At 36.7% G+C, this 144,179-nt stretch overlaps 1 protein-coding gene across 1 annotated transcript; it reads left to right on the forward strand.

The window, feature by feature from the left end:
- The first annotated feature begins 10,971 nt into the window (after positions 1-10,971).
- On the forward strand, positions 10,972-76,104 carry ZPLD1 (zona pellucida like domain containing 1). Its single transcript, XM_043998869.1, has 10 exons — positions 10,972-11,077; positions 48,206-48,426; positions 51,060-51,241; positions 53,114-53,186; positions 56,416-56,513; positions 60,141-60,221; positions 63,035-63,206; positions 66,634-66,742; positions 75,437-75,466; positions 75,929-76,104. Exons 1-10 carry the CDS (start codon positions 10,972-10,974, stop codon positions 76,102-76,104), a joined length of 1,248 nt encoding a protein of 415 aa, XP_043854804.1.
- Positions 76,105-144,179: the final 68,075 nt, after the last annotated feature.

A 144,179-nucleotide genomic window follows, 5' to 3' on the forward strand; every position in this document is an offset into this window, starting at 1 on the left:
CTTGTCTACTTCTGGAGTGGTTTTGAAGATGTCAGTGTACCTATAGAAGATGAGCTTATATCCCAACATTTTTATTCAATTACAAAAAAATCAGGTTTTGCTTATCTGTGCAACATTCTGCAGACCATTAAATATAAAAGACTAATAGTATATAATGGCAGGTTCTAGGACTGTTTCTAGCTGATCATTGAAAAAAGATAAGAACAATATTATAATGAGGATAGTGATGGGGTTTATAGCTAATATTTCTATAAGTCAGTTAATCAATAAATATTTATTAAGTACCTACTATGTGACAGCTACTGTGCTAAGCATTTGAGATAGAAAGAGAGGTAGTCCTTGTCCTAGAGGATCTCTCAATCTAAATTAGCCTATTTCTAAATTAATTTCTATAGCATTTTAAAACTTTCAAAATGCTTTACATGCATTAGGTCATTTGAATGCTGCCTCATAATGAAATGCTATGGGAAAATGATATTAGAATATTAGAAGTAATATATAACAATAAATTCCAAATAGTTGAACGAAATAAAAATGATCACATCATTAAAAAGTTAGAGGAGAATGGAAATAGCTCCCTTTTACAATTATGCTTAAGAGGACAATTTTTTTTCAGTGAGGCAATTAGGGTTAAGTGACATGCCCAGGGTCCCATAGCTAGTAAGTGTCGTGTCTGAGGTCGGATTTGAACTCAGGTCCTCCTGAATCCAGGGTCAGTGCTTTATCCATTGTTCCACCTAACTGCCCCAAGAGGAGAATTCTTAACCCAACAAAGGATAGAGGAAATAACAAAAGAAAAATTAGACAATTTTGATCACATAAAATTAAAACATCTTTGCATGGAGAAAATCAATGCTGCAAGAACAAGAAAGGAGAAAAAATCATTTCATTAGATATCTTTCACTAAAATCTTATAGCCAACTCATATAGAAAACTGATCATTATATCTAAGACTACATGATTCCGTCCTCAAATGGTCCAAGAATAGAGACAAACAGTTCTGAAGTGAAGAATTATAAACCATGAATAACCATATGAACAAAGGTTTCAAATCACCGATTATAACACATATTACATACATATTAAAATAACCTTGGGGCTTCATCTCACAACCATCAAAATGATAAAGATGACAGAAAATGGAAACAATCAATATTGAAGGGCCTGTGGGAACAGAGTCATACTAATTCATTATCAGAAGAGCTGTGAATTTGATCCAACTTTTCTCTAAAATAATTGGAATTACTTTAGAAATTCATAAAGTTTTTCATATTTTTTAGCTCAACAACCCTTGTTATTCAGTTGTTTCAGTCATGTCTGACTCTTAGTGACCCCATTTGGGGTTTACTTGGCAAAGATACTGGAGTGCTTTGCCATTTTCTTCTCCAGCTCATTTTTCAGTTGAGGAACTGAGGCAAACAAAAGTGACTTGCTCAGGGTCACATGTCTAGTGAGTGTCTGAGACCACATTTGGCTTTTTTTTGTTTGTTTTGTTTTGGCAGGGCAATGAGGGCTAAGTGACTTGCCCAGGGTTACACAGCTAGTAAGTGTCAAGTATCTGAGACTGGATTTAAACTCAGGTCCTCCTGAATCCAGGGTGAGTGCTTTACTCACTGTGCCACCTAGCTGCCCCCTGAGACCACATTTGAACACAGGAAGATGAGTCTTTCTGACTCCGGGCTCAGCACTCTATACACTGTGCCACCTCGCTTGCCCTATTACTGTCACAGATAGGTTATTCAAAGGTAGAAAGAAAGGCTCCCTACATATCAGACTATTCATAACATTATTTTTTTATGGAATTAAGGAATTGGAAATGTAATAGGTCCCTGTCAAGATAGAACTGGCAGAACAAACTGGTATATGAATGCAATGGAATGCATTCCATGTAATGGAAGTAATAAAAGATAGGTATGACGAATTCAGAAAAACATGGGACAATTTGTTTGAACTAATATATTCTGCCAGCTAAAGAAAACTAAGAATAAATTAATGATTACAATGATATGAAATCATCATACTAAGAGGAAACTGAATGCTGAATAATTGTAATGACCCATCTTGGACCAGAGGAGAAATAATGAAACAAAAGGCAGTGTGGACAGTAGAAAGAATAGTGGACATGAAATAAGATAAAGTTACAACTCTTTGGGCCTCAATTCCTCATCTCTACAAAGGTGGCATTGAATTGAATGGTCCATTTTAGCTCTAATTCTATGTTTCCATGATCCTCTTGGAAGAGACATGAGCATCTGTGGGTTTGGATTTAGCAAATGTGGTCACACATAGTCATTGTATTAGTTTTGCTCAATTGTTTTTCTTTGATACAAGGAAGGGTTTAATATCCAGAAATCACTCTGATGTAAGAACAAAAGATCTTTTTATTCTTAAATGAATCTTGGACAAGAGGTAGTCAAAATACAATTTAATTTAATTCAACAAACATGTATTAAATGCCTACTATGTGCAAGCTACTATTCTAGATGCTGAAGATGTCAAGGTAAATTGACAGTTACTGTCTTTGATTTTACAATCCAATGGGAATTAAGGCATATACAGAAACACCAGTGATAAAAGGCAGACTGTAATAAGTGCAAAGATACAAGGTTCAATGAAATAAACATAGTTTATTTCATTTTTTAAAGGTCTGGATCTATGTGAATTTGTTGGTGTACATCCTTAGTAAGAAACTCTTTCTACCAATGCAGAATAACACTTTCTCTGCAATTTTCAATCTTAGAGAGATTCCTTGGCCACCAAGAGATTAAGTGACCTTCCCATGGGCACATAGTGTATGGCAGAGGCTGGACAGGTTGGCTCTCTTTCCACTATATTTCACTCCCTCTCAATTTCATTTATTTCTAACAACATATTTTACATAAGGTACAAAGAAACTCTTTTCCCACCTACATTACAACTTGAAACCATTTGGTTCTTAGATTGGTAAAATGTTAGGGATGAGTCTTTAAATTGATTTTGGTACAAACTGTCAGATTTCTGCAAAACTCTGTACTAGAGGAGATGCTCTAAACTCAACATTGTAAATCATTGAAACATTGAAGATTACGAGGGAAAATCCTCCATAGAAAGACAAATGAGAGGGGAGGGCAAAGGAAAACAAATGAGCACTCACTTTCTGTCAGTGGAAATTGCAGCAGGTTTTTCTCTTAGGAATAGCCTTTAGCATTTATATTTCCTTATGGTATACGTCAGCATCTTTAGAGTCATAAAACTTAGTAGGCTGTCATCTTGACGCCTGAATATATTTCCTTCTCTGTCTGAGAAATGATTCTGAAAGTTCTTTGTGTTTTATTCTTTGTTGCAGGATACAAGGACACTTGCTATATTAAAGAATGTCTCTCTCTATAATAACAGGTGTTTTTCATGAAGTGTCTAGATTTTTCTCTCCCCCCTCCCATATGGTATGTATATTGTAGCTAATGTCCAAATGAGACACATAAATAACAAAATCAGAGATTCCGTCTAGACATCCCATCAGAAACCATAGTGCTTCATCAAATAGTAATCATCTTTAGCTTTTTAAAAACCGATGGCATTAGTGAGCTAGTTGATTTTTCCTACTCTCTGAAGGCAAGCCAAGGTTGTACACCATACGTTTTCCAGAAGACTCTAAGCACCAGGCTCTGGAGCTGTTTTGTTGTTGTTCAGTCGTGTCAGACTCTTTGGGAACCCATTTGGGGTTTTCTTGGCAAAGGGACTGCAATAATTTGACATTTCCATCCCCAGCTCATTTTACAGGTGAAGAAACTGAAGCAAACTGTTAAGTGATTGCCCTGGGTCACACAGTTAATGAGTCTCTGAGATTTGAACTCAGGAAGAGGAGTCTTCCTGATTCCAGGCCCAACATTCTAACTACTGTGCCACCTTGCTGCCTGTCTGGGGCTGCTTATTGACTTAATTTCCAAGGGACTCTGAGTCTCTTCTGCCTGTTACTATTTGAGATTCCACAGCTGGAACTTCACTGCTGAGTTTGAGAGAATTTAATACAATCAGGGTGTTCCAAAATTATTAGTGCAGTTTTAAGCTGTAATGACATTGTCTCTATATAAATCGAGGTGTAAAAGTGAGATAATTATCTAAACATTTCAAGCCATTTAAAAAATCTCAGTTAACTGAATTATTCTGGCAAAAATATTTTGGAACCTAAACTATTTTCATAGTTGCTTCAATTAATTTCATGTGTGCAGATGTTAATTTGATTATACTCCAGATGATTCTTCTATTAAAAATTAGAGGGCAGTGTTTGTGGAAGAAACCTGACAGAATTTTATTTTCAACATGAGGTCAAAAGAAAGAACATTCTTCTTAGAAGCAAAATGAAAGTATTATATCATAATTCACATTCTGTTTTGTGCAAAGGAACTAAAAGATTGGCATTTAAAAGAGAATAAATATTCTAAAACTTTTATCCCTTCTTTTTTGTTTTTATACAGTCATTTTACATGTCTTCCTATCAAGTGAATGCTTCATTTTATGGTTTAGCAAAAATCAACCAACACAGTGACCACATCTGACAGTGTATGCCACATTCTACATCATCTACTGAGAGCAAGAAAGCATACTTCATCATCTGTTTACCAGACCAAGACGGGTCATTCCAATTAATCAGAGTTTGAGTTTCAGTATTGTTTTGATGTATGATGTTATAGTCATTATATATAGGTTCTTCTGGTTCTGCTTACTTCACTTTTCATGAGTTCATATAAGTCTTCTCATATTTCTCTGAATTATTCATATTTATAATTTCTTAAAGCACAATAGTATTCCATTATGTTAGTATATCACAGTTTTTATGGGTAATCCCTCATCAATAGGCACCTATTGATTTCCAAGTTGTTGATGTTGTTTTTGCTACCCTAAAAAAAATTCTACTATGAATTTTATATATATATATGTGACCTTTCTTATTTACATTGATTTCCTTGGACTCCCATTTTTTGGACTCAGTAGATCAGAAGTTATGAACAGTTTAGGGGGCAGCTAGGTGGCACAGTGGATAAAGCACTGACCCTGGATTCAAGAGGACCTGAGTTCAAATCTGGCCTCAGACACTTGACACTTACTAGCTGTGTGACCTTGGGCAGGTCACTTAACCCCCATTGCCCTGCAAAAAAAAGTTATGAACAGTTTAGCAATGTTTTTTAGATAGTTCTAAATGGTTTTCCAGAATTATTGATCCATTTTGTAGTTATATGAACATTGCATTTGTATGCCTGTATTTCTTTCCTGCATTTAATATTTTTGCTTTTATCAACTTTGACACAAATTTTTATTTTAAAATTTGTTGATATTTTTTGGTGCTTTATTTCTGCCAATATCCACTACACTGTCCCTTCCTCCCAACCTACCTAGTGTACTATCCTTTGTCCAGGTGCATATTGAAGCCAGTTAGAATGGACTCAAGAGCCAATTGTTAACTTTTCAGTGTGAGCATTATTCATCAGAAATTGGCAAATACTACAAATGAGGGATTGATTTATTGTTTTCTTGATTTTACAGACTTAAAACAGGAATGGATAAAAGGTTAATACTTTAAATTAAACTTAAATGTCACATATACGATTTTTTTTGAATAGCTGGTTGTTAAACAGCTACCAGCACACCCTTGTAACCGAAAATGAAGAAAATAGGGAGGGAAAGAAAAAAAAAACCAATTCAGCAGAACAAATGCACCAATTGAGGGTGAAAGCACACACGATATTCCACAGTCTTCCATTTCTTCAGTGATCATGGGGTGGGGTAACATATGCATTTTCTCATCTCCTCTTGAGGGACAAGCTTGATCATTATGATTACCTAGCACTCAATTTGGGGGGAGGTGTTGCTCTTTCTATTTGCATTCATGCAGTTAGTCATTGTGATTATTATTTTTCTTGCTTGGCTTAGCTCATTCTGTATTAGTTCATTATATCTTCCCAAGCTTCTCTGAACTCTTCATAAGTATCATTTTAAATGATGCGGTAATATCCTATTACATTCATATACCTACTTTTTTTTTCTAGGTCTTTGCTACAATAAAAAATAATGCTATACATAATTAAGTGTATATGATAATGTTCTGTTTTTGAATTGCTTAAGATATGTTCCTAGCAGAGAGATTTGTGGGTGAAAGCATATGTATATTTGGGCTATTTTCTTAGCATAACTCTAAATTGCTTTCCAGAAATATTAGAGTAAGTCACAGCTCTACTGTCAGTGTCTTAAACTGATTGTTTTTCAACAGCCCCTCCAACATTGACTATTCCCATCTTTGGCCAATTTGCTGGGTGGGATATCAGTTTTCAGACTTATTTTAACTTGGATTTCTCTTGCTGTTAGTGAATGGACCAAACTTTCATATAGTTTTTGAGAGTATGCAATTCTTCTTTTGGGAAGTCTTGTTTCATATTCATTGATCACTTATCCATTAGGTAATACCCCTTGGCTTTATATATTTGCATTAATCCCCTATATGTCCTGAATGTCAAAACTTTATTAGAGATACTTGATGTGAGAAAAACCAAAACAAAACAATTGACAGCTTCTCATGCTACCCAAGTTGCACTGATATTTTTCATGTAGAAACTTTTCATTTTCATTTAAGAGAAATGATGTTTTATTTTTTGTGATCACCTTTATCTTTCATTTGGTTAAGAACCTCCCCCGACTTATAACTGTGAAAGCTATCTGACCTGGTTCTCTTCTCATTACTTAACATCATGTGACTTTTATTATTCAGGATATGAATCAATTTGGGACTTGTAAATAATTATTTTTAAAAGAGCATTCCCAGGACTAAAGGTGGCATATTTGACAGGCAACTTAGGGAATTTCTTTCCTTATACCCATAAGTACCAACTATGAAAATAGCCAGGACCACTTGGGTTACATGTATATTTTTTTTAAGAAATTCCTTACTTTGTCCCATTTCCACACTGGACACAGTATAGTAGCATCATGATTATCATCAGAAAAATTAATGCATTTAATTGTCCACAGCACAGAGTATGCATGAGCCACATGCTCATAGCTGCATATTTTCAATATCAGTGTACTATAATGGAAAAAGTTCTGGACCAGGGTTCAAATACTGATTTGGACACTTACTGACTTTTTTTTTTATCATTTAACTGTGACTCTGTGAAGTGACTCAAATTCAGATTTTTCATTTGTGACACAGAGATAATCATATATGTATTCCTTTTAACCAGACTCTCCTGGAATTATAAGGTAGGTATGCTTTCTTAGAAGCTTTCACCTGAACCACAAAACTTTGATATTTATCTTCCAATATACCCCTCAAGAGTAATTGGTTCCTGAGTAGGGTTTCAATACTATGTAGTTGGAGTTGTATGCCCTACCACTTCATGCCATTTACTAGTCACTTCCTTTCAGGCAAAGGATAATTCTTTGATGAGATCCTGTGTTTATGTAATGAGCTATAAAACAATCCTCTCCCTTCCCTAATCCCAAAACATTTGTGATATAATCAGAAGCAATGAAGACATTCAATCTAGTGCATGGCTTCCTAGAATTAAATGTAAACTCTGTTGGGAGGGTGCAGAGGACAAGGTCATGATTTGTGTTAGTCCCCAGAGCCAAGCTATCTTTCCAGGGGTCCTCCAACTTTCTTGGAACAGTGCTTGTATTAAAGGTTCTCCAGAGGCCATAGTGGATTAGAGAGAGTGCTCTCGGATTTTTATGGTCCTATTTAATACCCACTAAGGTAGTTAAATGACCCTAAGACCTGTCTGTGATTTGGGGTATTGACCAGGAGATCTCCATGAATGATGTCTAATGTGGTGGGCATTTTGGCCTTAATGGAACACAGATAAATTGATATATAACTATTGACCCAAATATTACTGGAGGGAGTATTATAGAAGCTTTGGAAGGAACCAGTGGTTGAATTAATATTGTTTTTCATCTATTTCTGAAAGTAAACTCATACTCTCTTTTCCCACATCCTCTCCAAAGTGACTTTCCCCTTCATAAACTCTGTATTCTGTTATGTTGATTCAAATGCAATTTTTATTTCCTTCCTAATGCTAAATACTTGATTGGTCAACTAAAGATTGAAGTATTTTCCAGGATGACTATAATGCCCACATTTTTAGTAATAATTCAAACAATACAAAATAAAACACTTTGAAGTCCAGATTATCTGATATAGCTGTTTACAATTTCTACTTTACTTGTTTGCTGTGTAGGCATAGGCATAATAGACTTAATTTTAATTTAATTCAACAAATGATTTAGTGCCAACTATAGACAAGGCCTTAGGAATGCAAAGACAAAAATGAAATAGTCTAGCTCTCCAGAAGTTTACATTCTACTGTGAGAATATAATGTATAAACAGGTAAGTAAAAGCTTATGTATATAAAGTAGTATAAAGAGAACTTCAATGCAGTCCAGTGCATAGAGTGCTGGACTGAAGTTATAAAGACCTGAGTTCCAGCCCTGGATTCAGGAGTACCTGAGTTCAAATCTGGCCTCAGACACTTGACACTTACTAACTCTGTGACTCTGGGCAAGTCACTTAACCCCCATTGCATTGCCTAAAAAAAAAAAAAAAAAAAAAAAAAAAAAAAAGACCTGAGTTCAAGTTCAAATCCAGCCTCAGACACTTCTAAGCTCTGTGACCCTGGGCAAATCATTTAACCTCTGTTTGCCTCAGTTTCCTCATCTGTAAAATGGGGGTAATAATAGCACCTACCTTCCAAGATTGTGAGAATCAAATGAAACAAAAACCGTTAAGTGCTTAGTATAGTGCCTATCACATAGAAAGTGCTACATGGTAGTGATTAATAATAATAATAATAATAATTGTTATTATTATTATTGATTTCAAGATGAAGAATGAACTAACAAGGGAATCACTTGTGAAGGTGGTGGCATCAGAGCTATGTTTTTAAGGTACCTAGAGATCCTGTCTAAAGAAGTGAAGTTTGGTGAGGAAATGCAAGCCAAATATTTCTGTACTGATGATTCGTAAGTCTACCTCTCCTGCTCCAGCTTCTTTGCAGAGCTACAGTCTTGAATCTCTAACTGTCTAGTGGACATTTTGAACTGGATGACCCATAGACATTTTAAATAAAACATGTCCAAAACCAAACTAATTTTCATCCTTGCTCTCTCTCACCTTCCATATTCAAATCTGCTGATTTTGCCTTTGTAACATCTTTGACATATACACCCTTCTCTATCCTGGTAGAGGTGCTTATGACTTTATGCCTGAGCTATTGCAAGAGCTGGCTGGTGGGTCTACCTGCCACAAGTATCTCCTCACTCCAGTCTATCCTCCACCCAGTTGCCAAAAGTGATTTTCTTTAAGCTCAGTTTTGACAATATCATTTCCCTTCCCCATGCAATAAATTCCAGTAGCTCCCTATCATACTAGGATCAAATATAAAATCTTTTGTTTGACTTTTATTACGCTTCATAACTTGCCTCCCTCTTTTTCAGTCTTCTAACCCCTTGTGCCCCTCCATGTACTCTTCCATCTAGTGACATGGACCTCCTGGATGTTTCTGACACAAGACACCCAGTCTCCTGATTCCCACCATTTTCACTGGCTCTCCCCAATGCCTGTAACTCTCCACCCTCCTGGCTCCTGGGGCTCCTGGCTCCAGGCTCCAGGCTTCAAGTTCCAGCTAAAATTCTACCTTCAATGGAAAACTTTTCCTGATCCCTTTTAATTCTAGTGCGTCCTCTCTGTTGGTTATATCCACTTTATTTTGTAGATAATGTGTTTGTACATAGTTGTTTACATGTTGTCTTCCTCCATCAGATTGTGAGCTCCTCCAGAGCAGGGACTGTCTTTTACCATTCTTTCTATCCCTGATGTCTAGCATAGTCCCTTATATGCTTAATAAATGTTTATTTCTCAACTCACCTGAGGGACCACCTGTGCAAAGGCAGCATATGGCATTTCATTTGGAATAGAAAGTGTTTAGAGGTAAGTATTATCAACTATCACTTTCTTAGTACACAAGCTATTCTCTAAAAGTAAGAGGAAATTTCAAAAACTGCATTAAAAGGGTTTACATTAATACTCAGAAATAATAGTATATTAAATAGTATTCAAAAATGTTACCAATAGCTACTGTTATTAGGTGCTAAAACATTAAGCTGTTTCTGTAATTATTTTATTTGTTCAATCTACAGCACTGATATGTTTTAGTTTTGTTTTAGATTCAAATTACTTTCCTTTCAGCCTTCATTGTTCTTAAAAATGCATTAGTTCTTCATTCACCAAGGAACAGATGATAGAGAAGGAATGTTTTTCCACACAGTATTTTCTGGCTTTTATCCTATTCTCAACCATCTTCTCCTTCTCCTCACCTTCCCCCACCCCCAACATGGTTTATTGAAAAAGAATAATAAAACAATAGACTTTGATATGGGACCAACTAGAAATATTAATTATCTAAGAAACCTCTGTTAAGGAAAATTCCCATTTCCATGATCTGTATGGCAATAACAGAGCTAAAGCCTCTCCAGAATTAAAATAATGAAGTGTGTTTAAGTCTCCCTGTAATTTGATTCATATAGGTAAATCTGAGGTAAAGATTTACACAATTAATTAGGTACTCTGGTAATCTTTGTTGCCCTAAGCTGCTAGCTAATTACATTTCTTGCCATTGTATCAATAGCAAAAATGGTATATCTTCCTCTCACTGTTAAGTTCACCTGTGATCCCTTCTTTGGATCTTTACTACATAATGCATAGCTAGGGCATCCTGGAAAAGTGAAACTAAAGATTAAGGTCATTATCTGAGTAATTCAGACCAAATCCTTATCTTTTCTTGAATTATCCTGATAATAATTTAGCCTTCTACTTCACTTTGATGATAGAAATGCGGCTTTTGGGACCAGGACCGATGTTTGGAACTCAGTGGTTTGGATGTCAGCTAGGTGAATTATGGTAGGCATGTGCTAACAAGATGATTCTTTTCCTAGGTTTTGCAATGGAACGAGCATGGTTACTATTCTTGCTGACAATTAAGGTGCTTCCTGTGACTGCACAGTTCAATAGCTACAACTGTGATGCTAACCTCCACAGCAGATTTCCTGGTAAGTCTGAACCCTTTCCCCCACACCTTTAAAAAAAGCAAACAAACAATAATTTTATTTGAAAATCATGCCTGGGTTTGCACAGTAAAACACTCAAATATATACGACATGATATGGAGAGGATAGGCCTTATGCATTAAGTAGATATTAACAAATGGTAAGTGACAAAAGAAATGTCTTCTCCATTATAATTTGCATCCACATTAACATACAAAGTGTTCATCACAGTTAAGATTATCATAATAACTGCTCTAAGATTTAAAAAAATATTAGTCACTGGGTGGCAAAATTGGAAGATGTTAATTTCATTCAAACATTTGCTTAATTAATGCTTTTTATTCTAACGGGTTAATTTTGATTTTCCCTGGTGCTGTTTCATATTAATAAATATGTTTAAGAATCATGCTGGGAAGACAGTGGCAATTTATTGTCCAGTATGGAAGAAATGAAACTTGAATATATTGGTAAGTGTTAGATTATATTTGTCCAGCTACAGAAAGAATTTCAAAGAAGTTAGTTGCTTATTAGAATATTTGCAGGGATATGATTTTCATAATCCTTCAGTCTTCAAAGGCCTTGTGATCTCATCCAGGATCTTCACCATCTTCCCTAATTTTATGTAGATGTTGCCTTACCCCACTTCCTCTCCATTCCCAATTTAAGGACTCAGTAAAGAGGGACACAATAAGGCAGTGTGGCATAATAGAAAGTCCATTAAGGTTGGAATAAGAACTATGTTGGAAATGTAGTTCTGTTTACTTACTGGTTGTATGAGCTCAGGCAAATTATGTCAATGACTCAGGGTGAAAGATAATGGGTTCTGTCAGAGTTTAGAAGAGGGAGAAATCATGTCAAGCCTGGGGGGGTGGGGGGGTGTGTCATTAGGTACCTCTAGGGAGGAGGTGGTTTGTTTTGGGGTGAGCCTTCTTGAATGAATAATTCTTCCATTTTCTTATAATTAAAAAATGTAGACTCTAATATTATTAGTTATCCCCAAGTGGAGAGGGCACTGGGCCAGGAGTCTGGAGACCTGTATCTAGCCCAGGTTTTGCCACTAAGTGTCTGGACAAGTTCTTTGACTTAAGCTAGCTCATCTGTGAAATGAAGGGTTGGGATGAGATAACAGCTTCTCAATCAAAATGTTGCTGCCTACTGGTAAAATACTAAATTCACAATTGTCAACCTCTCTTATCTGCTGAGCTTTTAAGGGCTCAAGAAACATTATGTTGCAAGTCTGATCTTAGATATCACTGGAGTACATGACCTTTGACCTCTAATATCCCTTCCAGGTCTAAAATTCTGTGATGCTACTATTCTATAATTTTTTTAAAAATTAGTTTTAAAACCTATGTCACACAGAAGACAAAAACAAACAAACAAAACACCTCACAGGTTTGGATCACAGTATCATGGTTTTAGAACTGGATGCTAAACCCACCTATTTTGCAGATAAGGAAACTGAGGCATGGGGAAGTTAAATGAGTTACCCAAGGTTGCATAGTTACAAAGTATCTGAGGTGAGATTTGAACTTACATTATCCTAATGCCTAGTCAATTGTTCCTTAAACAATATCATGATTTTTGTGAGAAAAGGAGAATGTAAACATTAAAGGATTATATAAAGGTAAGCTCATTATTATTCTATTGGTTTGCTACGGTCTCTATAGCTTGCAGTCATTATTATTGCCAGCCTTCAGAAGACTGACCCATTCATTTCAGAGTAATGGTGCTTCTGACACAAGCAAGCAAGCACCAAGTATAGAATTTATGTTGGATTGATAACTTACCCCAAGAGCGACTCTGGTTGGGGAGTAAAGGGCACAGGGAGTCAGGATGCTGCGGTCTCTTGTAGATTCATGAATTACATGATAGGACAACAGATTTAGAGCTGAAGAAGACCTAAGAGATTATTTAGTTTAATATTATAATTTTAGAGATGAGTAAACAGAGGCCTAGATAGGGGAAGTCCTTTTTCTAGGCTCATGCAGGTAGCAAGTGGGTGAGCTGAGATTCTAATCGAGGTCCTAGGACCAAGATCCAAGGCTCTACTCCATATTGTTTTTCTTGTGTAGCCTATGCTGATCTTCCCTCACTTCACCCTTGCTTTTGAAGGAATCATAGAGGAAAAGTGTCCATGATACACCTTCCTTAAAAGGAAGTGACTCCAGGGGCAGCTAGGTGGCGCAGTGGATAGAGCACCAGCCCTGGAGTCAGGAGGACCTGAATTCAAATCCAGCCTCAGACACTTTACACTTACTAGCTGTGTGACCCTGGGCAAGTCACTTAACCCCAATTGCCTCACCAAAAAAAGAAAAAAAAGGAAGTGACTCCAATGACAGGACAGAATGTTAGCCATTAAATACTTATTAAGTACCTACTCTGTGCCAGATCCTGTGTAGGATACAAAAAGAGGCAAAAGACAGTCTTTACTCTTTAGGAGCTCACAATCTAATGGGGGTGACATCATGTAACTATATGCAAGCAATTTGTATCCAAGATAAATAGGAAATAATTAAAAGAGAGAAGCCATTAGAATTAAGAGGTATTGGTAAAGGCTTCTTGTTAATGATGGGATTTTAGTAGGGAATTAAAGAAATCCAGGGAAGACAGTTGGCAAAAATGAGGAGGGAGAGTATTTCAGACATGGGGGACAACTGGAGAAAATGAAGAGCTGAGAGATGGAGTCCAGTGTCCAGTGTCACTGAACTGGAATCTCAGAAAGAAGGTGTCATGGGGGAAAAGGTGTAGGAGTCCTTAGGTATTCCTCTGTAAAGAATTACTCTCACACATAGTCCAGTTAGGATTAAAATGGTCCTTTATTGGGTGCTAGAGAAAGTGACAAAGAGGGAAGTTGAAGACTTAGCCTCAAGGAGAGGAGATGGCTTAGAAACATCTTCCTTGCAGAAAAGAAGGAAGGCAAACACTTTTATACAGGGGTGACCACCTGAATATGGAAAGTTCCTTTTGGGGGTGAGGAAAGATTCCTGAGAATCAGGGGGATTTTTTTTTTGAATGATAGTCCTGACCTCTGGACTTATCTGTCCCCTAGCTCAGGTAGTAGCCATACTTAATTGACTTTCCTGCTATAGAATTTTATCTCCCCTTACTTCTTAGGTGTGTCTGTTTGGATATTTAGTTGGCCAAGCTAAACTTTAATAGTCCTTTAATTCCTTAATATGTCTGTCCTGTTATCTGGTCACCTTTGGTTTTGCTTCTCAAAGGAGAAACTTCTAATTTATCCCAATGTCCTAATTTATTCTAATATCCCAATTTATCCCCATGTCATTCCCCACTTCTTTAAGGGAAAAGAGGGCAAAGATTCTTCTGCTATAATTGCTTCAAGGTGAATGGGGTTGATTGTAGCTATTAACCTTGTAGGATTGGAAGGGTTAATTTACAGATTAAGAGAGCCTTCATCAACACTAATTACTTTTAAAAAATAGCTTCTACAAAATTCATCCAAAGCTATGAATGCTCAGCACAGAATTTACATTCCAGTACCAGATTCAAATTCTAAGTAATTCACAATGTTAAGACATCCTACAGAGTCTGATCAACTACAAGCAACAACTTTCTGTCCAGACACACAAGTCTGGTGCATAATAGACACATAAATGCACATAAGACAAGCAAACAACTATGAAATATCTATAGGTTATTTCTTCCTGTCTATGCAGTGAACTAAGATGCCTCACATTGGGCACCTTTATTGGGTGCTAGAGAAAGTGACCAAGAGGGAAGCTGAAGACTCAGACTCAAGAAGAGGTTTAGGGATGGCTTAGAAACATCTTCCTCCCAGAATAGAAGAAAGAAAAAAGCTTTTATACAGGATAGATGGGGTGACCACCTGAACATGGAAAGTTCCTTTTGGGGGTGGAAAAAGATTCCTGAGAGCCAGGTTTTGTTTGTTTGTTTGTTTGTTTGTTTTTGGAATGATAGTCCTGACCTCTGGAGTTATCTCTGTCTCCTAGCTCAGTTAGTAGCCATGTCTAATTGACTTTCCTCCTATAGAATTTTATCCCCCCTTCTTAGATGTATCTGTCCTGATATTTAGTTGGCCAAGCTAAACTTTAATAATCCCTTAATTCCTCAATATATCTGTCCTGTTATCTGATCACTTTTGGTTTTGTTTCTCAAAAGAGAAACTTCTGAGTTATCCCAATGTCATAATTTATCCTAATATTCTAATTTAGCCCCATGTCAAAGGAACTAGAATTAAGAGGGGATCAGGAAAGACCTCTTGCGGAAGGTCAGTCCATCAACTAGCATTTATTAAATGCCTGTGGCTGGGCCATTTCCAGTTGTCTTGATTTTTGTCTTGCAACTGGACTCTGATGACTCTAGAGCAAAACTTCTTAAACTGTTGGTTATGATCCCATCAAGGGTTGTGTAACTGAAGGTGGGGGTGGAGAAAAATTTAGCAGTTACTCACAGGCCAGGCAGGCTGAGATGAAGCCCAATCACCCCCAGGACCAAGCTGTATCTTAGAACAGTGTGCCCTGGAAACAATGCTACACTTTAAGAAGGAGTTAAAAGCCAAGAAATAGGGGATCAAGATGAGTAAGCAAAGAAAACAGCAAACCATCGAAAGCTTCTTTGGGGGCAAGGTAGACTAGAATATACCCTCAGAACAAGATAATAAGATAATAACAAAGCTAAAGCTCCTGCATCCAAAGCTTCAAAAAAAAAAAATGAATTGGTCTCAGGCCATGGAAGCTCTCAAAATGGACTTTGAAGAGAAAGTAGGAGAGATAGAAGGAAGATTTAGAGAGCTAGAGGAAAGAATGGAAAGGGAAATGAGAGTGATGCAGGAGAGTCATGAGAACAAAGTCAGAAGCTTGAAAAGCCAAATGGAAAAGGAGATACTAAAGCTCTCTGAAGAAAATAATTGCCTGAGCAAAATTTGGCGAGAGTAGAAGGTTATGTATACCTCTATTTTATATACCTATATACCCAGGTATTATGGGGGAAATAGGTGGGGATTTGTGATAGGGGTTTGGGATAGGGGTCAGGGTCCTTAGGAATTCCTCTTTAAAGAATTACACCCTCTTGCACACAAATCCTATTAGAATGAAATAATAGTTTATTTAGGGTGCTAGGGAAAGGAGACTGAGAGAGATCCTTGGACATCTTCTCATGGGGAGAAGTCATAGCACAGAGCATGGCTCTGAGATACATATCTCCTGGAGCAGGAGACAGGCAAATACTTTTATAAAGAACTAGTGGGGGTGATCATCTGACTGTGGAAAGTTCCCTTATTGGGAAGGACCATCCCCCACTGGTGGTGGCTGGGGGAGTTGGGTGAGGGGTGGCTGTGGATCTCTCAAGCCATCTCTCTCCTCCTCCCAGCACAAAGGCAGCAGTCACACCTAATCTTATCTCCTCAGGGTTAGGGGAGACTGGAATGAAAGGTGGTGGTCCTGGAGCTAGCTCAGTCACTTATCTCTTTAGGTGTATCTGTCCTTTGGTTTAGTTTCTTAAGGAGAAGGTTCTTTGATGTACCCCAGAGAATTTCTGGGGTATGCTAGGCCTATAACACAGGGTCACATAAAACTTTCTTGGGAGAAAAGGGGTAGAGAGTAGAAAAAGTTTAAGAAGCCCTGCTCTAGAGAAGAGAGTGAGGCTCACCTCCTTCCTTCCTGCTAAACTCTGCCTCACAAATCCAATTCACATATAAGTCACTTCATCATCACCTTCATGATATCATTGACCCTCTTTGAGAACATAGGATAAACTATAATATGTGAGTAGCATCTGCCCTGTGGGGATTCAAACTGTCAGTCTCTGTTGGGGAATGTTATTCTCTCTCTCTCTCTCTCTCTCCTCCTCCTCCTTCCTTCCTTCCTTCTTCTCCTCCTCTTCCTTCTTCCCTCTATCTATTCAGAACATCATACCCTTACATGAGGGTGCTCTGTCCAAAAGAATATACTTTTTGGTCACTTATATTTTATAAACTATCTTGAGGTTTGGGGGCTAGATCTTTAAAATTTTTCATTTATTTATTTGTTTTTTCTTCAAAAAGCTAAACAATTTGCTCTTTGTCCTGTGCATTTTTTTTTTTTAATTTGTGATTTCTTGAAATATAGCTCTGAAGAAAAAGGCTTAAACAACCCCATTGTGATTCAAATGGAGCTACTTACTAAGTTTTTAGACTCAAATTACTCTGGCTTTTACAGCCAATAATAAGGCCCCAGTCCAAGCCTCTGTTCTTCATTGTTTGGGTTTTTATAGTTTAGAGTGTGTGTGAATAGCAACTGTTTTCTGTTCTGGCCAGAAACTCTGAGGGTCTTCAGCTCCCAGATCTATTCTTTTGTGATGGCAAACTAAGCCATCTTTTGTCTCATTTCTTAACTAGCCCTTAATCACTGAATGGGCGGTTCCTCAGACAAACTGAGACCCAGGAAAGACCTTAGTTTAAAAAGGCCAAGGTAACTCACTGCATCCTGGACCATCTCCAGTCATTTTGACTCTTGTCTTGCCATTGGATGATTCTTTAGGAGAGAGTGAGGTTGATGACTTTGCACAACTCTGCCTCATTTAAATCCAATTCACACTCAAGTCAAGACATCATCTTTGTGATGTCATTGGTCATCTTCCAGAAGGAAGCAAATGCTAATTAGTGGAGATAAAAAGAAATGCCTGTTCTCAATGAGCTCATAGCCTAATGGGCGAAATAACAATGGAAACGATTCTGAAGTGAGAGTTTACTGAATCATATTAATACAAGTGTTTTGATCTTTAACTCTCTACCTACATTTTAATTTGTCCATTCCTATAGACTATGCTGTTATGTCTATGTTTGCATTATACTGTTATGGGCCTAGGCTACCCCAGAGGTTCTCTGGGGTACATCAAAGAACCTTCTCCTTGAGAAGCTAAACAAAAGGACAGACACACCTAAAGAGAGATAAGTGGAAGATAAGGACTGAGCTAGCTCCAGGACCACCACCCTTCATCCTTCATTCCAGTTTCCCTCACCCCTGGGGAGATAAGATTGGGTGTGGTTGCTGCCTTTGTGGTGGGAGGAGGAGAAAGATGGCTTGAGAGATCCACAGCCACCCCTCACCCAACTTCCCCAGCCACCACCAGTGGGGGATGGTCCCTCTCACTAAGGGAACTTTCCACAGTCAGATGATCACCCCTATCAGTCCTCTATAAAAGGCAGATAGCCTTTCTCTTGCTTGAGGAGATTGGTATCTCAGAGCCATGCTCTGTGCCATGCCTAAGTATGCTAGGAAAAGGGCTAAAGAGATCCATAAACAATGGCATGGAATAAGAATGAATTTTTCAGAGGAAAGGGACTATCTAAATGCAAAGTAATATTAATAATGATGATAGTAATAATGTTGCCCTCTCGGTGACCTGTTCTGTTATATGACATTAGAACTATTTTCTTTAATTTCCATGGCATTTTTCCTTGGACCAAGTGAACCATCTAGGTCTAATTCATTTTCAAATCAAATAGATTCCATTTTGTTCACCTGCACTTAATAAGAGAGTTAACTCTTGAGTATACATGCTAATGGATGGAAATAGTGACATGGGATATCTTCCCAAATGGATACCCAAAGTTAGATTTCCTTTGGGAATTCATTAGACTCTTCTATTGCCCTTTCTCTTCTTCCCCCTTTATACTTGCTAAGTTTTGCCTTCCTAATTATATATATTTTTAAGATTAGAATTGTCATTTACATTATTTGATGCTCAGTGATATAAATAAGCACTCCTAGAATTTTAAAAACACTTGTGATTATAGGAGACAGAAAAAAATATATGGTGTAGTGGATAGAAGACTGGCCTTAGAGTTAGGAATACTTGGGTTCATCTCCTGCCTCTGACATGTACTAGCTGTGTGACCATGGTCAAATCAATAAACCTCTCATACAGAGTACAAGGCAACTTTCTTAGCATAGAGATTTAATTTTTTTTCAGTTCCAAATTCTCTCTTACTCTTTCTCCCCTCAGCCAATGAGAAGGCAAGAAAAACAAAATCTATTATTAATATGTATTGTCACGCAAAACAAATTTGTCTTAGCCATGTTGTGTTTTTTTTTTTATAAAAAAGCAAGGAAAAGCAGAAAACATATGCTTCAATCTGTACTCTGAGTTCATCAGTTCTTTTTAAAAATTAATTAATTAATTAATTAATTAAGAATTTTCCCCACCTTACATGTAAAAACAAATTGTACCATCAATTTTTACAACTTTGTGTTCCAAAATCTCTTCCTTCCTCCCTACCCCCCTTAAGAACTCAAACAATAAGCTATACATGTGCAGTTGGGTAAAACATATTAGACAAAGAAAAAAACTTTAGAAATAGGAACTAACAACAACAACAAAATATACTTCCATCTATATTCAGATACCATCAATTCTTTCTCTGTAGATGAATTGCATTTTTTTTTCATAAGACCTTCAGAGATGTCTTGGATCATGGCCCTGTTGAGAATAACTAAGTAATTTGCATCATCCTATAATATTGCTGTTATTTTCTATATAGTACATTTCACTTTGCTCCAGTTCATGTAAGTCTTTCCAGGTTTTTTCTGTTAGCATCCTGCTCATCTTATTTTTTTAATAGTAGACTACATTTATATAGTACTTTTAAAAATGTAAAACATTTAATTTAAAAATGTTCACACTGAAATATATAAAATAGCTATTATAAATGCACATAGTGTATTCCATAGCTGCCAGCTTTATGTTTTTCTTTTCTTTTCTTTTCTTTTTTAGGAAACTGTAAGTTACACTGTGGTTAAGACTTGAATATTATAACTCTTTGAAAAGCCTACATTCTATCACAGTGATGTATGGTCAGGCTTAACAGTCCCAATTGTTAAACACTTGGGTCAAGTCATAACCAGTTTTATTGCAAAAGGATCCCATACACTTTTATATAAATTCTAGTACCTTCTTTTTGATCTTATACTCTTCTCTTATCTATACATTTGACAGGTTACATCTTTCCTATTCTACTAATTTTCTTATGATACTACCCTTTATTTCTAAATAATATACCCATTGATCAACTTCCAAATTTCTTACCCAGTATCAAATTGTTTTGGATGATTATAGATTTGTAGTATAGTCTGAGATGTATTATTTCTAAGTCCTCTTCCTTTCCATATTTTCCCTTGATTTCCTTAATATTCTTGACCTTTTTTCCCCCAGATGAATTTTGTTATCATTTTTCTAGCTTTTAAAAATAATTCTTTGGTAATTGGATTGATACAGCACTGAATAAGTAAATTAATTTAGGTAGTATTGTCATTTTTATTATTTTGGCCCAGTCTACCTATGAGCAATTAATATTTCTTCAATTATTATCTGTATATTTATTTTTATGAAGAATGTTTTGTAATTGTGTTCATATGGTTCTTATGTGTGTCTTGGCAAGTAGATTTCCAAATACTTTATGCTGTTTATAGCTATTTTAAATGGAATTTTTCTTTTATCTTTTTTTGTTGGACTTTGTTGGTAATATATAGAAATGCTGATTATTTGCATGGATTTCTTTTATATTTTATAAGTTTGTTGAAGTTGCTAATTGTTTTTATTAGTTTTTCATTTGACTCTTGGATTATCTAGATAACCATCATATCACCTGGAAAAAGTGATAGTTTTGGTTTTTTCCTTGCTTTTCTTATTCCTTCAATTTCTTTTTTTTTGTCTTATTGCTATAGCTAGCATTTCTAGTACAATTTTGAATAATAATGGTGCTAAGAGACATTCTTGCTTCATCCCTGATCTTATTAGTAAGGTTTTTAGTTTGACCCCATTACAGATAATGCTTTCTCTTAATTTTAGATAGATACTACTTATCATTTTAAGAAAAAATTCCATTTATTCCTATGTTCTCTAGTGTTTTTATATAGGAATGGATATTTTATATAGGAATGGATATTTTTATATAGGAATGGATATTTTATTTTGTCAAAAGCTTTTTCTGCCTCTATTGGGATAATCCTGCTTTATTCACTGTGTCCCTCCTTTCTTTTTAAAAATGAAATTAGCCAATGGTTTACTTATTTTACTGTCTTTTGAAAAAAGCTCCTATTTTTACTTATTAATTCAATGATTTAAAAAATACTTTTAATCGTGTTAACTCTCTCCTTTGATTTTCAGGATTTCTATTTGGTTTTTAATTTAAAACAACAAAAGTATTTTCTTCAGAACTCTGAGAGATCAAGGCAGTACATATGTCATTATCCACAGTTTTTGATGGGGAAACTGAAGCTTAGAGAAATGAAATAACTTGTCTATGGTCACACAAGTAATAAATGTCAAAGCTAGGACTTGAACCCAGATCTCCTTCTCAATAGACCCTAGTTCACCTTATTTACTTTTGAAGGTTATAGTGACTTTATAAAAATATTTTCCTGGAGAGACTTCTTTTTTCTTCCTCTTTCCTAACATGATTCATGTTTTACAGTATTACTTTTCCATTTTCTTCCCTACTCATTTCAAGAATTCAATGCCAAATAACCTCACTTTCTCAACCACCCTCCCAGGGTCCAATTTCTTGCCAAGTTTTGTTGATGTTACCTGCAATGTGCCCCCTTATCTCCTCTGACTTTGTTACCACCCTGGTTCAGGGCCTTAGCACTTCATGCCTCTGCTATTGTAATAGCCTGCTGGTTGACCCAAGTCTCTACCCCATTCCAGACCATCTTCTGTTCAGCTGTTAATTTTCATAAATTATAGAACTGACCAAATTTCTCTCCTCCCTCCTACCAATTCAATAAAGTCCATTGGCTCAATATTACAGCTAGGATAGAATATAAAATCCTCTGTTTGAAGCCCTTCCTACTTGGCCCCGTCCTATGTTGGCAGTCTTCTCATTCTTTACTTCCTTCTCTCTTCTTCCCTAGCACTCTGCCATCCATTGATATGGCCTCCTTTCTGTTCCTCTAACAAGATACTCCACGAACCAACATTGGGCATTTTTACTGGCTGTTTCCAATGCTTGGAATATTCTCCATCTTCATTTTCATCCTAGATTTCTTCAGGTTCCAGCTTAAACTCAGTATTCCATAAGGAACCTCTATTGATTCTTCTCATTGTTAGTGCCTTCCTTCTATTGATAATCTCCAATTTATTTTATGTATATCATGTATTATGTACTATATGTTATATGTGTTTATATAGACATAATTTGAACCTAGTTTGCATGTTGTCTTCTCCATTAGATTGTGAGCTTATTGAGATCAGGGACTGTCTTTTGTCTTTCCCTGTTATTCCCTTTCTTACTGGGTCTATGGAAATTTGTGATTGACATTGATTTTCATAAATGAACTTGTCTAAAATTTTCATGTTTTTCACATATATCTGTTTCTCTGTTGCCTTGTACAAACATTGAGCTTCCTCAGAACAGGAGTTTTCTATGAGTATAGCTTCCCATGCCTTCTAATACAGGGCATAGCATACAGTGGAGACTTTAGAGATATCTTTTCCTGACAACCAAATACTAATTATCAGTTGCTATGGCAGTAAAGAATGTCATTAAAAATAATGCTAAAATGCAGTGATAGATATTGATCTGTTGATTCAGCAAGAATTTAAGTATCTATTATGTGAAAGCATTGTACTGCTGCTGCATATCCAAAGACAATTTTGAAATGTCTCCACCCTCAAGGAGCTTTTGTTTTGTTGAGGGAGGAGGAAGGATTGGAGCTGGGGATGGGCATGCAACAAAAGAAGAGAATTTGAGGGAGAGAAAACACTGACAACCAGGTCAGTCAGGAAAGGCTTCCCACATGTGGCACATGTCATGTCATGTGGACAAAAAAATCTTTTGTTTAGCCAAAGATGGCAGTGGGTTCTCCTTCACTAGAAGCCCCTTGAATGGATGCTGGATGAGCATTCACTGGGGAATCTTGTTGAGAAGATCCTTTTTCAGATGAACTAAATGACTTCTCAGGTTCTTTCCAAATTGGATATTTTCTTTCTGTTTTAAAAATTCAATTTTCTTTTCTTTTCAGGTCCATAATCTCTCTTCACCTCTTGTTCCCTTCCTTCCTTTTCTCTCATTGCCCCTACTCCTATTGAAAAAGCAAGAAAGCAAAAGCTGTTACAAGCCCGTACAAACAAAAGAAATTTCTGAATTTCTGGCATCCAACATACATGCATGCATATACACACTGATGTATGTTGTGTGTTGTATGTATGTATATGTCTCATTCTACACCTCTTTATATCAGTCAATAAATATTTATTAAGCACCTACTATGTGTCAGGCACTTAAAGGCAGTCCCTTTTTCTCAATTCTCTCAATTCGTTTACAATGTAATGGAGAAGATGACACACAAAAGACTAAAATAAGTTAAAGGGCAAAGTGCTTTCTCAGGGCCAGAATAGAAAAGTCAGAGAAATCCCAAAACAGTGCATTCAGATGGGAAATGAGGAGATGTGTGTCCTAGGTCCCCTCCCCAAATGGAGATTTTGGACTTCATGGCTCCACCCTTCCTTCAGAGAGGCACAGGGTAGTCATGAGGTATGAGTGCCAACATTAATCCAATGTTACAGGATGATAAGATTTCTTAATGATAATCAACACTGTAAAATATTCTGACTTTCTTCTATATGCTTGGCAGTGGATTGCAATACCTCCTATCTACAGGTAGGTAGCAAACTTTGTTCCATGAGCCACCTTGACAATAAAGCAGAGACTATTCACATAAACCAAAAAGATTTTCCTTGCTAAAAAGGGGAGGTGAGTCAGATTGCTATAAGCACTATTCCAATTGTGCAAGGTAGACACACTTCTTTTAAATAGACTTTTGAGTGAGCCTTAACCCATCAATAGGAAAATATCTATGATGACTAGAATATTTTGTAGATTATTAGTCTTAGGGGAGAGATAGCTTCCAGAGCTTTTTACCTTATAAGCAACTTCTTCAGCTGATGTTGCTAATATGGTTGCTTTGCTACTGCAACTTAACATGATGTCATTCCTGTTCTTTCTCATCCCTTTATTTATGTGGCAACTCACATGGGTTGATGACACCCATTTGACCACTGAGTTGGTTATTTTGCACCTCATAACTAAAGAATGCCAATCAGATCTGAAGAAAATGCAAATAGGAAGGAGGGCAATGCTTGGTCTCTACAGCCTGAAGGGAGCCTGGCACCACTCCATGTTCTGTCCATCATAATCACACCATCACATAAACTATTTGACCTCAGACATTTGCATATGCTGAGAAGATTTATTATGATATGTGAATTATTGTCCCAATGTTTTTTCTTGTTCAAGGACTATATTGGCTTGTATCTATGAAGCAATTGAATTATTGCCCTATGAATTGATTATACCATATTTATCAGATCAATCAATCAATAACATTCATTATGCACTATGTTGTACCCCCATAGCAAACATTTGCTTGGGGAAAATGACATATAACAAATGAGCTAAGTCCTATGGATTTAAAATAACTTGGCTTTAAAGTCAGTGTGCTCACACTATATTGAGAGACCCAATTGTTGAATTTTCAGTCTGGGTATTTATACCTCAGAACAGCAGATGATATAAATTAAGGTTTGATTTATTCTTTTGTCAATGGTCTAAACTTAAGAGAATGATAGAGAAAATGTTAAAAATTCAGATTAAATTTAACAGCACGTCATATACGTTTTTTTTTTTGGGGGGGGGAAGGTAGGAGAGCCGGTTGTTAAACATTTACTAGCATGCTACTGCTTTAAGATCACATAGTAAGTTAGAGGGAGAGTAGAACTAGAACTCAGACCATCACTCTTCCAATGCCAGACTATCTCCTTACTGGGCAAAGATCCCACTTTCTTCTCAGCTTTTTTTTTCCGTGTGTGTGTGTGTGTGTGTGTGTGTGTGTGTGTGTGTGTGAGACCTACCATTTTGAGCATGATGATGGCCAACATTCTACTTTGTATTTGTAAATACAAACAGTGGATTAGATTATTCTGCTGAACTGAAACAAGTAACAGCTGGCAATCCTATTATGATGGGTATACAAGGGTAAAAGTGAAGAGGAGAGAGGTGAGCAATTAGCCAGGGAGTTCTGCAACTACATACAGCATCATCCCTTTGAATAATTCAAGGCCCAAATTCTCTTTTATCTTAACAGTGGGGGGTTTCTATCCTGAATCTCTCAGCTTTCACTCTCCACTTGCCTGTGTAAGTCTGACCATTCAGCCCTTTTGTGACTCATGATGCTGATCAAAGCTTGCTTCTGTTGGCTTCAATAAATGCTCATGCGAGGGGTTGTCTCTGTGGAAAGCAGTGGGCTTGCTCTGTTTTCATCAACCTTCATATGCATTGGAAACAACAGCTTGCAGTTGCTAACAAGACCCAGCTGTTCTGATGAAAAACTGTACTGGCAAGAACCCTGTGCTTTGTAAAGTGGGAACTTGAATCTCTAATCCAGGCTAAAGCCTTCCTCAGCTGTTGATATTTTATGCAGTTGAGATACCAGTACCCTTTAGGATTTCTTTCATTTTAGCACAAACATCTCATTATTATAGTATATGAGAGATTATTAAAGGGAATTGTAAATGATTTCCACCATATTACAATGAAACAATCTAATAATCCTTGTCCCCTGAAAATCTCAGGCAATTTGTAAACCTTGGGTCCCAGCAAATGTTGTGACCCTCATTTAGCTGACGTAGAAGTGGAATTATTTCTTAAGTGACTTGCTTTTAGTCAATCATTGATGCTAGATTTCTGCTCAACATTGATTGGGAAGTAACACCTTCCAGTTGGAATTGCTGAGGGTCTTAAAGGTAATGGATTCTCAGGACAGAAAGAAAGAAAGAAAGAAAGAAAGAAAGAAAGAAAGAAAGAAAGAAAGAAAGAAAGAAAGAAAGAAAGAAAGAAAGAAAGAAAGAAAGAAAGAAAGAAAGAAAGAAAGAAAGAAAGAAAGAAAGAAAGAAAGGAAGGGAAAGGAAGGAAGAAAGAAAGAAAGAAAGAGAAAGAGAAAGAAAGAAAAAGACAGAAAGAAAAAGACAGCGAAAGAGAGAGAGAGAAAGAGAGAAAGAAGAAAAGAAAGATTTCTCTCATTATACCAAATGGTTTTTGCTTCTATTAATTTTATACTAATACTTAAGTGAACATGGAATAAATGTTTTGGCAAAATGACTTTTTATTTGACAGGCTGTGGCTAGTTAGCTCAGAGCACAGTACTAATGAAGCTGGAGATGTCTGTTCAGTTGCCATGTGGACCAATTAACATTTCACAGTTACATGGCTCCAGCATCTTGCAAATGCATGCTTTTGATAATAATAATAGCTGACATTTATATAGCACTTTAAGGTTTTCAAAGCACTGCTTGTACATTCTCTCATTTGGGCCTCACAAGAGCTGGAAGACGTAGGTTATTTTACATGCACTGGACCTTTTCCCCAAGCCCATTTTATAGGAAACTGAAGTGTGGAACAACAGCAACTATAATAACAACAGGAGGCCCAGTGGATAAAGTACTGGACCTGAAGTCAGGAAGACTTATCTTCCTGAGTTCAAATCTGGCTTCAGACACTTACTATCTATGTGACCCTGAGCAAGTCACTTAATCATATTTGCCTCAGTTTTCTCATCTCTAAAATGAAGTGGAGAAGTAAATAGTAAACCATTCCAGTATCTTTGTTAAGAAAACCCCAAATGGGGTCACAAAGAGCTGGACACAACTGAAAAATGACTGAATAATAAAGTGTAGAAAAGTAACCTAACTTCCCCATAGTCTTACAGCTAGTAAATGTCAAAGGTAGTATTTGAACCTAGGTTTCACTGGTCTCTAATCCTAATAATTTTTTCATATGCAGTACCAAATTGCCTCTCAAATGACAATGGGTTCCAGACAAGATCCTTACTAATTTACCACTAGTAGAAAACAAACAAACAAATAAAACCCAAAATAACTTAGAATTGAAGCTCTACTGATAGTAGATTCTTGGTAATATATCTAATAAAGCATGTTTTATCTGATAATTTTTTTTTTTAGTATGTTATTGTGTTCACATCAGTAGGGATACTTTCTCATGTTTTGGGAGTAACTATGGCCAAAACATATTCATCATATTGTCAAATTATAATGTTGATCCTCTTTGAACTTACCAGGGTGGGTGCTAGGATGAATATCCATCACTGGGCTTCTACTCGAAATCAAGGAAGGGACTAAAAGAACTAGATTTTCACTGGTCTAGCCATTGAGAATCCAGAATCATCTCCTACCACAAAAAGGACTTTAGGGGAGGATTTGGTAAAATAGGGCATCAGGACCTGACCTGTGTTTTCTTTGGTTTAGGGAACGCCTTAATAAGACCTTCCTCTACCAATATCAAGTTACTACCTTCTCTGCAGTGCCCAGGGTCAGATAACCAGTGTTTGTTAGAGGTAGGATTTGAACCCAGTTCTTCTGGAATTCTTACTTCCTCATCTTTGTCTCTTGGCTTCCTTTAAGTTTCATTTAAAATCCCACTTTCCAGAAGAATTCTTTCCAGTTCCCTTCTAATACAAGCACCTTCCATTTGTTGATTATCTCCAATTTAGCCGTATACATTTTTTTATAGTTATTTGCATATTGTCTCCTCCATTAAACTGTGATCTCTTTAAGATCAGGGACTATATTTTGCCTAAAACGTCATTATTAATGAGTCAATGACAAATTAAGGGGAAGTTCTCTAGAAGTGTGCCCAAGAAATCTATGCGTATCCCTCTGTTGTTCAACATTTTTATTATTGATTTAAATGAGAACATAGTTATCAAATTTTCATATAAACAAATCTTGGAATATTATACAAAAGAAAATGGATTCAAACAGATATTAAACATTAGAAAGATAAGATGAATAAAATGTAATTAAATAGGGTTATAAATGTGAAGTTTTATATATTTGTTAAAATAAATTCACAAACTGTACATAGGGGAAGCATGGGTAGACAATACTCCCGGTGAAGAAGATCTGGGTGGGGAGGGGTAGTGAAATACAAGTTTAGTATGAGTCAATTCTGCAATCAGTCAAAGAGGCTAATGTTATATTAGATTACATCAAAAAAGCATAATGTTCCATTTAGGGAAATAAATTCTTTTATACTCTGGCCTGGTCAAGCCACGTTTGAAAAATTATGTTCACTGTTAGTCACATAATTTTACAAAAGACATAAATGAACTATGGAGTATAAAGAGAGCAGCCAGAATGGTGAGATGACTAAAGAAGGTAACATTAGAATTAGTTGAAGGAATTAGGGGTGTTTCGAATGGAGATGTGAAGACTTCGGAGAATATGATAGCTGTATTCAATTACATGAAGAGATATAATGTGGAAGGTCAACCAGGTGGCACAATGGGTAGAGCATTGGCCCTGGAGTCAGGAGGACCTGAGTTCAAATTTGATCTCAGAATCTTACTAGCTATGTGACCCTGGAGAAGTCACTTAACTCTGATTGCCTCAAAGATCTGGGGCCAGCTCCATTCATTCTGATGTGTATCTTGCCACTGAACCCAGATGGCTCTGGAAGAGAACCCTCCCTCACTTAAATCCAATTCACTGAAAGTCATGACATCACCTCCTGATGTCATGGTCCTCTTCGAGAATGAAGGACAAACAACAGCAACAGTAATGTGGAACTGGTATGAGACTAGTTTTGCTTGCCCTGAGAAAGGAGAATGAGGGTCAAGGTGTGAAACTTACAAAGAAATAGATTGAGGTTGACCATAAGATAAAAACAAACAAACAAATAGTCTCTATTAGAGCAACCCAATGTGGAATGTACTGTTTTTAGACATTGTGAGTTCCACCTCATTAAAAATAGCTAAGCAACGGGACAGCTGGGTGGCACAGTGGATAGAGCATCGGCCCTGGAGTCAGGAGTACCTCAGTTCAAATACGGCCTCAGATACTTAACACTTACTAGCTGTGTGACTCTGGGGAAGTCACTTAACCCCGATTGCCTCACTAGAAAAAAAAAATTGTTAAATTTTAAAAATAGCTAAGCAAGATATTGTGGACAACTATTTCTTGGGAATGTTGTAGAAGGGATTTTTGGTTAGCTATATATTGGACTAGAGAGCCTCTGGGGTCTCTTCTAGCTTATTATTCTGTGAGTCTGTGATCACCTGTTAGGGTAACAACATAGCTTAAAGTTTTCTAGCACCTGAAATAATATACACTTTGACAAATATTGACCTCTGATTTTTTTTTTTTACCATGAAAGGCAGTATAATTTCTACTAAAGTCAACAAGCATTTATTGAATGCATACTCTGTAGGCATGGTAATATACACTATGGATGCAAAAAAAGAAAAAAAAAAAGAAAAATATAGTCCCTGATATCAAGGAGATCAATTCTTTGGGGTAGAAGGGATGATGATAACAAAAGAAGATGCTAAGGCTGAATTAATCAATTCTCAGTAATTTTTCTATTCTCTTCCAAAAGAATGACCTTTAGAGTGAAAAGGATAGAATAAAAAAAATGATTAACAGAGAATAGTTAACATAGAGGAGGTCAGGCAGCATCTAATCACTGTCAGTGAAGTCACCAGGTTGAGTTAAATTACATAACTGCCAAATAGAACTATTGAGCCATTGTCAATAATCTTCAAAAGAACTTGGAAGATGGTATTGGTGCTGAAGGTTTGGAGGGGGTCAATGTCACAATATTTTTTTAAAAAAGAGAGAGAAGTCTAAAGTTTACAAACTATAGACCAATAAGCTTGACTTGTATTTATGGCAAAATTCTAGAACAAGCTATTAAATGTATGAACATTTAAATTATGAGTATGCAAAGCATTATGAACATTTAAAGAAGTAACAATCATTAAAAACAAGCATGGCTTCATGAAAAACAAGTTATGTTGGACAGTCTCATTTCCTTTTTGATTTTTGCAAGATTACAAGACTGATAGCAGGGAAATTTAGACATGGTACCCTTAGATTCCAGCAAGCATTTGACATGGTATGCTTTTCCTATGGATAAAAGAGAAAGGTGAGTTAGAAGATAATATATTTAGATGGATCTGGAACTTAGAATTGATTAGTTCATCTTTAGCAGTTTCTTCTGTTATCATCATCCCTTTTACCCCAAAGAGTTAACTCTTTAAAAAAAATCTTTCAGCTACTTTAAACAGTTTTCTAAAAATTACTGTTAGTTTCATCACCATCCTCACCTCATTCTCAGCTTTATCACCTTCTGATATTTTTTTCTTTCTGATAATCTTGCAAAAATATACTACTCTTGTATACTCTCAGTTATTTGTTTTTGCTTATATTCTTTCTATCTTTACAATCCCATTTTGTTCATGAGTTCCCTAAATATCTATTACATTTTCTTTAAGTAATTTCCCCTTTACTATGCATCACAATAATGTCTGTTTTTATTTTTATTTATTTAAAACATCTTCTTTTTCTTTTTCCTTTTTGCGGGGAAACGAGTGTTAAGTGACTTGTCCAGAGTCACACAGCTAGTAAGTGTCAAGTGTCTGAGGCCAGATTTGAACTCAGGTACTCCCGAATCCAGGGTGGTGCTTTATCCACTGTGCCACCTACCTGCCCCTGTTTTTATTATAGTTTCATCCTTATAAGCTTCCCATGTTTCTGGGTTTAACCTTTCCTTCAAAATATTAGGCCATGCAATCCAACCTGCGTTTTCCATGAATCCTTTGAAATCTTTCTCCCTGCTAAAATTCTGGGTATATACCAAAATATGGGTTTTCTTCTTTGTTTTTAAGTTTTAATAATTTTTTACTTGTCTTAATCAGAAAAGATCTATATTCTCACTCTTCCACATCAATCCTCTCTTTCCCCACATTGAGAACACAAGAAATACAAAACTCATTATAAACATTTATAGTTAACAAAAATACATGTCCAAACTGGCCATTGTCCAATGGAATATTTGTCTTATTCTGCATTTTGTGGACTTCACTTCCTATCAGGAGATACAAAGAATATTTCATCATTAGTTCTCTGGAATCCTGGTTGATCATTGCACTGATAAGAGCTCAGTGGGATAGAGCTAGTTGGTACAATGGATAGAATACCAGCTCTGGAGTCAGGAGGACCTGAGTTCAAATCTGGCCTCAGATACTTACTAGCTGTGTGACTCTGGACAAGTGACTTAATTTCCTTAAGGGGGAAAAAGAATTCAGCAAAATAGTATTCAATCACATTCATATACCAAAAGTTGTTCATATATTCCCCAATTTATGGGCCCCCTCACATTCCCATTCTTTGCTATATCAAATAAATGTTTTCTACATACTTAGAGTTTATTTTGCTCAGCACTAATCCACCCAATCTGTACTCCCTCTAATTCTGTCTTGCCCCCTTTATTTTTCCACTCTATTTTCCTCTTGAGTAAAATGCATTAAAAAACCAAATTTTATTACATATTTTTGTTGTTGTTGTTGTTGTTGTTTTGTTTGCGGGGCAATGGGGGTTAAGTGACTTGCCCACGGTCACACAGCTAGTAAGTGTCAAGTGTCTGAGGCCGGATTTGAACTCAGGTACTCCTGAATCCAGGGCCAGCGCTTTAACCACTGTGCCATCTAGCTGCCCCTACATATTTATTTTTAAACTTAAAAAAATCGAGTTCCAAATTATCTTCCTCCTACCCCTTCTCCACCAACTAAGAAGGCAAGCACTATGATATCAAGCATACATGGCAAATCGTGCAAAACATATTTCTATATTAGCCATATTTTTAAAAAAGCAAGAAAAATTAAGTGAAAATATACTTCAATTTGCAGTTAGAGTTCATCAGTTCTCTCTTTAAAGGTGTATAACATTTTTTTTTTCATCATGAAGCTTTTGGACAGTGGGTCATTATTATAACGTTGTTACTATATACAATGACTTCCTGTTTCTTTTAACTTTATTTTCCCCTTTTTACATTTATTTAGAATTTTATTTTTTTCTCAAATTATATGTAAAAACAATTTTTAACATCAATTTAAAAAACTTTGTGTTCCAAATTCTCTTCTTCCCTCCCCATCCTCCCTTATGAACACAAGCAATTCAATATAAGTTATACATGTGTAGTCATGCAAAACCTTTCCACATTAGTCAGGTTGTGAAAGAAAACAAAAAAAAATAAGAAAAAGGAACTAAAAATAATTATGCTTCAATCTGTGTTCAGATACCATCAGTTCTTTCTCTGGAGATGAATTGCATTTTTTATAAGTCCTTCAGAGTTGTCTTGGATCATCATATAGCTGAAAATAGCTAAGTCATTCACAATTGATCATCTTACACTATTGCTATTACTTTGTATACAGTACATTTCACTTTGCCTCAGCTCATGGAAGTCTTTACAGGTTTAGCATCCTGCTTATCATTTCTTATAGAACAATAGTGTTCCATCATAATCTCACCCCACAAATTTTTCAGCCATTATCCAACTGATGGGCACCTCCTTAATTTTGAATTCAATTTTTTGTTTTTTATCTCTTTTTGGATACCAACCTAGTAGTGGTATTACTAGGTCAAAGTTTTTTTGTTTTTTTTTTTTGTTGTTGTTGTTTGTTTTTTTGTGGGGCAATGGGGGTTAAGTGGCTTGCCCAGGGTCACACAGCTAGTAAATGTTAAGTGTCTGAGGCTTGATTTGAACTCAGGTACTCCTGAATCCAGGGCCAGCGCTTTAACCACTGTGCCATCTAGCTGCCCCCTATGCATGGTTTTATAGTCCTTTGGCCATAGTTACAAATTGCTCTACAGAATGTTTGAATCAGCTTATAACTTCATCAAGAGTGCATTAATGTCTAATTTCCACCATATCCCCTATAACATTTGTTATTTTCCTCTGCTGTCCTATTATCCAATCCAATAGGTATGAGGTAGCACCCCAGAATTGTTTTGACCTGCATTTCTCCAATTAATAGTGAGTTAGAACATTTTTTTTTTAATATGGCTATAGGTAGCTTTGATTATTTCATCTGAAAACTTCATGTCTTTTGATCATCTATCAATTGGGGAATGGCTCTTATTTTAATAAATTTGACTCAGTTCTCTGTGTTTGAGAAATGAGGCCTATCAAACAAACTTGCTTAAAATTTTTTCATAATTAATATTGCTAACTGTATTTCCTTCCATCTTATTCCCTCCCCATGACATTTACTTTATTTTCTTCTTTCATCCTGTCCCTCCTCAAAAGTGTTTTACTTCTGATTGACCCCTCCTCCAATATGCCCTCCCTTCTATCATTACCCCCACCCCCTTATCTCCTTCCCATCCTACTTTCCTGCAGGATAAGATAGATTACTATACCCAATTGAATGTGTATGTTATTCCCTTTATGAGCCAATTCTGATGAGAGTAAGGTTAACTCACTCCCCAGCACGTCCTCCATGTTTCCCTCCCCTGGATAAGCTTTTTCTTGTTTCTTTTATGAGATACTTTACCCAATTCCACCTCTCCCTTTTGTTTCCCCCCAATGCATTCCTTTCACCCCTTTGATTTTATTTTTTAAAATATATCATCCCTTCATATTCAACTCACACCTGTGCCCTCTGTTTAAATATACTTCACCCAGCTGCTCTAAAGTTCTTATGAGTTACAAGTATCATCTTCCCATGTAGGAATGTAAACAGTTTAACCTTTTCACATCCCTTATGATTTCTTTTTCTTGTTTACCTTTTTATGTTTCTCTAGGGTCTTGTATTTGAAAGTCAAATTTTCTATTCAGCTCAGGTCTTTTAATCAAGAATGCCTGAAAGTACTCTATTTCATTGAATTTCCATTTCCCCCCCGAAGGATTATACTCAGTTTTGCTGGGTAGGTGATTCTTGTTGGTAATCCCAGTTCCTTTGCTCTCCTGAATATCATATTCCAAGCCCTCCAATCCTTTAATGTAGAAGCTGGTCAATCTTGTTTTATCGTGACTGTGGCTCCACAGTATTTGAATTATTTTTTCTGGCTGCTTGCAATATTTTCTCCTTGACCTGAGAGCTCTGGAATTTGGGTATGATACTTCTGGAAGTTTTCATTTGGGGATCTCTTTCAGGAGGTGATTGATGAATTCTTTCAATTTCTATTTTACCTTCTGGTTCTAGAATATCAGGACAATTTTCCTTGATAATTTCTTGGAAGATGATTCTAGGCTCTGTTTTTGATCATGATTTTCAGGTAGTCCGATAATTTTCAAATTAACTCTCCTGGATCTATTTTCCAAGTCAGTGATTTTTCCAATGAGATATTTCACATTGCCTTCCTTTGTTTTTCATTATTTTGGTTTTGCTTTATTTTCTTGATTTCTTCCATTTGCTCAGTCCTAATTTTTAAGGAATTATTTTCTTCAGAGAGTTTTTGTATCCCCCTTTCCATTTGCCAATTCAGCTTTTCAAGACACTTTTTGCCTCATTGGCTTTTTGTACCTATTTTACCATTTGGCTCAGTCTGTTTTTTAAGGTGTTATTTTCTTCAGTATTTCTTTGTGTCTCCTTTACCAAGTTGTTGACTTTTTCCCCATGATTTTCTTGCACCACTCTCATTTCTATTTCCCCCTTTTTTTTCTGCTACCTCTCAAAGTCCTTTTTGAGCCTTTCTGTGGCCTGAGACCAATTCAGATTTTTCTTGGAAGTTTTGGATATAGGAGCTTTGACTTTGTTATCTTCTTCTGAGGGTGTATTTTGATCTTCCTTGTCACCATAGAAACTTTCTAGGGTCAGCATTTTTTTTCTGTTTGCTCATTTCCCCAGCCAATTTCTTGACTTTTAACTCTTTGTTAAAGTGGGGCACTGCTTCCAGTGTGTGGGCGTAAAGCTTCCAGGAGTTTGAGCAGCTGTTCTCCAAACTAATTCTAGGAATATGTAAGTCCTTAGTTCTTCCAAGGTGTTTTGATTTAAGTGAGGTATGTTTACTACTCTTTTGGCCTGTGCTCTGGTCTGCAAGCAACCACAGGCCTGCTTTTCTAACTTGGAACTATGAACAGAATCCTACTGCACTGTGACTGCAAGCTCTTATGTGCTTGTGCTCCTCCCCAGCTTGGGACCACCACCTAAGACTATGACCTGGATTTGAGTGGGCAAAACTATTGAATCCTGCCTCAGTGCTAGCAAAGAGACCCCTATAATCTCCTTCTGGCCAATTGTTCAACCCCCTTACCATGTGTGGGCTCAGTTCTGCTGCTGATTCAGAGTCTCCTGAGGTCTGTTCCTGGTTCACTGGGGCTGGGTCTATGCTGAGGTTGGATCTGTACTGGTGCAGCCTGCACAGACAGAGCTTTAGTCCCCTCTCACCCCAGTACAATAGACCTTTCCTACTGACCTTCTAAGTTGTTTTTGGCCAGAAAATGATTTTATCCTGTCCTTTTGTGAGTTCTTTTGCTCCAGGAATTGGCTTGTGGCATTATTTAAAGGTATTTGGAGGGATCTTGGGGAGACCTCGGTCAAGTTATTGCCTTTCCTCTGCCTTCTTTTCATTTTACTTTGCATCAGTTCAATGGGTCTTGCCATGTTTTTCTGAAACCACCCCCTTTTCATTTTCCTTAGCATAGTAGTACTCCTTCCCAATCATATGCTGCTCTTTGTTCAGCCATTCCCCAATTGATGAGCATACCCTCAATTTCCAGTTCTTTGCCACCACAAAAATGAGCTACCATAAATATTTTTGTATGCATAGAACCTTTTTTTCTTTCTTTGGTCTCTTTCGGATACAGACCTAATAGTGGCATTTCTGGGTCAAAAGAGATGCACAGTTTTATAGCCCTTTGGTCATAGTTCCAAATTGTTCTTCAGAATATTTGGACCAGTTCACTACTCCACCAAAAGTTCATTAGCTTATATACTTTTCCCTCAATCACTCTAGCATTATCATTTCTGATAAGTGAAAGGTAGTATCTGTGTTGTTTTAATTTGCCTTTCTCTAATCAATAGTGATTTAGAGTATTTTTCATATTTTTGTAGATAACTTTGTTTTCTTCTCCTGAAAACTGCCTTTTCATATTCCTTGACAATTTATCAGTTGAATAATGACTCTTATTTTTATAAATTTGACTCAGTTCTTATATATTTGAGAAATGAGGCCTTTATCAGAGAAACACGCCATAACATTTTTTGATATTACTTCATTGTCTATGATTATTGTTGTTGTTGAATGCCATTTGGGGTCCATTTGGGGTTTCCTTGGCAAAGATCCTGGAATGGTTTGCCATTTCCTTCTCCAGCTCATTTTACATATGAGGAAACTGAAGCAAACAGAGTTAAGTGACTTACTCAGGGTAACACCACTAGGGACTGTCTAATTCCAGATTTGAACCCAGGAAAATGACTCTTCCTGAGTTCAGGCCAGGTACTCTATCCACTTTATCAAAATGTAGTTTCCCTGACTATCGCCTTTAATGTATTTGTTGTTGTTGTTGTTATTTTGCAGGGCAATGAGGGTTAAGTGACTTGCCCAGGGTCACACAGCTAGTAAGTGTCAAGTATCTGAGGCCAGATTTGAACTCAGGTCTTCCTGAATCCAAGGCTGGTGCTTTAACCACTGTGCCACCTAGCTGCCCCTGATTATCACTTTTAATTAGGTCTACTTTTGCTTTGTCTGAGATGATGATTGCTAACCCTCCCCTTTTATTGTTACTTCAGCTGAAGCATATTATATTCTGCTCCAGCCCTTTATATTAACTCTATATCTTTCTGTTTCAAGTGTGTCCCTTGTAAACAACATATTGTTGCATTCTGGTTTCTATTTTGTAGTTCACCTCATCTCATTCACATTCACAGTTATGATTTCTAACTGTATATTTCCCTTCATCCCATTTTCTTTAGTTTCTTTTCTCTCTTTTATCCTGTCTCTCCTCAAAAGTCTGCATTCCTTAATCTTTTGACCATCCACTCCACCTTTCTTATTCCCTTCCCCTCCTATTTTATTATTGGATAAGTTACCTTTTGAATGCACAACTGAGGGTTTATCTATATTCCAATTCCAATGAGATTAAAGTTCAAACATTGCCTGTCACACCCCCTATTCTCCCTTCCACTGTAAAAGCTTTTCCTTGAGTGCCTCTGTTATGTGTGAAAATTTTCTCTATTCTCTCTCTTCATTCCCTCTTCTAATGCCTTCTCATCTTTCTTATTCCTTCATTTTTTGGATAAATCATTCCAACATAATTGACTCACATCTGTGCCCTCCACCAATCTAATTTCCTTTTAACTGTCCTAATATTGATAAAATTCTTAGGATTTACATGTATCATCTTCCCACTTTAACTTTACTGAGACTCTTTATGATTATTCTTTCATGTTTACCTTGTTATGCTTTTCTTGAGTTTTGTGTTTGAATGTCATTTTTTTATTCAGTTCTGATCAGGAATGCTTGAAAGTCCTCTATTTTATTAAATAATCACTCCCCTGAAACCCTTGAAGGATTATAGTCAGTTTTTCTGGGTAGGTTTTTCTTGGTTGTAATTCTAGCTCCTTTGCCTTCCAGAATATTAAATTCCAGGTCCTCTGTTCCTGTAATATGGAAGCTGCTAAATATTGCGTGATCCTGACTGTGGCTCCACAATATTTGAATTGTTTCTTTCTGGTTGTATTTTTTCTTGAAGTATTTTATTAAGTAATAATTATTATATTAAGTATTTTACTTCTGTTGAAGTATTTTCTTCTTGACCTGGGAGCTCTAGAATTTAGCTATAAGATACCTGGAAGTTTTCATTTTGGGATCTCTTTCAGGTGGTTATTGGTAAATTCCTTCAATTTCTATTTTACACTCTGGATATATCAGGGCAGTTTTTCTTGATGATTTCTCTTTCTTTGATCATGGCTTTTAGTTAGTCCAATAATTCTTAAATTATCTCCCGTTGATCACTTTTTCAGGTCAATTGTTTTCCTGATGAGATATTTGACATTTTATTCTGCTTTTAAAATTCTTTTGACTCTATTTTATTGTTTCTTGATGTCTCATGAAGTCATTAGCTTCCACTTAACCAATTCTAATTTTAAAAGAATTATTTTCTTCAGCGAGATTTTGTATCACTTTTCCCACTTGGCCATTCTGTTTTTATTTAAGTTCTTTTCTTCAGTGAAATGAAATGCATTTCTGTACTTAACTGTCTGTGTATGTATTTTTACTTCTTTTGACCAGTTCAGATTAGAGTAGGTTCAAGTGTTAGCTGCTTCCCCTATTCTCTACTCTTGTTTATATAGATGTTTACTTGTGTACCCTGAATATATAATTTTCTATGTCATTTCTTTCCCTTTTCCTCCAATGCATTCTTTTTCCTTTTATCCTCTCTTTCCATCCTTTTCTTAAGATCATCAAGATATAAGAAAACAACTTCTAGGCCTTGTCTAGTTACATTTCCTCTATACTGATCATCACACCTCCCCCATTTGAAAGTAAGCTGTTTATCCTTGTTTGGTCCTTTTATCATTTTTCATTTATGTTTATCTTTTAATGTTTTTCTTTATTCTTGCATTTGAACTCAGTTTCTCTCTGGTCTTTTCATCAGAAATGCTTGGAAGTACTCTATTTCATTAAAAAATCAATTTGCCCCCTGTAGCATTATATTGTTCTTTTGGGTAAGATATTCTTGATTGTAAGCCCATATCCTTTGCCTTCTGGAATATCATATTCCAAATTCTCTGCTCCTTTAGAGTGGTGACTGCTAAATCAGATGATCCTGAGTATAGTATCATGACAAGGCTTTTTTCTTTCTGGCTGTTTGCTTCTTTTACCTGGAAACTCTGGATTTTGGTCATGATAATCCTGGGAATTTTCATCTTGGAGCTTCTTTTAGGAGATGACCAGTGAATTCTTTCTATTTCCACTTTACTACTGATTCTAAAGGATTGGAGCAGGTTTCTTTTTTTTTTTAGGATTTCTTCATTTAGGACAACATCTGATATCCCTCCTCATCCCCCCCACCCCAGCTCTGAAAGTTCTTGACTCAGGCTTGCTGTGCAACTGCTGTTGACTCTGTACCTATCAGTTAACTGGAAAGTTCTGTTCGTTCATAATGACAGAAGTAAAGGCTTTCATTGGGTCTGGGATACCTGATCTTGTTATTTCTATGCAGGCTGAGACCCTGCTATGAACTTGGAGTCTGGGCCACAGTGCTGCTGCTTTTACTGGTGTCTGAACTTCTTACTTTTTCTATATACTACCTAGCACCTCCCTACTATGAATGCCACTATCCTCCCAGGTCTCTTTCTCAGTTACCAAGAATCCATGACCAGAAACTGGGTATTTAATAGAGCTAGCAGTTCACACCTGTCACCATCACAGTGCCTTGGTATGGATCTAGGAAGGACCCAATTTAAAAATGTTTGGGACTTTCTCTCGCCCTGGTGCATGGCCTCTCCCTCCCCATGCTCGTAGCCTGATCTGTCTGCAGAACTCCTTGGCTCCATAAGCTGAAGTGGGCTGGACAAATGACTCATTGTGACTTTTTTTCTGGATTTTCTCATCAGGATTTGGTTTTGTGCATTTTCTAGATTGGTTTGGAGGAGTTTGTGGGGAGGAGCTCACTACATAACTTCCTACCACTCTACCATCTTGTCTCCCTTTCTTCTCTGTTACAAAGTCTATAATGGAATGGTCCCTTGAAGGCAAGGGACCTGTCATTTCTACTTCAGCACCCAACTCCTTCTTGTTGATCAGATGATCCAGAATAGAAGTCTTCTGTTCTATTCTCTCTGTCTGTCTGTCTGTCTCTGTCTCTGGCAATTGAAGTTAAATGACTTGCCCAGATTCACACAGATTGTAAGTGTCTAATGCTGGATTTGAACTCGTCTTCCTGACCCCAAGGCTAGTGCTCTATCTACTCTACCTAGCTGCCCTACTTTTTTTTAAATAAACATTTTTATTTAAAGTTCTGAGTTCCAAATTCTATCCCTTCTTCCTTCCCTCCCTTCCCCCCCCTCCCCAAGGAAGTAAGCAATTATATATAAGTTATACATGTATAATTATGTAAAATATTGTCATATTAGTAATTTTGAATAAGAAAACTTGAACAAAAGAAAAAATGAAAGAACGTGAAAAATAGCATGTTTCCATCTGTATTCAATCACTATCAGTTCTTTCTTTGGAGGTGGGTAATATGCTTCATCATTAGTCCTTTGGGATTATCTTGGTTCATTGTATTGCTGAGAATCATTAAGTCATTCACACTTCTTCATCAAACAATATTGCTGTCTCTGTGCACAAAGTTCTCCTGGTTCTGCTCACTTCACTATACATCAGTTAATGTAAGTCTTTTTAGATCTTTCTGAAATCATCCTGTTTGTCATTTCTTATAGCACAATAATATTCCATCATAATCATAAACAATAGCTTGTTTACCCATTACCCAATGAATGGGCATTCCTTTGATTTCCAATGCTTAGTCATCACAAAAAGAGCTGCTATAAATATTTTTGTACAAATAAGTGTTTTTCTCTTTTGGGGGATGTCTTTGGGATATAAACCTAGCAGTGGTATTGATGAATCAAATGGCATATGCAGTTTTAAAGCCTTTGGTGCTTAGTTCCAAATTGCTCTCCAGAATAGTTGGATCTTTTCAAAATTCCACCAACATTGGATTAGCATCCCAGTTTTTCCACATCCCTTTCAACATCCAATATTTTCCTTTTTTGTTATCTTTGCCACTCTGATAGGTGTGAGGTGGTACTTCAGAGTTATTTTAATTTGCATTTCTCTGATCAAGCCTTCTTTATCTTTTGAATGCTAAAATTATCAAGCAGAGAAGTCACAAATTTGTCAACTGTTCTGCTTTTGAAGGAGAGGGAAAGGAAGATACAGAGAGACACACAGAGACAAAATACATAAAGAAATAAAGCACTAGTAGATGTAGGGAGAATTAATGTTCTTTATGAGTATAATGTAATGTTTCTGTGACATTTGTGATATTTATCAGATTCCTCTTCATCTAATTCCCTTTTCTATCCAAGTCAATAGTTTATCCTCACAACAGTACCACTCCCTTCACCCCCGCCTCCAATGATCACCACCTCAATTATTTACAGTATATTTCTCCCCTCAGTTTCCTGAACTTTCTCTCACAAATATATTTTTTCCTAATATGCAATGCCTTCCAGTGCAAAATTCTTGTTATATGTCCCATCCTAGCAAATCTCAGTAATTAATCCATGAGATCTCCCTTCTTTTAGGGATTTCTATTTCACCCTGTTAATTACCCATGCATTTTATATAGACACCTAAAGCCATGAATTTAAAAATTTTCTCTTCTTGGATATTTTCTCCCTAGTCTTTTTTTCTGCTATTCTTCTTCCTATCCTGTACCTACTACTTTCTTTTATAGCAGACTTGTCATCTATATAGGCAGTTTTCTCTCTTCCCTTCCTTTTCACTTCAAAATCCTTTGGATTAGATTTTCTAGTAAAAGCATTTTTCTTTTTACCATTTCTTATAAGTACAATACTTCCTTTTGCCATGAGCCCATCATGCCTACATTTTAAATCACATTTAATTAATACAAATCCTGTTTGTAGCTATCATCTTCTCAGGCCCTTCTTCATTTTAATATCTGACTTTATCTTCTACCTTCAATTGCCAATAGTATTAAATATGTGAATCAATGCCTCCTGTCACCAGAGGCACACTGATATTTCTCACCTATGCTGCCTATATGGGGCAGATCCTTTCTTTTCTTTTGTTCAGCTGAGATGAGTCTGGAACTTTTTCAAATAGCTAGCTAGTCACATATTTCTTGACTGGTCTTAAGCAATCAATAATGTATTTATTAGGCAGCTTGGTGGAATAGTGAAAAAAAATGCCTACCTTGGAATCAGGAAGACTGGAATTCAAATCATGACTCAAACACTTGCTAGCTATATGTAATATTACATGTTTTTGTATGACTCTGGGAAAGTCACTTAATCTCCATTTCAATTAGTCAATAAACATTTATCAAAGTGCCTACTATGTGCCAGGCAGTGTGCTATGTGCTAGTACTGGGGATACACAAAGAGGCAAAAAATAAGACCTTGCTCTCAAGGAACTCACAATCTGATGGATGAAACAACTATACAAATATGTACAAATGAGCTAAATACAAGATAAATAGGACATAATTAAAAGAAGGAAAACACTAGAATTAAGGGGTGTTAAGAATGTCTTCATGTAAAAGATGGGATTTTAGTTGGGTGTTTAAGGGAGACTGAAAAGTCAGCAGGCAGAGCTGAGGAGGGAGATTCCAGGCATGGGGGACAGTCAGAGAAAATGCCTACAGCTGAAAAATGTAGTATCTTGATTATGAAACAGCCAGAGGGCAGTGTCAGAGGATCAAAGAGTATGTGTTAGGGAGTAAGATGTAAGAAGACAGGAGAGGTAGTAAGAAGTTCTGTTATAAAGGGCTTTGAATGCCAAACAGGAATTTTGTATTTGATCCTGGAGGTGATATAGAGTCACTGGAGGTGTGTGTGTGTGTGTGTGTGTGTGTGTGTGACATGACCAGATCAGCATTTTAGGAAAATCACTTTTGTGGTTATATGGAGGATGGACATGGAATAGGGAGAGACTTGAGGCAGGCAGACCCACCAGCAGGCTCTAGATGTAATCCAAATACATGGTGATGAGGTCCTACACAGGTGTAGTGTCAGTGTCAGAGGAAAGGGGGGGATATTCAAGAGATGTTGCAAAGGTAAAATCATCAGGGCTTGGTGACAATTTGGATAGAGGGGATAGTGTGGAGTCAAGAATGACACTTAGGCTGTGAGTCTGAGGTTCTGGGAAAATGATATTGCCCTCGACACTTATTAGGGAAGTTACAAGGGGGGTAAGAGTTTAAGTGTAAAAATAATGAGTTCAGTTTTGGACATATTGAATTTAAGATGTCTATTGGACATAGGAGATGTGAAATTGAAAGGCAACATGGAGATTGGGGAAGGGAAGGTAAATTGAGAATCAGCAGCATAAAGATGGGAATAAATTCCATGGCAGTTGATGAGATCATCAAATGAAATAGCATAGAGAGAAAAGATGACCCAAGACAGAACCCTATATCTCAGTTTCCTCATCTATAAGATGGACATAATAATACCACCCCACCTCACAGGGCTGGTGTGAAGCTCAAATAAGGTAACATATGTAAAATCCTTTGCAAACCTTAAAATGTTATACATATGCTAGCTTTTATGATCACAGAGGTCCTACTATGTGCAAAGTGCTATAGTAGACATTTGGGGCAGGACATAGGCATAAGATATGATTTCTGCCTTCAAGGAGCATTCAATACCTTTCTGTTATTTTTTTTTAAACTAATTTATATACATAGGTATTCTCTGGATATTTTCTTCCTTCTCTTTCTCTGGATGAGCATCATTCTGGGTTCTCTATCTCTCTCTGTCTTTGTCTCCCTTTAAATAGTATTTTATTTTTCAATTACATGTAAAGATAATTTTTAACATTCATTTTTTATAAGATTTAATTCTGAAGTTTTCTCCCTCCTACCCTCCTCTCCCTCTTCCCTAAAATGGTAAGCAATTTGATATAAGTTATATATGTATTCATGTAAAACATTTCCATCTTAGTCATGTTGTGAAAGAAGAAACAGAACAAAATAAAAAATGAAAAAAAATAAAGTGAAGATAGTATGCTTTGATCTGCATTCAGACTCCATCAGTTCTTTCTCTGGATGTGAATTGAATTTTCCATCATGAGTCCTTTAGAATTATCTTGGATCATTGTATTGCTGAGAAGAGCCAAGTCATTCATAGCTGATCATTGAAATACTGTATACAGTATTCTCCTGGTTCTGCTCACTTCATTTTGCATCAGTTTGTGTAAGTCTTTCCAGGTTTTTTCTGAAATCTGCCTGCTTGTCATTTCTTATGACAAAAGAGTATTCTATTCCATTCATACACCACCACTTGTTCAGTCATTCCCCAATTGAGGGGCATCCCTTAATTTCTAATTCTTTGTCACCACAGGTGCAAATAAGTCCTTTTCCCTTTTTTACAATTTCTTTGGGATACAGACCTAGTAGTTGTATTTGTGGATCAAAGGGTATGCAGAGTTTGATTGTTCTTTGGGCATAGTTCCAAATTGTTCTTCAGAATGTTTGGATCAGTTCACAACTCCACCAACAATGCATTAGTGTCCCAGTTTTCCTACATCACCTCCAACATCCATCATTTTCCTTTTCTGTCATATTAGCCAATCAGACAGGTGTGATATGGTACCTCAGAGTTGTTTTAATTTGCATTTCTCTAATCAATTGTGATTTGGAGCATTTTTTCATATGACTGTAGATATTGCGGGGCTTTCTTGGACTCACTGAGTTCAATTTTCCCTTTGAGGCTTGGGAAAGATCAATGAAAAGGTTAAGGAAAGCTCCTTCTTTTCCCCTTTCCCCATTACTTCTTCCAGAGTCTAGTTTATGCTGGCATTATTGGAGTAGCAACAATAAGAGCAAGCCTATATGGCCTTTTGTGACTGCTGGCCCCTTCTCTGAGTGCCTCTGAGAAACAAAGAAGTAGTATGGGTTTGTCCTAGGAATATATTTAGGACATATATTTAGAGCCTCACAGAGATGTGTTTTTTACCTGGGACTTGGACAGAGTTATTTTGTTACTCTTACAACCTGGAAGCAGAATGACATAATAGACCATTTTGTCTCCCTGTGTAAGAAATTTCCCTGTCTCTCATCCATTGAAAGATGCAGATTACACCTGCTAATCTGGGTCAAGCACATGTTGGGTATTCAGTGTTTTCTGAATGAATGACCTGAATACAGGTAAGAGAATGTTGTATGAAAACGTCCCACCAAAACCACAAAAACGAAACATTTTTGTTTCTAGTTACACTAAAGTAAAGCTTATGTTTTGTTTTGTTCGTTTTCTATTTAAAAGTTAAAATTGGGCAAATTATCTGTAGGGAAAAATACATATATTGCTATTTTGGCTGTTTGTCTATTACCCCTGCTTATGCTTTTCTTCTACTTAAAAGATATTCAACAATTTCAAAAACAGAGCACTTAAAAGAAAGAAACATTGAACTACTAAATTTTTTGATGTTTCCATCCCTTTGCCCTCATTACACAGTTTAATATTTTAGTATTACTCAAAGGAATATCACAATTCAGGCCAGGCCTCAGAAATAAACATGCTCATATAATTTAATTGCTGAGAGCCCCTGTGATTCAGTAACTCTAAAGCTAACTTCTTTGCCTCTGGCAAAAGAACAAAATCTTGCCCTTTTGCAGCTCATTCTTCTTAAGAGCACCGTGAGGGGTAAAACTGTGCTTGGATGACTATCCCTTGCATCCACCACCAGAAAAATGTTTGACTGTGTAGGGGCTAGAAAAGGCTTTAGAAATTTGAATGAACCTGGATGTGAACAGTTTTCTGTTTCTTACTTTGTTGAAAAGCTGTCATTTGATCTTACCTTCTAATGGGATCAACTCCTGGTGCATTCAATTTCTTTCCAGAGATGACAGTTCTTCAATGACACAGCAGAAAATGGCAGATGATTCAGAGTACAGACTGGTTACCATTAGTTAAGGAATCCTGGATATCAATTTAGCTTCCATGGCCTGAGACCAATTCATATTTTTCTTGGACTGGATATCAATTTTGACTAATTATCTCCTTCCCCCTCATTCTGGAGAAGAAGAGGCTGAAATGAGACTGCCCCACCCTGCTCCTTCATCATCCCTTACCTGTACCATTGCAATGGCCTGCTCATTGGTCTTTCTCTCTTAAGCTTAGCCCTCTACAGTTCATCCTCCTTTAAGCTGCCTCTTCCCAAAGTACAAACCATGTCACCCATCATGCTCTGCCCCTTCTCCCCTGTCTCCAAATAAAGAAATAACCTCCTGAATAAAATTTAAACTCCTCTGTTTGACTTTTAACGCCAGCTAGGTGGTGGTACAGTGGATAGATCAATGGGTCTGGATTGTTGGCTCTGAGTTCAAATTTAGTCTAAAACATTTACTAGCTGTGTGATCTTTGGGCAAGTCGCTTAGTCTCTGTTGGCCTTAGTTCCCTCATTTGTAAGATGAGAATAATAATAGTTTCTACCTCCTTGGGTTGTTGTGAGAATCAAATGACATAATATTTGTAAAGCACTTTGTAAACCTTGAAGCACTATATGAATGCTGGTTATTGTTGTATTTATTATTATTTAATTCTGGATAAATTACCATATTAATGAAAAGCTTCTTGGGGATAAAAAGGAGTGGACTTTTCAGATTATTTATATTGCCTGATAATTTCTGTCTTGAATTTCCGTATTTATTCATAACTGACTTCCATTTCAAAGACATAAGGGAAAATGAAGTACAAAGTTGAACCCTTATCAGAAGTCAAGCCAACAAAAATAAATAGAAACCTTCTGTTAATGAAGAAAAAAGGCCTCTCGGAGAAAAATGGAAAAAGACAATTGTTTCCCATTGACCTTCTTCAATTATCTGATAAAGGAGGAAAGCAAATGAGAAATACCATAAGGAATCTGGTTTGATCTGTCTTATTTCAGTGACCACCGTGGGCTTCAAAAACATGGATATCCATGACACCCATGTGTGACCGAGAAGAATGTACTTTACAGACTTATGCCATCTCACTTGTGTGTGTGTCTGAATGGTCCTATTTATCACTGATATTTATGTGATTGTAGGTTTGCAAAAATATTCTATATACATTATTTAATTTGGGTCTTAAAACTATCCTGTGAGGTTGGTGCTGTAGGGATCCAAATCCTCAATTTACAGATGAGGACACTGAGACTCAAAGAGGTCACACCACTACAGTCATACCCCTAACCATTGTTGGAGGTAGGATTTGAACTCATATCTTCCTGACTACAAGCTATTTCCATTTTTGTATATTTTTGTCTTGTGTTACATTGAGATACCTGGGTAGCACAGTGGACAGAGTGTTAAGGCTTAGGGTCAGGAAGATGTGATTTCAAATCTGGCCTCAGACACTTACTTAGCTATGTAACCCTGGGTATGATAATTAAGATCTCTGTGCCTGTTTCCTTATTTGTAAAATGAGGATAATGAAAGCACATATCTTATAGAGTTGTGAAGATAAAAAAAATTAACATGAGCAAAACACTTTGCAAATCTAAAACTAGTACTTAAAAATGCTAGCTATTGTGATTGTGGTGTTTGACATACTCTTTCTTTAATGTGTATCACCACGGGCAAAGTGAAATAAAGATTTGAGAAATTATGTAGTGAGTTTCATCAGTATAAATAGACAAATGATAATAGGTAATTCGAGTCTCCTAGGTCAATTACTTTTAAAGAACTTCAATTGCCCTCTCAATTTTGCATCTCTGTATTTTTGCAGGCATAATGAGAAATTCCATTTCAAAATTTGGTAGCTAGTTTTTCAACTTTCCTTTATATGTCAATCTGACCAATTGAATATTTTGGAAGTAAGCATGATATTATCAGGGAAGGTAATCTTTCTCTGATGTACATTGTAGCTTCTCTATCTTTTCCTTCTGTGAGATTCATGCTATGTTTTCTCCATAAATTCTCCATAGAAAAGTCCTTCCTCTTGTTTTTTTTAACTTGGGAATATCAATGCAGTATTCAAGTTTTTATCTCTTGTTCTTATGTACTAGTCAACCTTTCACTCTAGCTCAATCTCTTTTATCTCTGTTTCTTTATCTCTATTTCTAGATAACATAGCTGAATATGTCTCTATGAATATATATCTATGTCTATGTATTGTTTTCAGAATTTACACAGAGACAGATAAATGAATAGAGGGACAGACTCTGAGGGCTGCTTTAGCTGTATTTCACACAATGTAATGTAATAACTATTCGTCCACTTTATTTTTCTGGTTTGGTTGGTTAGAGCATTCTCTTTTAATTGATCTGGAATTCATTGAGGCTTTATAGCATCATGGGACTTGTTACAATTCACACATTGTCATCAGTGATCAAATGAGATAATACTTAGAAAGAGCTGAGCACAGTGCCTGACACATAGTAAGCAGTATATAAATATTAGCTATTATTATTTTAATTATTATTATTATTATCTACAAGTAGGAGCATTTGGAAAAGTCAATAGCAATAGGGAATCCTTTGATTTGTACTTTGTACAGGAGACTTTCTAGTATGAGGGGTTAGACAAATTACATGAAAATTAATTGAATATGTCTAAAAGTTGATTATATATATATAACATTTTCAAATATGCATGGTTTTATATTTCCTTTTCATATACTTTCATTTCAGCTGAAAGAGACATCAGTGTCTACTGTGGAGTACAGGCCATTACAATGAAGATTAATTTTTGCACAGTCCTTTTTTCGGGTTACTCTGAGACAGATTTGGCATTGAATGGAAAGCACGGGGATTCCCACTGCAGAGGGTTTGTCAATAACAATACCTTTCCAGCAGTGGTCATTTTCATCATCAACCTCAGCACCTTGGAGGGCTGTGGAAACAACCTAGTGGTAAGATTTGTCTAAAATTATGTCATGTCCAGGGCAATAGCATTAAAACCCCCTCTATTTTTGTTTAAAATGAATAAGAAGCCCCATCTGTTTTTACAGAAAAAGTTCCCATAAAATTAAACAAATCATTTCCCTTTGCCCATTTCAGGCCTCCTTCCCAAACACATAATCTCTGGTTGCACTAGCTAATAAACTGTGACACATGCAATTTGGCACAAACAGATTTGGTTGTATTACCTGAGGCCATGTTTATTTGCGTGGTGTATGACAGAACCACACCATCTTTCTTGTTAATGTGCATCTCTTTATTGTCTAGCAGTAGCCATTCTTAACCTGTTAATCTGGAAGTCAGTCACACAGATAAGATTTATGACAACATTGATAATATTGTGGTGGCTAACGTAGGGTTTCTGAGAATCCTTACTCAGAAAAGCAAATTAGAGGAAATATGTGAAACTTTCATGACATTGAATTTGAAAAACCAAGACTTGCCCCTTTAGTGGACATCTCCTTCACATGAAATATAGTTGAATATTGAAATGGAATTACCTCTTGATAATTTAGAACAATTTGAGTAATTTTGTAGTTATTTCAGTTATTCAGGTATTCAAATGTGTAGATTTAATCACAAAGTAAAGAAAGGGAAAAAAACAGGGAACTATAAAGTCAATGTATACACAGGCAAAATCAATAATCAAATATCAATTATAAATATAGATGGGGAATCTGGCTTATTTAGGAAGGAAAGAAAGCCTATTTTATACTTTGATATTTTTTTACATAGTTTCAAGCTTTTTTCTGAATTGTGTAGCTATAGTTTTTACTTTTGGATGAACTTACTATTATAAAATGTGTGTGTGTGTGTGTGTGTGACAAGAAAACAATGACAAAGTTGATTGTCCCTTATGTACAGGAGATGGGGAGGGAAAGGTCATATGTGAACCCTCCAGATAAGAAATTAATCCAGATAGGAAAGTAGGTTTCTTTGGACTTCCTTCTTTATTCTTTTCCAGTGCCCTGCTAGAGCTCTGTCCCCAAATCTATAACTCAGGTGACTGCCAACTCTCATATTTTTATACATGACAATATCAATCAACAAATATTTATTAAGTATCTACTATATACTAGGCACTATGTTAGGCATTAAGAATATAAAGACAGGGGCAGATAGGTGGTACAGTGGATAAAGCACTGGCCCTGGATTCAGGAGGACCTGAATTCAAATTCAGCCTCAGACACTTGACACTTACTAGCTGTGTGACCCTGGGCAAGTCACTTAACCCTCATTGCCTCCCCCCAAAGTTAGAAGAATATAAAAACAAAAGTTAAATAATCTCCTCAAGGAGCTTACATTCTATTGGGGTCTCCTGTATATACCCCCCCATATATGTGTATATAGCTATATATACATATATATGTGTATATATATATATATACACATATAAATGTATATATAAATACAAATATATGTTTATACAAATACATATACATATACACATATGTATACATATACATATATATAATTCATAAAAACAAAATAATCTTAAGAGAGAGGCCCTAGTAACTAGGTGTACCAAGAAAGAATTGATATATAGCAAGTTCTATAGGAACTTTATTTTGAAGGAAACAAGGGATTCCAGGAGAAGGAGGTTTGTTTGTTGTTATTTTTCAGTCATGACTCTTTGTGATCCCATTTGGAGTTTTCTTGGCAAAGATACTGGAATGGTGTGCCATTTCCTTTTCTGGTTCATTTTACAGATGAAGAACTGAGGCAAATGAGGTTGTGATTTTCCCAGAGTTACCTAACTAATAAGTATCTGAGGCTAGATTTGAACTCAGGGAGATGAATCTTCCTGACTCCAGGCCTGATACTCTAACCATGGTGCCACCTATCCACCCTGCAGGAAGAGATTAGGAAGTAGTATATTTCATACAATGGGAAGAATTTGTATAAAAGCTTAGAACTTGGATATGGAACATCATAGATGAGGAATGATGAGAAGGTCAGTCTGGCTGGATCTCAGAGTTTAGGAAAAAGAGTAATAAAGAACAAGTTTGAAGAAGTAGGTTGAAACTAGGTTGTGCTCCAAAAGCCAAAGAGAGGTGTTTATTTTTCTTTCTAACGGCAAGGGGGGGTTAATTAATTAAGGAAATAATGTGCAGAGGTGCAGATTATAAAAATCACTTTAATAGCTGTATGGAAGATGGATTGAAATTGAAGGTTACACCAAAGTTGCAAATCTATATTACCCTAAGGGGGCAGCTAAATGGCTCAGTGAATAGAATGCTGGGCCTAGAGTCAGGAAGACTCATATTCCTGAGTTCACGATGGTGGTAGGTACTGTTATTGACAATTTACAGATACAGAGCATTTTAGCTTAACCCAAGGAGGGAACTTGGATGCCTGGGAAGATAGGTTTAGAAAAAACCTTTGAGCTTAAGTTCTTTTCAACTAGTTATTATGGTTTCTTTTGATATAACCTCTGTTACCATTTCCTCTTTTGTGGATCCTGTTTCATATAAAGTTTTATGAAAATAACATAAGTACATTATTATCAGTGAAAAGAATAATGGAAATCTAACTACCGGGTTACAACCTTTTAGTCATTAAAATACATTTATTATTCTAATAGGTATCCTCAGTTCCAGGAGTCAGTGCTTATGGAAATGTAACAACAGTGCAAATAGGAAACATTTCAGGATATATTGATACCCCAGATCCTCCAACAATAATCAGCTATTTGCCTGGGCTTTTGTACAAATTTAGTTGCAGCTATCCTTTGGAATATTTGGTCAATAATACTCAACTTGCGTCGTAAGTATTCTCATTCCTATATCTATTTATTCCACAAATATTTATTGAGTGTCTGCTGTAGGCAAGGGACTAGGCAAAGTTATGTATTTTAGGTTTGTTTTATCCCAACATCATTAAGTTACAGTCATTGCATAAGCTGCTTACATAAGCTACCAGTCTTCTAAACACATGAGAACATTTATGAAAAATACATCTGCATAAAGATGCAGGAGCTGTAGTGGAAAGGGCACCCACCAGTTTTAAAAGTCACAGGGCAGGGGGCAGCTAGGTCACGTAGTGGATAAAACACCATCCCTGGATTCAGGAGGGCCTGAGTTCAAATCCAGCCTCAGACACTTAACACTTACTAGCTGTGTGACTCTGGGCAAGTCATTTAACCCTCATTGCCCAGCCCCCCCCCCCAAAAAAAAAAGGTCAGAGAGCTTAGGTTTGAAATCCAACTCTTCTGCTCACCACCTGTGTGACTTTAGCCAAGTGACTGGTTTAATTGGTTGTTTAGTGTATTTCCTTTGGCCTGTTACACAGGTTGGTTTTTTTTTTTTAAAATCCCACCTAGGAAAAGAGTGGGAAGGAGAAGTGGGCTAATAATAGGGATTGCTCCTCATCCCCCCCCCAAAAAAAAAAGGAAAAGAGAAAGAAAATAGGGTCTTTGAAGCATTTTTAGAAATGTAAAGAAGAGAAGAGAATGAAACCAAAAGAAAACACAGACAAGTAAGACAGCTTTGAAAGTTACATGCTGGGGGCAGCTAGATGGCACAGTGGATAGATCACTGGCCCTGGAGTCAGAGAAACCTGAGTTCAAGTCCAGCCTTGGACTTTTGCTTGCCACAAAAGGAAGAGCAAACTGTAATGATATAGATTCACTATTCAATGAATATTCAATATATTGAATTTTCAGTATTCAATTCAATATAGTTTTATGTCAAATCTTTTTTTTCTACTTTATACATAGTAATGCTCATTTTATTTCATGTTAAGCTCATAATTAAAAATACTAACAAAAATAATAACAAAATAAGGTAGTTGTTCTATGATCTCTAGGGTCTCCTTTAACTGTAAACCTTCTGAATTATTGAATCTTTTACTTTTCTGAAGGAATTTATGAAATTATATATACCTAGTTATTGTATAATCATGGGTTACTAGGAAAATGACCTATTACCATGAATTTTGCCTTGATTTACAAATACAAATAATTGCTACCACTGGGATAATACATACCTACTTGAAAGCAAAACTGGGTGGTAAAAAGTGAAAAGGCAAGGGATTGGACAAGGAACCGAATAATGAAGACAACCAGAGGAAAGGAAAACACTGATCAACCAATTGATAAACAATCAATAAACATTTATTAAGCACCTGCTACTACCACACACTTTGCTAAGTGGTGGGAATATAAAAATAGTTAAAAGACAGTCCTTGCTCTCAAGGAACTTGTAATCTAATGAAAAAATTAGGAAAAGAAACTAGAAAAAAAAACATTCCACAATTACAAAACCACTGTAGTGTTAAGTAATTTAAGGTAAAATTATTTTTCCTATAATGCTTCTTGAAGAATATAATAGCAGCTGCAGTTAGCAGGTTTAAATTCTTGTGAAATATTATCTGTATACATGGGGAGACTCAGATGTGAAGTGCAATTGGGAACATTTTCTAGGAATTAACAAATCATAAAAATCAAATTTCTTGTTATACCTCTGCTTCCTTTCTAATTATTTACCTTTGCAGTGATTTAAACAGTATACCCCACTCTCCTGCCAATCTGTTAGGTTTCCTCAGAGTTTTATTGCCTTAAATGTAAAATTCATGTCTAGCCCAAAGTTGAAATATAAAAACCTTCTCAATCCTTCACTTTTTCCAAATTCATTCTAGGTCCTCAGCTGCTATATCTGTACGGGAGAACAATGGTACTTTTGTCAGCACATTAAACTTGCTCCTGTATAACGTAAGTGTGATGGTTAAGACACTGTCCTTCCTAACTCCCTTAGATCCTTTTAGGGATAAGCCATCTACAAAGAGGTCAAATTTTGCTCCTGACCTATACTAGCCTTGAGATTATGAGGAGGTCATGATTTTTCAGTATTTCAGGCAATTCTCCAAGACTTTGTTAGACTAGTTGCTTCTCTCTCTCTCTCTCTCTCTGTCTCTCTCTGTCTCTCTCCATATATATTTATATATATGAGTGAGTATGTATGTATGTATATGAATATGTATATGTATATATAGATAGAGTTTCTAGTGTTTATTCCCCACACCAAAGAAATCATAGCTCTGCCTCCCCACTCCCCAGATTAAAAAAAATGCATATAGTTATATATGGAAGGAACTGTAGTTTATGTCAAATTATTCTAGCCATATAACAATGTATGTGTATACATTTACATATGTAATTGGGGAGACAAAATTACATAAATGTTAGTATATTTAAGAAGAAAATTATAAGAAAGCATATAAATCATTTCTCTGGCAAATATGCTTGGGTTGAATGTGTTAATATTTTCAATATGGGTCTTTGGCTGTGTACAGTTCTTTCATATCTGAAATGAATTGGATCGAAAACAGAGCATTGTCTAAACTTTTGTCATGTAAATATGGACAGTGGCAGCAAAATGTGAAAAATACATGGATTTCTATTTATAACAGCAGCATTAATCCTCAAAATGATATTTTCATGTTGATTAAAATTTTTTATTCATACATTTTAAATGCCTGATTTAAATATCAATTTTTCAATCTATCAAGCAACATTTTTGTAAATTATGAATCTGATTTTTACATTATTATTCATGTCATCATGGCACTAAGTTATAATTCATGCAACTGATTTAAAAGTCAGTGCTTTATACTTTGAATATAATGAGCTATAAATATTGTAGTAGGACATTTTCCAAAGGCATTTAAAAAAAATCATGTTTATAAGTTTGTAGTCAGACACCACAGAGTTCTAAAAAACAAATTAAAATGTGTTGGAATGAAGATTGCATTTCCGTCATTTTAAAAACTTTCTTCTGAGAGGAGATGCTGCCAAGTTACTTACTACTACAATAACTGAATACTCAGCAAATGTACTGTAGCACCAGTCACTGAATAAAACCAGAAATTGAACATTGTTTTAAGGACTAAATCAATAACTCTATAGCTCTCAACTGGAAAGGTTCTACCATTTGATTTATATTTGCGTGCTGTTTGGGGTAGAATTTCAGGTGGCTTAAGTATCTTTGATTAAATAATGTTGGGTATTGTGGATTTCAACAAAAGGGAGATTTTGGAAAAGCACAAAGTAACCTCTGTGTGGCATTTAATAACACTATTATGTCCAGCCTCCTAAATTTTTCTTCCAGTAAAAGAGGAGAAAATCAGATTGAAGAAGCATGGTTATGATGACGGTTTTTGTTGTTACCATTTTATGTAATTGTTAGTATTGTTCCTCAAATAAAATGATAGATTGAATAGTTCCTGAGATCTCAAGTAAGATAAAATAAACCCCCACATTTTAGTCTGAATTTCAATGCTCTATACAAAACTTAAAATCAAAGGCTATCTACAGTGGGATGGAAAATAGTAAATAAAGCAAGGCTTACCAAAATAAAACATAAACCAGTTTGAAAAATATTATGAGTTATATTAAGTATTTTAATGAATTTGATTAGGCATTAAACAATTTTTCAAACTGAAGTTTCATTTTGGCTTTGGCCCCTTTTATATGTCATCACCAAATTTGCAATTTATTTCATTTGGAAAAAATAGCTAACTAAATTTATCATACTAGAATAATGTTACAGAATCTAACTTTTACTAATTGTATTTGAGGCATTAATTAGTTGTAGGGGCACCTAGGTGGCCCAGTGGATAGAGTACTGGCCCTGGATTCAGGAGTACCTGAGTTCAAATCTGACCTCAGACACTTGACACTTAACTAGCAGTGTGACCCTGGGCAAGTCACTTAACCCCAATTGCCTCACCAAAAAAAAAAAATTAGTTGTAATAATTTTAATTGTGCAAACAGACAACAAGGAATTCTTTGATAGCTAAGTCCTAGGGAGTTGCAAAAGACACAAAGTTAAATGACTTCAAAATGGTTGCATGGCTAGTAAGGGCTAGAGTCAGGATTTGAATCTAGGTCTTCCTGACTTTAAGTCTAACATGCTATTCATGATGCCACCTTGTTCTCTATTTCAATAATGTATTGGTAAACTAAATATTAGAGAGAAATTGCAGGAGGGAGAGAGAGAGAGAGAGAGACAGAGACAGAGACAGAAACAGACAGACAACTTCGAAATCAGGAAGACCTGGATTCATCCTATTTATACTGACTATAGGATCTGTGCAAAGACACTTAAATTCAGGTAACACTCTGATTTACAGATGAGTTGCTAACCCATATCACTGGAGGGGTTGTTTACAAGGAAAAAGTCAGAGATCTAGTTTTTTTAAAAATGTGTTTCCTTTTTGTATTTTTTTTTTTAAAGCATTTGGGGCTATATCATCCTCTTTATGTATAGTCATGACAAAAGGGGCATGTTTGGTTTGCCTAGGGACCATCTTCCTTCATTTCTAGGTAGAAAGACTGGGAGATTTGGCTGAAAATTATAGTTGCATCAGATAATACTTTTGTGTCTGTGTATTTTTTCTGTCTGTGAAGTTCTTATGGGATGGATAAAGTTTTTATGTCCATGCAGTTAGCAATTCTGTTTTCCCTGTGAAAGGGCAAGTGAGAATGCCTTTAGGTATCTTTAAGACAGTCTAGGCCCACCATTTCCCCTCCTCACTATATGCATATGTTTGTGAAGTAGAGAATGAAGCTCAGGGTCAGGCATTGGCTCAGGCTCACTTTATCTATTAGTCTGATGATTATCTTGAATATTCCCAACAAATTGAATATTCTCTGAAAGTGATAACAACTTTCAAGAAGCTACAAGGGCATCTTGGTACGCAGAAAAACAATATAGCATACCAGAAAATTTAAATGTCATAGTCAAGCTTTTTGGATTTGGTACCATCATCATCCCTGGAATCCAGAAGAATGGCCAATTTAGAAGAGCTCTCTGTGTTTTTTTATTGCAATTATGAGTTCTTATTCACTTATGTCTCTTACAAATAAGTTAGCTTAGCACTACTATTCTATATTGTTTCACTTGAGTTGACTATAATATTATTATTTTTTTAACCAACAGGATTCAACCTACAGCCAACAACTGATTGTCCCTAGTGCAGGACTACCTTTGAAAACCAAAATATTTGCAGCAGTACGAGCTACCAATCTGGATGGCCGGTATTGTTACACTCTCCCTTTTGATTTGTTAAAAAAAAAAAAAGTAATTTAGTTACTCAGAATCCTCATGAATTATGAAGTTAGTTCATTCATTTTTTATTTCAATTTATAAAATACTCTTGGTGCTCTATCCCTCTGGCTGTATAAACAAATAGAAACACTAAGTTGTGCCTGAATGGGTTGCAGTGGGGGGGTGGGGGTGGAGAGAGGTCAGCCTCTGTATGCCATCTGGTGCCGCTGTTTAACAAACAAGATTTCTCCTAGGGAATTCTTGGATCAACATGATAAGACACAAGTCCAAAAAGTTCTCAGAGCAATCAAACTAAAAATTAGACCTCGTTTAAGAGCTAGAAACTGACAGGCTTAATTAAAACAGCAAGGGAAGGAACAGAACTGGCATTTATTAAGCACCTTTTATGTGCCAGGCACTATGATAAGTGCTTAACAAAGAGTATTTCATTTAATCTTCACAACAACTCTGGGAGATAGGTGCTATATTATTTCCATTTTACAGATGAAGAAACTGAGGTGAATAGAGGTCAAGGAACTTGCTCAGGGTCACACCTTTGTTAAGTGAGGCTGAATTTGATCTACTCAGATCTTCCCAGGACTTTATCCACTGTACCACATATATGCCAAAGGAAAAACAGATGATGAAGCTCTTTTCTCAGAAATGTGCTTTGATAAACAAATCCCTCAAAAAAATCCAGTGGTTAGAGTGCAAAGTTACTGTAGACTTGGAAATATCGTTGAATTACTATTAAAAGAGGTAAGATCAAGGGGTTCCAGAGGTGGTGCAGATGTGAACTCCCTTCCTTCTCCTTTTCCTCTCTCCCAGCATTTTACTTTCTAAATGAAAATGTTTACTTAGTTTAGTACTTTAGGGATTTGTGGCTTCACCTCTATAGATATTTCCTTCATTGATACACACTCTAACCTTGATATTCCATAGTGCGAATGGGCTTCATGTGTTCTTCCACTTTCCCTCCAACCTCTGTCCCAAACAAAGCAAAACAAAACTATATCCCTTCTGGACATGAACCTCTTCAAACTTAGCTAAGTTAATCCTGGAATCAATCAATCAATCAATCAATCAATCTCTCTCTCAACATGTCTGTTGATAGCTGGGTCTGTGTTCAGTTGTTTCAGTTGTGTGCAGCTCTTTGGGATTTTCTTGGCAAAGATACTGGAATTTTTGCTATTTTCTTCTCCAGTTCATTTTATAGATGAGGAAACTGAGGCAAACAGAGTTAAGTGACTTGCCCAGAGTCACACAACTAGTAAGAGTCTGAGGCTAGATTTGAACTCGGGAAGAGAGGTCTGACTTCAGTCCTGGCACTCCATGCACTGCGTCACCTAGCTGTGCCTGTACCTGAAGTCTTTCCAGCTTGGTTCAGACTTTCCATCATCAGGGCTCCACTGACATAGGCTTCAAGATTCTATGGAGGGGGGCAGCTAGATGGCGCAGTGGTTAAAGCACTGGCCCTGGATTCAGGAGTACCTGAGTTCAAATTCGGCCTCAGACACTTGACACTTACTAGCTGTGTGACCGTGGGCAAGTCATTTAACCCCCATTGCCTAAAAAAAAAAAAAAAGATTCTATGGAAACCCTACACCAAGAGGAGGGATGAAAGCAGGACTTTATTGGAGTCTAAAAATATTCTTCTTTAAAATATCATCACAGTGTTGGGGATTATAACAACAGGACCTAGCATTCTAGAGCAGCAAAGGGTTTCATAAATAGTCTAGTACAATTCTCTCTTGTAACAGGTGAGGAAATGAAGGCACCAAGGAGTGAATTGATGAGTCCAAGGTCACCCAGGGAGAAAGTGGCAGGGGAAGAGTTTGAACCCAGATCAAGCCAGGGATTCTACATCTCTGCCACACTGCTTCCAAGTGTATTATATGCAGGTGTACCTCAGAGATATTGTGGGTTCTGTTCCAGACTACCACGATAAAGCTAATGTCATAATACAGCTAGTCACATGAATTTTTTGATTTCATAGTATATATACAAGTTTTGTTCACATTATATTATACTCTATTAAGTGTGCAATAGTATTATATCTAAAAATATTCATACCTCAATTAAAAATACTTTATTGCTAAAAATGCTATTATCTGAACCTTCAATTAGTCATAATTTTTTTTGTGGGTGGGGGTCTTGCCTGGATGTTAATGGGTGCTGACTGATCAGGGTGATGGTTGCTGAAGGTTGGGGTTGTTGTGGCAATTTCTTTTCTTTTCTTTTTTTTTTTTTAGTGAGGCAATTGAGGTTAAGTGACTTGCCCAGGGTCACACAGCTAGTAAGTGTTAAGTTTCTGAGGCTGGATTTGAACTCAGGTACTGCTGACTCCAAGGCCGGTGCTCTATCCACTGTGCCACCTAGCTGCCCTATGGCAATTTCTTAAAAGAAGACAACAAAGAAATTTGCCTCATTGATTGACTTTCACTTGAATACTTAGAAGCCAATGTAGAGTTATCAATTGGCCTAATTTCAATATTGTTGTGGCTCAGGAATATGGAGGCCGGAGGAGAGGAAGAGCTGTTTAATGGAGCAGTCAAAACATTTATCAATTAACTTTGCCATCTTATATGGGTGTAGTTCCTGGCATCACAAAATAATTACAATAGTAATACCAAACATCACTGATCACAGATCACAATAACAGATACAATAATAATGAAAAAATTGAGATATTGCAAGAATTACAAGAATGAGATGCAGGGACATGATGCGAGCACATGCTATTAGAAAAATGGCACCAATAGACTTGTTTGATTTAGGGTTGCCTCGAATCTTCCATTTATAAAAAACACAATATCTGCAAATTGTGAGAAAATGAGATGTGTCTGTATAGATAACATCCAGGCCTAGACCTAAACATGACTTAAATGGGAACTCTGTGAAGAATATAAGTATGCCCCCCAAAGCAGTCAAGTAGGAGAGTACCCTTCTTTCTTTGCCCATCTGAGTTCCTTCCTTTCTCTCTCTGATGCCTGTTAACCACCACTAACTTGTGGCTTATTTGACAATACTGATGTGTTGATGCTGATATAATGGGTCAAGGTAAACAGTGGCCCATGGGCTCCTATTGATTTTACTTATGGAAGCCATCTTCTCTCTTCACCTAATCTGTCATCTCATGCACCCATGGCATTTGTCACAATGGTAGCAAATCAGAAAGAAGTATGAATATGAATGCTTTGCTACAAGGGCTTTGTGAGCTATGTGTTCAGGAAATTTTTAAGGCCTCTGGAAAGACATATTTGGAGCCATAAAACCTGAGTTTAAATTCTGACTCTATTAGAGTTATGTGACTTTGAGCAATTCAGTGAATCAGTCTCAGCCTTGGTTTCTTTATTTGTAAAGCAGAGAATAATAATAATACATATACTGCTGCCTAATTCAGAGTTGTTATGAGAGAAGTATGTTGTAAACCTTAAAATAGTATAGAAATATGAGTTGCTATTATTATCTTCATATAATAGTAAATACATGCCCTATATTAAAAATGACCCAAAAGCTTTGGACGGTTGTTATCAGTCTTTTCTTTACTTTAGAGTCTTAGCCATCTCCCAAAACAGGTGGCTCTGACTTGACCTCATCCTTGCTTTCTTCTATAGGTGGAATGTTTTGATGGACTATTGCTACACTACCCCGTCTGGGAACCCAAATGATGATATACGATATGACCTATTCTTCAGGTAGGTGTTTCCTAAGGCTTCCATCTGTATTTAAACTCTACCTGTGTTTGACTGAAGTAGCAAGTTTAGGCCAGACAGCCTTATTGCCATTTTAAAAACAGGGTTTCAAATTTGGGGTTATACTGGCCATGTGAAGTTACTATCAACACGAATGACAAAGACAAACGAGAGTTAAGAATGTGTTTGGCCCACCAAAAGTGCTGGCTCATAATTAAGAGAAGAAGGGAAAATGTTTCTATGTTAGAGAATAATGAAGAAGTAATTATCTTGCAGAGAAGAGAAGATTTCCAGCTATTTGTTTTGTTAGGCTATGTCATTATTGGTAAAGAAGGCAGCTAGGTGGCATAGTGGATAGAGCACTGGTCCTAGAGTCATGGTAAACCTGAGTTCAGATCCAGCCTTACTAGCTGTGTGACCTTGGTCAAGTCACTTAACCACTGTCTTTCATTGTATTCCCAACTATAAAATGGGATTTATAATAGCACCTACATCTCAGGTGAGAATAAAATTAGATAATATCTGTAGAGTGCTTTGCAGAACATAAAATGCCAGATAAATATTAACTATTATTTTTAAAGAAAGGAGAAAAATTAAATCAATTATTCAGATAATTTAGGGCAAAAACACCAGTCTCATTTATCAAGGCATTTTCCCATTTGGCCTATTGCCTTACTTTTCTAGGCCAATAACTTCAGTATTAGTCTCCAACAAATGGTGATGGATTCTACAATAGTCTCCATTTTTGTTTTTTTTTGGTGCATCATAGCCATATAAATTCTCAATCTTCCCATCTAATGTTCAGTGTTTGGGATCAGATAACATAGCATGACTCAATAGCATAAACAAGGATTCTGAGTGTCAATGATAATTGACCCAAACTTGGAACATGATATGTAGTTGGCTTGATGTACTACAGCTTTTGGTTAGGGAGAAGCAGCATGATGGGAAGCACAAAGCATCTGTTTCATTACTTCTAATCTGTTAGGATGGTCCCTAGCAACCAGGTCAATGAAATTTAATGAACCTGCATCTGTTCCCTTTGGACAAGAATTTCACAGGTTTGTTGTGAGTCTAGCAACAGAACCATTGTTGGGCCCAAAGGAATAGGACACCATGCCTCTCCATTTGATCTATGGGATCTCTCTGTTCTAAACCCATGTTCAGTCCTGGGGTTGTGGTGGTTGGGAAATCTAGCCTTTATTGTAAGAGGTGACACTCCTTTTCTCAAGCTATTTGGCTCATTATATTCTCCCACTCTTATACCTTATGGAGAAATTACATAAGGTTTTTAGATTTGGGCTCATGCCTAGCATCTCCCCAGGAGTATGAGAGAAAAGGCACTTAATATATAATATGAATCAGGTAATAGACAGGTTTTTATTTCAGACACAAACTCTCACTTGTATACACTGATAGAAAGGCAAAGCAGTTATTGAGTACCAACTGATGTTATGTTATTTTAAGTAGTTGAAACTTAAAACACTTTAGAACATAAAGTGGTTTGTGAGTTTGCTGAATAGACATGGTTTCGTTTTACTTTGGTTCTTTTCTATCTCCACAAAGTCTGTGTCTTTTGGCCAACCAAGTGAGGGATTAGTATCCTCCTTTTGTCAGTGGTCACCTCCTCTGATGTAGAAACTCCCCCTGTCTTAAGTCAGCTCTGACCAGGGGATTAAAGATCCTCTGGACGTCTTGACTTTACAAGGTTACTTCTAAGCATGGACACCTCCATCTCAAGGTTGATGTTTAGTTACTTATACTCAGGAAAAATAAAATATAAAATAGAAGAGGCAACTAGGACTTTTTAGCTACCATGTACTCACTGCCACATGGCAAGCAGGGTAGAGAAAATAATATACTTTTTTTTTTTCAGGGCAATGAGGGTTAAGTGATTTGCCCATGTCACACAGCTAGTAAGTGTCAAGTGTCTGAGGCTGGATTTGAACTCAGGTCCTCCTGAATCCAGGGTCTGTGCTCTATCTACTGTGCTACCTAGCTGCCCCCAAGCAATATATCTCCTGAAAATGCTTCTTGGAAATCCCAGAGTTATATTTGGAGGGTCGAAGGAAGAGAAACAGGGACAATCACTTTTTTTTTAAGGTCCACTGAGTCACTGGTTCTTCTTCCTTGATGGCCATTGTGGAGCTGACTTTGTCATTGGCAAAGCATCTGAGCCCCGGGTGACACATGGCCAGTTGGAAGGGTCCAGGGCATTTTTCATTACCACAGCACCCAAGCACTTCACTAGTACACATGTTTGACAGGATGTAGGCAGGGCAGCCCTTTAAGTGCTTTGTTCAACCTCAAGTCACACGAGGGAAGAAACAACCGTAATAAAGTCCTATGAAAATATGAGTTATGTATGATTATTGCTGTGTTGCCAAGCCTCTAGCCTAATGTCTTGTTTTATGTCTTGTTAAATATTCCTGAAATGGAAAAAAAGGTTTAGTCAGCCCTCAAAAACTGGGTCCTTTTTGCTGTGGAAATTGATCTAAAAAGTAAAGCAATTTTGTATTTCATATAAAAGGAAGTATGGTACAGTTGATATAACACTAGGCTTAGAATCAGGAGAGCTAGGTTTACATCCTCTTTCTAACAATTTACTAGCTGTGTGACCCTGGGCAAGACATTTTACTTCTATGACTGTTTCTGAATCTTTTAAAAGATAAAGAGAGAGACAATAATACTTGTACTCCCTGATTCATAGCGTGGTTGTGATGAAAACACATGACAAACACAAAAGTGTACTGAAAATGTGAGGCATTGTTATGCTCCACAGTAATGCCCCAGTTTTTGTGTCTCTTGAAATACAGCTGTGACAAAGATCCACAGACAACTGTCATTGAAAATGGCAAGAGCCAGCAAGGCCGGTTTTCCTTCGAGGTATTCCGTTTTGTGAAGCACAAAAATCAGAAGATGTCCACTGTCTTCCTTCACTGTGTGACCAAACTGTGCAGAGCAGAGGATTGCCCTTTACTCACTCCTGTAAGTTTTTGCAGTTTTCTAGCACCCAAACTACCAATTTGCAGCTGGAAGAGGAGTTCATTTCATGGACTAATTGGCCACCAAAAAATAAAATGTGTCATGCCTTAGTGTGCAAAGATCTAAAGCAGTAGCCCCTGTCTTCAGACTATAGCCTCATGCATTAGAGGTAGAAGAGGCTATTTCGGGAGATTACATGAACGGTTATTTATCCTTGAAATACAGACTCATTTCCCAGCTGTGTTGAGGACAGTGTGACTGTAGCATACAGATGTGTCAGGAAAACAGCAATGTTAATCTTCTGTTTCCACTAAGTTGCAGGTGGGGAGGTAGGCCCCAGGACAGTAGAGTTATGGTGGAAACCTTGGGGCGGGGCACTCTTCCACCCCAAATGTACACATACATTTGGTCCTTGGGTAGCTGAGGGCTTTTGGAGGGATGAAGCACATTCCCCTTCACTCCCTAAGGAGAGGGAAAAGCACATTTACTACAAGCTGGTGATGGTTCTGTCTGTGATCTTTAGCTGTTTTGCTTTCATACACCAATTGTTTCTATTTGGATTGGAAAACTGTGATGCAATGAAAAAAACAAACTCTGAATTTGCACAGGTACAGAAGAAAATGAACCCACCTAGATTTGAATCCCAACTCTATCCCCTACAAAACCTTAGGCAAAGCACTTTAATTTTCTGGTCCTCAAGTGAAGGTGGGAGATGACCTTTAAGATCCCTTCTAGCTTTTTCTAGGATCACATATCTAAATCTGGGAGGTACTGCCAAGGCAGTGCAGTGTAAGCCCTTCACTTTATAGATAAGGACACTGAAGCTCATGGAGATGTACTTACTTGTCTAAGGACAAACAGAACATACTTAGCTGTCATTCAACAAGCATTTTATAATCACTTACCATGTGCCAAGCACTATTCTAAGCACTGGGGAAATAAAGAAAAAAACAACAACCACCACAAAAAACATAAACAAAAAAAGAAATATTCCAGGCATTTTCACTGGCTGTCCCCCGTGCCTGGAATTTTCTCCCTCCTCGTCTCCATCTCCTGAATTCCATGACTTCCTTGAAGTCCCAGCTAAAATCTTATCTTCTGCAAAGATACAAAGAAAGGCAAAAAGCAGTCTCCATTCTCAGAGACCTTACAATTTAATGTGTGGGCACAACATGCAAACAGCTACGTACGAACAAAATATATATAAGATAGACTGGAGATAATCAACAGAGGGAAGGCTCTAGCATTGAGGGAGATGAGGAAAACCTTGCAGAAGAACATAGTAGACACTTTAACAAATGATCATTGGCTGAATTCCTTCAAGGATTTTACATTCTAATGAGGAACACAACATGCAAACAACAGGGAGTGCATGGAAGACAGTCTCAGAAGGAGGGGACTAGAAGGACTAAGAAGTAGGGAGAAGTCTCCTGGAAGAGGTGAGATTTGGGCTGAGTCTTGAAGAAAGCTAGTGTACTGGGGAGGCAAAGCAAGGCAGAAATACATCGCCTGCCTTTAAGAAGCTCATACTCTAGTCAGGGAGATAATATGCACAGAACTCGGTACATACAAGACATATTCGGTTTAAATGGAAAAATCATTTGTGAGGGGAGGTGCCGGGAAGTGAGGCGTGGTCATGAGGGCTACCAGTGAAAGCAGGAGAGGGGGATGAGGAAGGAGAGAATTCCTGGCATGAGGGACAACCAGTGAGAAGGCAAGGAGTTGTGAGATGTTGAAGAGGCAGCAAGAAGGCCTTCGTAGCTGGAGAGCAGAGTACATGGAGGGGAGTTAAGTGTGAAAAAGAGTAGAAAGGCCAAAAGGGCCAGGTTGTGAAGGGCTTTAAAAGTCAAACAATATTTTATATATCTGATTCTGGAAGCAATGGGGAGCCACAGGAAGTGATTGATCAGAAAAAGTCATGTGGTCAGATGTGCATTTTAGGAAAATTGCTTTGTTACCCTAGTTGAGAATGGATTGGAGTGAAGAGAGATTTAAGGCAGGGAGACCAACCAGCAGGTTATTTGTATAGTCTCGGTGTCACGTCATGTGGTCCTATACCAAGATAGCATGTCTGTTAGTGGAAAGAAGGGGATAAATGCAAGAGATGTCACGAGGGTAAAAATGACAAGACAGCAACAGATTGGGTTATATCGATTGAGTGTGATTGAGGAGCCTGGGTGCCACAAAGTTTGGGAGTTGGAGTGACTAAGAGGATGGTGATGGTCAGAGGGAAGTTCAGAAGAATGTTGAGTTTGAAGAGGAAAACAATGAGTTCTGATTTGGATACTTTGAGTTTGAGATGTCTACAGGACTTTTAATTTGAGATATCTAAGAGGCAGTTAGTTGGTGAAGTGAAACTGGAGATTAGGAAAGCTATATGTATGTATGTATATATAAATACATATAAACATATATGCACATGAATATATCCACACATACATATATTAATACATACATTCACACATACACACTTGAGATTCATCTTTATCATTGAATCCTTTGATACTGATACTGATGAGATTATCTAGTGAGATATTATAGAGAAGAGAAAAGGTCCCAGGAAAGAGCCTTGATGGACATCCATAGTTAGTTGGAGTGAGATCTGAATGAAGCAGAAGAGACTGAGAAAGAATGGCTAGACAGGTAGGAGGAGGAAAAGCAGGAGGAGAAGATGTTTGACAGTGTTAAAGATGTCAGAAAGGTAAAAAGAATGAAAATTGAGAAAAGGTCATTAAATTTGGCAATTAAAAGATTCCTTTGGTACCTTTGGAGAGAGCAGTTTCAGTTGAGTGACAAGATCAGAGGTTGTATTGTTGAGAATTTAGATGAAGGTGAGAGGAGATGAAGTAAAATGACCTATTGTAGATGACTTTCTCAGTAACTAGTGAGAAAATTCAAATCACTTGAAGGTTCTTCTGTTTTTGTGCTAAGGATAGGGGACACAGGGATGTGTTTGTGAGGGTCAAAGGCAGGATTTGAGACCAAGTACCAGGGCTCCAGAGCCAGTGATCTTTCTTCCGTAGATCAATGATCCTATGTTCTCAGTTATGTTAGAATGGATGAACTGGAACATCCACATAACCTTGCCTTGGTACTTAGTAAGATTTTAGTGGATGGATTTATTCAAGGATTGAATAAAATAATTGTAGAAAAGTTTAATAAATAGAACTTTCACTCAGGAGAGCTAGTGAGCTATGTAAATTAATGAGGCAAAGCACAATTGGAATGGTGGGAAATGAGAAATGTGACCCAAGTCAGAGGAAGAAATACTGTAGCAGGGACATGCCAAGTAATTAAATGCACACACAAATGAACAGGAATACAATCAAATGTGGGGCCGCTGGTCCAGAGGAACCTCCTTTCCAAAATGGCCATAAAGAAACAGGCTTGCTTCAGTGTGGAATTTAATTTGTTTTCATTCCCACCTCAGATTTGCAGTCACAGAGAAAGAAGAGACGTGGGGAGGAGGACAACATGGAGCCCCCAGAGCACCTCGGGAAATGCTGTCGTTTCTGCTGGCCCTATCATTACCCGGAGTGGTAGGACAGCTCCTACTTTTTTCTTGTACTCACAGGAAAATGGAAACTCTTTTTTTCTTCTTAGAAGAGCTCAGAGTAATTTCTAAAAAGAACTAATTAACTGAAAGATAAGATAAACCTCCAGGCTTCTCTAACCTTCTAATTGCACAGCGGTGCTCTGTTTGCTCGACTTTCATATAAAGGGTAATAGTCTTACCACTGGGAGAGGGAGAAGGAGGCATAGGAAGGCAGGCATCCTCTATCTATCTCCCTTTCTTCTATCCCACATGCTTATGAAGAGGAATGATCCTCTAAGTCACTGGGATAGGGTGCAGAGAGGAACTCACAGTTTTTGTGTATTAGATAAAAGTATAGGCCATGTTTTGTTGTTGTTCAGTCATGTATGACTCTTCATGACCCTATTTTGGGGCTTTCTTGAAAAAGATATTGGAGTGGTTTGCCATTTCCTTCTCCAGTTCATTTTACAGATAAGAAAACTGAGGCAAACAGGGTTAAGTGACTTTCTCTGGGTCACACAGGACAGAATTGAAATTATAATGATGAATCTTCCTGATTCCAAGCCCATCCCTCTCTCCACTGAGACTAGAGGCCTTGTGGAATAGTATAAAAATTGTGGAACTGAGAGTCAGGAGGCCTGGCTGTATGACCTTGGATGAATTATTTAAATTCTTGGTTTGCAGCTTTCTCGTGCATAAAACAAGGGTCTAGGACTAGATCATAGAATTTGGAGCAAGGAGAGAGTGAGCCTGATGACTTTGCACAGCCTTGCCTCACTTAAATCCAATTCACTTGCGAGTCAAGACAGCACCCTACTAATATCATTCGTCCTCTTTAAGAACAAAGGACAGGGGGGCAGCTAGGTGGCCCAGTGGATAAAGCACTGGTCCTGGATTCAAGAGTACCTGAGTTCAAATCTGGCCTCAGACAGAGTGGTAGTAGTTGCCCCTCTGGGAATCCAATTGGCCAGTATTACTTGAGTAATGCTATTTCCTTTCTCATCTTCCTCCTCTTCTCCCTCTGTCCATGTGGGGAGCCATACTCTTACATGTGGGTGCTCTTTCCAAAGGAATATAAATTTCAATTACTTATACTTCCCAAGATATCTTGGGCTTTGGGGGCTAGATTTTTTTCTTACTTATTTATTTATTCTTTCATTGTTTTTGTTTTGTTTTGTTTTTTTAAAACAAGGACAATTCACTCTTTTGTCTCATGGAATTTTCATTTATGATTTCTTGAAATATAGCTCTGGTAAACCGGCTTTGATAAAGTCCATTGGAATTCAAATATAGCTACTTGACTATGCCTTTAAACCCAAATCACTCTGGCTCTCACTGATTGGCTGATAATAGGTCCCAGCCCAAGCCTTACTTGCTCATTGTTTGAGTTTTGATGGCCCAGAGTAAGTTTAAATAGCAATTGTTTCTTTTTTTTTCTTTTTTCTTTTTTTTTTTAGTGAGGCAATTGGGGTTAAGTGACTTGCCCAAGGTCACACAGCTAGTTAAGTGTTAAGTGTCTGAGGCCGGATTTGAACTCAGGTACTCCTGATTCCAGGGCCGGTGCTCTATCCACTGTGCCATCTAGCTGCCCCAAATAGCAATTGTTTCTGTTCTGGCCAGAAACTCTGAGAGTCTTCCCTTTTCCCCCAGAAGTGAAGTCAGACTAGGCCATCTTTTGCCTCAATTCTTACCAAGTCTTTAATTACCAAATGGGTATTGCCTCATACATACTGATACCTGGGAAAGATCTTAGCTTAAAAAGGCCAAAGTCTCCCACTCATTGGGGCTACCTTCAGTTGTCCTGACTTATGTCTTGCTACTGGACTCAGATGACTCTGGAGAAGAGAGTGAGGCTGATGACTTTGCACATCCCTATCTCAATTAAATCCAATTCACTTGCAAGTCAAGACATCATCCTTCTGCTGTCATTGGTCTTCTCTGAGAATGAAGGACAAACAACAAGAAGAAAGATTTGGAGCAAGAAGAGACTTTGGGTATCACCAAATTCAACCCCCTAATTTCACAGATAAAGAAAATAAGGCCTAGAGAGGTCAATTGACTTGCCTAATCTTATATGATAAGTGACTTTACCCTGTCATGTGGGTAGTGAGTAGCAGAGTTAGGCATCAACTTCAGGTTTTCTTACTTGAGTCAGTAATGTAGCTCACTGACTTTCAAAGATGATTTCAAATGTCCCTCAGTGATTTGAATCTGGCTCAGGAAGTATAACTAAATTATTATATTAGTTTTTTATTCCTTATAATTTTTTTTCTATAGTCATATTAGCCTCAAGATAGGTAAACTAACATAATGCTTTAGTTGTGTCCTTATTCATGAAGAAAGCCAAATTTCCCAGAAATATCTTGCTAAGACAAAAAAAAAAAAAAAAGAAATTCTTTTGGGCTAAGTTATCCAAATAATTGCCTTAGTTCCTCATCTCACTTTTGGGCATTGGCACAGCTTTAAAATGTTGGTCATTCTCTCTTATCATGCTCTTATTTCAGTTTCTCATGACAGCTGCTTTTCAGCTGAAAATTTCCTTCAGCAGGAAGGTGGAATGTTTCATTTGTAAAGTTGGAAGGAACAAAGAAATCCTTTTAGTCGTCTATAATTTATGACGACGAGGGGAAAATGTGCTATTGTATATAGTAAAGGGCTGCTAGGTTCTTTCTCCAATAATGCAGCAATGTATTAACTATGAAATTTCAGACTTGGTGCAGACTCCCTGAGGATCTGGTGCATGCTTTTGAGTGGTTTGAAAAATACTGGCTTGTAATTTGTGAAAGGCCCAATTCTTGTTTCTGTGCCTCTTTGCAGAATTGGTGCATAGAATTACACAGGATGAAAAGTCAGCTTGCATTGACAATATTTGGAATTGCTTTTGAGTGGGAACAATAGAAAATGTTTTTAATTTCTAGGAAGCACAGTCAGGATCAGCTTGGGGGTATTGAAAGGGGAAATATATAGATGGAATTGTGTAATGTATAGATGGAACCGGTCCTTTATATGTATGTGGAAATCATCCCTCCTCCCTCCCACCCTTCTGAAATGAAATGTCTCCTTTTTGCAGGGGTCACACCAAGCTTAGGTCTAACTATATAGATCAGAGTTCTTTATTTTTTATGTCATGGAACACCTTTGCCTGTCTGGTGAAGCCTAGGGATTCTGTCTTAGAATAATATTTTTAAATGCATGAAATAAAATGCAAAGTATTGCAATTACAGTGTAATACAGTTATTAAAATATGTTTAAGAATCACAACAAATAAAAAAAAATCACAAAAAGTTCAGAGACCCAAGGTTAAGAACTCCCACTTCAGATCATTATGAATATAACCCTTCAACAGCAAGCTCCCTCCCTATATTAACTAATGGTCACTTCTGCTACCATCATTTAAGAGTTAAAAGAGAATTTACTTTTTTAGATAATTACTCAGGGATCATATATATCTCTACCTTTTGCTCATGGTCAGTGAGTCTTTTATATAATGAGATATCGAAATGAATGCAAACTCAACTCCCTAGTCAATGAAGAACCATTGCATTACTTCATTGTGAACCCTTTCACAATACAGGAAAATTACAGATACACAACACAGTTGAGGAGCCCAGATTTGCTCAGGTTGCATTAGCCTTCTTTTGGAGCCCTCTCTTGCTCTATCCCAGATTCGATTTTTCAGTTCCCAGCCTCCAGGTCCTTTATGAATAATTTCCTGCAGGCAAGGATTGGGTTCAGGCATAAGGTGCTGTTCTTAAAGTTCAATATTGTCTTATTATGTTGGCTTCATCCTTCCTGAATCCCATAGCCAGGATCTCTTGACTAAGTTTCTTTTTCTTAGGCATGTTATCTAGAGCAAGTTCTCTAAGCTGTTTTATTTTTCTTGCTCTCGAGTAGCTCATGGGTAATATTTAGAACTTGAATGGATCTCAGAGTCCACCCAGTATAATCTAATTCTGCAGATGAGAAAACCAAGGCATGAACAGAGAGAATTGAATTACCTAGGATTACATAAGTATTAAGCAGCAGACATGGGGTTCAGACTCAGGTTTCCAATTCTAAATCTAATGTTCTTTTCCACTATACTAGGGTGTCCTGTTTTGTCTGTTTCTTCTTTCCCACCTCTCTTCTGTCTTTTTTTTACAAGGCAATTGGGATTAAGTGACTTGCCAAGGGTCACACAGCTAGTAAGTGTTAAGTGTCTGAGGCCGGATTTGAACTCAGGTTTTCCTGAATCCAAGGCCAATGCTCTATCCACTGTGCCACCTAGCTGCCCCTCTTCTGTCTTTTTAAAGTCCGTTTTTTGTTCTATTAAAAGTGTTAAAAGTCTTGAAATACTTGAATCACACATATAAGGTTTTTCTTATCTGTTTTCTTTTTTTTTAAAAGACCAATAGTGCATCTTGAAATACATGTATTTGAGAAGAGGTGCTATTCATCATGATGTGTAACAATGGCAAGGAGACAAGCTCTAATCTTTCATGCACTCCTCAGAATACCTAAAATAAACTCATCTGTATATGTATACAGGGCATCTTAAGAGTCTAAGTGCTGCTTTAAGCATTAATAAAACTGAACTAAGACTTTTGAGACATACCGTCTATATCTATATTTATAATCTATATATCATCTATAACTATCTGTATCTCCTCTATATCTGCATTTATTTCTGTCTCTACATCTACACTTCTCTGTATATGTCTGTCTCTATGTCTATTATATATATATATGTCTATGTACATCTGTCTCTCTATCTTTCTATCTCTATTGCTGTCTCTATCTACACTTATCTCTCTATTCACATGTGTGTCACATATATTATATATATATATATATATATATGTTTCAGCCACATTGGATATAGCTTATATTCCAATGGGAGATAAAAATATAATAAATAAATAAGTGCCAAGTATTTTGAGTAGGGAGAAAGCACTAAAAATATGGAAATCAGGAAAGACCCTCCTTTTCTGGAGCAGCTGGATTTAACCCTGAAAGAAGCCAAGAATTCTAAGAGGTATAGGTAAGGAAAGAGTGCTTACCAGGAATGGGAAACAGCTTATGCAGACATGTGGAATGCTAAACTCAGAAAAGAGCAAATATATACCATGGACTCAAATGGTCATAGCTTTACAGCTGGAATGGGATAGGATATTGGATATGGAGTCAGCACAGCTTTGGTCAAAATCTGACTCAAATACTTGCTACCTATGTGACTCAAAAAATCATTCAACCTATCTTGGCCTTAGTTTTCTCATCTGTAAAATGAGGGAGCTGGCTTCGATTTCCTTTAAGATCCCATTCCAGGTATAAATCTGTGACCGTATATGAATATATAGTTAGATAAATTTAAAATCTTTCTTGAGAATACAAGGAGAGGGGACAGCTAGGTGGCCAGTGGATAAAGCACTGGTCCTAGATTCAGGAGGACATGAGTTCAAGTCCTGCCTCAGATACTTGGCACTTACTAGCTGTGTGACCCTGGGCAAGTCACTTAACCCTCATTGCCCTGCAAAAAAAAAAAAGAAAAAAAAAGAGAATACAAGGATAAAGAAATCTTAGGAAAAGAAAAGTACTATGGTCACATAATAAGTTGAAGAGCTGATTTTAGCTCTCTAATTGAGCAGGGGTCCCTGGTCTCATACACAAGACCAAGTCAAGATTCTTATTCTAGTGGTATTTTGGTAATTTTATGTACTTCCATCCAAATCTAACACAGCATAAGGGTAAAAGTTTGGAGGCTGTTAAAGAATTTGAAATATATGTCATTTTACCACATGGTTAGTAAAGTTTTGTTTTTAATTGCTGTCTACTTATGTCAAGAGAGGAAATGTTCATTCTGCATATGTCTTTGCATATATGTTGTACATCTTCTCAATGTACTTCAACCATTTTTATGGGAGAAACCAGAGCAAGACAGCTTATTTGTCATTACTGGCTTTGTAATGGCCTCTGGCATTGCTTCTATTACCTTCTTTCCACTGGTTCTTATTCATCTATGTTCGTTAGAAGTGCCCATCAAGCATAGTATTCCAAGCTGTTTTCATGTTAATTCCCAAACAGTTTCATCTGCTTCCCCTGGTGTATTTTTACACCACCAGGAGAAAAGAGTATTTCCATAATGCAAAGTCTGTTATACCTAAAGAAAAGTGAAGGGAATGAAAACCAGGAGGACCAGGTAATAAGGTAATAGAAAATAATTACAAACCTGCCCCAACCCCCTAGTATTTTTGCAGTGTGGGTTAAGAAACCAGCAAACTGGGTATTTTTCTTTTTCCTAATGTGTGTGTAGATTTAGCATTTTAGATCTATAGCAAATGGTTGAATCCTGACTTGCAGGGCAGGTACCCTAGAGCCAGCTAACCCATGTTCAAAGTACTCTCTATGACCACATCCACTAAAACAATAATTCACAAACTCCCACCATTGGATCTATATCTAAACCCATTGCCAGAGGATGCAATTAGTTCAAAGCAAAGGGATTTATTGAAATAATATAGTAAGAGAAGTAACAATATATGTCACTCCATAAACCTGTGGCATACTCTTCCTCCAAATACGCAGCCATCAATGGGAAGAGTGGACACAGGGGAAACATAAATTGGTCAGGTCATACAGAAAGATGTACATGGTAGGAATATATGTAATCTCTTCTGGAAGGGTATTCTTTCCTCAATCCTGCTTTGCTGCATGCTTCTTATCTGGACATGGTCTATGCTGAAAGCTTCACAGGGCACGTGGTATCCAGTGAACTTTGCCAGGCATGGCTTTGCTGGGAGACACCTGACTAAAAAGCTTCTCTTTGGCTTCTGCCAAAGCTTGGATCTTTTCCTAACAAGAAGAGTAACTCTTCTGTAGCTTTATATTTCAAAAGCCATAGGCTTTTTCAAATAACCTCTTTGAGGCACTTGGCCACCCTTGATCCTATAATCAGAGAAACCTGTTTTATTCACCCAGGAAACTTATTTGCAAAGCTCTGGTGAACCTCCTCAAAAATAGTCAGAGATTCTCAACTATGACTGCCAAACTCTTTATATTAAAAGAAAAAGATATCTATAGTTATGGAGTAGCCTCAAAGTCATATCTATCTTATCCTTACACTAAACTTCCTAGTCCAGGAGTTTGCATCTTTCTGACAGAGACCTCATCCTTACTTATGGTGAGGATTACCTATTTCTATTGATTTTAATTCCTGAAGTCTAGACTACCCCTTATCATTGCTTGTCTAAGGACTAGTCACTCAATAACTATCAAATAGCTTTGGGGTTTGAGACTCCACTGTTTTCCAGCTCTAATTCTTTTGATTGTTTCATGTAGATGAGTGTGTAGGGAAAATGCATAGAGGCAAAGGTTCTATGTCTTCTACTTTCTTAGCTGCATTCCTTGCTTTTCATCTGAAAATATGACCAGCCAAAGTTACTAGATCACCTTTAAAGGCCTAAACCCCAGAGCAAATATTTATTTTGCTAAAACTCAAATATCAGGAATTTTTTTTAAAGCTTCAGATACTTTATGAAATACTATCAGGTTCTACCATTAATTGTTTGAAGTATTCTTCCTTATTATTTAAGATTAAAATATAAACTTAGTGAGGACAGGCATGATTCCTTTTGTTTTTGAAGCTCTAATGCTTTGGCTAAAGCTCTGGCACTTTGCAAATAATGGGTGCTTAATAAAGGTTTGGTAAATATAATAAAAAACTAGATAAATAAAGCTCAGTATTCTTTTCTTCTATAACCAAAGAAATAACTTTTGCCATACTTAATTTATTTTTCTTTCCTTTCTTTTTTAAGAAAAAGAAACTGATAGACTTTGATTGAAACATATACTTTTTACTGTCATTGGGGTTTTGACAAATGAAGGGTTGAACAAAACACCAGAAATATTATACAAATTCTCATCAGGATAGAACTCCCTACTCCCTTATTCCTTCCACACAATACAAATTCAAGCCATTTCAGTTCTAGATTAACAAAGGCAAAACTGGAAATAAGAAAAAAAAAAACTGAATTGAGTAAGTAAAAGTGAAGGTCAGCATGCTTTGATTTACCAGCACAAATAAACACAAACTAACCACATTTCAGATTTCTCTTTCACTTAGCTATTAAATACAGATTTATGTTCAGCATAGGTTAATATTTTTTTTTGTAGATCAGGCAAGTATAACACACAGTAAATAATGAATATCCACAACATCTAAAAATGTTAGTTATAAACACATTAAAGATGAAAACAACTCTCACAATTAATGCTTCCTCTAACCTGCCGGTCAGAGACAATGATAAATCAGCAATTACATGAATTAACAAGTATTTAAGGATAATATTTTCATGAGTGAGGACTTGAGGGATGATGATAACAATATGGAAAAGAGATTATAGATTAACCTTCCTTGGGAAAGTGAGAAGGGAAGAAAACGGCAAAATATGGAATGTACAAGTAAATGTCCAACAATCTTCTCTCTGGAGGGGAAAAAAGTATACAGCACATGCTTTTAAGTTTAATCTGAATTATAAACATTTTCTCCCTCATATTCTTAAGTCTATACCATCAACAAAACAACAAATCAAACCCAGATTTTTAGCATTTTCTGGTTTTCGAGCTGTAAATGTTCATCCTGAAAATTTAACAATCAACTCTCAGGAGGCAGCTCCAACACACCCCTAGCCAAAATATATAATGTTTCTTCTTTCTTTTTCAGATGAAACACCCACCAATAATTCACAGCTTGGTAAGTTAATCTAAATATTGTTAATATAAAAGAGTGTCACATTGATGATAACTCCAATCCATTTTCAACTCTATTGTGTTGCCTGATTACCAAACACATTTCTGCTCTCAGAAGAGAGGAACTAGACCATAGGGAAAGAATGAGGAACATGCTGTCACAGATGGCCAAGCTGTTGATTTCTTGTATCTATTGGTACTTCTACTGGCGTCTAGGAATCATATTGGGAAGGCATGATGGCATTTGAAAAAATAGACCAAAACATTTTTAAAAGTCTATCTCCATTATACAGATGGGGAGATTGAAGTCCAGTGGTCAAAGGGCTTATAAATGCTGAAACCAGAAACTAGAACCCAGGTCTTGTGACTCTTAGGCTAGTACTTTTGCTACTACAGACATATCAGTAATTTGGAGAGGGTGATAACATGGCAGACTTTTACATTTTTCTATTTCCTTGCTTCACAGGTTCCTCCAGTGAGCCTCCTTTCCAGTTGAATGCCATCACCAGTGCACTGATATCGGGATTAGTCATTCTGGGAGTCATGAGCTTTTCCCTTCTCATGTGTTCCCTGGCCCTCTTGCATAGGAAGGGATCTGACAGCTTAGTGTTGAATGACATAAGAAATCCAGTTTTTGATTAACCATGACAGTTTCCTCACATTTGAGGAGCTGCCTTCAATAATATGTGTGATTCCATTGTGCATGGACTGAGGCAATGTTCCATCAGCATCAAATGCCAGCTCTTTCTATTTGTAGTCTTACTAGACTTTATTGTGCAGCTGGTAATGATGATGGTAGTGAAAGAATTTAGGCTATATTGCTATCGTGTTTGTGATCAGACCTCTTTGTTGCCCAGGGGTGTGCTAACTGGAAGTTTAAAAAAAATCAGGACTTAAATATGACAGAAACACTAACTTTTTTTCTACTGTGAGACCCTTCCTTTCTCTCTCTCTCTCTCTCTCTCTCTCTCTCTCTCTCTCTCTCTCTCTCTCTCTCTCTCCCCTCTCATTTTTGGTGGATTACAAGGATAATGGACTAACATCAAGTGTGGGAAGAGGTCGGGGAATCAGATGCATTCCTCCCTTCTCTCCATCTGTCATTCCCACCCCATTTCCCCTGGCAAAGCCCTGTGAGACAGTTCCAAATAGGGTCTTAAAGCTGAAGTTGCTTACAGCTTCTTCTGGCTTGGGGATTCCATTTTAATTAGATTGGCCAATCTGAAAACTTGATAGCTATTCACTTTAACCTCCTGTGCTTTGGGCTGATTTCCACAGCTGGCAACAGTTCATTTTCTAGGACCCTCCTGAGAGATGTATTGTGTAGCCTCTAGTATCCATTTTCTACAGTGAGTAGTGAAAAAGAGTGGTAGCCTCCAAATTATACTAAGTGGCCCAGGGTTGCTATTTACTTACATAAGAATGAATGGGATCAATTTTATCCTTCTAGCTCTAGAGGGAGACCCAACAGGACCAATTTTCTCAGATAAACAGCTCAACTGCTGTTGTCGCCTTGGTCTCATTCCTCCTCCTCTCCTTCCTTCTTAGTCTCCCTCTACTTGAATCAAATCAGAAAATGGAGAAGGCATTCTCCCCACCATGTAGCCCAAAGAAATACAAATGTCCTTGATGTATATAAAATGACATGTCTGCCCCTGCAAAATAGATTGAATGCTAACTTCCTAGGTCAGTTTTTTTCCCTTGGGTCTACACAGAAAACTTTCATCACCATAAGTCTGGTGCCAGTCCACAACAGTCAATAAACATTTATTACAAAGGCAAAATAAACTCTTGAAGATGCCTTGTTTACAGTAAATCTTCTTAGATCATATCCTTTGGATTCATCAGTATTTCTTTCCAACATTAGATTGCAAAAATATTTTAACTCTTTAAAATTTTCTAAAAAAGCATGACATTCTGACCAGCCATTTTTTTTTTAGCTTCCCCCCCTTTTAGGAGACATGGACACAGTAAAATATATAAACCCTATACCCTTCACTAATCACCGATAAATAAAATGATTTAGCATGGGTAATTTGTCCAGTGCCTTGTCAATCAATCAATCAATCAATCAACAAACATTTATTGCATGCACCAGGCAGGCTGCTAGGTGCTGGAGATCCAAAGGCTTTCAAGTACCGCTTTAAAAGTAATAGTTACATGGGGGGAAAAAAAAGTAATTCCTACCCACAAATCGTCATGTTGTTCAGGACCCAAATTACTATGCCAGATGCAAATTACTAGAATCCTTGTATAAAATTCTGTGCCTACACACTCAAATGGAGCATTAATGTAATTTTCCAGGTTATTTGGGTCCCAAACCTAATTTTCCTACAATTTATCTGTATGTTTCAAGAGAAAGTACTTTTCTGGGCATAATTATCTGCATAACTATTTCAAACCTCCACTTCTTTGGGAAGCCCAGGCAAGGTGAAGGAGGATTTGGCAAGCATCTGGTTAATGTCTTGAATGTAGGAAAAAATTAAGTCTTTCAAGGTCTCCAATCTCCCCTTTACCATGTGTTGTTTTAATTCAGCCAAGAGGTGATGATCCTGAACTCTATATTAGTAAATTTCCTTCCTCCTTGAGACTGGGGAACACAGAAGAGAAAGAATATCCTAAGAAGAAATAGGCCATGTTACTTATACAACCCTATGTCTAAAACAGCAGAATTACTTTTCCCAACCCCACCCCACACAATTTGCTTTTGACCACGTATTTGAATTGTCACAGACGCATTGACTGAATAGGTATCCATAAACTGGAGGACAATTATATCTATGAAGCCAAATATACCTCTTAATTTGATTTCTAAACTGTTAGAATTAATGCAGTTTTAGCAATTGTTTATTCCACATTGCTGTATTTTGGCTATATATTTTTGGAGTTATATTTTTAATGGATAAGTTTTGTTCCTACTTCATGTAATGCCACATGAATCAGCAGGATCAGAGGTGTATGGTACAATATAATACTCACCACAACCTGGGAATGCAAGGTAATTATCCCTGAATGATATTTGCTTCTAGAATGTAAACATATTATAAAGAAAAAACACATTATGCATATTTTCCTTCAGTTTCAATACCTCAAACTAGATTTTTTGTGGATTTATTTTTACACTTCAGGGGTAAGGTCTGATGACATATAAAACATGATTGTTTAATAAAACAATTATAAATAAAGCTCTTAAGAAAATGCGTGTGTATTTATGATTTTAACAAAAATTAATCATATGACATTAAGGTTATTTTTTTCTTACCAATTGAGCAGATGTTGTATTGATTAGATATATTTAGGATATTGCCCTCCCACAAAAAATTATTTATATACAATATCTATATGTACTAAATCTAAGCTTCTAACTTGGAAAAGATGCTCACTACTAAAAAAAAAGTCTAATGCCTAAAATAGCCCTGAAACAAGGCAGAGGGTTTTTTTTTTTTTTTTTTTGGTAATGCTGCTTCTATCTGTTGATCTTGAAGTGGTATGTGGCTTCTTCCCTTTTGTGTGAGAGTTCTGTCAGCCCTTTAGCTATATATACCTCTAGGTTCTAGTTTAGCTCTTTTGAGATGCAGCCCTTAGCCAGTGAAGACTTTAGACATTTTATGATCAATTTTTGAGCATTTGTTTCCCGAAAGATGATACTTAGACTCTCTCAATCCAAATACTGAATTATGATCTAAAATTCCTTTTAATTCCTATCACAACTCTACATTATAAGACTAGGTGCCTTTAATCAGGCTTAGGACTCTGCTTAGTTGTTGTTCCTTTGTTCTCGAAGTGGACCATGACATTGGGTGATGTCATGATTTGCACTGAATTGGATTTAAGTGAGGGAAGGCTGTGCAAGGTTACCAACCTCACTTTCTCCTCCAGAGCCATCTGAGTCCAGGGGCAAGATTTAGATCAGGATGACTGGACATGGCCCTGGATGTTTAAGGCAATTGGAATTAAGTGACTTGCCCAGGATCACACAGCTAGGAAGTATCTGAGGTGAAATTTGAACTCAGATCTATCTTGACTCCAGGGCCAGTGCTCTCTATCCATTGTGCCACCTAACTGTCCCACTCTGCTTGGTAAAACTGCAAAGAAGCTAGATAGAAATGAGGTGTGGAAGTTCCTTTTAACTTCTGTTAGGCTCTGGGTTAATGGAAATCACCTTGAAATCAATATTAGAAAGGGGCTAGATAGAGCTAGTGACCTTTTTTCTAGTTCCCCCCAGCAGCCCAAAATTACCATTCTCCCCTTGGTTGTATTATACTTTTATAAATAACACTGATGATACATGTTTATATTTACAATGAACAAATACTTTTGGAATGAAAACAAATACAACATCCTGGAATTATCAGTACCAGGACAACTCAAAGCAGTTGACAAATGTAGCCATGAGCATGCAAATTGAGAGCTGATACAACTGTGAAAAATAAAATGTGGATAAATGGGAATGTTGCCAAATCTATGTGACGATCATGCTGTAAGGTTGAATGGTGAACAACTGCAGTGTCTGCCACTGTACAAAAGCAGAAATAATAAATGTATTAAAAGAGCTTTTCTCAGAACCAACCTCCTATCAAGGATGGGGAATGAGAAAAGTCTGGTCTTTTCCACAGGTTTGGAGAATTTGGTTCAGTTAACTTGATCAATAAAATGCTCTTTATCTTAAACAAAAGAAAACAAAGAATCAAGATTTTTAACTGAATAATTTAATACTGAAAAAGAAAACATTTTTGCTTCAAGTAGCTGATATTTCAGACACACCAAAAAAATGGAATGGCCAAGATAATGGCTTCAATTTCTCCTTCCACTCTCTGTGTGGAAAAGTAGAGCCATTACAAACAGCCACAATTTAAGGCTGTCACACCAGTTTCAAGGTTAGTTTTAATACTTTTTTTAAAAGCTCTATTAGCATTGCCCAAAGCTGAATCCATTACTGAATAATCCTGCTGGGTTGACTAATCAACTAGCACTATAAGATCCTGATAGTGTTCTGGCTTAAAAAACTTGCAAGAACTTCTGACTCAGTGATATGGGTCCTGAAGCTGGGTTTTTTTTTTTTTTTAGCATTATACAGTTTTATAATTTTTTTTTTTTTTGAAATAGTAATTGTGGACTAAGGATGGAAAATCTTTTGGTGGGACATGTGATGTTTTGTTTTTAAAAGATGTTAAAGATCCACTTACTAGGATTGTAGATTAGAAGATTAAAAGCAATACTGATTTTAATTGGAAGAGCTGTTTCATGTTGATATTATCTTTTCCTGCTAGAATAATAAAAACAGAGAAGACAATGAAGTATGTTCTTTAACTTCCAGGAACAGAATATGAGAAATGCTGCCCAGCAGTCCCTCTTGCATTCTAGAAAGGTAATGATACATTGAACTTCCAGATTGCACCTTACTAAATTGACTGAATCAAGAGATTAATCCAATGTCCAATTGGAAGCATTTCACCAAAAATTTAACTTTCTGTTTTGGGCCAGACCTAGCTAGATATATTGAGAAGTCACTGCTTTCAGACTCATTTTTCCATCTTCCTCTGTGGTTCTGGGACTGTCAGATTTTCTCTTTGAAGTTACTAAGAATTCCATGCTTTTATCAGCAAGAAAATGTGCCTACTTTGTTGAGATATAAACTGCTTAGAGAATACTTGAATTGAAGAAGTGAGTAATGTTTTGGTTATATACTCAAAGCCAGACACCCACTGAAATGTGCCTACCTGCTTTTTATATTATATCTATGGCCCTAATATTGTCTTCCCCCAAAATGGAATTAGAACATTTGGTGAAAGGACTTGGAAGATGCATAAAGATCTGCAAAGTTGGATAGCTAGATGGTGAAATGTATAGTGCCCTTGACCTGGAATCAGGAAGACCTAAGTTCAAATCCAGCTTCAGACACTCATGTAGCTGTGTGACCCTGGGCAAGTCACTTAACCTCAGTTCCCTCATCTGTAAAATAGGGGTAAAAACAAAAACAATCTTGTGTCAAGTGCTTAGCATGGTGCCTGATACATAGTTAGCTTTTATTCTAAAGATATCTTAATGTTTGGGGGATAAAGATCAAGATAAAATGGCATATAGGCCAGGGACAAAGTCTTATAAGTTTTGTAGAAACCCAATATTTACATGAAGAGCTTTGATAATAAGAAATCAGCTATAACATTTAGATCAAATATACTATTAATGTGGTCTCTAGATTGTTCCATTTTACTATTATTACCATAAATAGCAAGATGCATTTATTTCTATAAATACTGGAAGTGACAAGCAAGATACTTAAATGGAATAAGGTTAGATCCTGACACTATACCAATTCTCACTTGAGAGTTTTTCTTGATAGAATAGCTAGCATTTATATAGCAATTTGAGGTTGATAAAGCACCTTATAAATATTATGTCATTTCATTGTTACAATGACCCTGGGAGGTAGTTACTATTATTATTCCCATTTTGCAATTGAGAAAAATAATGAAGGTGGAGGTTGAGTGACTTGCCCTAACACACACAGAGCTAATGAGGATCTCAGGCTAGATTAGAATTCAGGTCTTCTACTCTATGCACTGTGCTACCAAGAGGTTCATAATAGGAAGAGTGATAATTTACTAGAAATTATGAACATAACATGGTTGAATATTTGTCAAATGTTTAATTTGATTTTTCTAAATGGATTGGTATTGATCTAAATAGCCAGAAGGGCATATTTTCTGGTAATGAAGTGAAATAATATTTCAAAGAATGAAGAAACAAGTTCTATCTAGTTATTCACTGACATTTCGCAAGTGCCATAATATAGTGCCTGTTGATGTTGAATTGATGCAGTGAGTATTAGTTGAATTCAGATGAAATCAAAATACTTTAGCTCAATAGAGTTATTCATTGACATTGCAGAAGTTCATTGATAGAGTTCTATTGATATTGAATGATTGGAAATTGTCAGAAAACTAGAATCCTGGTTGTATAAATCCAATATTTCTATGAAGAAGCTAGACAGCTAATAAGAAATTATGCACATAACTGTGATAAATTACATTGACAATCAACTTCTAGATTGCTCCAATTTACTTTGTTTGGCTGCAAATAGCTAGATGGAACTATTTATAATTAATTGAGTGAAATATTAAAACCTACAAACAAGATATTTAAGTAGAATTCATCACACCAATTCCCATTATCTAGCTAGAGCACTGGTATCATAAGTATAGAAATGGCATGTTACTATAACCATGCAGATCTATCACCATGGATCTGATGATTAATAATAATAATAATATGCAAAAGTAATAATAACTACCATTTATATACCGTTTTAAGTTTTACAAAGTATTTTACATACACAATCTCATCTGATCCTCACAACAACCCTAGGAGGTAGGGGCTATTATCACCCCCTTTTTAAAAATAAAGAAACTGAGGCTGAGAGAAGTTAAGTGACTTTCCCAGTATCACACAACTCCTAAAGTGTCTGAAATGGAATCTGCACTTAGGTCTTAATGACTCCAAGTCCAGTATGCTATCTGCTATTCCACACAGAAGCTTATTAGAAGAGATGCTTCCTCAGAATCTACCAAACACTACAGTTAAGGAACTGGGGCTTCTGGGAAGTTTTGTAGAGATTTCCAGAGGACAGATATCTGAGAGGAGGAAGCTAGATAGAGAATTGGGGTTTATCATTTGTCCATCTTGGAAATCCATGTCAGATTTGGTAGCCATCAGCAGCACTGATGACCCAAAGTGCAAGGCAAGAGCTTCCAGAGTGACCTTTGGAATCCCAGACTAGTAGAATGACTTACCTGACAATGACATTAAATAAGAAACATTAAAATCTACTTTATTGCTGCACCCTAAGGACCATGGGGCTTTTCCATTTGATTAACAGCTTAGTTCTTAACTAGATGTTTCCCTCAAACTCTTAGAATGTGAGGACTTCCAGAGTAGGAACTATTTTACTTTTCTATGTGTGTTCCTAATGCTTAGCAAAGGGCTTTGCATATAGTAATTGCTTCATTCAGTTGTACTTTCCAGAGTTGACTACTTATCTAGGGCTTCAGATTCATGCTCTTTTCCTTTTCCCTACAAACAAATCTGTGTTGGCAATAGAGACATTTTTTTTTTTTTTTAGTGAGGCAATTGGGGTTAAGTAACTTGCCCAGGGTCACACAGCTAGTAAGTGTTAAGTGTCTGAGGCCGGATTTGAACCCAGGTACTCCTGACTCCAGGGCCGGTGCTCTATCCACTGTGCCACCTAGCTGCCCCGGGAATGGGGACTTTTGATAAGCAAATTGGAGTAGATTTGGTGAGATGACCCAAGATAATATCCTTCTCCTGTTACTCCATGTCAGAGAAGCAAGCTACTTCCCTGACTCTTCTCCACGAAAGGAAGGAATTTAAACCAGCTATTTCTCTGCTGCAATTAGCAGCACCCAGCACTGACTACATATATACACTGTCTTTCGTCCTCTTAGCTCTCACAAATCCTTTTTGCATAGTTAATATCAAAAGCAAGAGAGATTGCAAAGAATGGGCAATCTGAGAAAAGCAGTGGCATATTCAATCTTCAGGATCAGGTACAAGGAATTAGAAGAATCCTGATTTCCCTTTTGAGGAATCATAAACCTTTGGCATTACTTGGTGACAGTACTCATTAGCCAGCTCAAAGTTGATTTATAGGAGAGAATGTAAAGCAGAGAGAAATTTAAAACCTAAAGTGAATCAAAAGGCCCTAGGCACAATAGGAAAACATTTTGTAAGCCAACCTGGAAGTGAGAAAAGTAGGCCAACTTCCATTTGTACCACTGGGGTCCCCTTTTTGGATTCCTTTGTCAGCATATACATTGCTGCTCCCCTATATTATTCCTCCTCCCATCAAGCTTACCTGTGAGTGAAGATTTTACAGGTTAAGGATATTCCCTTCAAACATACCCAAGACATCTATTTATATTATATATGGAGGTATGGACAGGGTTTCTTAAGCTAGCCTAACTCCATCTGTCTCCTGTGCTCCTGATTCCCTTACCTATGCCCCTAGACTTTTATTCCATTACATTGCTGTTAGGAACCTTGGTAACTAACAAGGAACCAGGTAACTTAGAATAGATTGTGAAAAGAACCTCCAGTTGCTCTAGTTAATTTTGTATTACTCCAAATAGCTAGATGCATTGTTTTCTACACAAATTAGAACAATACTGGAATCTACAAACAAACAACTTAAATGGACTATACTTAGATATTGGCATTGTACCATTTCTCACTGGAGATTCCCTCTTGAATTTTGTTGATTTGAATCCTTGAAATATTCCATAGTTATTTGGAGAAACCCAATATTACTATTTCAATTTTTCCTTGAAAATTGTAATGCCTATACTAGAGGGGATGTGGGAAAATTGGGACACTGGAGCATTTTTGGTTGAGTTGTGAATTGATCCAACCATTCTGTAGAGCAATTTGGAACTATGCCCAAAAGCTATAAAAAAAACTGAATATCCTTTGATCTAACAATACTACTGATAGGTCTGTATCCCAAAGAGTTTTAAAAAAAAAAGAGAAAATTACCTATTTGTATAAAAATATATATAGTAGATCCCGCCCCACCCCCAGGCAAAGAATTAGAAATTAAGGGGATGTCTATCAATTGGGGAATGGGTGAACAAGTTGTATTATATTAATATAATGGAATGTTATTGAATATTAGAAATAAGAAATGACAAGCAGGATTTCAGAAAAACTTGGAAAGAATTACATGAATTGATACAAAGTGAAGTGAGTGGAATCAGAAGAACATTGTACACAGCAACAACAGCATTGTAAGATAATCAACTGTGAATGACTTAGCTATTTTCAGCAATACAATGATCCAAGACAATTCCAAAGAACTCAAGATGAAAAATGCTATCCACCTCCAGAGAAAGAACTCATGGTGCAGGTAGGTGGTATAGTGGATAGAACACTGGCCCTGGAGTCAGGAGGGCCTGAGTTCAAGTTCAGCCTCAGACACTTGGTATGCACTAGCTGTGTGACCCTGGGCAAATCACTTAACCCTGATTGCCTCCCCTGGCAAAGCAAAACAAAACAAAAAACCAAAAACAAACAAAAAACCCACAAAAACTGATGGAGTCTGAATTCAGGACAAAGCATACTATTTTTCACTTTCTAATTTTTTTCATTTTTTAGTCTGTTTTCTTTTATAATATGGCTAATATAGAAAAATATTTTGTATTATTGCATATGTATAACCTATAGCAAATTGCTTAGTGTTTCAGGGAGGATGGGAGAAAATTTGGAACTAAAAATTTTTTAAAATGAACATTAAAATTATTTTATATTTAATTGAGAAACAAAATATTTTAAAAAGAAAATAGTAATGCTTCAAAAATATCACTCAATCAATAAAAAATTATTAGGCACTTACTATGTTCCAGGCATTATGCTAAGTGCCGGGGATATAAAAAGAAGTGACAGACAGATGAGTTGTTTGAGTAATTAACTCAATTTAGCCTATTCTTAAAGGACTTTTGTTCATTGTTCAAAGTCTGGTTCAATGCATGATAATTTTCATTAGATACCACTACCCCCCTATACAAAATTTCAGACAAAACTACTCTAGAGAAGCTCATAGGTGTTTATTTAGGAAGAAAGATAAGGTACCATAGGAATTATCTCTGGGCATCTTGAAAAGAAATGAAAACCAAACCATCTCTTTTTTCAGAAGTCGCTATCAATCTTCAACCTCCATAAATATCAAGGTTGTATGCTTTAATCAATCAATCAATCAATAAGCATAATTATGTCATTATTATGTGTTAGACACTATGCTAAGCCCTGGTAATACAAGGACAAAGGTGAATGTTTGAGGGCAACAGTGATTGAGAGGAAAGATTTTCCCTGCTATCTTCAGTGATAATCCACCCCATGGAAATGTGGCTCGTGCAAATGGCGATTCTCAGCTTGTGCTTCCAACTAAGCCATAGGAATAAAGACAGAACCTTTTCTTTCAGTAACAGAGAAAACTCCCTATATCTATACCTAACAATTTGCCTCTTTTAGATTGGGAGAGGAAGAAATTTCCCCAGATTTTCCTGTTCAGTTGCTGTGGTGGGCACCCAAGTAACAGTTAAGTTATAAATTCCCTGAAATGCTAATGCCTGGCTAAGAAGGGGGATAGGTTGGGACCTTGTACAATAGGAAAAGGGTAGGGTGAGGGTATTTGGGGGGGGTTAAGGTAGGTTAATAGTTGTGCTGGAGTCAAGCTTTATGATTAACTCTTTTTTAATTTTTTTTTATGATTAACTCTTATGGGTGAAGGATGGGATGTTATTCATCTATCCATCCTCTCATTGTTTTATCCCACTGTGGAGCAGGCCATGGCCCCTTGAGATTGGGTCACCACCTTCCAGGAAGCCACTATTTTGGAGAGTACTCCTATAGACAATAGGGAGTTATTGAAAAGTTTCAATGAGTGGTTGGGCATGATGCCTTGATAAAGGTAGAAAGTGATATGATTAAATTTGTTTGTACAAAATAGAACACTGGAGAAAATATAGGGAGGCTATTGAAATAAAAAATTCACTTTGGTTATCTGGTTATTTGACATGAATGACTTTTATGCCATCACCTATAAAGAATTCACTGTTTTCGCTTTTATTTGGCTACAAATATCCTTTGTCTCCAATCTAAAGAGCACTCATACCAAGAAATCAAACAACAAAACTGAAAGTCGGGTGTCTGTGTGTGTGTGTGTGTGTGTGTGTGTGTGTGTGTGTGTGTGTAGAAAGAGAGAGAGAGAGAGAGAGAGAGAGAGAGAGAGAGAGGGAGAATGAGAATAAGTACAAAGTAGTCAAGGGCTTTATTTCTCCCTGAGCAACTTGAACATTTCATTCTGTGTAAATACTTCACACTGCTTTCCCTCCCCTCTCTAAACTGTACAATGGCATCACATTAAGCAGATTTCAGGAACTCTGGGGCCTATTGACAACAATGAATGAGCTCTCTGACTCATTGTTTTTCATGTTTGCATTTGTTTTCCCCACATAACTTGCATTCATTATGGTCACACAGCCAGGCTCACACAGAAAATGAGTTTATGCTCCAGAAAACAGCTGATAAGCACCATCATCTTCATTATGTGAATGATGAAAATTATATTCAAACCTCTTTCTCCCCCAGTGGAACTATTTGTTGCCTGATATTTTATGATAACTGCAAAACTCTTCTCTCCTCCCCTCATCCTTAACTCTTTAAAATAAATTTTAAAATTTATGCCAACTTATTTATTTATTTATTTTCACTGAGGGAACTGGTACTTCCCCCCCAGCCCACCCCCATACTCCCACCTTTACCCTTTACTGCCAAGAAAAAGATTCATGTAATTTATGCTTTTTTCACATTAAGTCAATATCCAGATTGATTTTTACTGCCCCTGCATGCTGATTTATGAGGAATAATCTAGGAAATAGATCAAGAAACTTTCCATAGGCCCTAAGCAGTAGGCAGCTTGGTATAGAGGAAAGAGCAGTGTTTCTGGAATCAGAAAACCCAGGTTCAAATCTTCCCTTTGGTACTTACTGCCTATGTGACTTTGACTAATTCTCTTAAACCTCCCTAGGTCCTAGTTCTCTTCTTGATAAAATGAGGTGGTTGGATTGCAGCCCATTTCAGATATGGCTCTAACTTAATTGAGTAGTATTCATTTTGATGTTTTGTTAAAGCAACAAATAACCCTTTCTTGTGTAGCTTACTCCCACCATCAAAATACCAGTTACTGCTTTGCAGATCATTCTAAGACACCTCTAAGCTTTGATCTCATCTCTTTCAGGTTGGTAACCATGGTTTCATGGTACTCAAAGCATGTAAGGTCTGAGTTACAGCAGGGGAAGGAAAATGTAACTTAGATTCATTCACAGTCATTGTATCAGGATCCTTCCTAAAAATCGACAGCACATGGAAATATATTTGTACCTTTTTATGTATGTAGGGTTTGAAGTGACACATTCAGGGTGGTGCATCTTTTTTCTAAATTGTCAACTGGGTGGTTCAAAAAGGATCCATTTTTGCCTCATCTTTGAAGAGATAGTGATCTTATTTTAGTTGGTCCAAAGAGAACAGAGCTAGGCATATAACCTTATCAATGAGAATTAGCTCCTCTTCAGTCAAAATTGTATACCACAATATCTAAACTATGCAGTAAGTTTAAAGGCAGGAAAAAAATAAAATATAATGGGATGTTTTAAAATCTGAGCTTAAGATAAGATGTTGGAGCTAAATAAAAATGAGCACTAAGATATATCTTATCCGACTTTCACATTTTTAAATGATGCTCACGTTAAATAATCTTCCCAAAGAAACTGTCAAAATAAAGCAGTCGGTTATGTCTCCCCCTTGCAGAGATCAGAGGATTGTAAAAAAAAAAAAAAAACCTTTTACATAGAGCAGATTTTTGAATCATTGGCAAAACACGAGCAAAATTTTATTCTGACCTAGTGGGGTATGGAGTGTGTGTGTGGAATGAATATATATTTATGTATAGATATATCTCTATATATGTGTGTATCACACACACACATACACACACATACATATATACATATACATATGTAAAATCTTTAAAATTGGAATGTATTGATTAGAATGTATTGATTATCCATTGCTAAGTCAATCACAACAGTATGAAAATTGGAATTCTACCGAATAATGTATAACATGCAACATGTATATATACATTCTTTTTCTGCTTTCATTCCTTTTGGGTTTGTGTGTGTGTGTGTGTATGTGTGTGTGTGTGTGTGTGTGTGTGTGTGTGTGTATGTTTTGAAGGGCAATGAAGATTAAGTTACTTCCCCGGGGTCACACAGCTAGTAAGTGTCAAGTGTCTAAGACTGGATTTGAACTCAGGTCCTCCTGAATCCAGGGCTGGTGCTTTATCCACTGTGCCACCTAGCTGCCCCCTGCTTTCATTCCTTTTGTGCTGATTTTCCCTGTTCTGGGCTGTGAACTGTAATAAAGACTAATTCTAATTCTGCCTTTGCCCACTACCCCTTCCTCTTTCTATCTCTCTTTTTCTTTTCTCCTTTCTCTTACTTTGTAATACTCCTTCTCTTCTCTTCTCCCTTCTGTCTTTCTCTCCCTCCTTTTTTATTCACCTTTGATTTTAGCAGCAAATGGAAGCTCCCTACACCGAGGCAAATTGGCAATTTGTGTGTAAATAATCTTAGAAAATTACCTGAGACACCAAGAGATTAAGATTATATACTTATGGTCACACATCTTGTAATAAATCAGTCAGGACCTGAATCTAGATCTTTATTGCTCTACACACATATAACATTAAAAGAACCACTGTGGGGTCCACAGCACCTATAACATACTGTGCCAGTCCCTTCTCCACTAAAAAGGCCTTTTCCTTTGGTCCCAGGAATGTGATTTAAACCAGGTTTAGTTCTGAAGGAACCTGGCCTCTAATGAAAGGAGAGTTAGGCCCTTCCTGCTCACTCTTTAGCTAGTTAAATCTTCACTCCATCACCCCTCCCCTAGGGGTGAGGGGATTTATTTATTGGTTTGGTTATGCATCAGGCTTAGGATTTATCCAAAAGAAATATGATACGAATCAGGTATGGGATAGTTAGTTATTTCCCTCAAACAGAAGGAATGTTAAATGGAAAACATTCACAAATGTGGAATTAGCAATGACTTGCATTTATATAGGACTTTAAAGTTTATAAAGTGCTTTACTTCTATTATCTCATTTGACCTTCAAGATAACTCTGTGAGATTGGTGCTAACAAAAACAAAACTTAAAACAAAAACCAGCAAAACACAAAAACAAAGTTAATACGTAATTTAGTAAAAGTTAATATTATCATCTACTAAGAGGCTGATCTCTAAGTATTAAACAGTTTGTAAACATTTCATATTTCACTTAGGCTCCATATGGTCTCAGTACCTGACTCTTGGTACAAGGGACAGGCTTGCACTAATCCTTTTGTTGGTAGATATTACTACAGTGATATATTACTACACTTTCCTACTGCCATTTAGTTTTGACTCAACAGACCCAGGACCTCTGGACCTTTGGAACTCACCCTAGGCTTTGAAGCCTAGAGAAATCCAAAATATCAGGAAAGAACAAAAGAAGTAACTAATACCCAATCTCAGGCTTGCCTGGGTGAGACATGGATGGCTGCGTGGAAGCTGGCCTCATTTTCTCCCTCTTCCCTCAAAACAGTCCTGACCCAATTTATCAACACTGGAAAGGAAGAGTGAGTTTATGTATATGTATATGTATATATGTATGTATGTATGTATATATATATATATGTGTGTGTGTGTGTGTGCGTGTGTGTGTATATATTTATATTTATATGCACACATATATACATATATATCCACTAAGTATTCATCATCTCTAAATGAAGTCCGATTTATCCTTGAACTACATATAACTAAAAATATGCCCCAAAGCTCAAATATGGTTGACCAGAACTCTGAATAAGGCAACTTTCAGCATTCTCTATGGAATACCCCTTATTTCATGCTGCCTCAAACTTCCTCTCAATGTACTCTTTTTTTTTTTTTTTTTTTTTGGCGGGGCAATTGGGGTTAAGTGACTTTCCCAGGGTCACATAGCTATTAAGTGTCAAGTGTCTGAGGCCAGATTTGAACTAAGATCCTCCTGAATCCAGGGCCAGTGCTTTATCCACTGTGCCACCTAGCTACCCCTCAATTTACTGTTAAAGATGCTATGCCTCCTGTTACCTATTCTAGTACTCTCTGCACCAAAACTCATCACATCTGTGATAAATCAGAATCTTCAGTAATAATAATTTCTATATTTTATATAGAAAGATGATACTACTAACCTACCATCAACTCTTGAATTCTGAATTGTTCATCTAGTAAATGGCTTCCATGCTGTCTTACCTTGTGCTCCTTGTGACAGACGGCACACATTTCAAAATGACTGGAGAAACTTTAGGTGTGTGATTTGGAATAGAGCAAAGCTCAATGCTTCATCAGCAAGATGCCTAATGGATTGAGACTCAGGAATGTTAGAGGTGTGGCAACATAGAAAAACAGGAGAATGTACAAAAGGTTGACATTTGCAGTGCTTTAAGATTTATAAAGCACTTTGCACTCATTGCCTTCTTGCTGTTGTACCGCAAAACTGTACCTTCTGTCTTCATGCCTTAGGTAAAACCTCACCTTCATCTCTTGGAATCTCTAGTTTCCTTTAAAATTCAGCTTGCGTATCAACTTCTAAATGATACCTTTTCAGATCCCTCAGAAGCTATTGCGCTCTCCTACAAAATTGCATTGTATTTATTTTTCACATATTTAATATATTTGCTAACTCTCCACTTTCTATATGTTGCATGGTTTGGACTCCATGGAATATGATGCCCTTCCCAGTGATGTGGAAAATCACACGTAGCCTCCAACCTTGTCTGTCTCAAACAGACTGTGGCCTTGCTGTGTTCCAGCTACAGCTGCAGGCCTGTAATCTCTGCCTTCCAACCTTGTCTGTCTCAGGCTCTGGCCTTGAAGTACCCCAGCTGCAACGACAAGCCTCCCCTAACCATTAGGCACCACTATTTGTACTTTGTTTGGTAAATAACTGACCTCATCTTCATTTGATATACTTGCCACTATATCATGGCTATTCTTTTTTGTATATAACCAGGTGGACTACAAGACTCACTGCCCGTTGATGGAGGCTTGAGAACCCCCTTTGGGCCCACGCATAATAAACTCTCTCTCTCTCTCTCTCTCTCTCTCCACCTCAACTACCTGGCTGAGTATTTTCTGTGTCAATTGTGCCATAACACCGGGACAAACTGATCACCAGAAATCTTACCATCTAGCCATTAACTTCAGCTTTGGATACTTCATACCTGCCCAGTTCCTATCTGTTTGAAGAGCTGGGCAGTGGAGCATTAAGCTCCTCCCAAAGCTGTCCTTTTTAAAGAGTAGAGATCTTGATTTTCTAGTTAACTCTCTCCTTTCCTTCTGCAGCTTGGTTAGGTTTGAATTCCAAAGAACATGATGGTCCTGTGCTAGGTAACCCATAGTGTCCATCTGTCCCCTCTTTCTATCTTCCTTTTATGTTGTCTTCCCCCATTAGAATATAAACTTCTTGAGTGCAGGGACTGTGTCTTTCTTTTTTTCTTATTTGTATCCCCAGCTCTTAGGATAGTGCCTGGCATATTATAGATACTTAATAATTATAGAATTTAATTATATGTGTACATTTTTTCCTTTGTTTTCACTCTCCCTTGTTAAGGTATCAGGACCATATTTGTGTCGAAGAAGGAATTCACCCATGTTTTCAGAGTTTATGTAGTGTTGGAATTAATTGTTCTTTATGTTTGGTAGAATTCATTTGTAAACCTATCTGGTCGTTGAGTTTTTGTCTAAGGAAGCTCGTTTATGGCTTGCTCCTTTTTAAATTTTCTTTAGCTAGGGTTATTTAAGTATTCTGTTTCCTATTCTATTAATTTGGGCAATTTACATTTTTATAATGAATGAATGGATAGATAAATCTTTCACTTAGATTGCCAGTTTTGTTGGCATAAAGTTGGACAACATAGTTCCAAATATTTGCTTTTATTTCATCTTCATTGGTTGTCAATTCACCCCTTTCATTTTTGATACTTGTAATTCGGTTTTCTCTTTAAAAAAAAATCAATTTAGTCAATGGTTTGCTTATTTTTTCTCTCTAAAAAGAGCTCCTAGTTTCATATACTAGCTAAAGGATTTTTTTACTGTGAATGTTATTAATCTTTCCTTTAATTTTCATAATTTCTATTTTGTTGTTTAATTGGAAATTTTACATTTGTTGTTTTTCTAGTTTAATTTTGAAGCAAGTGTTTAGAGACATAAGTTTTCCCCTGATTACTGCTGTGATTGAGTCCCATAATTTTTGGGATGTTGTCTCATGGTTGTCATTATTTTAATATTTTGTTCTTCAATTTGTTTTTTGACTCATTCTTTAGGATTAATTTATTTAGTTTTAAATTAACTTTTAATTGTACTTCAAAGGCCCTTTATTGAATGTAACTTTTTTGCACTTGATTTTAATGCACATTTGTATCTAAAATTTGTGCTTTTCTGCGTTTGTTTGTGACATTTTTATGACCTAAAACATGGTCAATTTTTGCAAAATTGTCATGTACATTTGAACATAAGTATAGTTCTTTTTATTCCCATTCAATGTTCTATTGAGGTCTATCAAATCTAACTTTGAAAAAATTATATTCATCTCCTTAACTTCTTTCTTGTTTATTTTATGGTTAGATTTATCTAGACTTGAGAGGGCTAAATTGAAGGGTCCTATCATTATTGCTTAACTGTTTATTTAATTCTATAACTCATTTAACATTTCCTTCAAGAATTTGGATGCTATACCATTTCATGCATATATATTCAGTATTGATATTAATTTTTAGTAAAATAGTTTCTCTCATTATGTCTTTTAAGTAGGTCTATTTTTGTTTTTGTTTTATATGAGATCGATTGCTAACCCAGCCTTTTATAGTTTAGCTGAAGCATAATAGATTCTACTCCAGCCCCTAATTTTAACTCTGCATCTTCTTATTTCAGGTGTTTTTCTTGTAAACAAAATATTGTTGGATTCTGATTTCTAATCCATTCTGCTATTCTTTTCTGTTTAATGGATGAGTTCATCCCATTCACATTGACAGTTATGATTTCTAACTGTATATTTCATTCCATTCTTTTACTTATCCTTCTCTTTTTCACCCTGTCCCTTCCTCAAGGATCTCATTTACTTTTGGCCACTGTGCTCCCTACTCTATACTCTTTTTTATCCCCCCCCCCCCCGCTTCTCTTAACCCCTTTCCATCCAACCTCCCTGTGGGGTAAGATGAATTTCAGTATCCAACTTTCTATGTATATTCTTCCTTCCTTGAACCAATTCAAAGGAGAATGAGGTTCAAGTGCTGTTTATTCCCATTTCTTCCCTTGCATGTACCATTTATGTAAGACAGTGTTTCCTCCCTGCTTCCCTTCTAGTGCATTCTTCTTTTTCACGTTTCCATTCTTTTTTTGAGATCATCCCATAATAGAATCATACCCATGTCGTTTTTTCAATTATACACCCTCTAACAACCCTAGCAATGATAAAGTTCATGTATCATCTTCCCATATAGGAATATAAGCAATTTAACCTTGTTTTAGTCCCCTATGATTTCTCACTACTGCTAATCTCCTTTATTATTCTCCCGGGTCTTGTGTCTGAATGTCACATTTTCTATTCAGCTCTGGTCTTTTCAATGGGAATGCTTGAAAGTCCTCTATTTCATTAAAATTCTGTTATTTCTCCCTGTAGGATTCTACTCACTTTTATAGAGTATGTTATTTTTAGTTATAATTCTATATCCTTTGTCTTCCAGAATATCATATTTCAAGACCTCCATTCCTTTATAATGAAAACTGCTAAATCTTGTGTGATCCTTGTTACTCACAGTATTTGAATTTTTTCCTTTTGGCTACTTGCTGTCTTTTTTCCTTGATCTGTGAGCTCTGAATTTTGACTATCAGGTTCTTGGGATTTTTAATTTTGAAATTTCTTTCAGAAGGTAACCAGTGGATTCTTTTACTTTTTAAAAAATTACCCTCTGCTTCTAAGATATCTGGGAAGTTTTCTTTTATAATTTCTTGGAAAATGATGTCAAGGCTCTTTATTGTAGTTGTCATTCATGCCTTTCAGGTCTTGTGATGGTTTTTAAATTGTATCTCCTTGATATATTTTCCAGGCCAGCTTTTTTTCCTATGAAATGTTTTGCATTTTCTTCTATTTTTCAGTTTTTTTGACATGCTTTATTTTATTTTTAAAAAATATCCTATGGAGGAGCAGCTAGGTGGCACAGCATATAGAGCACTGGCCCTGGATTCAGGAAGACCTGAGTTCAAATCCAGCCTCAGACACTTAACACTTACTAGCTGTGTGACCCTGGGCAAGTCACTTAACCCCAATTGCCTCACCAAAAAAAAATTATATATATATATATATATATATATGTATATATGTATGTGTGTGTGTGTATATATTTATATATCTATATCTATATCTCCTATGGAGTTATTAGCTTCTGCTTGGTTAATTCTAATTTTTAAAGAGTTATTTTCTTTGGGTTTTGTTGTTGTTGTTTTGTGGGCAATGGGGGGTTAAGTGACTTGCCCAGGGTCACACAGCTAGCAAGTGTCAAGTGTTTGAGGTCAAATTTGAACTCAGGTCCTCCTGAATCCAGGTTTGGTGCTCTATCCACTGCACCACCTAGCTGCCCCCTTCTTCAGTATTTTTAAAAGCTCTTTTACTATTTGGTCAATTCTGATTTTTTTTTTTTTTGCAGGGCAATAAGGGTTAAGTGACTTGCCCAGGGTTACACAGCTAGTTAAGTGTCAAGTATCTGAGGCCGGATTTGAACTCAGGGAGTCCTGAATCCAGGGCCGGTGCTTTATCCACTGCGCCACTTAGCTGCCCCCAATTCTGATTTTTAAGGAGTGATTTCCTTGAGTATATTTTGTACCTCTTTTACCAAGATGTTAATTTTTTTCACAATTTTATTGCATAGGTTTTATTTCCCCCAATTTTTTCTAATTGTCTCTTATTTGATTTTTTAAAATAGTTTTTTGCTTTCTTTAAAAATCTTTTTCTTAACTTCTTGAGGAGTTCTTGCTGGGTTTGCCCAATCTCCATTTTTTTTTTCTTTCTTTGACACTTTGCTTATAGATGTTTTCAGGTCCTTTTTTTTTTTTTTTTTTTTGGTGTGTATCTTGAGCTTCTCTGTCACCATTACCAATTTTTGTTTTTGGGGGGTTTTTTGCAGGGCAATGAGGGTTAAGTGACTTGCCCAGGGTCACACAGCTAGTAGGTGTCAAGTGTCTGAGGCCAGATTTGAACTCAGGTCCTCCTGAATCCAGGGCCAGTGCCCTAACCACTGCACCACCTAACTGCCCCCCCTATTACCAATTTTTGTCGTCAGTTTATTTCTTTGTTCATTTTCTTAGCATATTTCTTGACACTGGACTTTATATTACTTTTGAGCTTTGCTCATCTTTGCAGGCTAATGGTGTCTGACCCAAACTTCTTTTCTTTATGTCCTTTTACTGTTTTCACAGCTCACTCTGGAGACTTGTACGTTTTTTGGTACTTCCAAAGTGACATGACCTAGGACAAGGTCTGTTCTCTGTCCTCCTGTTCTGCTCTCTCCAAATTCTTGAACCAGTGTAGCTATGTTGCCTTATGTGTATTTGAATTTCCATAGATAGTCATAGTTAGCACTCTGGGAGGTTTTCCCAGTTTCGAACATTCAAATCACTTGTTTCCTTTTAGTTTTTGTCTCCTCTCCTAGTTTACTCTACTGTCAATTAATATATAAGGCTAAAAATTAGAAATGAATCACCATTCTTCTCTTGGGTTCAGTCACACTGTTAATATTCTGTAGCTTTGTGTCTTGCTCCCTATATGGGTAGGAACCCTGCTCTCTTGAGAGAGAGAACTGTAGAACTGTGGTCTGGAATTTAGTAATGGACAACTGAGCTGCCAGGTGCTAATCATTCCTTCTCCCAGGTGTTTGGGCCAAATTTCGTTTGGAGAGTTAATTGGGCAGCTTGCCATAATATTGGGTTCAGAAAATAATGAGAGACCTCTAGGTCCAGAGTTTCCCCTTCTCCAGATTGCCTCTTTCTAAGTTATTTCTCTCAGACTAATAAGAAAGGAGATTAACAGCCTCTTTTATACAAACAAATCAGGTTTTATTAATGGGAATAAAATTTAGCCCCCTGGGCTGTTCCTACTACAATTTGGCCAGGCCCATGTGGACGTGGTACCCTGTTGGATAATTTGACTCAATAGATGTTCTTTGTAATCAGAGTTCCTTTTTCTCTTAAAGTACACACCCATCTTCTCTTAGGCTTTTAAAGCTTGCATCTTTTCAATATGACCATGATGAAGCAAAGATGGGGTTATGAAAACCCCAAATCACAATTCCTTACACATAGCTAGTACAGGGGTCTCCTGGGATCTCTTTTTGCCTAGGTGTTCAGTCCCCTTATATGTCTGGGTTCTGGATTGCTTTCTACCTCTGTTGCCACTGCCACAGCCCACTGCTATTTTGATCTGTCCTGCTGCTGCTGCTGCTGTTCTTCTGGCAAGCCTTCTCACCAACATACACAAAACTCTTTCCCAATCTTTTTTTAAGATGCTCTGGAATGAAAAAAATACTCACTTTTATTTTTTCTCAGATTTTCCAATCAGAATTTGGATTGACATGTTTTCTAGGTCGTCATGAAGGAAGATGTGAAGAAACTAAGGAAAAATATCAGTTTCTACCTGTATCTTGACTCTGCTTCTGACAGAATGGCTTTAGCTGGAAGAAAGATAATGATACCTATTTTGGACATGTGTTTGAGACATCGAAGATGTATAAGACATCTGCTCATATGGGACTAGAATGTCTGAGAAAGGCTCTCTAATCTGTCTTCTATCAAGCAGCCAAAGTAATCTTCTTAATGCACAATCTGACCATGTTAATCCTTTGAGCAAAAATCTTCAGTAATTCTTGATCATCTACTCAAGACAATACCGACACCTTCTTTTTATATTCAAAGTTCTCTTCAATGGACTTCTAATTTACCTTTACAATATTTCTTCATGACTCTTGTCCTCTACTGCCTCCATGTTTGCAGTTTGTTGTGCCTAGAATGAATTTCCTCTCACCTTTGGCTACTAATAACTTTCCTCATAGTTTCACTTAAATGAAACATATCTCATTGACTTCTAGCCCCACCCAACCCCCTGCCCCAGTTTCAAATTATCTTTCCTCATTGAATTTCTCATGCCACCCTAACCTCTTATATGAACTGGAACTTGTATTATAATTGATTCTTTGTATATCATCCCCCTCCTAATAGATCAAAAACTTGTCTTTGGAAGAGAGTATGTAATTCTATTTTTATATCACCAGAATTTCGCACAACAATAAATCAACAAGAATCTATTAAGTACTTACTATGTGCTATATTAAAAAAATACTGAACTGTGATTTCATCAGTATCAGGAACTTTGGCTTCCAAAACTTACCCTACTAATGCATTTGATTTATAATTTGTAGATGTAGAATATTGTCTAAAACACAGAGAATTTGAGTGATATGCTCTTGATCAAATGAATAATTCTGAGTTGTGAAAATTATTTGGGATAAAAGAATTAAATTATTGAGATACAATAATCAATTACAACTTATTGTATCTTAAAAATTTTAATATATAATATAGTACTTTTGCTGACATAATTTGTTTTAAATAATTTGACACTGAGCTCACAAGATCTTAACAGTTTTTCTTTATTTTTTTTTCACCATGAAATCATCATTTTATTACTTTGGGGATTATGCATACCTTTGACAATTTATTTGTCAAAATGCATACTGGATTATAGCTCATAGGGTATTATTATTTTTTTGTGGGGGACAATGGGGGTTAAATGACTTGCCCAGGGTCACACAACTAGTGTCAAGAGTCTGAGGCTGGATTTGAATGCAGGTACTCCTGAATTCAGGGCCGGTGCTTTATCCACTGCACCACCTAGCTGCCGCTCATAGGGTATTTAAAAAAAATATATATATATATATATATATATAATTTAAATAAGTTGAGTTCCCAGGATATTGAAGTATGTTTATCTCTGTTTCTTAGATACATATTTCTGAACATTTCATGAGAAGTGACCTAGTACAAAGTTGTATCACAATGTGCTCTCTCCATTTGGGAATTTCTGTAATTCTAAAACAATATTGATTCTCAATAAATCGGCATTTCAGACTTCATCATTCTCTCAATGGGGACAAGTCTTCAAGGTCTACTATAAGTATACTTTAGTCTGAGGGATATGTGTGTGTGTGTGTGTGTATGTATGTATGTATGTATCATACATTTTTAGTCTAATATTTTGTAGGTTGCTGAAGATGTCCAGGCCTTATAGGATCTTTTAAGGTCTTGAAGGGAAAATTGAGTTTTATCATAAAAAATTAACTTTTTCTATCTTCATTCCTCCAGTTTTTGTTTTATCTTGCACATCACATTTTTTTCTTCATAGCAAGAATAAGCAGTCATTTCTTTTACTTGTCTTCTCACTGTCCTCCCAACTTCAAGAAGGCTACACTGCACTGTGTAGAGATCAATAACAAATGTTCCAGTTGCTACATCCTTATTAAGGTCCCTTCCTGTTTTCAGAGGATTATTTAGACTATTTTGCAGCAATAATTTATCAATTTTTGCAAAATGGAATTTCTTTTTTAACTGTACTTTCCTTTACATTTCAGTGTGACTGATTCTTCTTCACTGAGGGTTCTAATGATTCTTTAAGCACTTGACTTCTCCATACCAACAGCCATAGCAACATTTCTAACAATTATTGAAACAAGCTTTTTAAGACTTACAACTTTTGTATGCTTCTGTACAGTAATATCTATTCTTAAAAAGCACAAAATCAAAAACATGACAAAAAAGAACACTGTAACATGTTTAATGAAAAAAATGCAATACCCAGCTAAAATATAAGCAAACCAGCTCAATTCAATTTCATTTGCTCAAGTTCAGATATTCTGAACTAGCCTGATATCTGGCAAAACATTTACCCACCATCATTGCTTTCACAATGTTATTGAATTGAATTAATTAGCCAAGTCTCTCCCCCACGCCCAACCCCTGCCACCCCCACCATCTTCATTTGATTTTGTTCCATGTTCAGGAGCTATGAGATATCCTGGTTCCCAGGTTCCTACATCTCCTTGACTGCTATGACAAGCTTTAACTCTATTCCACTTTAGCATCTTAACAATACATGTTGGATCTTATCAAACTGTCACTCATACAAGAATTCAGACCTGCAGTTTTCCTGACTATGAGAGGAAGCTCATCCTTATCTTACAGGATGAATGAATGCATGAAAAAGGCATTAATCAAGCTTACTCTGTGCACACTTGTATGAATGATTAATGTGTGAAATAATCTGAAAGCACTATGGCATCTTTTCTTCTCTTTCTCTTAGAGATGTCTTAGAACTCAATTATCTAAACCAGTAGGAAATGGGAATGTGAAATTTGGGGCAATTATTCACTTCTGGCTGGTGGCTAACAGGAATACTAAAACCAGATTAGAAAGATTCCTCCTATTTAATTCCTGGCAATCAGAGTCAATAGTATGGTCTTAAAAAACAAAGAAACAAACAAAAAAACCTTAAAGACAGTTTTGGCCAGAGATCAAAGGTCAATGGAGTGATGAAAAAAATGCTCCTGCTTGCTACAGGGAAATTTATTGAAAAAGATACAAGGTGATAGATGAAATTTCTCAGCTCTTTAAGGAGACAGCCCATACAAGTCATACCCCAAAGCCCTTCTAAATTAGAAATGATTATTAATTAAATGTTTAGTATTTGTCATTGCTAGCACATTAATTTTAAGTAGGTCAAATTTATGATATAGTAAAGTTATGTTTTTATTTGCTGTATAAACACTTTATGGTATCTTAGGACCCCTAGTATAATCAATGTATACAGTATGTTTATGCTTATTTTATGGGACTTCGAATACAATTTTACAGTTTTAAATTACTACAGAGGTTTATGCGATTTGTATCTTTGCTTTTATGATTTGTTAGGCATATCTATCATTTATTTGTTGCCAGTTCCTTATTCAGGAATGCAACACTTTATTTACAACACTATTCCTATGAAAAAGCAATGTGTTTTATGCCAATCTACTTAACAATATGGTTTCTAGGAGGCATTGTGTAAAGACACAGATTATAGGTATGACTCTTGTGTTTGTGTCCTTTCTGGGATTGTTCTTCCCCATGAAATACAAACTGGTTGCCATGAGGTAGGTGGTACAGATATAAAAACATAGGATCATATGTACATGTGTGTATATACAAACACATTCATACATAATTTATTAAATACATATTAGGTTAGGGACTGGAACTGTGATTTCATGGAATTTCCATATGAAGAAACTCCCTCTATAATATAGGTCTATACCTTTTCTGCAACTTACACTGTTTAGAGTTTCCTATAACACTGAGAATTTAAGTAATTTGTCCAGTCATACAACTAGCCTATGTCAGAAGCAGCACTTGAACCCAGGTCTTTCTGGCTCCAAGGTGAGCTCTTGTTTTATATATTTATATATTATCTAGTGAAGGAATGAGTATGAGATCTAATTCTGTCTCTGCTATTGACTGCCTATGTCATTCTGGTCAAGAAAATCATTTCAAATCTATAGGCGTCAGTTTCTTTATTATGATGAAGGATTTTATAGCTTATAATCCTGTGATCCTCTACTGAGCAACTGGGTGAAGTTCTTTCAGTTACCCAAAGCTGTAAATAACCTCTGCCAGCTTTAGTCCCCAGTCTTTCCAAGGCATGTGTTTAAAAAAGGAGCATGTGTACACGTATGGGGGACAAGGGCAGGGCTTCTTCAAATCTTCACCTATACATATTTCTTATTGAACAGTACTCGTTTGGGAGAAAGGGTCACATTGATGCTAGCTAGATGGATGAAACGCCCTTAGCTTTAGGCTACATATATAATTAGTAAAACCAATGCAAATTTAATTTTGAAAATTAATTATTTAATATTTAATTTTCCTCCCAATTACACGCAAAACCAATCTTTAACATTTGTTTGTTTTTTTAATTCTGAATTCCAAATTCTTTCCCTTACTCCCCCGTATTGAGGAGGCAAGTGATTTGATATAGGTTATACATGCGCAATCATGAAACATCTCCAATAAATATTTTTCCATCTTCCATCTAAAAGATTTCTAGAGATCAGGAGCTCACTGACTCACAGAGGAAGCTATTTCACTTTGGATCATCTTAGAGTAAGGATTTCCTTATATCAAGACAATTTTTATCTATTGTTCCTACTTCTGTCGTCTGAGGCAAAGCAAAACAAGTCTAATATACAGACACATACACAAACATATATGCATGCATATATGCATACATACATATACAGAGAGAGACATATATGTCTCTGCTAGTCATGTTGTGAAAGAAAATAAAGACCCCCCCAAAAAAACCAAACAAACCAAAAACTAAAATAAAGGAAGCAAAAAAAAAGTATGCTTAGATCTGCAATCAGACTCCATCAGTTCTTTCTCTGGAGATGGATACCATCCTTCAGAATTGTCTTAGATCATTGTTTTCCTGAAAAGAGCTAAATCATTTACAGTTGATTGTTGTACAACATTGCTGTTACTTTGTACGATGTTCTAAACCAGTAGAAATTTAAGATTTAAGAAAAATAACTTTATTGGAATGGCAGAGTGGATACCTAGGTTCAGTAATTACTAGGGCAGACTAACAAGAGTTTTGATGGAGGATTGCACCATTCAGTAGGGGATAAACATCCTCCATACTCTCCTTGATCCTTTGATTCACCATCCCTATACCTTGTGCTTCTCCTCCTCTTCCACTATTTTCTGTGCCCTTTCCTGGGGTCTTCCATCCCTTTCTCATTCATCTCCATTAAAATGCTTGCCATATATTTTTGAGTTGAATAAGGAGTAGGGGGTGTGGGGGGAAATGGTTTACCAGCCTACTGCATACCTGCACCATAGACAAGGAGGGTGGGGAGGTCACATTACAGATGACTATAGCAAATGCCTGAGATTCCTTGGACCCTACCTGGGTCATTGGTAGTTTATTGCAGGTGCAGCTCTGTTAAAAAAAAATAAACTATAACTGCTATGCTAATCTGAAAAATTTATAACTGTTATCTGAAAAAATTAGATCTAGCTGAAAAATTATAACTGGCTCATAAGTCCTGAAGTGGTCACCATTTATGTAAAAATTATTTTAACTGCTGGACCTAATCTGTGAACTCCTAGCTGGCTGGCTAATCTATAAACTATTAGCTGGTAAAGCTATAGCTGGCTATTAGCTGCCTAAGCCAGTCTGTAAGGGTCCTTTAAAAAATACCCCACTGCTTCTCCCAAATTGATAAGAAAAAGTTTAGGAAGCCTCTTCTAATTTAACAGCAAAGGGTTTATTTAGGTGAATAAACAGGGATAAAGACTTTGGTACCAGATTTACTATCTCTTTTGACTTTCTCTCCTACTGCCTGAAATATCCTCCCTCTGTGTGGGTGTGGCTGGCTGGCGGCCACCACCCCTCTCTCACTGCTTGCTGCTTGTGCTTTGTCATCTCCTCCTTACCTTCAGCTGCCCATTTCACTGTCAGCCGTGCCTGCAACTTTCTTAGGGTCCTCCTGCATCTCCTTTCTCTGTAGCGTCTCCCTCTCTCCCAATCACGACCCCCCAACATCTCTGCCTCCCAGGCTATATAACCCTTCTTAGTTCTCAAACCTCAGGCTCACTATGCCTATGCACACCAAGCTAATTCGCCGGGGCCTCCAGGGCCAGGCCCAAGGCTGACCACAGCACTAAGCCTTCCTGCAGCATGTGCCCAGAGCCAGGGCTGGGTGGAGGAAGCTGGTGTTTGCTTGAGGCTTACATGCTTATCCCCACTGAGAAGGCCTCCCTGCAGGGTGGTTTCAGGAGAGCAGTTGTGCTGGGGGAGGGAAGGCCCAAGGCTAATTTTAGCACTTACAACTCCTACCCAGGAGGAGCTGGTGATCTTTGTCCTAATGGATAACATTCTATTCAACATGGCTCCTAGCTATGTTCCCCCAAAGCTCAAACTACAGCCCTCCATCAGAATGAAAAGTGGGCACCATGTACCCTGAGAATGGACTTACCATCTGACTAAAGGCCCAGTTAAATATCCAATCACTCATGCTTGCCAAATTTCTTGGTATTTTGTCTGTCCATCTCTGTGGAACTCCATCTCTTTCCTTTTGCTTAGACCTCTTATAATAGCTTCCCTAATTTTGCTTGTCTCTTAGTCAGAATTATCCCTGATCTGGCTTGTCCCATCATTAACATAGCCTGTTATGACAGAAGCCACTATATTAACTTACTATAAAATTGTTCCTTTATATTCAAGTAACAATGTGCTAAAAATAGTTCTGACTATGATAAATTCTGAAATGTAAAGCTAAATGTTTAGTAGAAAGAAAGCTTGGCTTGAGTCAAGACTACCAGATTTGAGTCTTACCTTGACCATTAACTAGTGGTTTTATCATTTTTGGACAAGTCACTTAACCTTTTGGATGTTTAGTTTCCTAATCTGAGAGATGAGAAGTTTAAATGATAATTTTTCATGATGCCTCTGTAACTTAAATCCTATGATTCTCTAAGAAGCAATTTGATTATAACCCTTGTGTTGGAGGCTCTCAGTTGAGAGAAAGTGGCCTGAATACAATATGGGGTTATCTCACATTGTTGGCTAATTTTCTAAACTCAGAAAATCATTGAAACCTCTAAATGACACAACCTAGTATGTGTATCCTTAGAAGTAGAGAGTTCACAAATCTCATGGACATAACTACAGACATAGTCATACACCTAGAAGAGACCTTAGTGGCTGTCCAGTTCATTTAAGTGTTGAAAAAAAGAGCCCAAGGAAAACATTGACAATCTTCAATGAGGGCCTCCTTAGGGACATTTGTGCCATCAAGACTGACTTATAAGTCAGTTGCTCCCAGGAGAGGGCTTTCAAGAGATAGTGCTTCTCATAGTATTTCCTTATTTCGTTACTGGGCAGCTCACTATAATTCCCAGCAGGGAGTGCTAGTCATGCCATCTCCTGCTAGTCTTCTCTCAGTCACTCTGCCTATGGACCTTAGTAGTTCCAAAAGATCACCTTACAAACCCTTCTTTCTAGAAGAGCATTTTCTTCAGTTGTGAGTTCATCTTACCATGGCTCAGATATGAAAATGTTTTAATTTAGAAGCCTCTCATTCACTGTGGTTTCCATGAACCTCTACCTTCACATAAGGATTCCCCTAGAAGTCAAGAACACAAACTCAACCTCCTCATCTTCAAAATGGGTCCCTATCATGGGTAAACTTGGGTTAAGTGACCTATCCAAGGTCATCTTCCCTAAACTATTCCCTCTACAACATCTCCAATAAATATTTTTCCATCTTCCATCTAAAAGACTTCCAGAGATCAGGAACTCACTGACTCACAGAGGAAGCTATTTCACTTTGGGTCATCTTAGAGTAAGGATTTCCTTATATCAAGACAAAGTCTACATTTGTGCAATTTTTATGTTTTGTTCCTACTTCTGTCCTCTGAGGCAAAGCAAAACAAGTGTAATATACAGACATATATACAAACATACATGCATGCATATATGCATACATACATATACAGAGAGAGACATATATGTATTATGAGATTTAAAATTGGATATAAGATCATTAAACTTCCCTTTTAACTTTTTCCCTTATATATCTCCCAGACCAGTAAGAAAGGAAGCCTCTGAGCTTTAATCAGAGAGGGGTTAGTTTTTATTGTTTGGGAATTAATTATCCAACAAACAGGTGATACTGATTAGGGAAACAGGAAAGTAGAAATACAAATGAATAGTCTTAGATCTAAGCTTAGTCTATATTCTTTTATAAAAACTCACACAATCCCAAAACTGCCCCTCAAGCTGAGAACCAGAGTCAAGTGCATGCCGCCACCGAGAACCAGAGAGAGAGAGAGACCACTTCTGTTCTCTACCCAGTTTTTTAAGCTGGCAACCCGGAAGTCTCACATGCTTGGCCACGCTCTCCCAGGCAGCAGCAGGTGCTCCGCTGTTCCTCACGGTCTCCTCCCCGAAAGGGCAGTCCTTCAAAAACTGGCAGTCTTTCAAAAACCTTTTCAATAGTATGCACTCAATTCTATTCTTAAAGTTAAAACTTTCATTTTTTACCACAATGTGTATATGTTTATACACACACACACACACACACACACACACACACACACACACACACACACACATATATATATATGTGTATATAAATGCTGGTTCTTTAAATACCTAAAGTGAGGTATCATACCCTTCTTGTCTTGACTCCTCTGGATTAAATATGCCTAGTTCTCTCCATCATCCTTAATATAGCATGTTTCCAGTCTTCCTGTCATGCTTCTTGTCCTTCACTGTATACACTGTGGCTTGGCAATATTTCTCTTAAAGTATGGCACCCAGAACTGATCAGAATGCTGCAGACATGGACTGGCCAGGGCAGAATACTGATGAACTAGTATTTCCTTTTTGGGGGGTATATTATGCTATAAAACTAGCTAATTTAACATTTAAGAAGTCCCTTTGTTAGATCTTTTACAATAAAATATTTTCATCAAAATTATAGGGAGGCATCATAAACAAGAGATGCCTTATTTTTTGTTTGATAGTAAAAGTGTTTACTTTGATATCTGGGGTTCTTTGTTATGCATGCATTTTATGTTGCAAATCATCACCACTAACTTTTTATACTAATGAAAAGGCATAAAAAATTGGGACATTATTTCTTTTCATTTACACAAAGTTAGTTTCAATTCACAGTAGGCAAAATATTTCACATTCACACAATGAATCTCTTATAGTCCCATTTTGAGGTTGTCAAGTAGTCTGACTTCAAGACTATTTGGCCAATTTAAATGGTAATTCAAATGGTTAGATCCTGCCATTAGATTTTAATTACTTTCCATTCTATCAGTGCTGGTTCTACGACCCATTGTAGTAAATTCATTTCCTGCTCAAGCAAAGAACAAGATGCAGGTTCTTTAAATAGACTTATGCCATGTGAGGGCTTTCCGGTGGAGGAGGTTTGGGAGAACTCATCATTTGTTTGCTCCTTTACTACAATACAAACATATAAATAATAAAATAAGATTCAAACCAAACAAAGGAAGGACAGGAAGAGGAGCCCGAAAGTAGTTACAGGAAAAGCAAGATCTCTTGTGAAGAATGACACTTGTAATCTTTTCAATGTATCATTTTTTTTCTTTAATGTTTTAAATTTTTGTTCTGCAACTTGTATTAAGTTTTCTCCCTACCACTATTTTGTACTTTTCAGAGTACCTTAGGTTTAATTTTTTTTTTTGGTTTAAGTAAATGCCCGTGTATATATTATTTAATACTGCATCTTTACTGAATTTAATACTGAATTCTGAAATTAATTGAAGCACACAGAGAAATGAGAATTCATTATACAACAGAACCAATTGGATGACCTTGGGTAGATAATCCATTTTAAATGTAGGAATTTTTAAAGTTAATCAGGTTATAAACTCTTTGGATCAGATGCAGAAATACTAGGCCAGGTCCTTCTAGTATTCGATTTAAGCTACTACCAGGTACTTCTGGACAATTCATTAAGTGTTTCGTGCCGCTGGGGCCCCATTTAGTGCACTGAAGCAGTAGTGTGCTGAATGGTCCTAGTATCCTGAAAGAATTAATTCTGTCTCTAAAAAAATAACACATCCTCAAAGTAGTTTATTGAGGGTGAGCCAAAAGTCGTACATGCTAAAAAAAAAAAAAAATGCAAGTTTTGTCACGTGGGTGAGGGTTAATGTGAAAATGGTTTTAGTCTCTGCAATCAGAATATTTATGGTAGAAGAAATGTTCATTGAGATAATAGTAGTATATTAGACAACTGCAGAAAAGTGACCTGATGTTTTTATATTCTCTAGTAACAATGTAGGATAGGAAATTGCCAAAACTATTAAAATTGGAGTGGAGGCAAATGGCATCTTTTTTTTCTAATTGAAAAAAAAAATACTGGAGAGTTAAAGTTCAGTATTACAAAGAAAGTTTAAAGTCCATTGCTGAATTGTTGCAGGAAAAGTAAATCTCATACAATCCAAAAAATTGCTTTAGCTTACATCTTGATCATAGTTATCTCTCCCCAACCTCTTTCAATCTGTTCTTAAGGTGATTTACAAAAAAAACTGGAGACAAGATAAAGGTTGAAAGAAATATCCTTGCCCCAGTTCCATCCAGTTCCAACTCCTTTGCAGTTTTATTAAGTGGAGGTTCTTTGATGATTTACAGGGACTCAAGCTAGTGACCATGGGCATGCTAGGTGTTAAAAGGAATTTTCAGAACAAAAGTCAGATAAGAGTTTAGACTAATAGAGAAGTAGCAGAAGAACAGTGTTAAAAAGACAGGCTTAACTGCTTCAGGGCTCCTCTGGGTTACTGTCCACAGACCTGGTATTAAACAAAATAAAACCTAATTGAAATAGCCCCTAGTTTATGATATAAAAGGACTAAAATCTCTAGTATGTGTAGCTATAACCCAGTAGAAAAAAGCTAAATGGAAAAATGAGCTTTTAGCTTATTGAAATCACTGCCATGGATGGATTGGAGAGTATAGAAGATTGATAGAAAACAATAAGGAAAAAATACTATGAGGATAATTTGCTGATTAGATTCTTAGCATCACTCTCCATGATTGGAAGGATTGTTCTTTCATGCCCTGTTGTGCTGTCTGAAAGCCATGAAGAACAGGTGTGAGAAAACAAAGCCAGGACCCTACCAACATCCATTCACAATCTCTATTCAAAGAAGTGGATACTGGCTTTCTCTTTAGAATCTTTAACTGCATCTAAATGCCTTAAAGATGGATTCAATGCCTTATCCAGGTTGCCACTTGAGTTGCCATATCCTAGGGATATCTATTCCATCTTGCCATCATTCTCTTTTCCACTTTTCTCTCTTCCACTCATTCTGAAATGTCAGTGAGATTTTTTTTCTTTATGGGGGTTTTGCTTACAGAGAAAGAATAAATTCATATAATGCACAAGAACACAAAAATAATTTTTATAAATTAAATCTAAGGGAACATGCATGGAAGGTATGGATATATGACCAGGTAATACATGTGGCTATGCCTACCATGCTAAAAATTATTATTATTTATCCTTTATTAGTATTATTTGAACCTAGCTTTATGTGGTTAGAAATTATCTAACCCAAAAGTTTATTGTTGATGCTCTGGGGAAGCCTAATATCTACATGGAATGCTTAGATGCCAGCCAGGTCTTGGGATCTACCTAATGCTTGTGTTTTGAGTTCCCCAAATTTGAATGTTCATGCTTACTGATATACATCTCAATAGATTTTGCTGGAGAATGGTCCTCATTGCAAAATTGCTTGAGTGAGAAGACTTGAAAGGGAGCCACACCTTCTACCTGCTGTCTCTTTTGCCAAATGGCCAAATAAATTTCTATAAAACTCTTTCAGATTTGGGGGTTTGTTCTCATACTACCCACTCACATTCCTAAGGTAGTTTCTTAGATGGAGCATTTCTCAGTTTTCTATGTTCTCCCACAGAGCTGCTAATGTCCCTTAGTGATGTCACCACACTCCAAGTTGCTTTTTTCTGCTTAGCTGCTCTCTGTTGCTTTCTATTGACTATTGACTTTCTATTTCTATCCCCACTAAGCTCTTTGTTTTCTATTGGGTTGCACCTGTAGGTACTAGGGGTTCTTTTTAGATCACACACTCAGGAGTTATTTCATCTCTTTTATGATTCCAGATCTCCAGACAGCTGTACCTATTCATATAACTCAAGAAACCCATAGGCATTTGTCTGTCTTTTGAGCTGATGTAACTCTGCTATACTACTCATACTTTTAGGATAAACTTTTATTTGAGTTATGGTTAGAAAATTCCTTTTGACTCTGATAATGTCATAGATGATGGCCTGAAATATCCCTGAACACAAAACTATAAAGGAACCAGAACTGGATAGACCGGCATGAAAAAAATCCTTTCAATCTAAAACATACCCTTGATCAGTATCCTGGATCCAAGAAAATAATTTCTTGAGCAAGACTGAAAGGGACTGAGTAAAGCTCTTGAAGGCCTAAAGTTTGGAGCCTCTCTTTTTAAACTCTTTCCCCTATCTTTGGCTGAGCTCATTCATTTATAATTTTTTAAAATGTTGAGCTTAAACCAGTTAAAAGTGGTTAACCCTACTTCCTCCCAGCAACCAAATAGTTCTATTCTTGAGACATAATTATATTCTGGGTCATAACAATGACAGGTTGAGGCTAAAGGTTGGAATTGGGGAGATCAAGGAGAAGGGTAAGTTTAGGGATTTGGAATTTAAGAACAAGAAATAACAAAAAGACTTTAGTAATTATTTCAGGCTAATCTCATTTTATAGATGAGACGACCAAAGTCTAGAGAAGCCAACTTACTTATCCAAGGTCATATAGGCAGTAAGTAGCAGAATAAGAATAAGAACCAAGATTTTTCAGTTGAAATGTAATGTTCTTCCACCATACTATAGGCTGTCTTTGTTAACTAGTATACAGCTAAAATTGAGCATTGACTGAAATTATTAATCAATCAATAAGCATTTATTATATGCCAGGCTCAGTGAGGCATTTGTGGCCACTCTTAAGTCATTGAAACTTGACATTTTTTTTCTTTTATGAATGTATGAGCTCAGTCAAAGACAAGGAAAGGGCTTCAAAGAGAGACTCTAAATTTCACTCAATTCTGTGGAATTTGATGAATTAAGTTTAGGTTAAGGAGAGAGTTGGAAGATTGTGGATAACCAACTCAATGGTTTCAAATAATTAAACTTCAGCTAAGGACTAGATCGAGGGAAGGGAAACTAGTTAGTTTAGGGCATTTAGGAAGCTTGAGGGCTAGATTGGCCTGGATATTGTCTGCATAAGGAATTTCCAGGATGGGAACCAATACGGTTCTTAATCATTCTGTGACTTAATAGATAAAACCTAGAAAATTTCTTGAGGAAAATAAAGCAGCAGAGAGTAGTTCAATGAAGAAAAGAATCTATAATTTGATGATATCACTAGAGTACATGAAAATCTCCACAGAAGAACAAAAAGTAGCATTAGAAGAAGAGAGGCATTTAAACTTTTCAAGTATATGTTATCTTGGCTACAAATTTTCCCCAGCCACACATGGCAAAAAATTTTAATTATCACTAAGAGTAAGGGAAATTGCACACTGACACACAATATTCGTATTTCTGTCACAGATGAGTAATAATTATTTACATCCCAAGTCTGGGGAGGGGTCTTCCTCCTGGAATAGAAGGGGAAGAAGCTGTTGAGGAGAATGAAGAACTCTGAAAGAAGATGGAAGTAGAGCTTCAATGGGGTGGAAAAAAGGATCTGAGATGAAGGAGAAGAGATTTGATGCTTTTCAGTGTGATAGAGAATAGAAGAGTTTTATCTAGAGGATAAAGGAGGAGAAACAAGTTTTTAAGTCTAAGTATTTTACAAATATTAGGTCATTTGCTCCTCATAACTCCTGTGAGGTAAGTTCTGTTATTAGCCTCATTGTACAGTTGTAAAATCTGCGTGTGTGTGTGTGTGTGTGTGTGTGTGTGTGTGTGTATACATACATACTAGGGTGTATTAGGGTGAAGGCAAAAGGAAGAAAGAAACAAATGATTTTGTCATTGAAACACACTATAAAAAACCTGGACAGAAAGAGGAAGTAATGAGGAGGTTAGGAAACTGATCATAAACTTGGCAGTGAGGCATGTTATAGTAGCAGTAGAGAACTTTAATTATCTGGACATCTGCTCGAGTTCTTTCCCTAACAAATGCAGGGCACTTAATAACTTCTTGATTTGCCTTCCTGATAATTATATCTTTTGAAAGGTGTAGAAATGAACAAGAAAAAATTTATGCATCTGTTATGGACCTGCTATTAACAGGGAGAAACTAGTTGATGGTGATTTGGATAGGGAAAGTAACTACTTCATCCTTGAATATGTAATAGAGGAGAGGAAATCTGGGCATTATCAAATATGTACTGTAGGTTTTGGGAAAGCAGATTTCAAAGTGTTCAGGGGAAAAGAAAGAGAGAAGTTTAAGAATGAAATTCTGAAGGCAGAAAGATGAGGAAAAACATGAGATTCTTTATGAAGAGACCAATGTGAATGTCAAGGGAACTCACCAACGAAGTTAGATTTTCAATTTCTTTTTTAAAATAGTATTTTATTTTTTTCTAATTACATATAAAGATAATTTTTAACATTCATTTAAAAATTGTTTCAAATTTTCTCCTTCTGTCCCCTACCCCTACCTAAGACAGTAAGCAATTTGATATGTTATATTTGTACAATCATACAAAACATATTTCAATATTAGTCATGTTGTGAAAGCAGAAACAGACCAAAGGAAAAAAACATGAAAAAATAAAGAAAGTGAAAATAGTATGGTTCAAACTGCTTTCAGAGTCTTTTTTCAAGTTCTTTTTCTGGATGTGGATAGCATTTTCCATCATGAATCCTTTGAAATTTTCTTAGATCATTGTATTGCTGAGAAGAGCTAAGTCATTCATAGTTGATCATCACACAATGTTGCTGTTACTGTGTTCAGTCTTCTCCTGGATCTGTTCACTTTACTGTGAATCAATTCATGGAAGTCTTTCCAGGTTTTTCTGAAATCCATCTGCTTACCATTTCTTATAGCACAGAAATATTCCAATACATTCATATACCACAACTTGTTCAGCCATTCCACAGTTGATGGGCATCCCCTCAATTTCTAATTCTTTGCCAACACAAAAAGAGCTGCTGTAAATATTTTTGCACATTTAGGTCTATTCCCCTTTTTTATGATCTCTTTAGGATAAAGACTTTATATTAGTATTTCTAGATCAAAGGTTATGCACAGTTCAACTGCTCATGTATGACATATTAAATTGCTTGATTTCATAGGGAGGGTTGAGGAGGGAGGGAGGAAGAAAATTTAGAACACAAAGTTTTAAAAAATCAATGTGAAAAAATTGGTTTTTTACATGTAACTTGGGGAAATTTCTAAATAAAATGAAAATAAAAAATAAAAAAAAAGGTTATGCACAGTTCAATTGCCCTTTGGGCATATAAACTTAGATTTTAAAAAGACATATACAAGAGATGAGTGTAAGACCAGGTAACAGAAGATGAATATAAGAGCATGGCACAGTCTGTAAAAATAGTGTCAGGATTTCTAAAGCTCAGAATGAACAGAAGCTGGTGAGAGAAGCTAAGAACAACCAAAAATAACATTTTAAACCTATATTGAGAGAAGGAGGATAAAAGGCATAGGACCTTTGCTCAGGGTAGATGAGAGGATGAAAAAAGAGAAAAGGAAAAGCTGCTCAACTTTTATTTTATTTTTATTTGCAAAGGAGAATGACATTTACACTGGAAATGACTGAACAAAAATGACTAATGGGGTTGATCCTCAATATAGGTTGGAAGAGAGTCAGAAAGCAAATACCTACCCTTAATGAAGTTCAAGTCACTTGATCATGATGAATTATATCCTTAGGTCTTGAAAGAGTCTCTGGCAGTGATATTTGGAAGATCATAGAGATCACAGAGAAATCAAAGAGCTATCACAAGGTTGTAGATGGATCAATATTGTCCTGATTTTCAAAATGGAGTTAAAAAATGGAAAAGAGCAGAATCTACAAACCATAGGCCAGTGACCTTGATCTTGATTCCTAGAAAAATTCTGGAATGAATCATTGAGAGATGGTTGCTTCATAACCAGAGAGGGATATGGTTATTATAAATGGCCAGCATGGCTCCATCAGTATCAGATCATCCCAGACTGGCCTCATTTCCTTTTGTGATGAGATTTCTAAACTTACCAAGGAGGAGAATGTTTTGGACTTAGATTATCTACATTTTAGCAAACCTTTTAATAAAGCATTTCCTATTTTTCTTGTGGAAAGGATGTAGGTATATATAATATAGATTAGATGAGAAAATAATCAGATAGATATAGGACTGGATGTTTGGACTCCAAGAACTGTTATAATGGTCCTATGTCAATGTGGTAGTGAATCTCCAATGGTGCACTTCACAGATCTGGGTTTGACCCTCTACTTTAAATATTTTTATCACTTCTTAGATAAAGACATAGTATGGCATGTTCATTATATATGCAGATGATTCAATTCTGGGATGGATAGCTAACACACTGGATAACAGAATTAGGATCCAGAAGATTCTTTTTTTTTTTTTAAATGTATAAGGTATTTTATTTTTTCCGTTACATGTAAAGATAGTTCTCAACTTTTGTTTATACAAGCTTTACAATTTCAGATTTTTCTCCCTCCCTCCCCTCCCTCCCCCCTTCCCTAGACAGCAGGTAATCTGATATAGGTTATATCTATATATCTCTATACATATAGATATAGATATAGATATATACACACACATATATATACACATAATAACATTAATCCTATTTCTGCATTAATCCTTTTACAAGATAAAAAATCAGAGCAGTGATGCAAAACCTCAAAATAGAAAAAAAAAAAACAACAGCACCCAAAACAAAAGAAATAATATGGTTCAATCAGCATCTATACTCCACAGTTCTTTCTTTCTTTTTTTTTCTTGGATTTGGAGATCCTCTTCTATCATGAGTTCCCTGGAACTCTGCTGTACCATTGCATTGGTGAGAACAATATAGTCCATCACAGTAGGTCAACACTCAATGTTGATGATACTGTGTACAATGTTCTTCTGGTTCTGCTCATCTCGCTCATCATCAGCTCGCGTAAGACCCTCCAGGTTTCTCTGAACTCTTCCTGCTCATCATTTCTTACAGCACAATAGTATTCCATTGTATTCATATACCACAACTTGTCCAGCCATTCCCCAATTGATGGGCACCCCCTCAACTTCCAATTCCTTGCTACCACGTAAAGAGCAGCTATAAATATTTTTGTACATGGGGGTCCCTTTCCCCCTTCCGTGATTTCTTTGGGCAAAAGACCTAAAAGTGGAATTGCTGGGTCAAAGGGTATGCACAGCTTTATTGCCCTTTGGGCATAATTCCAAATTGCTCTCCAGAATGGTTGATCCAGAAGATTCTTGACAGGCAAAAGCATTGGACCAAATCTAAAATATAAATCTATGGTTTTAAGTAGATGGTGATCTGTATTGTCTCAGTAAAACAAAATTCAATTGAACAAATGTAAAGTCTTGCACACAAGTACAAAAAATCAACTTTACATATCTAAGATGGGGGAGACATAGATAGACAAAAGTTCTGAAAATGCCTGACAGTTTTAGTAGATTTTTAAGCTGAATATGAGTCAGCCATATGATGTGGCAGTCAAAAAAAGCAAATATGATCTTGGTCTACATTAAGAAGAGCATAGCATGTAAGAGAAGGGAGATGATAGTGCCTTTATAATCCAACCTTCTCAGATTTCCTCTGGAGTTTTTTGTTCAGTTCTCAAAACCATGTTAAGAAAGATATTGAAAAACTGAAGAGTGTCCAGAGAAAGCCATAAAAGCTAGTGCATGCCTTGATATATGCATCACATATGAAGAACAGTTGAAAGAACTAGGGACATTTATTCTGGAGAAGAGAATACTAATGGGGGTGGGGATATGATAGCTATTTTCACATATTTGATATGTGGTATTACGGAGGAGAGATTTGATGTATTCTCCTTGGACTAGGAAAAATGAGTATAAGTTACAGAAAGGCCAATTTTAATTTGATGTCAGAGAGGAAAAAAACTTTCTAACAATTAAAGTTGTCCCAAAGTTAATTTAAATAAGTGGGATGGGATGCCTTAAGCAATACTAGGTTCTCCTTCCATGGAAATCTTTAAGCAGAGGCAGGATAGTCATTTGTTTGGTCTGTTATAATGGTGATTCTTTTTGTATATGGATTGAACTGTATAGCTCCTATGGTCCTTTCCAAATATTAAATCCTTTAGCTATATCGTTCTAGTTTCCTTCCATTAATACCATCTCATGCATAATCCCTGACCATGTGTTTTCCCTGTGTGTGTGTGTATGAGTGAGTGCATGTGAGATCTCTTCCACTGGTGGTAGCAAGCTGTGGGAAAGTTTACCCTTGTGGTATGGGGTGAAGTGAGTCTTAGAATTTATTTTGCTAAGGTGTTTAATTAAATTTCTTTTTCTTTGAACTAAGATGTCCTCTGGTTGCCTGGTAAAAGTAACAAATACATTAATGGAGGCTTATGAACTATGGTTTTAAGTGGATGGTGATCTGTATTGTCTCAAAACTAGTTTTTAGGGGACCTACATCTTAAGAGGAGCACCAGAGCTTAACTCATGGTTAGAGAAGTCTATACACCCAGATTCATATGGGCATACCCAAAATGTCACTGTGATGTATTATTTCAACATAGAATTGTGGTGATACATACAAGACATGCTCATCTCTCCAACTGGGAGAAAATAATAGGCATATGAAAGGAAAATTACCCAGAACCTGTGCCAACACCTAATCTACATGATTTTGCATTGTAGCAGTCAACTGTTCAGTGATGCTTGGATTAAAATTTGTATTATTAGTATTAAGGGAAAAGATATCATAATTTTACCAATAAAGAATAATTTCTTTTCACAGGTTATGTCAGTCAGAGCAAAAACTAGAAGGGAATAAATACCATTCTGACTCCCTGGGTCAGGGCATGTTTCCCCCACTCTATTCCCACTCCTAGGTGACCACCATTTCTGTTCTTCAACCAATCAGATTTCACCTGGATAAAATAAATGTTAGGGGAGTTTTGGAAAGGGGAGAATGTGGGGAAGGAAAGAGAATCTACACCCTTCCCTGGAAGGACCCAACCACATTTCTCAGCATTTATTTCCATTCTCTAAGTATCTGATTATAGCTATTAAAAACCCACACTGAAACCACTAGTAGCACCACTCAAACTATGTGTCCATTATCTCCTGATATCACTTTTCTACCTCCTTGATAATCAATTCCATTTTGACCTGGTCAATTTGATCCCAAGAGGAAGGTGAAAATTCATCACAGCAACAAGATGTTAACTCTGTCAGTGATTACACAAAGACTGGATTTATGAAGCTTTCTTCAGCCCTAAATAGTTCTTCTGAGCGAGACTTCGAGGAGTCAAAGATAGAGGTAAAAAATGCTTTCTTGGCCTTCCACAATGAAAAAAACACACAAAACATTGGATTACAAATGTTTTCTGAGCCTCTTTCAATCAGGTAATCTTTCAGGGAAAGATATGGGCTCCTCAAAATGCCATCTAACTTCATAGGTCACAATCTTCTATTGTGAACTGTGAGAATGATTTAGTAGGAAGGATCCTTTGGGTCTTTTGGGACCACACTATCATTGGCTGTGGACAAGATATGGTTATAATGTTTAATCCAACCATTGATGGAAGGCATTAATTTCCCCGAGGAGATTTTGAACTCCAGTTAAATTCATTAATCTCCTTAAGTGAGTCCTGCGTACAGATCAAGAGTTGAAGTTTTACATCATGAAGGTCTGGAAATATGCTGTTCAGAGGCCAGTTAACATAATGACTATGTAATCTTAATGCCTTTGATTTTGTATCTCAACCATCATATCTAATGGACTGAGTCAGATATTTTTATTTATTCCATAGGAGCAACCATCCAGTCTTCCTTCTATGTTCTCCATGATATTGTAAAGGAATCTTGGTCAATACCAAGAGAAGAAAGCATTACATTTCATTGCACATGGCATTTGGGGACCTTTTGAGTAGGGCCCTCAGAGGTAATTTAGTCAAACTCCCTCATTTTATAAAGGAAGAGACTGAGTTCCAGAGAGGTTAAGTAACTTACCAAAGCTCAAACAAGTAGCAAGTCTTGAGAGATTTGAACCTATGTACTATGATTTTAAAACTAACACTTTTCACTGTACCATGTTACTTTCTTCAATTCTATTTCTGAAATGACACTGAGATATGGGTTTTTGTTTCCTTGATGTATCCCAGGAGCTTTGCTTAGCACAAGATCACAAGGGAAGGATATACTGATATACTGAGCATTTTTGTTTCTGCAATTGACTCTCTTCATTTCATTTAAAGGTGCATTAAACATGGTTTATATGGATATTCAAATCACAAGTTTTCCCTTTAAAGCTTTCCACTTGATAGAACAGAGAAGCCAGAGCCTTCCTACAGTTCCATTTGTATTGAATCCCCTCTTTCAATAAGAAATCTACTTGCAAAACTGCTGCTAGCTATAAAAATGACTAAAAAATTAACCCTAAGCTGCAACATACACACACACACACACACACACACACACACACACACACACACACACACACATACACACACACACACACACTGGATGGAAACAGTGCTTGCCTGGACTCCATGATTATAACCATGAAGAAGGAAATTGGTTCTAAGCTTTCCGTGTCTCATACAGAAAGTCCTAATTAAAGAGTTGATAAATACTACAACAACTTGTGGGACTAAGTAAGCATTTTATGGTATAATTTATACACTTTTTCTAATATTTTCTGGCATGGAATATTAAGCTATCCTGCTGATACTGTGGATTCATGATAGTGGTAATAATACTTTAGCCTGATCTACAAAATAGTCTCATTAGAGCCAGCTCAAAAGCATCCATGCACATGGTAGACATGGATAATGTGGATAAATGCAATCCACTGATACTCAACAAACCTCACTTCAGCCATGCGTTTCAGTTTCCTTTCTGTACCAAGCATATCATTTCAATGAATCCAAATCAGTGTTTAGTAAGTAAGACCATAAGAAGAGAATCAATAGTGGTGCCCTCAAATACAGAAGGAACTGAGTTCCAATGTGGCCTTTGACACATACTGCCTGTATGACCCTGAGCAAAGTAACTTAATCTCAGTGCTCTAGGAAATTCTTTATTCCTGTACTAATTAATGTAGTTACTGGAGAAGGAAGTGAAAAACCAGTCCAGGATCTTTACCAAGAAAACCCCAAATGGGGTCTTGGAGAGTCTGACATGACTAAAATGACTGAACAACAACAATGAAATTACATATCCGGTCCCTATCTCTATTCTGCCAAATGAAAGACCCTATTACAGGTACTAGGGGTATGAAGATGAAATGATGCAAAACACTTCTTTTCAAGGAGTTGATTATTGTTAAAAAGAAACAATGAATTTTAGTCAGCTTTAGTGACAGGAATAACAGCAGGAGATGGATGCAAGGTAGGCAATACCCCTTTCAGTGTTTCTCAGGGCCTATGAAAATTTATCATTCAGGACCAAAGTGATCTTCTTAAAGTGTAGGTCTGATTCTGATTTGGATTCATCAACTCCAGGCCCAGCACTCTCCATTGCATCACCTAGCTATGAATAATAATGTCTGTAATATCGGGGATGTAGTACACAAGAAAAAAGAAGCTAGATTCTTCAAACACAGAGGTGGTCAGCCCCAGCCCAAAAAGGTGTTCTCAAGAAATTATATCATCATTTTTCAAAGGACATAATGTTACTTGTAATCACATCAATACAAATGATATCATAGATACTTATGTCTACTTCCCAGGGCTGTTGTGGGGATACAATGTTATCATATTTGTAAAGTGCTTAGAACCATGCCTGATATATAAATATCTGTTCTCCTCCCCCCTTTCCCTACCAATTATTTTCCAAATGAGCATAGTAAATGGTATTTGTTGACTCTTAAATTGGAATGAAATTATGGGGGCACATTAGTTCAGGCAGGAGATATCACTAAGCAGTCCCTGAGCAGTTTTATTTTAAATGGGCAAAGAGGAGTTCCAGGGGTGGGGACAAGATGGCAGAGAGAAGCCAGGAAGTTGCCTGAGCTTTCCCAAGTTTCCCTAAAAACCAGCATTAAAGTAAGCCTCTAAACATATTCTGGAACTACAGAACCTACAAAAAACCAGAAAGACACAATCGTCCTACTTGAGATAATTTAGAGGACTTCAGGAAAGGTCTATCTCACCTGGGTGAAAGGGGAGGGCAGCGCAGCTTGGCTCAGCTCAGTAATGCTCAGCTTTGTGGGCAGCTCAACACACTTACAGCTCTACACAGCTGAGAGTGGGGCACTGGAGAACAGTAAGAAACTAACAACAGTGATCCCTGTGCCCCAGGAGCAAACTTCAATGTTATAAGTTTAAAAATAGGCTACAACCTGAGTAAGAAACAAAAAGGACCCTTACTGTTGACAGCTTCTATGGTGAAAGGGAAGACCAAAACTCAAACTCAGATGAGTTTGTCAAAATGCCTACAAGAGAAGACTCAAGTGGGAAGAGGATGTTGTCTGAAGACCAAAAAGACTTCTTTGAAGAGCTCAAAAAGGCTTTTAAAGACCAAATGAGAGAGGTAGAAGAAAAAATGGAAAAAGAAATGAGAGAAATGAGAGCTATGCTAGAAAAAGAAGCACAAAAATTGAATGAGGAAAAAAATTCCTTAAAAAAATACAATTGGCCAAATGAGAGAAAAAATTGACCAGATGGGAGAAAAGTATGGCCAAGTAGGAGAAAAAATTGGCCAAATGGGAGAAAAAATTGGCCAAATGGAAAAAAGAGGTACAAAAGCTTACAAAGGAAAATAATACCTTAAAAATTAAAATTGGGCAGATGGAAGCTAATAACGCTCTGAAACACCATGAATCTGTCAAGCATAATCAAAGGACTGAAAAAATAGAAGAAAATGTGAAATACCTCATTGGAAAAACATGTGATCTGGAAAATAGATCCAGGAGAGGTAATCTAAGAATTATTGGACTACCTGAAAGCCATGATAAAGAAAAGAGTCTAGACACCATATTCCAGGAAATTATCAAGGAGAACTGCCCTGAAATTATAGAATCAGAGGATAAAATCATCATTGAAAGAATCCACTGATCACCTCCTGAAAGAGACCCCAAAAACAAAACTTCAAGGAATATTGTAGTAAACTCCAGAATTATCAAGTGAAGTTGAAAATATTCCAAGAAGTCATAAAGAAACAATTCAGATACCATGGAGCCACAGTCAGGATTGCACAGGACTTGGCAGCTTCATCATTAAAGGATCACAGGACTTGGAAAATGATATTCAGGAAGGCAAAGGCACTTGGATTACAACCAACAACCAAATACCCAGAAAAACTGATCATTCTCTTTCAGGGGAAAAGATGGACATTCAATGAAACAGGGGACTTCCAAGGTTTCCTGAGAAAAATAACAAAACTGAACAGAAAATTTGATCTCCAAATACAAGATTCAAGAGAAGTATGAAGAGGTATACAAGAGAGGGAAAAAAGGTTGTTCAATGAGGTTAAACTGCTTACATACCTATGAGGGAGGATCACACTTTTAACTTGTGGTATCTGCATCTCTATTAAAGTATTGTTATTAAATTAACTTTGATATGATGAAACTTAAGGGGCAGAATAAAAGGAGACTAGGGGGAGGAGAAAAGGGGGGAGGTGAAATGGGGTTAATTACATTATATGAAGAGGCACAAAAAGAATCCATCACAATAGAGGGAAAGAAGGGAGGGGTTAGCATTGTTTCAACCCTACTCTCATTTGTATAAATGAACTTAGCTTACTATTTAAGGAAACAAAAGGGGAAGGGGAAAAGGATGGTATTGATAGAAGGGAGGGCAGAAGCAGGGGGAAAAGGGGGGGAAGGAAGGGCAGATGATAAAAAGGAGGACAAATTGAGGGAGCCAGTGGTCAGAAGCAAAACACTGGTCAGGAGGAATAGGGTGAAAGAAGGGAAAAAAGAGTACAAACAAAAGAGAAAAGAAGATGGAGGGAAATAAATAGTTAATAATTTTAACTATGAATGTGAATGGGATGAACTCTCCCATAAAATGGAAGCAAATAGTAAAGTGAATTAAAAATCAGAATCCTACAATATGTTGTTTACAAAAAACACATTTGAATCAGAGAAATGCACACAGATAAAGGTAAAAGATCAGAGCAGAATATATTATGCTTCAGTTGAAATAAAAAGAACAGTAGTAGCAATTCTTATCCCAGACAAAGCAAAAAAAAAAAAAAAGTAGATCTAATTAAAAGAGATAAGGAAGGAAACAACATTTTGCTAAAAGGTACTATAGATAATGAAGTAATATCAAATTAAACATGTATGCACCAAGTGGTATAGCATCCAAATTCTTAGGGGAGAAGTTAAATGAGTTGCAAAAGGAAATAGACAGCAAAACTATACTAGTGGGGGATCTGAACCTTCCCCTTTCAGAATTAGATAAATCTAGCCACAAAATAAATAAGAAAGAAGTTAAAGAGGTGAATAGAATGTTAGAAAAGTTATATATGATAGATATCTGGAGAAAACTGAATGGGGATATAAAGGAATATATCTTTTTCTCAGCAGTACATGGCACATATTCAAAAATTGATCATGTATTAGGGCACAAAAACCTCAGTCAAATGTAGAAAGGCAGAAGTAGTAAATGCATCCTTCTCAGATCATGATACCGTAAAAATTACATGTAATAAAGAGCCATGAAACGGTAGACTGAAAATTAATTGGAAACAAAATAATCTCATCCTAAGCAATGAATGGGTCAAAGAGCAAATCATAGAAACAATCAATAACTTCATCCAAGAAAATGACAATAATGAGACTACATACCAAAACCTATGGGAAGCAGCCAAAGCAGTGCTTAAGGGAAATTTTATATCTCTAAATGCTTAGAGGAATAAAAAAGAGAAAGAGTAGATCAATGAATTGGGCATGCAACTAAAAAAGCTAGAAAAAGAACAAAATAAAAATCCCCAATTAAATACTAAATTTGAAATCCTGAAAATCAAAGGAGAAATTAATAAAATTGAAAGCAAGAAAACTATAGAATTAATCAATAAAACTAAGAGCTGGTTTTATGAAAACAAAACAATAAAATAAAATAGATAAACCAAATGACCAGTATCAAAAATGAAAAGGGTGAATTCATGACCAATGAAGTGGAAATTAAAGCAATAATTAGTAGGTATTTTGTCTAACTGCATGCCAATAAATTTGACAATCTAAATGAAATGGATGAATATTTTAAAAAATACAAATTGCCCAGGTTAACTGAAGAGGAAATAAAATCCTTAAATAGGCCCATTTTAGAAAAAGAAATTGAATAAGCATCAATGAACTCCCTGAGAAAAAATCTCCAGGGCCAGATAGGTTTACAAGTGAATTCTACCAAACATTTAAAGAACAATTAATTCCAATACTATACAAATTATTTGGAAAAATAGGTGAAGGAGTTCTGCCAAATTCCTTTTATGACACAAATACGGTGTTGATACCTAGACCAGGAAGAGCTAAAACAGAGAAAGAAAATTAAAGACCAATTTTCCTAATGAGTATTGAGGCAAAAATCCTAAGTAAAATATTAGCAAGGAGATTACAGCAAGTGATCACCAGGACAATACACTATGAACAGGTGGGATTTATACCAGGAATGCCAGGCTGGTTCAACATTAGAAAAAACTATAAACATAATCAACCACATAAATAACAAAACTAACCAAAATCATATGATTATCTTAATAGATGCAGAGAAAGCATTTGACAAAATACAACACTCATTCCTATTAAAAATACTAGAGAGGGGCAGCTAGGCGGTGCAGTGGATAGAGCACCGGCCCTGGAGTCAGGAGTACCTGAGTTCAAATCCGGCCTCAGACACTTAACACTTACTAGCTGTGTGATCCTGGGCAAGTCACTTAACCCCAATTGCCTCACTAGAAGAAGAAGAAGAAGAAGAAGAAGAAGAAGAAGAAGAAGAAGAAGAAGAAGAAGAAGAAGAAGAAGAAGAAGAAGAAGAAGAAGAAGAAGAAGAAGAAGAAGAAGAAGAAACACTAGAGAGCATAGGAATAGGTGGAGTTTTCCTTAAAATAATAAGCAGTATTTACATAAAACCATCAGCAAACATTATATGTAACTTGGATAAGTTAGAGGCATTCCCAGTAAGATCAGAGGTGAAACAGGGCTTCCATTATCACTGCTATTATTTTATATTGTGTTAGAAATGTTACCTATAGCAATAAGAGAAGAAAAATGAAAGGAATTAGAAAAGGCAAGGAGGAAACAAAACTTTCATTCTTTGCAGATGATATGATGATATACTTAGAGAATCCTAAAGAATAACTAAAAAACTGCTTGAAACAATTAACAACTTTAGCAAAGTTGCAAAATATAAAATAAACCCACAGAAATCATCAGCGTTTCTCTACATGAACAACAAAGCTCAGCAGAAAGAGATAGAAAAAGAAATTCCATTTAAAGTAATGGTAGACAATATAAAATACTTGGGAGGCTACCTGCCAAGACAAACCCAAGAACTCTATGAACACAATTACAAAACACTTTTCACACAAATAAAATCAGAACTATGTAATTGGAAAAATATCAATTGCTCATGGATAGGCTGAATTAATAAAATTAAAATGACAATTCTACCTAAATTAATTTAATTATTCAGTCCCCTACCAATCAGACTACCTAAAAATTAGTTTATAGTTAGAAAAAATAACAACAAAATTCATCTGGAAGAACAAAAAGTCAAGAATATCAAGGGAACTAATGAAAAAAATGCACAGGAAGGTGGGCTAGTCATACTAAATCTGAAGTTATACTATAAAGCAGTAGTCATCAAAACTATTTGGCACTGGCTAAGAAAGAGAGTGGTGGATCAATGGAATTTTTTAGGCACAGGAGACACAGTAGTAAATGACTATAGTAATCTACTATTTGATAAACCCAAAGACTCCAGCATCTGGGATAAGAACCCAGTATTTGACAAAAACTGCTGGGAAAACTGAAAGATAGTATGGCAGAAACTAGGCATAGACCAACATCTTATACAAAAATAAAGTCAAAATGGGTTCAAGATCTAGATATAAAGGGTGATACCATGGATAAATTAGGAGAGGAAGGAATCGTTTACCTCTCTATGGAGATCTATGGAGAGGAAAACAATTTATATCCAAACAAGAGAGAGAGAATATTATGAAATGCAAGATGGATGACTTTGATTACATTAAATTAAAAAGTTTTCATACAAACAGAAGCAATGCAGCCAAAATTAGAAGAGAGGCAGAAACCTGGGAAACAATTTTTATAGCTAGTATTTCTGATAAAGGCCTCATTTCTAAAATATATAGGAACTAAATCAAATTTATAAGAATGTAAGTCATTCCCCAATTGAGAAATGGTCAAGGGATATGAACAGGCAGTTTTTATATGAAGAAATCAAAGCTATCTATTTCTATATGAAAAAATGCTCTAAATCACTATTGATCAGAGAAATGCAAATTAAAACAACTCTGAGGAAATACCTCACACCTACCAGATTGGCTAATGTGAGAAAAAGGAAAATAATAAATGTTGGAGAAGCTATGAAAAATTGAAAAGTAATGCAATGTTGGTGAAGCTGCGAACTGATTCAACCATTCTGGAGAACAATTTAGAACTATGCCCAAAGGTCTATGGGACCATTCATAGCCTTTGACCCAGTGGTACCACTGCTAGGTCTGTATACCAAAGGGACATAGAAGAGAGAAAAGATTCCACATGTACAAAAATATTTATAGCAGCTCTCTTTGTGGTGGCAAGGAATTTGAAATTGAGGGAATGCCCATTAATAGGGCAATGGCAAAACAAGTTGTGGTATATGAATGTAATGGAACATTACTGTGCTGTAAGAAATGATGAGCAGGAAGAGTTGAGAGAAATCTGGAAGGACTTACATGAACTGATGCTGATTGAGAGGAGCAGAACCAGGAGAACATTGTACACAGTAACAACAACATTGTGTGATGATATACTTGGCTCTTCTCAGCAGTGCAATGCTCCAAAACAGTTTCAAAGAACTCATGATAGATAATGTTCTTGACATCAAGAAAAAAAAGAACTATGGATTGTGAATGCAGATTGAACCATATTGTTTTTACTTTTGGACTGCTTTTCCCTTCTTTCTTGAGGTTTTTCCCTCAGAGATATGTTTAATGTGATTGCACATATATTAGCTATATTAGGCTGCTTTCCATTTTGGGGAGGAGGGAGGGAAGAGAGGGTTGGAGAAAAATTTGGAATTAAAAATCCTATGAAAACAAATGTTGAAAACTATCCTTATATGTAACTGCAAAATATTAAAATACTTTAAAAAATGGGCAAAGGGAATGGACCACTTTACAGAGTCTCAGCATTGGAAAGAAACTCACAGGCCAACTGCTCTAGCTCAGACTTGTACTAGAATCCCACATGCAATATAACAGATAAGTGCATCCAACCTTTTATTGAACAGGCCAGTGAAAGAGAATCTATTACCTACTCAAGCTGCATATTTCACTTTTTTTTCTGATAAGAAGTTTTTCCAGAGGTGGAGTCAAGTGGTGGAATGAGAGGAAGAATTGGAATTTATCTTTGCCCCCATAGCTCCCCATCAAAGACTTAGAGAGTGTAGCTGACTGAATTCTGATTGGGAAAACCAAGAAGTCACAGTGAGTCATTTTTTCCAGTCCAGGGTGCCTCAAGGAGGCAGACAGAGGTTTGTAGATACTGGGGATAGGGACTGATAGGAGTACAGGAACCATTATACCACTTAGGAACTAAGAAAAGACAAGCATAGTACAATAGAAAGAAATTCCAGGGGATCCCTGAGCAAGTACAGAGCTCAGGAATGCATGTCACTTGGAAGATTTATTGCTCACCACCCAGTACTATGTTACAGATCTAGAGCAGAGAGGAACAGTTCTAAGTATCAAACCTAGCTGATACTAGCAAGGAACAAGGTCTGTGTCTTTGATTCTAACAGCAGGAGGCGTCAACCCATACAAAAAGGGTGATGGGAGACTTCCAAGGCAGAGCCAAGATGGCGGAGGAAAGGCAGTGAGCTCCCGAACTCATGACACAATTGCTCCAAAAAACATCCAAATAAGGTCATAGGAAAATGCCCAGAGCAGCAAAACTCACAGAAGAATGTGCTGAAATCATCTTCTAACGAAGAACGGCTTGGAAGGTCAGAAGGAGGGAGCTGCTGTGCTGATACAGGAGTCAGGCCCAACCCCACAGTCACCCTGACACAGATCCAGTCTCAGGAAGTCCTCACCAGAGAAGCAGACGCCCAGAGCCTCTGAATCAGCTGAAGCACCAGTGTCATCTGGAACTAAGCTCACAGTCTGATGAGTGGGCTGAGCCCTGGGCAGGGAAGAGACTACAGGGGTCTATGCTGGTGCTAAGGCAGAACTTGGATTTTACACCGCTGCTGAGAACCAGGAGGTAGGCAGTGGTCCAGGTAGGGGAGGGTCACAGGCTGATCAAAGCTAACAACCACAACACACAAAGCTGGTTGATTGGCAAGTTGGTCTGGGGTCATCTAGGACCAGGAAACAGGCTGGGCGAGGAAAGAACCTGATTCTCCTTAAATCATACCACCTGGGACACCTTAAGCTTTGGATACTGAAGCCTGGAAATAGTGCCCCACTTTAAGGAGCTAAAAGTCTAGTAAAAGAAAGGCAAGATGAACCGACAGAGAAAGGTGAAGACAATAGAAAGTTTCTTCAGTAACAAGGAAGACCAAGGAGCACCCTCAGAGGAAAATGTCAACATCAGGGCCCCTATATCTAAGGCTTCCAAGAAAAATACAAATTGGTCTCAGGCCACAGAGGTGCTCAAAAAGGACTTTGAAGATAAAGTTAGAGAGGTAGAGGAAAAAGTGGAAAGAGAAATGAGTGATGCAGGAAAGACATGAGAAAAAAGTCAACAGCTTGAAAAGTCAAGTGGAAAAGGAGGTACAAGTGTTCTCTGATGAAAATAGTTGCCTAAGAATTAGGATTGAACAAATGGAAGCCAGTGACTTTATGAGAAACCAAGACACAATAAAGCAAATCCAAATGAATAAAAAAATAGAGGGCAATGTGAAATATCTTCTGGGAAAAACTGCTGACCTGGAAAATAGGTCCAGAAGAGATAATTTGAAAATTATTGGTCTACCTGAAAACCATGATCAAGGAAAGAGCTTAGACACCATCTTCCAAGATATTCTCAGGGAAAATTGCCCTGAAATTCTAGAAGAAGAAGCTAAAATAGAAATTGAAAGAATCCACCAATCACCTCCAGAAAGAGATCCCCAAAAGAAAACTCCTAGGAATATTATAGCCAAATTCCAGAGCTCTCAGGTCAAGGAGAAAATATTGCAAGCTACCAAAAAGAAAGAATTCAAGTACTGTGAAGCCCCAGTCAGGATAGCACAAGATCTAGCAGCTTCTACATTAAAAGACTGGAGGGCATGGAATATGATATTCCAAAGGGCAAAGAAAATGAGATTACAACCAAGAATCACCTACCCAGCAAAACTCAGCATTATCTTTCAGCGGAAAAAATGGGACTTTAATAAAAAGAAGACTTTCAGATATTTGTGATGAAAAGACCTGAACTGAATGGCAAATTTGACTTTCAAATACAAGACCCTAGAGAACCATAAAAAAAATTGGAGCTGGGGGACATACCTGGGGTTGACTGTCTTGTGTCTGAGGCCAGGTTTTGGCTGCGATGCCCCTGGGTCCAAGGGTGATGATTTCTCCACTGTGTCACTTAGCTAGATGATAACATCTTTAGAGTTAAATTGAGGGGTGAAGGGAATTCATTGAGGGAGGGGGAAGGGCAGAAATGAAATCCTACATGAAAGTCACAGGAAAAGGCTTATGGAGTGGGGGAAGAGATGGGAGAGGAGCAGGGCAGTAAATGAATTTTACACTCATCAGAAAAGGCTCAAAGATCTTAAACTCATCAGAGCTGCCTCAAGGAGGGACTAATAGACACACCCAACTGGGTGGAGTAATCTATTTAATCTGGCCAGTAAATGAGCCTAATACTCATTAAAATTGGCTCAAAGACCTCAATCCCATTAGAATTGACTCAAAGAGGGACTAATGTACACACTCAATTGGGTAGAGTAATCTCCATAACCCTGCAGGAAAATAGGAGGGGAAGGGGATAAAGAGAGAGGGGCAAAAGAAGGAAGGGCAGAGTCGGGGAGGGGACAGACAGAAGCAAATCCCTTTTGAAGAGTGATAGGATGAAAGAAGATGGATAATAGAATAAATATCATGGGGAAGGGAATAGGATGGAAGGGAAACAGTTAACAATAGTAATCATGAAAAAGAGAAAAGGGGGAAAAATTGTACAAAAAATATTTATAGCAACTCTTGGTGGAGGCTAAGAATTGAGAATCAAGGGAATGTCCATCAATTGAGGAATGATGGAAAAAGCTGTGTTATATGATTGTAGTGGAATGGACTTGTGCTACAGGAAATGACAAACAGGATGATTCCCGAAAAACCTTAAAAGACTAGTGAACTTCAATGTATGGTGAAGTGAGCAGAGCTGAGAGGACATTGTGTGTACTGACAGCAGTATTATTTAATGAGTAATTGTGAATGACTTAGCTACTCTCAGCAGTACAATGATCCAGGATAATCCCAAGGAACTAATGAGGAAGCATACTATGAACTGCTATAGAAAGAACTGATAAAAAGAAGACTTGTGGATTGTACATATATAACCTGATTGCGAATTTCTGGAGGGAGGGAGGGAGGGAGAAAAATTTGGAACTCTAAATCTTATGAAAATGAATGTTGAAAACTACCCTTACATGTAAATGGAAAATAAAATAAATGTTTGTTGAGAAAAAAAAAAAGGGTGATGGAAGTTCAGTAGCTCTAAATCTGGAGACCCTCTCAATGAGAAATAGTATCTGAATCAAGTAGCAATTTACTGAAACTTCCACCCCCAAACAAGTCAATAGACCCAAACCTGGGTCAGGAACTTGCAGAACTCAGACCATGAAGGCAATGAAGAGACCTTTCCCTGGATAATACCACTTTGGGTTCACTGAAAGCTTTTAGGGCCAGACATTTCCTCAAGAAGTGTGCAGAATGGGGCAGCTAGGTGGCACAGTGGATAGAGCACCGGCCCTGAAATCAGGAGTACCTGAGTTCAAATCTGGCCTCAGACACTTAACACTTACTAGCTGTGTGACCTTGGGAAAGTCACTTAACCCCAATTGCCTAACTAAAAAATTTTTAAAAATTAAAAAAAAAAAGAAGTGTGCAGAAACCAGTACTAAAATAAAGTCCAAAGTCAAGTAATAAATTGGAAGAATGAGCAAATAAAAAAGAACCTGACCATAAAGAAATATTATGGCAACAGGAAAACTCAAGACACAAACAAAGAAGAGACTTATTTTTTTTAAATCTATACCCAAAGCTCCAAAGAAAAATGCAGCTTGGACATAAGTTCAATAAGAATTTCTAGAATAGGGTTTAATAATTAATAATATTTTATTTTTCCCCAGTTACATGTAAAGCTTATTTTCCTATTAATTAAAAATATTTTAAGTTCCAAATTTTCTCTGTTCTTCCCTTACATCCCTTCTTGATGAAACAATAAGTGATTTGATACAGGTTATACATGTTCAATCATGCAAAAATATTACCATATTAGTCATTCTGTGAAAGAAGACACATATCCAAAGGAAAAATACCACAAAAATTATAGAAAATAAAAATAATATGCTTTAATTTTCATTCATACTCCATTTCTTTCTCTGGATGTAGATAGCATTTTTCATCGTGAGTCCTCTGGAACTGTCTTAGATAATTTTATTACTGAGAAAAACTGTCATCTACAGATGATCATCATACAATGTTGCTGTTACTTTCTACTCATTTCACTTTACATAAGCTCATATGCCTTTCCAGGTTTTTCTGAAACCATCCTTATAGTCATTTCTTGTAGCACAATCATATACCATGGATTGTTAAGCCATTTTTCAGTTGATGGGCATCCCCTCAATTTCTAATTCTTTGCCACCACAAAACAAATTGCTACAAATACAAAAGGCCTTTTTCATTTTCCTTTGATCTCTTTGAAGATACAGATGTAGTAGTGGTATTGCTAAAGTAAAAGGGTACAGGCAGTTTTATAGCACCTTGGACATAGTTTCAAATTGCTTTCTATAATGGTTAGATCAGTCCATGAGTCCACCAACAGTCCAGTAGTGTCCCAATTTTTCCACATCTCCTCAAGCATTTGTAATTTTCCGTTTTTTGGTCACATTAGCCGATCTGATAGGTATGAGGTGGTACCTCAGAGTTATTTTAATTTATGTTTCTCTAATCGATAGTAATTTAGGACCTTTTTATATGACTATAGACAGGTTTGATTTCTTCTTCTACAAACTGCCTGTTCATATCATTTGACCATTTATCAACTGTGTTATGACTAATATTCTGATAAATTTGACTCAGTTTTTCCTATATTTGAGAAATGAGGTTTTTATCAGTGAAACTTGCTATAAATGTTCCCCCCCCCCCCATTTCCTGATTTGGCTGGTTTGGTATTGTAAAATTTTTCTTATTAATCTATGGTCTTTTCATCAGGACTACTTGGAAGTCCTCTAATTTCATTAATTATCCATTTCACTCTGAGGAATTATATTCAGTTTTGCTGGATACATTATTCTTGGTTTTGATCCCTGCTCCTATGCCTTTAGGAATTTCATAATCTGAGACCTGTTGTCTGATCCTGACTGTCTCACTGATATTTGAATTGTTTCTTTCTGGCTACTTGCAATATTTTCTCCTTGACCTAGTGCTCTGGATTTGCCTAAAATATTCCAGGGAGTTTTCATTTTGGGATCTTTTTCAGGAGATAATCAGTGGATTCTTTCCATTTTTCTTTTACCCTCTGCTTCTAGGATATTAGGAAAGTTTTCCTTAATAATTTTTTGAAATATTATGTCTAGTCCATACCAATCAGACTACCTAAAAATTATTTTATAGAGCTAGAAAAAATAATAACAAAATTCATCTGGAAAAACAAAAAATCAAGAATATCCAGGTAAATAATGAAAAAAAATCCAAAGGAAGGTGGGTTAGTGGTACCAAACCTGGAGCTTTACTATAAAGTGGCAGTCATCAAAACTATCTGGTACTGGCTAAGAAATAGAGTGGTAGATCAATGGAATAGGCTAGGCACAGGAAACGCAGTAGTAAATGACACTAGTAATGTAATGTTTGAAAAACCCAAAGACTCCAGCTTCTGGGATAGGAACTCAGTATTTGACAAAAACTGCTGGGAAAACTGGAAGATAGTATGGCAGAAATTATGCATAGACTAATATCTTACACCTTATACTAAAATAAGGTCAAAATGGATACATGATTTAGACATAAGAGGTGATACCATAGGTAAATTAGGAGAGAAAGGAATAGCCTACCTATCAGATCTTTGTAAAGGAAAACAGTTTATGACCAAACAAGAGATAGAGTATATTATAAAATGCAAAATGGATGATTTTGATTACATTAAATTAAAAAAATTTTGTACAAACAGAAGCAATGCATCCAAAATTAGAAGGGAGGCAGAAAGCTGGGAAACAATTTTTATGGCCAGTATTTCTGACAAAGGCCTCATCTCTAAAATATATAGGGAACTAAATCAAATTTATAAGAATCCAAGTCATTCCCCAATTGAGAAATGGTCAAAGGATATGAACAGGCAGTTTTCTGATGAAGAAACCAAAGCTATCTATTCCCATATGAAAAAATGCTCTAAATCTCTAATGATTAGAGAGATGCAAATTAAAACAACTCTGAGGTACCACCTGACACCTATCACATTGGCTAAAATGACAAAAAAGGAAAATAATAAATGTTGGAGAAGCTGTGGGAAAATTGGAACACTAATGCATTGTTGATGGAGCTGTGAACTGATCCAACCATTCTGGAGAGCACTTTGGAATTATGCCCAAAGGGCTATAAAGCTGTGCATACCCTTTGACCCAGCAATACCACTTTGGGGTCTTTTTCCCAAAGAAATCATGGAAAGGGGAAAGGGACCCACATGTACAAAAATATTTATAGCTGCTCTTTATGTGTTGGCAAGGAATTGGAAGTTGAGGGGATGCCCATCAATTGGGGAATGGCTGGACAAGTTGTGGTATATGAATACAATGGAATACTGTTGTCCTGTAAGAAACGATGAGCAGGAGGAGTTCAGAGAAACCTGGAGGGTCTTGTGTGGGCTGATGATGAGTGAGATGAGCAGAACCAGAAGAACATTGTACACAGTATCATCAACATTAAGTGTTGATCTACTGTGATGGACTATATTCTTCTCACCAATGCAATGGTACAGAAGAGTTCCAGGGAACTCATGATAGAAGAGGATCTCCAAATCCAGGAAAAAAAAAGAAGAACTGTGGAGGATAGATGCTGAATGAACCATACTATTTCTTTTGTTTTGGTGCTGTTGTTTTTTCTATTTTGATGTTTTTCATCATTGCTCTGATTTTTCTCTTATAACATGACTATTGCAGAAATATGATTAATGTTATTATGCATATATATATATACATATCAGATTATATATATATATCAGATTACCTGATGTCTAGGGGAGGGGGGGAGGGAGGGGAGGGAGGGAGAAAAATCTGAAATTGGAAAGCTTGTATAAACAAAAGTTGAGAACAATCTTTACATGTAACGGGAAAAAAATAAAATACTTTATTAATTTAAAAAACAAAGAAATATTATATCTAGGAGCTTTTATTTTTTATCATGGCTTTCAGGTAGTCCAATAAGTGTTCACTTATTTCTCGTCACTCTATTTCTCAGGTCAGTTTTTCTGATGTGATATTTCACATTTTCTTCTATTTTTTTCCCACTCTTTTTACTTTGTTTTGTTGTTTCTTGATGTCTCATGGAATCATTAGCTTCCAGTTGCTGAACTCTAAATTTTAAGCATGATTTTCTTCAATGAGTTTTTGTACATATTTTACCATTTAGTCAATTCTGCTTTTTAAGGTATTATTTTCTTCACTATTTTTGTGCCTCTTTCATCAAATTGTTGACTCTCTTTTCATTATTTTCTTATATCACTTTCATTTCTTTCCCCAATTTTTCATCTATCTCTCTAATTTAATTTTTAAAATTCCTTTTTTTAAGCTCTTCTAGGAATATTTGTTGGGCTTGTGTTCAGTTTACATATTTTTTTTTCTTTGAAGATTTGCTTTTGAGTTTTTTTTCTTGATCTTTCCTGTCACCATAATAGCCTCTTATGTTCAGGTTCTTTTTGTTGTTGTTTGCTTATTTTTCATGACTATTTCTTGACCTTTAAGTTGATGTTAAATTTGAATTCTTCTTCCAGGGTGGAGGAAGGCACTTTCCAAAGCTTTGGGTTTTTCATGATGATTTTTTTTTTTTTTTGCGGGGCAATTGGGGTTAAGTGACTTGCCCAGAGTCACACAGCTAGTTAGTGTTAAGTGTCTGAGGCCAGATTTGAACTCAGGTACTCCTGAATCCAGGTCCGGTGCTCTATCCACTGCGCCATCTAGCTGCCGCCTCATGATGATTTTTTCACATCTAGTTCCGAGGGTCTGTAAGTGTTCAAGCTCTTCAACAGTATGATCCAAGGAGAGATGAAATCACTGCTCTCCTGGAATTTGCTCTGGTTTTTACCCAGGAAAGGATCTTGCTCCCCTGTAGCACAAGTGCTAGTACTTCTTCCTACCTTAGAAGTGCAAACATTGCCCCTGCCAATATAAGTTTAAGGAAATAAAGAGAGAAATAATAACTGTCAATGTGAGTGAGATGAACACATGCATAAAACAGAACAGGATAGCTGAATGTATTAGATATCAGAATCCAACAATATGTTGCAAGAAATACATTTCAATTAGAAAAACACACACAGCAAAGACTGCAGTAGAATCTACTATGCTTCTACTAAAATAAAAAAAAGGTTGAGGTAACAATCATGATTTCAGACAAAGCAAAACCAAACATACACCTAATTAAAACAGATAAGCAGGGAAATTACATTTTCCTAGAAAGTATCAGACAACAAACTAATATCAGCATTAAAAATATATACAACAAATGGAATAGCATGCAAATTCTTAAAGGAAAAGTTAAATGAGTTATAGGAAGAAATAATAAAACTTTAATAGTTAGGGATTTCAATTTGCCTTTCTCAGACATGGATAAATTGAAACAACAAAAAAAAAACTAAAAAAGAAAAGTTGAGGACTATTAGACTATTATACCATAAGAAACAATGAAGAGGATGGATTCAGAAAAAAATATGTAGACTTGTATGAACTGATGCAAAGTATAGCTAGCAGAACCAGGAGAACAATCTATACAATATCAATAATATAAAGACAATCAAACTTTGAAAGACTTTGTAACTATGATCAATGCAATGATGACCCATAATTTCAAAGGAGTCATGATGAAACATACTATCCCACCTCTAGGTAGAATACTGAATGGACTTTGAAGCATCTTTTCTTTTCATTCATTCTTTCTTTCTTTGTATTTTTGTTTCTTCTTTGATACAGTGAATATGCAAATGTGTTTTGCATGACTACACATATTTGTACTGGGTTTTGTTTTTCTTTTCTTCTCAAGGGGTGGAAGATAGGGAGAGGGAAGAGAGACAATTCAGAACTGGATTAAAAAAATAATTTAAAAGAAATAATAAACATTTTTATTTACAGTTTTGAGTTCCAATTTTTATCCCTCCTCCCCTCCTCCCATTCTCCCTCCCTGAGGAAGTAAAAAATCAATTATGGGTTATATATGTGCAATTGTGTAAAACATTACCATAGTAGTCATTTTGTATGAAAAAACTTGAATAAAAGAAAAAATGAAAGAAAGTAAAAAATAGCATGCTTCAGTCTTTGTTAAATCAATATCAGGGGGCAGCTAGATAGCACAGTGGATAAAGCACCGACCCTGGATTCAGGAGTACCTGAGTTCAAATCCGGCCTCGGACACTTGACACTTACTAGCTGTGTGACCCTGGGCAAGTCACTTAACCCCCATTGCCCCACCAAAAAAAAAATCAATATCAGTTCTTTCTTTGGAAGTGATAGTATGTTTCAATAATCCTTTGGGATTTTCTTGGATCATTGTATTGTTGAGAATAGTCAAGTCATTCACAGTTCTTCATCAAACAATATTGCTGTCTCTGTGCACAATGTTCTTTTGGTTCTGCTACACTTCACTATATATCAGTTCATACAAGTCTTTCCAGGCATTTCTCAAATTATCCTGGTTGTCAGTTCTTTTAGCACAATAATATTCCATCACCGTCATAACACAGTTTGTTTAACAGTTTCCCAATTGATAGGCATTCCTTTGATTTCCAATTCTTAGCCACCACAAAAAGAGCCACTATCAATATTTTTGTACAAATAGGGCTTTTTCTCTTTTGGGGATGTCTTTGGGAGATCCAGCAATACCACCGCTGGATCCCAAAAATTAAATTTTTAAAATATTGCTTTTTTCTTTATACCCAACTTAAGTCTTTCTCTCCTAGTTTCTATTCATTGCTCCTTGATATGTTCTCAGAGTCTACCTGAAAAAGCTATCATGTCCGTATTATGGTAAGTCTTCTCTAGGCTAAATATACCTAATTCATAGGTTCATAGATCTTGGGCTAAAAGAGACTTTGAAGGCCATATAATCCAAAACCTTAGTTTTCTACATGAAGAAATGGAGGCCCATATAGGTTAAGCAAATTGCCTAAAATCACACAGGTGATAAAAGCATCAGAGGTAGGATTTGAAACCAGTCCCTTTGATGTTACAGGCAGTGCTATTTCACCTGTACCATGCTGTCTTCCCCTCTGCATATGGAATGTTTTCCTCAAAGGCCTTGCTGGCCTTTTGATATTCTCCAGATTATTAACATTTTCACAAAATGTGATACCCAGAACAGAACAGTATACTCCAAATGTGGTACAGCAGGACCTGCCTAGTTGTGGGCATTGTGCTCACATAATAGAGCCAAACATCTTACTAGCTTTTTTGGCTGCTAATTCATACTGTTGGAACTTTTGGTCCACTTGAAACATCCTTTTCAGAGGAACTGCTTGCTACCTGGTTAGGAATCCTATAGTTAATAGTTTTAAAAAAAAAAATTTTATTAAACTGAAGCAAATACTGTTTGCAAAGGTGATTCTTCCTCTCAATTTGACTACTTTATGTTTGAATTTTCTCTATATTATTTTTCTTAGGGTCAAAGTTCAGTAACTTTTAATAGCTAAACTCCCAAGAACTAAGGTGGAGAGCTCTTAAATTCTTCCCAGGGAGGGACAGATTGAACTGTACTCTAAACATAATCCAAAAGGGTGAGCTTAATTCAAGGCCAGTGGCTGGACCTAGGCCATTAATTATGGTCTCTGAAGTAAGTATAGTAGTTTAGATCAACAAATACACTCAAGGATTAGTACATAATGAATCAGGGCAAGAAATAATGGACTAGTATTGACTCTTTTCACTATTTACTAGATTTCAGGTGGCACACATATACCAACACTTATTTGCAAGCTGCATCCCAGCTACCAGTGCTCTCCAAAACCATGCTGTCTGGTCTGGGATGGACATGGACTAAAATGTGTGTATGGTGGACTAGAGTTCCACAGCAACACAATCACAAGTTACTATGAGGAGCTATCTCTTACTATGGGATTTGAATGGTGGTACACAATAGGCCTCTGGATTCCTTAAAACACAAGATTCTGGAGTCCCCTGCTCCTTTGCATTCTGTTAATGCACCTCTCCATTTGACTAAGATGGTATACTTTACTACAAAGCCATTTCCAAAATGGGGCTGTTTTGAGCCCCTCCTATATGAACACATCAGGTTTTCAAATGGCATTAAAAAAAATGATGGCTAAGATGGCAAAATCATCAAACCATCAAACCTGCAAGTCTTTATGACTGACAGGCAGCTACAATCTGTTTTTTAATGGCTGAACTGTTTTTACTCCTGAACCAGCATGTTTCTGAATCAATATAAGGTAACATGAGGCAATGCTTAGTTGCTCCTACTGTAACTTAATGTTAGCAGATTTACTGAGGCCTCATATAACTGGAGTCATTAAGGTTGGTATTCATAATACCATGGTGTCAGCAATGAAGATATCGCCTCTGAGCCCGTTTAGATTAGCATTGCTCATGGCATTGTTTATATCAGGATGTTGCTCATAATGGCAATATTTAAGAAAATACTTCTTCTGTGGGTGTCACACTACACCCTCAACTGTCAGGAAAACAGATATAGCAGCATTTAAGGGTGGCATTTGGGAAATAAAGGGATGAAGCATTAGGAATTATGTGTCTTTGTACAAACGAATGCCTCCAAGTTCTTGGGTTTATCTCCTGCTTGCAATTTTCGACTGTGTTTACATTATGGAGACATAATTCTATGTAAATAGATTTGAGCTTTTATAGAGGCTTGTTTTTGTCATTTGCATTAGGAAGTTAGTTGTGGCATGCCCCTTAATCCTAAATTTGACTGAATTTACTGTCTGCAATGGAATTCATGTTTAAGCCCTTTCAAAGCAAGCAGTAGAACTTCCCAAGGTAATTAACCACAGTCACACCTCAGATTGGTGAAATGTCTTTTTTTTTTTTTGGGTGGGGCAGTGAGGATTAAGTGACTTTCCCAGGGTCCCACAGCTTGTAAATGTCGTTTCTGAGGCCAGATTTGAACTCAGGTCCTCCTGAATTCAGGGCCAGTGCTTTATCTACTGTGCCACCTCCCTGCTCCCAGTTGTAATATCTTTTAATTAATTTCCTTTGAGGGGAAGAGTAAGCTCCTCAATTAATCATTGATAAAGAAACCTCCTTAGACTGCAGATTGGCTAGCCTTGGAACATTGCTTAGGGTACTTAAAGGTTAAGAGATTTGCCCAAGGCCACACAGGTAGTATATGCCAGAAATGGGACTTGATGCCTGATTTTCCCTGCTCAGAGGTTAGCTCTCTACTTCATCACAGATCACTAAGAAGCAGTCAGTCAATTAATGTTTATTAAGTACTTACTATATACTTTAGCATTTGGGCTTAAGTACCTTACCCAAAGCCTCACTTTTGCCAGAACCAAACTGTGGCAGAGACCAGCCGGAGCTATTGGCTGGTTGCCTGAATCTAGCTCAAGAGAGTAGTCCCTGGATGTTTTGAGAAGGTCAATGTAGGCAACTGTAAAAAAATTAATTATTAACTAGCTAATCTAGTCTGAAAAAATTATATACCAGAATTTATATGAAAAATTATAAGTTTAGAAAAATTATAATTGGGCCATAAGTCCCTCCAGGGTCACCATTCAAATGTAGAAATATTTTAAATGACTGGGGCTAATTTGGGGGGAACTAATCTGACTGGCAGACTAATCTGGGGACTTTTGACTAACTGGCTATCTGACTGTTATTAATTTAATATGGGCTGTCTAAAAAGCTCCACCACATTGCTCCACTCCCAAAATTGATAAGCTAAAGATTAAGAAGCCTCTTAACTAAATAATCAAAGCAGAGTTTATTTATGAGATACAATTTAAAATTAGGAATACAGGGAAATAAAATGTATAACTTGACTAGGACTCTTTCTACCTTCTGGGCCTGGAACTTTTTTAATACAATAAGGGCCATAGCCGCCTCTTGCCTTAGGGTATGTTCCACTTTCATTGCTCAGCTACTTTCTTCTAACTTTCCTCTTAATTTTCTGGCCTCCTTCCAGTGTCTCTAGTCTCCATTCCCTCCTTGTAGCCCCTTTCTGTCCATTCCTCTCCAATCTTGTCAATTCTCCTCTTAATCTTGTCTGCCGGCCTCTCCTCTCCTTCTCAGTTCTTCTAATCTTGTCAGCCTCCTTCAATCTTGTCCTTCTGCCTCCCCGCTTCTTGCTCTTAGCTTTTTCTCCTTCCCAGTCTCTTAGTGCTCCAGTCTTTCTGCTCTCTTAATCTCATCAGCCCCGCTCTGTTCTTCTAATCTTGTCAGTCCCCCTGCATTCTGTTGTGTCTCAATCTTGTCCTTTGGCCTCCCGCTGCTGTCTAACTCCCAGGTCTATATATATCTTACTTCTCTTCACTCAAATCTCGGGGCTTTTTGCACCCCCATACACACCAAGCTAATCCACCAGCCAGGGCTGTGGCAGGTGGTGGTGGGTGGGGGAGGGGGCACTCAAGCCTCCTGTGCGTACCACACCCAGGGCTCCAGGGGCCCGTGTCCCTGCTGCGTGCCTGGGACCTCAGCATGGCTACACCAGAGCCTGGCCTGGATGAGCCCGGGATCTCTCGGATAGATCTTCTCAGGGTGGAGGGAGCTGGGGCTCTCTCCCCCAGCTGTCTGACCTGGCATCTTGTATAGCCCACGGGGCTCTTTGGCTGAGCTGAAGCAGAGGGGGAGGGGCACCAGTACCTCCCAGAACCCTTGAGGGCCTAAGGCTTTTTAATCTTAGCCCAAAGGTAGGGTCTCCAAATCAAAATAAATCTCCACACAACAGTGGCTCAAGTCCACCTTTGGAAGAAAGGCCTTTGGCAAAATTTAAGTTAAATAGTCCTAGAAATCAGTGAGGAGCCCAGTATGGGAATAGTCCCTGAGATCAGAAATGATGGGGAAGGATTTCAGGCAGAGCCCAGTAGAGTCCCTGAATTCTGTGACAGTAGGGAACACCTAGGTGGAGCCCCAGAGTCCCTTGAGAAAGGAAATTATTCTGGGCCAATGTGTTCAGGATGGGAGAAAACAAGAATCATTGGAAAAGACCCTGATGTTGGGAAAGATTAAAGGCAAAAGGAAAAGGGAATAGCAGAGGATGAGAAAGATAGATAATGTCTTGTTTTTTTCTTTCTTTCTTTTTTTTGAAGGGCAATGAGGGTTAAGTGACTTGTCCAGGGTCACACAGCTAGTAAGTGTCAAGTGTCTGAGGCCACATTTGAACTCAGTTCTTCCTGAATCCAGGGCCTGTGCTTTATCCACTGCACCACCTAGCTGCCCCTGATAGATATTACCAATGGAAACAATGAACATGAACTTAGACAGACTTTGAGAGATAGTATAAGATAGAAAGGCCTGATGTGCTAGGGTCCATGAAGTCTAAGAGTTTGACATGACTGAAGGACTGAACAACAACTCAGGACCAATACTCAGGACCAATCAGGCCCTCCTCACCATTCAGTAGCAGAGACTGACCAGAGCACAGGTCCCCTGATGAGAAAACCAAGGAAAAGTTTCAACACAATAGAAGAAATACCTTGATTTGAGAGATATTCAGGGAGTAAAATCTCAAGAAAATAGTAACCTCACAACAAATCTAGGAAAAGGCCCAGAGGGGGGAAATATTTTGGTCACAAAGAATGGAGGGCTATCTGTAGGAAATTAAAAAAAAAACAAACACCATATATATACATACACACACACATATATAAACACATATACATATATACACACACACACATATATATGTATGTATGTATGTATGTAGATAGAAAGATAGAATGGAAAAGGAAGAACAAAATTACTAAAGAAAATTGATACCTTAGAATAGATAGTAGTAAATGTCACTCAAGAATTAAAAGCCCTGAAAGTTAGAAGGGACCAGACAGAAAATAATGACTGACCAAGAAATATTAAAACAAAGCCAAAAGATGTAAATAAAAACAAAAGGAGATATTAGAAAGTTAATATCAAAAATCTGACCTAAAATCAGGTCAAGGAAAGACAATCTAAGAGTTATCAGACCATTTGAAAACTATGAGTAAAAAAAACAACCATATATGATATTTCAGGAAAATATCAATGAAAACTGCCTGGAGCTATTAGTATTAGATGGCATTGACCATCTCCCTTCCTTCTCCTACAATTTGAAATGCATGCAGTCATTTGGTAATCAGGATAGTGTGATTTGTGTGGCCTTAGGCACTTCACAAATATGAGAGATCCAGACTCTACCTATGATGGAATCTGAGGTCAATCAGGTGCCAAAGGCAGCTTCATCCTGGGTCTACTCCATGTTAGCTGGGGGTGGGGCAGTAAAGAAGGAAGCTCCATAAGGAAAAGTAAGGCAAATCAGGCCTGGAAGGCAGCTTTTATCTTCTTTTAGGTAATAATTCCCTATTATTTTTATCTGGAGGGAAAATAGATAATAAAAGTATAATAGTGGTGGATCTTAATGTACTCCTTTTAGACTTAGACAAATATAAAGGATAAACAAACAAAAAAGAACTTAAGGAACTGAGTAAAACTTTAGAAACATTAGAGATGTCTAATGATTACTCATTAGGAGTGGCAAGGTATTGTTAAGGGCTAAAATTCTAGCTAGTCTGTCTAAAATATCTAATGAGTGGTCGCCAATAAATTATAAGCTTTAGCAAGAGTTAGGTTTTTAAGCATTTATTAAGGAGAATAAGAATTTGGTAAAGAGAGAGAGAAAGGCCTAGATTCCTATCTATTAAAGGGAGAGCACATTTCTAGCTCCCTTCTCCGCCAGCGTCCTCAGGAAAAAGCCCCAGAGTCAGCGCCAGTCTCTTCCTTCCTCCTCCCACTAGTCCGCGTCACTTCCTCCCGCCAAAGAAGAGACTCCTGGTCTTGCCCTCAAAGACCTTCACTTCATGGGCAGAACTCTTCTACAGTAAGTATCCAGCAGGTGGCGTCATTCCAATCGTTACAGTCCCCCCTGTTGTTCCTCAAGAAACAAAATGTTTCCTTGACGGAACAGTAAAAACAATATAATAACTATTGCTAACTAATAATATGTGAACAACAATATAGAAAAGGAAGAGAGGAATGTTTTGTCCAGAGGGGCGATTTTTTTTTTTTGTCCTCATGAACCGACGCTTTGACATTAGTCTTGCAAAGGGAGGGCCTCTGCAGAGAATACATGTTACAGATGGTGTATATTATAACAGAAAGAGAAAAAAAACAACAAAAACAACAAATCAAAACTGTTCATTTAAAGTCTCTGAAAGTCTTTTCTCAGATGTCCTCTAGGTGTAGTCGTGGAATGGAAGTCTTTTCAGGGGTTGATGTGTGGATGCTGGTAATCAGCCAGGAAAATTTCCTACAAAATTGAGCTTAACACAACTTTAAAATAGCTTTGTCAATAATCAAATCAAACAATGAAAGTTCTCAAAAACATGTCTAAGGGAATTCAGAATCTTAGTTGTTACACATGAAACATATAATAAAACAAAAATTGAAACATTCTTTAAAATTATAATATTACTATAGTCCCCCCTTATGGAGGGTAATTGAGAAGACAATTGCTGCAATATTAATTAATAAAAATAATTTTTATCTTTGTTTCATCACTTTTTGCATCATCTGCCTAATTATCCTCATGCCATTATGAGAAATTAGAAAATCTAATATAATTGGTAACAGGTGTCAAGGCCAAATTCAACACTGTTATTTATCATGGCACCTGAGATAATTATGGGGGTTACCATAAAAGAACAGAGAAATGATGGGATATGAGCATTCCCACACTTGAGCAATATGTACTGTCCATGCAGTATGCCAGGCTTAAAATAGGTGGATGGAATATATGTCCATGCCACCAAACATATTGGAAGAAACTGAGTCAGACTTAATCAGATGCATGGGATTGAGATGTCCATGGCATCAGGCATATAGGAGGGAGCATAGAAGCCAGGTGTAGAAGTGAGATGGGTGGGATGAATACTTCAAGCCATCTGTACAATATTGTGGGGAAAAAGAGAATAAAATATTAAACCAAGAGAATCCAACCTCAACATTTGTCAAAAGCCGTTCCCTCGGCCATACCTTGACTTCATGCATGTCTCCCCTCATGTGACTGTTCAGTGTCTGCTCTTGCATGTATTCCTCTTGTGATTGGATGGCATCTTGGCCAACTGGCATCTGATAACTCAGAATAAAGGCAATTAATGTCTTAAATGATAAGTTCCCATAATCCAAGTCTCATATGGATTTAAAAATTGAGGATAATAAATGATTGCAAAAAATGTGAATACATCTTGACTCAGAACACAATATATAATTATGCAACAATTTCAAATAATACCCCTTTTTTTAACTTAGTATACAATTACTTTTTTGAAAAATCTGAACATATTTAAATACAAGTTAAAGCACAACACAATCTCAAAGAACTTTTTTTTTTTGAAAAAAGAAAACCTTTACAAATGTTCCCCTCTTTTTTTTTGGGGGGAATATGC

The sequence above is a fragment of the Dromiciops gliroides genome, chromosome 3 (genome assembly GCF_019393635.1).
Source record: "Dromiciops gliroides isolate mDroGli1 chromosome 3, mDroGli1.pri, whole genome shotgun sequence".
Classification (NCBI taxonomy): domain Eukaryota; kingdom Metazoa; phylum Chordata; class Mammalia; order Microbiotheria; family Microbiotheriidae; genus Dromiciops; species Dromiciops gliroides.

What these genes read in the sequence shown, in the direction of transcription:
- ZPLD1 (XM_043998869.1), top strand. Translation starts at nt 10,972, where the DNA reads ATGGAACGAGCATGGTTACTATTCTTGCTGACAATTAAGGTGCTTCCT. An exon ending in TAAACTTGCTCCTGTATAAC is followed by an intron (nt 53,187 to 56,415) that starts GTAAGTGTGATG and finishes TTTAACCAACAG; the next exon opens with GATTCAACCTACAGCCAACA. An exon ending in CGATATGACCTATTCTTCAG is followed by an intron (nt 60,222 to 63,034) that starts GTAGGTGTTTCC and finishes CTTGAAATACAG; the next exon opens with CTGTGACAAAGATCCACAGA.